At 36.6% G+C, this 104,087-nt stretch overlaps 1 protein-coding gene across 3 annotated transcripts; it reads right to left on the bottom strand.

Annotated features, from left to right (window-relative positions):
- Positions 1–24,541: 24,541 nt before the first annotated feature.
- LOC150102195 (uncharacterized) lies at positions 24,542–103,057 on the bottom strand. Of its 3 annotated transcripts, none has more exons than XM_090399371.1 (6): positions 102,932–103,057; positions 75,397–75,527; positions 58,944–59,063; positions 44,423–44,569; positions 29,758–29,880; positions 24,542–25,462 (listed from the first exon to the last, which is right to left on the bottom strand). In XM_090399371.1, the coding sequence occupies exons 1-6, from the start codon at positions 102,945–102,947 to the stop codon at positions 25,265–25,267; spliced, it is 735 nt and encodes a 244-aa protein (XP_090255497.1). In that variant the 5' UTR covers positions 102,948–103,057; the 3' UTR covers positions 24,542–25,264. The 3 variants fall into 3 exon arrangements, with proteins under 3 accessions (XP_090255497.1, XP_090255498.1, XP_090255499.1); XM_090399372.1 differs by having other exon boundaries at positions 75,397–75,524; positions 102,932–103,037; XM_090399373.1 differs by lacking the exon at positions 58,944–59,063.
- Positions 103,058–104,087: the final 1,030 nt, after the last annotated feature.

Below are 104,087 nucleotides of genomic sequence, written 5' to 3'. Positions count from 1 at the left end.
AGGATGTGCGGCATTACACATTATTCCACAAATCAGATTTAAATCAGAAGAATGTGAGGCTAGAGGAGCATAAAATGCTTGGACATGCTCTTCAAACCATGCTTGCACAGTGCGAGCCTTGTGACAAGGTGATGGAAGAGTCCATATCCATCAGGCCGCATTGTCTCCATATAAGCCTGATCCTCTAAAATTTCCTAGGTAAGAATTAGCAGTTTGGGTGGCCTCATTGGAGATGAAAGGATCCGTCATGTTCATTGAAACAATTCACATACCACCGGCCTGTTTCCGATCGAACAGGCTGGATCGTATTGATATTTTGGCTCATGTGTATATAAGGATAAGTAATGGAATTCTGTGATGTACAACATCGAAAACACTAATTTCCCTCCACAGTCTGTGTTTGACCAACATTCGGCATGTTACACAGAACATTCCGTGTTCTCTGTAACATGCCGGTTTGGTTGGCCGATTGGTTAGAATATCCGCTCTCGGTCAAACGGCTGTGGGTTCGAATCCCGCCATGGGCATGGATGTCTGTGATTATTGTGGAAATACGAGTAGTGGTAGATGGCGTTGGTGAAGTTACGGTCAGTTGATGATTTCCTGGAAGTGTCAAATAATAATAATACAGAGACTGCACGTGCGAGGTGCTTTTCTGCTGAATTATGTATTGCCTTTCATATAACCATAAATTAGAGGATCGCTAACCTACCAACATATTTCCATGTGGGATTCCATCTTTCGGATTCCTGATGTTTGCTATGGTATTGATGCCCCGTTATGGATCTATGCTGTGTCATCAGAAAAATCGCCTGATCCAATTCCTTTTTTGTGGAATTATGTGAAAGACAAATATACTTAAGAAAAAAAAGTATATCTGCCTTTCATGATTCAATTCAACGATATGGTTCTCTTCAATGACTATGGTAGATCCACTAAAACTGATAGATAGTTACACGTGGAGTAGATCCACTCTTTCAGCTGGGAGCTATGAGTTTAATAAAAAAAAATAATAATAATAAAAAAGTAAATTTTTAAAATGGCTCAAGATGTAATCGTCCAAGGTCCTGTACTAAATGAGCTATTGGTTATTAAAAAGGCTTCCAAGATAACTTTGCTGAACAGTATACTGTTGGAGTAAATGAAGACCTTTATCTTCCATACAGTTGCAATTTTTTATTCGACATTCTAAAACTAAAGCAGTTTCAAGTGGAATTAACTCTTTTTATGAAGTAAATTTGAACTATGATATATATTCTCTTGAGATAAAATTGATAGATAAGGTTGTTTCTGCTCTATTGCTCAAGATCGCTTAATTATTATTATTGTTATTATTATTATTATTATTATTAAGCACCAAATTTTACGCACAGCATTAACGCACTAAATGACAGGCAACACAATTTGATGAAAGAAACATCCGAACTCCATCAAGAACTTCATTCTCTAAAACTACAATACGAAAGAAGATCTTATCATTAACGGTCTTCCTGAAACTGCACCTACAGAAAACCTCAGAGACATAGTTTTAAAATTAGGCCATGCAATTGACATCTCACCCTACAGCTTAACGACATTCAGACTGTAAATCGGATTCCTAGGAAGAAGAAAAACAAGGCTTGCCACGACCTGCACCAGTCATAGTTCGTCTTACAAGGAAGTCCACAAGAGACAATCTCATAAAAACCAGCAGACAGAAAAACACCAGTTGCTAAAGACTTGAAGGCATTGCAAGAAAACGCATCAATCTTCCTATCTGAATATTTAACACAATTCAACCAGAATCTGTTGCTAAGATATTCTTGAGGAAGTCACAAACTTCAAAACGATACAAATTAAAAGCTTAGAAAACATAGGAAGGCTGCCACATTTGAAAAAAAGTCTCCTACTTAGTTAAAAAAGAAGACCACAATAAAAATGAATGTGAACCATCGAGACAGATGCAATAACACCAGAACATACTGGCAATTTCACTTTGATCAGACCTTTCAGATCATTCATTTGACCTCATAAACATCAGCCTACTTCCAACACAGCAATCAAATCAATAATAAAAAAAAACATATATCTAACTGGTGTCATCCTCAGATAAGCTCGTTAAAAAGCTTCAAGGATGCAAGCAGAGACATTACATCTCAACCGAGATCAACAAAAAAAAGAAGAATTATTTATTACATTGAAATGCTGTAGTTACAGCGGTTAAAAACATTAAAAAGCAAAAATTGTAAAATGTATATAACTTACTCTTATACTATGAATGATGTTAAAAAAATGTAACCATATCCAATTGCAAACTATAAATTACCACCCATAGTAACTATTATTAATGCATTTTAGAATACAAAAAACGGAAAATTTATATGAAATTCACTGTAAAAAGCATAGGTAATATGTAAATATATGTAAATATGTGTATATATGTAAATGCTCTGTAAGATTAAAAAAAAATCAGCTAACGTCTATGTTGTTCCCGTATAGGGAGTAGGCGGGGCCGTTTACCCTATCTAACTTTTGGAGACTGAGTGGGCAGTTCAATCTCCACTTGTAAACAATCAGAGAGATAGCTGGCCCAAGGCTATTACTGATTCATTGGTACGCAGTGAAGAAGGCGGCAAGCTAGTGCTGCCCTCTGTAAGATAATAAATAAAATATTATTACAGAAAAAAAAATTAATATTATATTTACATTGTTTCTCACATATTTCGATAGGTTATATTGCATAGTTGGAACTTGAACTTCTTTGAGAGATGGACCAAGTCCTTGACTCTTTATCCCTTCATCTGATTTTAGCTTGTGTATGAGAGGATTATTGTTGGTAAATTACCCCCTCATTGTGAGCATTGTAAGCTGTATTAGCTTTATCTTGCGATGGATGATTTCGGTTTTTTATGTTTGAAATGATCTGAGGGTTTGTAGTCTGCTGCCTGTTGAATTAGCCGATTTGGGTGATTATCTGCGTCTGTGAACAATTTTACTGCAATGCCTGTCATGTAGGTCTTGATATCTGGAAGGTTGGCTTCCTGGTGTAACTGAAGGTTTCTCATGAACCAAGGGGCATTAAAAGCCATTCGTAGACATTTGTTCTGGATTGTCTGTAATCTGTTGATGTTGCTTTTAGCTGTGTGTCCCCAGGTTGGTGATGCGTAAGTGAGTTGTGGTCTTATTACTGATTTATAGAGGAGGATTTTGTTATTTATGTTTAGGAAGCTCTTTCTATTCAAAAGTGGATATAGCTGTGCTATTGTCTGACTTGCTTTGGTGGAGATACTATTTATGTGTGTCTTGAAATTTAGTCGTTTGTCAAGATGAACTCCTTGATATTTGGTAGAGTTTTGCCAAGGGATGATTTTTCCAAACATTTGTATGCTTGCGTTCGGTTCTGCTTTATGTCTGGTGAAAAATACTGCAAAGCTTTTTCTTGGATTAATGACAATGCACCATTTGGTGTACCAGTCCTCTGATTCGTTGACTGTTCTCTGTAGCTTGTTTGTGGCCAGATGTGGACGGAGGGATCTGTCTATGATAATTGTGTCGTCGGCATAGAGAGCGGTGATGGATGGGGGACAACTTGGGGAGATACGCCATGTATATGGAGAAGAGTAGGGGAGATAGCAGAGAGCCTTGTGGGACTTCTGTCATGACTCTCCTTTCTGTGGATCTGATTCCATTCAGTTTTATTTTAAATTTTCTGTTACTGAGATATGATTTGATAAGTAGAACTAGTGGTATTGGGATTCCTACTTGGTGTAGTTTAAAAATTAGACCATGATGCCAAATTCTGTCAAATGCTTGTGTTGTATCCAAGAATGTTGGTGCCATTCATACCCTTGAATGACGTATTCAATGATTTTGTAAATTTGGAGGGTCGTAGAATGCTGTTTTCTGAATCCGAATTGCTCGTCTTATACGACTTGGTTATTATCTGTTGCTTCTTGAATCCGTGTTAGTATAGCGCATTCGGCTATCTTGCCTACGCATGATAGAAGGCTGATAGGCCAATAGTTCTGTGGGAATTGTGCACTTTCCCCAGGTTTTGAAATTAGGAAGACATCTGCAAGCTTCCATCGCTCTGGGAAATAATTTAGCCGAAGGATGACATTAGTGATGCCTGCCAGATGTATAACCCCCTTTACGAGGGAGTAGCTTGAGCGCCTTGTTCGTTATTCCATCCGGACTCGGAGCCTTTATATTGTTTAGTTTTCTTATGAAGTCATATATTTCTGTTGGTGACACGGATTTGTTGTTGGATTGGAGTGAGGCGTTTTGAGTTATTTTACGCACTTGGGTGTGGATTTTTCTTATGTCCCCTTTCAGTCCTAATTATGCCAATGTAGCTTAAATCTGCATTGGCATAATTAGGACTGCATTATCTTTCTAAGCTGTCTGTCTGCAAATGCTTCTACCTTTCATCACCGTAGGCGATTCTACAGTATATTCTGCTTGGATTGGGGGGGGGGAGCGTGTTACGTTTGGAACGAAGTGATCTCATCATTCTCCACAATGATTGATCCTCCGTGTTTAATTGGTGTATTTTGTTATTCCAGAGTTCGTTACGGTGATCCTTTACAGCATACCGATCCTGGTTTGTAGCCCTGTTAACTGCCTGCTTATCTGCGGGATCCAGTGTTCTGTGAGATTTTCTTCTTAACCTGTTTTTCTCTCGGATAAGACATTTTATGTCCTCTGGGAGTTTATTTGGTGGTGCGCATTTGGTTGTATGTGTTATCTGTGATACTGCTGTTAGTACTTGCTTTTCAAAGGTTTTTACTGCTTTTTCTATGTCTTCAGTGGATATTATATGTGGTACTGGGCCAAGAATTTCCTGGAAGGCTGAGGGAAGTTGTTTCCAGTTTATAAAGGTGGAGGTATTTTCCGTTAAATCTTGTGTGGTGCCTAGTTGCAATATGATGGGGTTGTGATCAGAATTTAATTCATTGACTGCATGTATTTGATAGCTGTGCGCTATGTTTTTTAATATAGCTATATCAAGTACATCAGGACGTCCGGTTGCTCCGTAGTGTGTGGATTCTGTGGGTCCTATTACCGCTATGTTTCGTGAAGTAGTATAAGAGTTGAGTATTCTTTCGTTGATATTTGAGTTTCTGCTATTCCAGGCTGAATGTTTGGCATTAAAAATCTCCAACTATGATTACTGCTTTACCTGCATTTAGTATTTCGTCCAGATCTGATTCTAGGAGTTTTTTATTTGGAAGTGTATGTTGCAAATAACATGATACTGCTTGCGTTCTCCATGTGTATTTCAATTCCTATTGTTTCCATGTGTTCTGTTTGAGGTGTGGCGATTACATTGTGTTTTATAGTTCTTTTAATGAAGATGGCAGTTCCTCCTCCTTTTACATGGGTTGTCTGTGCGGTACATGGTGTAGTTCTTGATTCTTGTCATGTCAGATGGACGTAGGTGTGTTTCATTTACTAAGATGATGTCTGCTTGGGTTTCTGACGCGAATTCCTGAAATTCTATTGCTTTGTTGGGTAGTCCGTTAGCATTCCAACTGATGATCTGTAGAGAGTTGGGTTTTATTTTGCTATTATCCATTAAGGATTGCAGAGAATAAAATAATGTCATTGGCCTCTTGTGTTGGGTCAGTTTGTCGGAGTTCTGTAAGCATCTCTCCTATGCAACTTGTTATTTTGAGGAGATTGGTCTTGCTGGTTTGCTGTGGGTGGTTTGTTTTGGGTTTGGAGTCTTGTTGTTGGGTTGGTTTTGCAACTTCTGCATATGTTCTTCCGTTTGTTGTGAAGGCTGTGATTCGTTGGATGGGTCTGCTTTCTTGTATGAGCTTGCTGTTTTGGGGTTGTATCTTCTGGTTTTGGGGATAGTTGTGCATGACCAACTTATGACATCTGTGACATTGTGTTGTTGTGGATTTGCGCCTCAGAGATTCTACTTTTATAATTAGGTAGCAGATGGTTTGGAGGTCGTATATATCTTTCTGGTCTTTTGATATTTCGACTAGGATCAAGGGGTAGGGAGTCTTGTCAGCTCTGTGCATTCGGCTTACTTTAATGGGATTAAATCCTTTGTTATATAGGTCTGTGGTGATTTCTTTTGTTGATATTGTTTCTGTGATTCATCTTAGTACTACTTTCAGATGTTTGTCGCTGTTGAGTTGGAATGTGTGATACGGTAGGTTGTTGTTTTCCAAGAATTTTATGTTTCTGTAGTCTGTCGATGTCTTAGGTTGAATGCGTATTCCTTCTTCCGTGTTTGTTGCTTTTGTGAAGGTGATTCCTGTTGTTTTCAGAGCGGTGGTAATCGATGTCCAGTGTTCCTTGACCCTTAGGATGACTGGGGGTATTCTTTCCTTTGTTCCTTTGTCTATTGCAGTTTCTCTTGTTTTGGGTATTTCTGTCGTGTTAGATATTTTTTCTTTTCTTTTGTACTTTCTGGAAGGCTGTGTGCGATTCTGCTCTTTGGTAGGCGTTGCTATGAGTTGCTTGTTCTTCTAGTTGTGACAAGAGTGCTAAGTCTTGTTGAGGGTGTGTGTCGTCTTCGTTGTGTTGGTCGTCTGTGACTGCTGCGGGGTGGGGAGAGTTTTAAGAGTTTTCCTAATCTTAGGAACTCTCTGTAAACTTCTTCGAACGTTAGGGGCTTTTCCATGGTCTTGGTATTGCTAAGCTATATAGAGAATTGGCTGCTACTTACCTTAGTAGGTTTTTCTGAGTTCTGGCACTCAGAAACGCTCCTGTAGTCCTTTTTGTAATAAGGTTCCATTACTTTGAGAATAATTCGTCACTAAAACTGTCTCCTCGCTTCACTATCTCGCTAACAACTCAGTATCATCCTAATACTCACTACTCGTATACTCCTGGTAATCACTCACTCTCGTAATCACTAAAGCTTGGATCAAGAGGATGCTTGTTTGTAAATTTCGTATTATATTCCTGTCTTTCAAAAATAGCCACCGTGACAGTCTTCACCCTAACAATAACACTGGATGCAGTTGATTTTGTAGACTGTGATTGACGTATTAAAATATTCATTAGGAAAGAAGAGTTTGAATGAATAGCCGCGAACTGTTTTTATTTTCAGGGGTGTTTAGTGATCTCACATTGCACTGGCTCCTACCCAAATCGAAACCTACATTCTCCCCCAATGAGAACTAATGGCTGTGTAAGCCCCACCCACAATGAAGACCAGTGGTGAATAAAAGATTTCTTAGGGAGGTAGGAATTAGAGTTGAGGTCAAGTGAGAACACGACACCTCCTCCCAAATTCTAGGTGTTTTTAGATATACATTGTTTGCTAGTAGACTCTCTACTCCATAGGTTTTTCTGGTAAACTTTCTGATCTGCTAGTAGGCTCTCAAGTCTACAGGATCACTTGTAAACCAGCCCACTTTACTCCGGGGACGGGAAATATCTCCATCCAGCTGGCACTGTTTGTTCAAGCATGGAGAACATTAATGATATCATCCAGAACTTAAACAGAGATCAAGCGCTTGACCTGTTTATGAGGCTGTTGAAGAAGTTTGTGTCAGAGTGCCCTGGTTTTTAAACTTATATGCTCTGACAAATTACTCTGAAGGTGAAGAAGAAGACTCAGAAGGGGGAATTGACTGTCCCATCTCCCAAAAGCTCGACAGATAGTTCCCTGGGGGGACACTCAAATAAAAGGAGGACCGCAAATGGTCTCATGGAAGAGGACTCATCAACACAAGATGTCCCGGTCAACAAGGAAAAGGTTGGGCAGTTATACTATGTGACAAGGAAAAGTGCACCTCAGTCTCACAAATCCTCAGGGAACATAATATTGCTTACTCATAGGCCAAAAACACAGATGAGAGGATGAAAATCTAACTCCTCCCTCGGTCACAGTCTACAGACAGGTGACCAAAATAATAGACAGTTCTAATTTTCCGTACCATACCTTCTCTTTATCTAGCGAAAGAAATTTAAAGATGGTGCTGAGAGCATCTCTGCTGACGAGATCACTGTAGACCTCATCAATAAGGGCCTTAGTCAAAGTAAGCAGGATGCTGAGAAATTTTTTTTTAATGTTGGGCCCATATACGAGAGGTTGGTTGGTCAACCTATAGTACTTTAGTATTGTATATGGGTAGTGGGATGGGAAAGGAGAAACTTGTTTACATTCGATTTAAAAAGCTGTATGTTGTATTCCGTGGGAAATACATCAGGGGAAGACTGTTCCACAGTACAGCAATAGCAGGGATAAAGGAGAGGAAAAGAAACTTGTTCTGTGGGTTTCAAGGTGTACTGTGAAGGGATTTGGGTGGAGGCTATATGTGTTCCAGGGGAGTCTCATGCATAGGTACTACGGAACTACAGCACCCCTAATTTTTCTCGATATATAAATATATTTATTAATTTGTTTATATTTGCTTGTAATATTTAATTTTATCATCAACAATCCGATACAATTCTGTTATTTTGTATAAAAAGTAATAAAAATCCATCTTGTAGCAGTTAGGAGGGCGAAGGACGCCAGCAGCACCGTGTTTACCACAGTGTCATATTGCTACGCGCGCAAGCATATGCACGTCAAAATCAGATGCGAGCTATCAACGTAATGCGGTACTGCCCGTCGTGCAATCCATTGTTGTTTATATGCAGTTTGCGCCAGTAGTCGAGTGTTCGTAGTGCTTATCGTGTTTACTCCGTCTCTTTAAATATTTGGACATTACAATTAAAGGATTTAATTGTAATTAAATCCATTATTTAATTATTGCAAAAATTGCAAATCCATTCCTTTAATTACAATTAAATGAATTAATTGTAATTAAAGGAATGGATTTGCAATTTTTAAAATTTTTTAATTAATTTTTTAAATTTAATTAATTTTTTTATAATTTAATTACAATTAAAGGATAGGATTTTATTTTTAAGTAATTTTGAATTATACTAAAGTGTATAATTTTATTGGTAGTAAACAATATTTTTTCATGTTTATTTTATTTATTTAATTTTTACCATAATTTGATATTTTATTCAAACACGTATACACTGTACTTTCAGTTTGTATGTATATTTCGAAAGTTGTAGCATCTCCACGATTTCAAGCCAGGAGCCGCCACTGATGTGCTCCAATGGGTTTAGTACAGAGGGGGATTTATTGATGCTGTTTCAGATGAGCATTTTCCATGAAAATATTTATAGAATATACAAATTGCAGAGACTAAACGTCATTGTGAAAGTGGGGGGAGTGAGTTGGTAAGAGATGGATAATTTATCAGTCTAATTGCTCTCCTCTTTGTTGAGTCAAGCGTTTTGAGGGAGCTTTTAGGAGTCCCACTCCAAATGTGAGAACAGTATTCGATAGCTGGGTGGATTTGTGATTTGTATAAGATTAACAGCTGTTTTGAAGTGAAGTAACGTCTTGAGCGAAAAAGAAAGCCTAGTTTTTTGGAAGCTGAGGATGCAATGGTTGTGATGTGTTTATGCCAGGAGAGGCCTGATGTCATGGTAATTGCGAGAAGAGAAATTTCATCTTGTCTGGGAATTTGAGTGTTATCAAAAATAATACTGGGAAAAATGGTTCTTTTTTGTTGGAAATATGACAGAACTGGGTTTTATCAGCGTCGAAGTTGATGAGGCTATCTGAGTCCCCATTGGAGAATGGCTTAGAATTAAGGGCAGTGGTGGTTGATGCTCTGTAGGTTGAGGTTTATCAACCGAAAACAAGGAGTGCAATGTGCTGTCATCTGCAAAACTGTGATTGGGTTGGAGGTCAACTGAAGTAGGTCATTGATGTACAGAAGGAAGAGAGTCAGTAAGAGAACTGAACCCTGTGGGACCCCAGCATTAGTTGGATGGTGGGAGGATAGGGAGCCATCTACCATCGCACATAGTGTGCGTCCAGACAGGAAGCTGGCAATCCAACTGCAGAAGTCCTGAGACAGTCCAAATGATGGAAGTTTGTTTAGTAAGCCTTTGTGCCAGACAAAGGCTTTAGAGATATCAAGTGCAACTACTTGGGATTCCCCAAATTTTTCACTGGCATATGTCCAGAGATGGGTGATATATGAGAGCAAGTCACCTGTTGATCGGCATCGACGGAATCCGTACTGGTGGTCGCTTAATAGCTGGGTACCTTCAAGGTAGAGTAGGAGTTGCGAATTGGTCGTTTTCTCCATCACTTTAGATAGGATTGAGGTGAGTGAGATAGGGCGGTAGTTAGATGGCAGCGATTTGTCACCCTTTTTGGGAATGGGTTGAATATAGGCCAATTTCCAGGCTTTGGGATACATACCAGTGGAGTAACAGAGTGTGTACAGATGGCATAGGATAGGAGCCAGTTCTGCTGCACAGACTTTCAGGACAATTGGAGGATTTGCCATCAGGGCCAGGAGTTTTTTTGTCTTTAATTTTGACAACAGGTTTATGATCTCTTTCTGGCAAAAGGATACAGGGGGCATTGTGTGTTGGAATGACTGGGGGACATTTGCCATTGTCAGTTATGCGTGCATTGGAGGCAAAGTGTGAAGCCAGGAGATTAGCTTTTTCTGTGGGTGATGTTGCAATTGAGCCATCTGGGTATGATAGGGGTGGGAGTAGTGTAGGGAAAAAGTTGCGACCAATTGCTTTGGCAAGAGACCAAAAGGCATTTGCCGCTAGGACAGGCTGCAAGTTTCCTGCTTTTTGTCCATTCAAATTCTGTTTTGGAATCATTGATAATTTTTTTGCATCTGCTTCGGACTTCAGTATAGGCACTGAAGGAAGATGGAGGAAATGATAAAAGACCAATGCCACTAGTGCTAGTAGAGATGAACAACACTCAGAAGCGAATTTACGAATTGACTGCTGTCTGAAGACTCAGAATAAACAGAGCCACTCAGGAAGAAGGCATCATCAGGGCAGTGTCATAGATGCCAAAAGTTTAGCCACGCCCAAATGCTATGTAAGGCGGAATATGGATGTCTGAAATGCGGCAAAAGCCATCAAACTAGCACATGTATCAAGCCAAGATCCATGCTGGCCAGATGCGCTAAATGCGGAGGACGTCATCCTGCCAATTACAAGGGATACATTATTCATCCAAAAAACCTTGGGTCAGTAAGAAATCCCCCCCCCCGCAATGACACTCGAAGCAACCAAGAAGGTCACCCTCCAGGCCAAATAACTACACTTTTGGTAACTCAGGAAAGAAAGCAACCCTTATTCATAACCAAAACATATGCTGAAGCCACAAAGAATACAGCATCTCAAAAGCAAGCAAGCTCCAACCTAACATCAATATTGACTTCCTCATTAGCTACCATGCTACATGAATTCAGTAAACCCAGCCCCTAACTATTCTCCACAAAGAGATTTCTGAAAGGAACCCAGTCAATTCTGACAGCCCTGTTACGAATAAAAGCAAATTCAAACTGAACTCCCTCTTTATCATTGCCTGGAATGCAAATAGTCTGGGCAACAAAATTCTAGAATTGCAAGAGTTTGCACACAGGCATAATCCAGATATAATACTAGTCAACGAAACACATCTGAGACCAGCTAATAATCCAATACTAAGAACTTATTTTATGTACAGAACAGGTAGACTAGACGCCAGAGGTGGAGGCACCGCCATCTATATTAAAAATCATCTGAACCATAATATCCTAACCAACCCACAAATCATGAATCTGGAGGTGACCGATGTGGAGATGCACACCAATAATGCTGGCAGTCTCAAAATCTGCGCAGATTACAATTCACCAAGTAATCCCCTACTAATGTCAGATTTGGACTCCATCCTTGGCTCCACAGATTCCATTATCATAGCAGAGAACTAAATGCCAAGTATACAGCCTGGTTTAGCACCAGAATAAATAAAAATGGCTTCACTTTATTTAATTATACAACACTCAACTCAGCTGTAGTTACAGGTCCTGTCAAGGCCACCTATCACAGACCCCCTAGGCAGGTCGAATGTGCTGGACATTGTCATCCTTAGAAACATCAGATATCAATACCAGTTAGAGACGATCAACAAGCAATCTTCAGATCATAACCCCATCCTGTTCAATCTAGGCACGCATGATCAAATCGCCCCCCTGCACTCCTTCATAGCAAGGGACAAGCTATCTAAAATTCTCTCGGAGCACATCGCCCATCATACGCAAAAAGGAGGAGATAAACGAAGCCGTGAATATCCTAACAAACTAAATCAATAAAGCAATAGCATCAGTCACCAAAAACACAATCATCCACTCGACCAACCGGATTCCAGCGGAAATCATGAACCTAATCATATCCAAAAACAAAGCTAGAAAGTGATACCACAACACCACAGTCCCTCAAGATGAAACAACTCTAAATAACTTGAAGAGACAAAAGTGTAATACCAAAAGTCAGTCTTTACCCCCCATACAGACTAAGCACAGAATGGCATACACACACCGGTAAGGAAAAAGTCGAAGCTCTAGTGGATAGCTTAGAGGAGCAGTGCAGACCTTTGTATGATAACCAAAATACTAATCGCATTTATAATGTACATCGACAGGTTACGCTCACCTTAAGACAAACAATTGACGAATCAGACCGCATCACCCCCACTACTCCAGCAGAAACAATCAATATCATATCCATTTAAATACCAAAAAAAAAGCTCCTGGTCCCGATGGTATCACCAACATCATAAAGATGCTCCCTCTAAAGGTCATAGTGCATATAGTTAATATCACTAACGCAATAATGTCATTCCAGCATTTTCTCATAGCCGAAAACTGCTGATATCATACCGATAAAAAAAAAAGCCAGGAAAGAATCCCCAACTCCCTTAAAGTTACAGACCCATCAGTCTGCTATCCAACTTAGGTAAAATAACTGAAAAAGCCATCCTCTCAAGACTACAAGAAAACTAGGAATCGTTCCAAATGAACAATTTCGCTTTCGTCGTGAACACAGCACAGTACAACAAGTCCACCAGCTAGTGGAACACATCACACATGGATTTAACTGGAACATGCATATTGCCGCGGTATTTGTTGATGTTGCGAAGGCATTCAATAAGATCTGGCAACAAGGCCTTCTTTACGAACTCACGAAAGCAAACGTAAGGAAAGAAAGCAACCCTTATTCATAACCAAAACATATGCTGAGGCCACAAAGAATATAGCATCTCAAAAGCAAGCTCATAATGCTAATCAATGCATACCTCAACGAAAGAACCATGCACGCGAAGGTCAATGGAATTATCTTATCATGGCACAAAATCCTAGCAGGAGTTCCGCAGGGCTCTTTGCTGGCTCCCTTTACTGTTCTCAGTCTATGTAGCAGACATCCCACAAAACCCAAGGACAACCATCACAGCCTTTCTTTGCTAAGACAAGCACACACACCCAAGTCCATTAATCAAGCATGCCTCCAACTACAACGAAGCAGTCTACTGCAAACATGAAGGACCCAAGTCAATTCTACTCCCAGATGAACACAAACCTTACAGCCCACAAAACCATCCCATCACCAAACTCTTTATTCAGACAAAGGGGAATATGAAAAGCATATTTGCTTCACCCATCTAATCAGTAACGTTGCATTCAATCGAAGTAAAATATTATTATTATTATAACGGTGTCTCCATGGAGTCAAAAGACTCATCGTGGGAGACTCTACACTGACACACTAACCATTATTCACACAATACCTATCATACTTCTCCTTAAATTCATTCACAGACGAAGCATTCACAATCACCTCTGGCAAAGCATTCCACCCATTTACAACCCTACAAGTAATTAATCTAGTCCTAACACCCTTGTTAACCACACCCTTACACAATCTCCTGGGACGACCCCTTGTTCTCTCCCTTCCTGCACTAGTCTTAAAAAAAGTCATCAGTATTAATCCTATAAAATCTCTTTAATAATTTATATGCCTCTATCATATCTCCTCTCCTACAATCTATCAGCTAGTTTTTGGAGCCCACAGATTTTCAATCCATCCTCGGAAACATCCCACAGACCAGCAACAATCTTTGTAACTAGTCTGAATCCTCTGCACCATTTCTTCACCAAGAAATCCAGGTGACCAGATCTGTGCACAATAGTCCAAATGCGGTCTTAATAATGTGTTATAAAGTGGAACAATAACTTCCTTATCCTTGCTTGTTAGTGTGTTCTTCAACAATCATGTAATTTGATGTGATGTTTTGGCAACCTTTGCAATATGCCCTTTAAACTTAAGTTCTCTATCCACAATAACTTTCAAGTGTCTCGCCTCGTCAACTTCTTGCAGTTCAGTTCCATTAATATAGTAAACAGCACGTGATCTCATCCTCCTAAAGTGCATTACACTTAGCCACGTTAAACTGACATTTTATTTACCTTAGCCCATACCGTCAGTCTATTTAAGTCATCCTGCAAGATATCTACATCATCTGCCCATCACACGCAAAAAACGAGGAGATAGACGAAGCCATTCTATTTTTGCATCATCAACAAACAAGTGGATATTACCTTTCAAATTATTTTCAATATTATTAACGTACAAAATAAACAATAGAGGACCAAGCACTGATCCCTGGGGTACACCACTAGTCACCTGCCTTCTCCTGGACTCAGCTCCTCAGGGGAAATATACAGGGGGAAATATTTAATCGACTGGATAAACTAAATAAATACTTTGATGATCTGCAATATTTACAAACTTTTTTGGGAAGGATATCTTCTCTAGCTTCTTCTGTGTGTTTTATATTTCATAAATACGCATGTTTCTTTGTTTTTTAATAAATTCATTTATGACAGGTATGGCTTTCACTGATCATTTCTCTGGCTGCTGGTAATTATTACTTACCTAATTAGCGCTCTGATTCACCGTTTCTCCGAAGGCAGAGTGATATCTCCGACATTGATTGCATGGTGTATGTTTGGATCCATCGTTTCTCAAGGTAAGTTTCGATATCTAAGTAAACTTTCTTTGTCATATTATGTTATGCGAAGGGCACTTTCCTACTTAATCGATAATTTAGGCATATATAATATAATATGAAAAAATAATAAATAATCGGCTAACATTTTTTATTCCCCTATAGGAAATAGGCAAGGCTATTTTAGCCCTATCTAACTACTTGGAGGACGACTGAGGGGAAGTTCAATCTCCTCTGGTATTCAGTCAGAAATACTGACTCCTAACATTGGTTATAAACGGCATCTGTGAAGAGACGGCAGGCAAGTGCGGCTATCTCGTGATCTGTGACCTTAACACAATATATGTATTGTCTGAAATAGTTCTATAGTCGATTTTCTTAAGGATATGGGATGAAAAACTAGTTTACAGGAGAAAATCCTGCTTGCTCGCGCCGGAGATCAACTAACTCGGGAACAGTTTGATGTAAGGCTTAAAAAAAGGTTGTCTAGTTTCCGACTAGAATCGAATTTATAATAGTCTTTGTTAGGGTAGCCTAGCACTATGGACATAAACGTCATTCCCACAGGTCTACAATGTCTTATATAGAAACTGAAAAAAAAACTCAAGATACAAAGAGTTTAAAATGTTTCCTGATGACGTCCGTATTACGCAATAGACTGTTAAATGAAATTCAACACAATTGACCTTTTATTACAGCAGGTATGATGAATTGATTACTAATCTGGAGATCGCCAAAAAGCAGTGACCTAAAATTAATCTTCTAATTCAGCTAAAAAAAAAGTGATAAATATTGAAGAAAAGCAAAAGTGAAATTTTAAAAAAAGAAAAAGAAAAAAGGCATCTCATTATCTCTCAATTTCAGTTCAACAAACTCATCTCGCAGACTACTCAGTGCTTTGTTTTTTAAAAATGAAAAGTTATGTATTTAGGTTTGATCCCTAAACACTTATACGTTATCCATCAGATAGCAGTGGCCAAGACTAGCAATGACTTCAGTGGAGTAAATCTGGCAGGAAAAAGCTCCTCCTAATGAGTAATGTAATGTGTGTGCACACACACAGCTTTGAATTAGGAGCACCCACCTAATAACACGTTAGTTCACCTCACTGTGCAATCATGGCTTATAGACACTTCAGGAACAGATTCCACAAGGTTTCGAACATCCTCCATACATAACTTGACCCATGTCCACTGCAGAAACTCCGTCAGTTCACACTCATACCATGGAGGAAAATCAGCAGTCCTCAACCCCATTCTAAGCATATAACACACGTTTAATTGGGTTACAGTGAGGGGAATTTGGGAGGGAAAGCAATGTAACGAATTCCTTGTCATGTTCCTCCCACCACTTAGTAGTCGTACAAGCCCGATGACATGGTGCATTGTCCTGTGAAAGATGGCACTGTGGTAGGGTCAGACCTCCTGTAGAAATGGATGTAGATGGTTGGCTAACAGGTTCCTGTAGCATTAAATTCAGTGTCTGCAGGATGATAACCAACAGACCTAGAGCATGCCAGAAAAAAGCTCCCCAGACTATAATACCACCTCTACTGGCCTGCTGAACACCAACTGTGCAATCAGGAGATAAGACTTCCATGCTGTTTACACCAAACGCAAACTCAGCAATCAGCATGGGGCAGCAGGAAATGGAACTCATCACTCCAGATGACCTTCTTCCATCTAGAGAAGATCCATTGCTGATGTTCCTTGGCCCATGTGAGGCATTGTTTACAATGCCTGGCTGTCATCACAGGTACCCATGTTAGTCTTTGGCTGTGGAACCCCCAGGTGAAGCAAGGTAGGGTGCATGGTCAATGTGGAAATGGGTCAAACTGCCTGACTGTTGTACTTGTGGGTGAGCTGTCTGTTGCACCTCGTTACTGAGATACCCACCTCTAGGATCACCTCGTGGCTGACCAATGTCAGCCCTTCTGTTGGATGTCTGTTCATGATTAATCCAATCCTGGTACACCCTTGATACAGTAGTATGGGGCAACCAACAAGTGCAGCTGTTTCCGAAATACTCGCACCTATCCTCCAGGCCACAACTATCTGCCTGCAGTCAAATTGGCTTATGTTGCCACATTTTCACATTTTTCCCGTTTACTGATTAATACAGAGGATGTGTGCCCATTTACAGTAGCAGCACGTGATATTGATGTCATGTGGTACTTCGTTATCACAGCAAATATGTAAATGGAGAAGATGTTCCTAATGCAATGCTAACTTAGTGTGTGTGTGTGTGTGTATTATTGTCTGAAACAGTATTCGGCATTTCTTATGATTTCTTGAATTGACTGTTAAAAACCAAAGTTTCCACAGAGGGGTAACCTACTCATGCCAAATATTTATTAATCTGAGAATTGACCGCAGAAAAAAAACCATAAGGTCTTTTAATTGATGACTTGAATCAAACTTATAATTGTCTTTCTTCTGACAGTCTATCACTATAAGTGAAAATGTTATTTCCATATGAGCATACATTTAATGATATTTTCATATCTAGTTTATATAAATAAAATGTACCAGATAATTAGAAGAATCTCAAAAGTAGATCGAAGATTTTTTTTTTAAAAAAAGAAAAACAAATTAGTAATAATGGGCTTTTTTTTTAAATGAGTGAATCCAGTATTGATGCATGCATTAGTAATGGTGAAAGAAGAGTTAGATAATCCCATTCCCCTGCTATCTAGAGACCAATCATGGAACTTCTTTAAACCACTTCAGGTCGCAAATAAGCAAAGTGATTGTCTCACATCAGATGATAAAAATCGTTAACCACATACACCAAAAATTATTTACCACCTAAATCTTTCCTTTGTCTGTCTTAGTCAAAGACAAAAACCTTCGGAATTCTCAAGCTAATATAACCTGTATTGAGACTTGCATAAATGACAGAAAATGATTAACATTTTCAGTCATTTATGAAAACTGAAGAGCACTTAGTTTGCAAACTTGCCAATAATGAACTACATAAAAATAACAATAAAACACTGTAGTTAAGAAATTGTAGTCTAGAGAGTGTAATCCATTTAAAAAAATGTAGTTTTGCTTCTTCTTCTGAACAGCTTAAGATCTCTATCATGGTATTAGTATACTTTTTTTTTCGTGAGTCAAATTTTCATAAAATATCTTTAGGTGGAAGAGGATTTCTGTGGAGATCGGGTTCTCTGAAGATTTTATGTATCTCCTGGAGGTTATTTGCTCGTGTTCACCTTTAGCTATAGCGGAGCAATTCTCTCTTATATATTGGTTCCAGAAAGCGAACCCGCAATAGATACAGTCCAGAAACTCTATCAGGCTGTATCTGAAGGAGGGTACTCTTGTGGCACATTTCCTGCTATTAGTGTATATGTTACCGTGAAAGACCGAAATTAGAGAATGTCAATATTCTCCGGTGAATGTCGACACATACCAAATATGTCGGCGAAAGACTGAATATTTGGTTATATTATTATACATTCGAACCAACGCCGGTATATGTCGACGAGCACAGATAAGCTCTGGTGGAGGTCGAAACAACAATGAGTAAAATTTGTTTTGACATATATCATAATATTATTTCTCCTATTTTGACATATATCATATATTAAAAAGTTGCATTTTTGTCTTAACGTAATAAAAATATTTTTATTCAACATTCGCCATCAGTGCATGCTGAATGTGCAAGGACCCCTGTGAAAAAAGGGTATATGTGGAACTACAAGGGGGGTGATTATGAAGAGCTCAGGAGACAGCTTGCAGGTGTAGCATGGAATGAGGAGTTAGCTGGAAAAGAGATCAATGCAGCTTGGGGGATTTTCAAAAAATATTTAGTGGATGCAATGTCTAAATGTATACCACGGGTGAGAAGGTTAAATAAGTTAGGCGTGAGATGGATGAATAAAGAGATTAAGCATGCAATACAGAGAAAAAGGGCATTGTGGAGGCAGCATAAGAGAAGTGGAAGTAACCAATTTCATGAGTTCTACAAAGACCAGGCAAGGAGAGTGACTTGGTTGGTGAGAGTAGCTAAAGAGAGGTATGAACAGCAGTTAGCTAATGAAGCTAAAAAGAATCCTAGGGAGTTCTTTCGATATGTAGCCAGCAAAAGAAAGAATGATTATGGAAGGATGACATTGATTGGAGGAAATGGTATAAAGACAGCTGTTGCAGAATGTGTGGTGGAGATACTTAATGAGCAGTTCATAAAGATCTTTCAATCTTGTGAATGTGACTTCATGGAGAGATTAAGAGCAGTTGATGATGGGGAGGAGAGACTGACTGTAAGTGAGCAAGAGGTGTTTGGGGAGTTGAGTAAACTAGATGTAAATAAGGCTGTGGGACTTGATAATATATCACCGCGTATTCTGAAGGAATGTGCCAGAGAGTTGACACCTGCCTTGACATATTTTTTTAATACGAGTCTTGCACTTGGTCAAGTCCCTAAAGAGTGGAAGGAGGGCAAGATTGTGCCACTTCATAAAGGAGGTGATCGAACTCAAGCATCAAACTATAGGCCTATCTGTGTGTCGGGTGTTGTGGTTAAGTTGTTGGAGAAGCTTGTGAGAACTAGAATCCAGAGTTGGGTTGACAACAATGGTATAATCTTTGATGGACAGCATGGATTTGCTAAAGGGAGGTCGTGTTTTAGTAATCTACTTACTTATTACAATAAAGTGACTGCTTCCTTGGACAGAGGAGAAGGATACACAGTAATATACTTGGATTTCGCAAAAGCTTTTGATAGAGTGCCTCATGATAAGTTGACAGTCAAACTAGAGCAGATGGGGTTGGATATTAGATTAGTGCATTGGATTGGAGACTGGCTATCTGATAGGTATCAACAAGTTGTGTATGGGGGTGCAATATCCAGGAAAAGGAAAGTCACTAGTGGAGTGCCTCAGGGATCTGTTTTAGGGCCATTACTATTTAACTTGTATATTAATGATATTGGCGAAGATTTGGATGGAGATATTCAGTTGTTTGCAGATGATGCAAAGTTGGGACGAACCATAAAGAGTAGTGAAGATGTTGTGGCCTTGCAAGAAGACTTGAATAAATTGATTGATTGGGCAAGCAAATGGGGATGTGAGTTCAATGTTGCAAAATGTAAGGTTTTAAAATTTGGAAAACAAAGATGGGATGCAGAATTTATGCTTGGTAAGAATATATTGTTGGAAGTAGAGGAAATAAGAGATCTGGGAGTGATAGTGGATAAGGATCTAAAATTTAGGGGTCACATCGCCAAAATTGTGAAGACAACACAAAGACTTCTGGGAATGATGAGGAGGACACTGACGTGTAGAAGTAGGGAGATTCTTGTTCCATTGTATAAGGCTTTGATTAGGCCACACATGGACTATTGTGCCCAGATTTGGTCACCTGGTTTTCAGAAGGATGAAGAGATGTTGGAAAGGGTCCAAAGGCGACTGACTAAGGTAGTTTCTGACCTCTGGAATGTCGAGTATGAGGAAAGATTGAAAAGATGTAATTTGCAAGACTAGTGGAGAGAAGGAAGAGGGGAGATATGATAGAGACCTACAAGTTGGTAAGGGGTTGCTATAGGATCAATGGTGGAGAAGTTCTACAGCGAATAGTGGGAGATCAGGGGAGAACCAGAGGTCATCCCTGGAAACTGTATAAAGAGGGTGTGAGTAGGGGAGTGAGAGGCAGGTTTTTTTCGTGCAGAGTTGTGAATGATTTGAATGCCTTGCCTGAGAGTGTGGTGTCTGCAAGGAGTTTGAATGTGTTTAAGAACCGGTATGATGAGATGTGTGTGAGATAAAAGGACCTCCTAGATGAGTCTTTGACTCCATGAGATCTTGTTTAATAATAATAATAATAATAATAATAATAATAATGTCGACCTTTGAAGATGTGAGAAATAATGATATTTAGCAAATATTTCGTACATACACTAAACGACTATGCGAATGCTGATATTCACCGGAGAATATCGACATTTGCTAGATATCAGTCTTTCACAGTAACATATACACAATGCTTGTGGTAAGTTCTTTATTGTTTTTTTCTTTACAGTTTTCAGGATTTTCCTTTAAAAAATATTTGAAAAAATCGAAATAAGATTTCAATTATTGGTTGTTGTTTCAGGCAGCAAGAAGTGGAATGTACCAAACCTTGGGACAATCTATGCTGAAAGATCCAAAAAACAGCTTATCCAATGGAAGTGATATAATTGACCGTGTTAAGAACAAAAACTATGCCTTCATAGCAAGAAAATTGTACTGCGAGACATCCATTATTCAGTCAGGTCGACAGAGAGAATTTCTAGTGTCCAAAGATGAATTCTTTACCGATTTAATTGGAATTCCTTTCCAGAAAGGTTCTCCAATGAAAGAAACATTTGACAACATGTGAGTTCTTTGTAGATAAGAGTTTCTTATAAATAACTATGAAAGCAGGGATTTCAGGAATAGTGATCGCAGATAAGGAATTGCACTTTTGTTCTGCACCCACAAATTGGCACTAATTGCACAAGGATGATATTTTTAATAATTTATTAAGTTTATGAAAATGACTGATGCATGGTGCAATCTACAGGCTTGGTTCAGAAACAAATCAAATCTGGTTTTAAATCCTTTTTTCCAAACTGAATTGATCATAACTGACAGTAGATTTTTCCTTTTTTTAATTATTCCTGAAAGCATAAATTAGCACATATATAGTGAAAATATAGGAAAAGAAAATACATTTACTTTTCATTTTCCAGAATAAGAAAAGTGGCACCAAGTGGAATTGGAGAAAAGTTTGTAAGAGATGAGCTCTTCAAGTTTTATCTAAAACATCACCAAGTGGCTACATCTAGTGATGATGAAATGCATAGAGCACTCAATATTTTGGATATTGAAGGACTGCTGTGGCTACTGCTCTTTGGATATGTGGCAGCTATTTTAATTTTCTTCATGGAGCTGTGTAAAGGAAAAGTCAGTTAGCTTATACATCACAATAGAAGTCCTTCCACTTGATAAATATGAAAAGCAGAGACCAAATTTAGTAGATAAAATTTTTAGAATAATATGTAAATTATGTTTCTAATAATTAAAAATCATATATTATGTACCTGCTACTCTTGTGGGCCATTTTCCATTTTTTTTAAATATTATTTCTTTATGGATAAAATATTTTTCATCCAAGAAAACATTTTAACGGTGATATAATCTAACATATTAACTATGAAAACTGGTTCGTTATACTCGTGTTTTATCAATTTGATCTCTTTGAAGTAGATGTTCTAACAGATATTGCTTGCTAGAAACAGGAATGTCCAGTTAAAAGCAAGTAGAAAGGCTTGTGTGATGGTAGTTCATGTTGATTTATTTCAAGGTATTAATTCATAACATATAATAATAATTAATATTTATTTAACTTATTTACTGATATTTCGCTGGTATTATATCCAGCATCTAGCACAAAAAAAGTTTGTCACGGTACACGAAATAGCAACAATTTGGTTTAACAATGGGACGGCCAGTGTTAAGCAGTAGCTGTATTCAATGCCTGTTCAATGATTTTCTAAGTGTTCTATGTAGAAACAAACTGGCTAAAAGGGGAGGATAGCTGTCCCATCTAGTTGTTTGTATATCTTCCCTTTCCATGCAAAACAGCCAGCCTGTACTGTAAATTTGAATAATTCAAACATATCTTGGGGGGGGGGGGACTTAGCAAAACCAACGGCTCAATTAATGGTACATTAGTAAATAGCGAGGTAATATATTGAAACAAATCATTATTGAAATATCGAAACTAACTTATAAACTAAAAGCAAATGAAACAAATATAAAATTAAATTAATTCATTAATTTAATTTAATTTTAATTTTAATTTTGTGCTAGATTGGAAATCAGTAGACCTTTTTCCATCCCTTGATATTTGCAACAGTTGAGTGCATTGCCACCTGCTAAATGAATAGTGATGAAAATAACACAGAAACTGCTCAAAGCTGACCCTTGGTGAATCCCTATCTTCATTACTTTCACCAACATGGCCACTAAGTTCATCCATAAACAAAGATCTGTTCCTTACTTTGTAAATCTGCTTTTTATACATTCTAAGTCTCTCTCTCTCTCTCTTTCCAAAAATTTTCCTTTTCATCTTTTTCACAGCCAGCTTATATATACAGGGTGTTCGGGATAAATTTGACATATTTATAATTAATTATATTTTTCCGTAAGTTACATGTATTAACACACACTTCTCTTCATTTAAAAGTTTGGACCCTTCTTCATTCATATACAAGATGTCAGAAAGGATGGATAGCTGGAACCCACCTGAATCATGGAAGAGAATAACTTGTATCATGATGATTCGTGCCCGCCATCAAAATAAGGATATTACGACTGCTGCCCAATGCTCCCTGAATACAGTAAAAACAATCAGGCATGAACTAGAGACTTGCAATGGTGACTACGAGGATGTAGCAAGAAGAAAGATCCCTAGCAGACGATCTGATTGCGTTCGTACAGCAGAATTCCTCGCAAATCTGCAGGAACAGGTGTTGAAGAACCCTGGCATTGGAATTCGGGCTTTGTTCGTGGAGTTGCTAACTGTAGTCAAGCCCTGGATAACAAGGGTAGCCAATGGTAGGCCGTATGTATGGCAGCAGGATTCGGCCCCTTGCCACACCTCTGGGAAAAGTCAAAAATGGTTGTCTGAAAATTTCTACGACTTCACCAGTCCAAATGTTTGGCCTCCAAACTCCCCAGACCTTAACCCCATGGATTATTTTGTATGGGGCGCAGTTGAAAAAGACACCAATTGCACTTCCAGTAATACAAAAGCCCAGTTAATGGATAAAATTAAAACAGTTTTTGCGGCCCTTCCCAGGGAGACTGTAGCATCAGCTTGTTCGAGGTTCCGAAACAGAATTGAAGCTGTGATCGATGCTAATGGTGGTTATTTTGAGTAAATCTTGTTGATAGTATTGTAATTAACTCTGCCTGTAATGTTTTTTTGTCAATTCATTAAATTTAATAGATACAAAGAAGATTTTCCTTTTCCTTACGAAACTGTCAAATTTATCCCGAACACCCTGTATATACAGTGCATATATGCTAACTAAAGTCAGAAATATAGACCCGCCAAGGTCTATATGCACGACAATTATTTTGTCTGATATTCTATTCACTCCTAATACATTTTCTTTAAGTTCCTGTTTGAGCACAATTCCCACTCCATTCCACTATCTGTTCGTGCTGCAAGAAAATAACTTATATCCTTCTCCAAACTCTCATTCCATTTTGTTTCTTGCACATACAGGATCACCAGCCTTCTCTGCTGCACCAAGTCTACAATTTGTCTAATTTTTTTTATATTTTTAATAGCATTATTTGCAAAGTTTTCCATAAAGAGATTTAATAAGGATTAAGTTAGAAAAATTTGGGTTTGAATTGTCTAGGCTGCAAAGAACTTTTACAAAAAGATTCTTTGTACTTTCATATATATATATATATATGTGAAAGTTGTCATATACATATATGACCACTTTTATTTATAACTAATACATATAACAATCACTTGCTTTCTAACAGCAATAAATAAACTAAAGATGTGGCTACCAAGTTTAATCTTCAGAGAGAGAGAGAGAGAGAGGGACAATAATCCAAATGTGTTGATACAGATTGGCCCATTAAAATGTATTCACATTCTAAAACTTCTATGACAGGACTAAATCGTTCTATAAGCAAAGAAGCACCTCAGAAACAAAAGCTATAAGAAAAACTTTTACTCATACATATCTATTTAAATTTAATCATTAAATAATATCATAGCATTATTATTGAAGGAACCCTCTCCTCCCTTCTACATACATATGACTGAAAATGTACAATAGATGATGGTCTCGAGTGCTCTCCAAATCTTCGGGATCATTTCTTGGATGTATTTATGACAGCTTATATTTATTCAAAAATGTTATAGCATTAGAAGTTTAGAAAAAGAAATAGCTGAATGTCATTACAGCTGTTCTGGTTTATAATGATTTCATTCAATTGCTTTGCATTTTAACATTTCTTTCACTTTTCATCGCCATTAGGCCAAAAAAAAAAAAAAAAAGTAAAAGTGGCTGCTTGGAATGCAGTCTTTCAAATGTTCAGAGAGAGAAGGGGGGGGGGGAATGCACTCTCAAAATAAATCAATTTGCAGCAGTTGTTAATATGTTTTAATACTGCATAGTCACTTCTGAATACTTAGTCAATATTATGCAACTTATAAAATTAATAAATTATTTGTTACTTTTGATTATTCAACTGCCTATCTTAATATATAATTATTGTTTTACACTAATAGATAAAATATTTCATATATTTTATTAAATATATTTATCTTTCTATAACTATGCAATCATGCACAGTAGCAATTATTTCTAATAAAAATATTTCTCTGTAATATAAGCGGATGGAACACATTATTTCCACAAAATTCGAAATAACTTTCAAATTTCACTTTGCTTTCTTCCCTTTCCTCTAGAAAAAGAAAATGTCTCTTCTTTCTCTAATTCTTGTTTAGCTTCTGAAAGCAGTAACTGGATTACATCTTCAGATATAGCAGGCACAGTCTGTCCTTTATTTTCCAATTCTTGTAGCTGTTCTTGACCTTCACAAACAAGATGCTGAATTGTTTCACCAAAGTTCTGTAAATGGGAAAAAAAACACTATGTGAACATATACATTTCAAAACAAAACAAAATAGAAGTCTGCACTAAAATATTTTAAATAATACAAACTTTCTAAACAGAAGCATAAAACAATGCTTTTGTTACTATTAATGATGGGCTAGATCTTTAAATTTTATTTGATTTTGACAAATGCTATGATCAAATTAAAGGTTTGTTGCCAAACTGCTAAAACCAGAGGAAGAGCACATTCGTATGTAGTATATTATTCTATTTTATATGCCCAAAAAAAAAAAAAAAAAAAAAAAAACCCTACTATTTTATTAGAAATCAGTTTAGTATATAAAATTCACAAGTATATGCCAAGTATACATCAGATATATCGCACATATAATAAAGTTCTAAAACTACACAGCATGCCCATTAAGAAATGAGATTGATTTATTCAAAGGGCTGTCCTGTAAGACAGTCCTTTTAATAAAAGTAACAAACATGTGTTTAGAGTTTTGGCTGCTAGAGTGTGTTGTAATCACAGGTGCAACTTTCGAGTCAGGTGACACAGCAGTTTTCATGTGGCAACTGTTGAAGTAAGAGTGTGTGTGTGTGAATGGAGTGTGTCAGAAGTCGTCATGAGCAAAGAGCTGTGATAAAATGTTACTACAAATTAAGAAAAACTGTTACAGAAGTGTACCAAGACCTAAAAAAAAGTTTATGGTGATGACTGTCTGAGCCATGCACGGGTGTTTTGCTGGTCCAACGTTTAAAGAGGGGAGGGAGTCCTTGGAAGATGAACAATGCTGTGGACAGTCAGTTTCTGTATGGACAAATGGAAATGTGGTGAAAGCTAGGGAAATTGTTGCCCATGAACAGGTGAATAACCACTAGACTATTCACTGCACCAGGTGTTGGTAAAGAAATGGCCATATTATTCTTAGAAAGACCTGCATAAGAGGAAGATTTGTTCAATTCGTTTGTGCTGCACATGTTGACAAACGAACAGAAAGAGCACCAGGTTTCATGTTGTTAAAATTGCATCCATGCAGTTGCTTAAGATCATGATGTGTTACAAAGAATTGTCAGAATATGGAATGGCACAAAATGTCTTCATCCTGCCGACAAAAGAAAGTCAGGTTGGAAAAATCACGTCAAGACAATGGTCGTTATTTTTTTTTTTTTTTTGCCACTGCTGGAATTATCCACTTTGAATTTGTTCCTGAGAGCAACACAGTGAATGGTCAGTATTATTTAGGAGTAATGCAATGTCTGTATGTATGCCTGTATGCAATGTTTAAAGAGGAGAAAGAACTATTCCACAAAAACAGTTGGTTTCTGTTTCACAACAACAACAACTGCTTCATAGGCAGTTGCCTGTGAAGCATTTGCTAGCTTCAAAGTCGATCGGTATGATCGAACATCCATCGCTTCTTCCTATTCACCAGATTTTACTCCCACAGAGTTTTTCCTCTTCCCAAAGATGAAGTGTGCCTTGAAAGGGAAGGGCACTTCGGCGACACTGAGGACATCCAGCACAGCATGACCCAGAGAATGAAGGAGGTTCCTATTTAGAACGTCCACCATGCCTTCAAACACCTGTATGACAGATGTATACATGGAGTTGGAGGGAGATTATTTTGAATCTGTGTAATTGACAATTCCAAATATAGTTCTTCGTTTTGATATAATAATTGTTGTCTCATTACTTAATGGACACACTTAGTATGTTTCTGTTTATATTCTCCAATTGTTTGTCCACATTTGACTGACCAAATCCCAACTCTGTAAAACTAAAAGACAAGCAAACATTATTATTATTATTATTATCTGAACCTCCAGGGCATCAAGGACTCGTTGAGATAGGACATCATACCTTCTCTTAAACTCATTCACACAAGATGTGCTTACCACTTCAACAGGTAAACTGTTCCACTTACTCATTGCTCTGTGGGTGAAAAATCTAATTCTTACCACTTTCTTAACCACCCACAAATTGAACTTTCATTAATGCACCTATGTTCTCTCCCCACCTTGCATATAATGAAAATTTCATCAGATTAAACCCTATAAAATCCATTCAGAAGTTTATAGACTTCTTCATATCACCCCTCTTTCTCCTGTTTATCTACAGTCCACATATTCTCAGTCCTCATAATCAACGTTTCATAATGCCAATATCATCTCTCTAACTCTTCTTTAAATCTGTGCATCTAGGTGTGGTCATACCAAGGGCTTGCAAAGAAGCAAAAAAATTTTCATATCTTTATGTGTCAATGTTCATTTCAACATTGCAATTATCCCCTGGGTTGCATTGGCAATTTTTACAATGTGATTTTGAACTTCGATTTCATATCCAACCATAACTCCAAAATCAGCCTCATAAGGTTCTCATAACATGATCATCAATATAATATGTCATTGGAAATTTAATCATGTAAAAGTGTATAACTTTACTTTTACTAACATAGAACTGATAGGGATTATCATTTAACCACATTTCCAGTCTCTTCAAATCATTCTGTAAGCGCCAGATATCAGCTCCCTATCTTTGCATCATCATCGAACAACTGAATATCTCCTGTCAGATCCTTCCCAATATCATTAATGTATACTGTGCATCGAACAACAATGGCCCAAAGACTGATCCCTGGGGTACATCACTCACCTTAAATCTGGCAGATTCACACACACCATACACCACAATAATAAGTCAATAGTTAGACACACTGGTTTTTGCACCACCCTTGTGCAACAGAACCATTATAGATTCTTTAGATTCCTGAAGCGAGATTCAGTTTATAGAAACATGTCAAGGGCCCAGCCAATTCAGCTGAAGATTCCTTTAGCATTTGTGCTCATATTCCATTTGTTCCTGTTGCTGAATTCTTATCTGAATTATGCAACAGCTCTTGAACCTCACAGACCTCTAGCTCTTCATCCAGTGTAGTGGTAGCACTGTGGCACTATGTTATGTACACCAGGTTGACAGATCCTAGCAAAATGAGGACTCGTTATTTGAGCATCTGATTCTGACAAGGATGCCATCTGCATTCAGTAAAGTTGTTCTTTCACATTCATTGTTTCTTTCACTTGTGGCATAACATTAGCTTTACATACATGAATAAAAAAATCTGTTACTCCTCTCTTAACTTTTTTTAATGTGACTCCCACCCACAAAACGTTTATCTGTAAACTTATAGTACATTCATACTGTGGTGAACTAGGGATTTTTTCCCCTCCAGAAATCCTGCTCACCTACAGTATAATGTACAACCTTTCATGGGTGGTAGCCACATTACAACGTTAAGAAAGGGGTAAGAGTTAGATTTTTTTTATTCACTGAACTTTTGCAAGCCACTTCAGGCCTCCAATAAGCAGGGAGGTGGTCTCACACCAGGCAATGAAATGTATCTCCCACCTAAAGACAATCACAAGCTTCCATGCTGACAGCAGGAGTCAAACCCACAGCCTGTTTGTTGGAGAGCGAACATGCTAACCACTTGGCCAACGAGGTGGCAAAAGCTTTGTCAAGCGTGTGGAACTACATTTTGGATGCATCCTATGTTAACTTTATATATTTGATAACATATCTCACTCTTGATATTCCTTTCACTGCATTATATTCTTATGAGTCCCTTGCATAATAAGCTGCACACTGTTCTCTGAACTTTATGGAGTTCAGAGAACAAATAACATAGGAGTTCAGATAGTGCCTCATTTAAGACCTTTTTTCAAAGCTTCCTGTGCATTGATGACATCTTATATAACTCATGGATGATTACATGGATCTTTACACTGAATGTACTGTAATTGATTTCTTAACTACATTTACAAAACAAATTTGTAAACTGTTGTATGCAACCACATTTACAAGTTTGGTTTTTAAGAACTGTTTTTATTTACTAAGATCAACAATTACATCTCTTAATATGAACAGTTTTGGAACTTAATGTGAGAATTTTACATTACAACATATCAGCAAGAAAATTATATCACCTTTTGTCATCTAACCTTCCCCCCCCCCTCTGTTTTACTCTTCCTATTCAAAGTCCTTTACTATTATACTACCTTATCTTACGACTGTTCGAATGTTTGATTATTTAAAAGCTAGTATCCTACCAAGCCTTTTTGTTCTTCTCATTTTAAAAATAGCCCTAAGTATACTGGTCGATATTTCTGACCAAATAGTTTTGATACCTTATAATAATATATTCAAAAGCAATTTTACCTATTTAAGCGTCTCTAGAATATATAATTCAACAGCAATTAAATGAATCAGTTGATTGGTAAATTCAATTTAACAGTGTTTAAAATGATACCTGCTTATTTTTATCCACTATTTGTTTCTCTTGAATAGAGCATTCTATTGGGTTGCTGTCATCTCTGTCACCTTGATCACTTTTAATCAGTTGAACATTGCCAGTTACTTTTGCCTGACATAACTGGAAATAAAATAATTAAGATTTTTTCCTTAACAGAACTTCTTGTCAATAATAATTACCAATGCATGTAAATATACTGTATTACACTAGAACAATAAAGACAACACAGTACTTATATTCATTTGAATAAATAAAAATCATTTCTTTAATGTTATCAACTAATTATATGATACAATATAGACAAATACAGGAAAATTAATTTCCTGCTTACTATAGTAAATTATATCACTAATTTACTATAGATTATTGTATAAATATATATTTACACAAGTTTAAAATTATTTTATACAATATTTGATAATCTATGCTTTATGTGACTCCCACCTATAATGAACATACAATATACCCATAGAACATTAGTACTGTGAGTTGAAGTTTTTTTTTTTTATGTAATTTGAACTACTTCAGGATACCAATAAGCAGGCTAGTAGTCTCACACCAGGCAATGAAATTCATCTCCCACCTAAAAATAAGTACAAATCCATGGCCATGAACCCACAGCCTATTGGTTGGAGAGCAGATATATTAAAAACTGGACCAACCAGGCTGGATAACTAACATTTAATTAAGATTTCAAAAATTAGAACTCCAATTTGTAAATCTTTATTCTACAGTTTCTTAACATATGAAATAACAATACACAAAATATAATACATGACCGGATAAATGGGATGATATTTCTGTTTATTGTGGCAACTAGTCTTGATGTACCAGAATAAATAATTGATGAGATTGTTGAGAATCTTGTTAGCTATCAGCGTGCACATCATAAAAGTTAGTTTATTTCATGTCACACAATAAGATGTAGTTTCCTATTTGAAACATCGCCCATGGTGTTTCAACTAGGAAACTTTATTGATCAGAAGGAATAAACTCACTACAGGTAAGAAATTTTACAAAACATTCATCTAATGAACAAGAAAATCAAAATCTACATTTTTCCAATGAGCACATAATATAGAGAATGGCCCTCAATGCAAAATGAATTTGAAAATTAGTTCCATGAAGTAAAACATAATTAGAATCAGTGGAAGCAAGGAAGAAATGTCAAACTACAACAAAACAGAAAAGGGAATAAGTGAATCTAGCTAGAGTATCGATATATTAATTAAATCAGAACACATTGCATAAACTTTACAACAAAACAGATATTCAGTTGAGAGAAATCAAACTGTGACAAAATAATAATAATAATTAGGCAAAAAAAAACTATAAGCAATACTCTAAACAGTGTTTTTTACTGCCAAAATATTCTTTCTAGATAATCACCAGTCTATTAAAATCAAACACATATATTAATTTAAATGAAATACATATATTAATTCAATATTCTTTCTTTATTCCTCTACAAGCCACATTCTGATACAATATCCAGGATGGCTTGTTGTGTCCTTGCCTATTCTTCTTTCGAAAAATAAAAAAAAACCTTATTTGATTAAATCCCATCAACAACTTCTAACAATCACATAATGTCACCTTTTCTCCCCTTCCTTAGCAGGTACTCAGATATTATGTTCTGCACTAATACAGCCAACCTCAGTAGCTTAATCAAAATTTACTGCTTCATGACTGATGGCTTTCCCCAGTCTATCCTTATAATTGACATTCCATAACCTCAAATTACTTGATCTTTCTGGCACGTACAGTAACCCATGCAAGACTATATAATTATACAATGAAACAACCATTTTTCTTGTTTTCCACTATTACTTGTAAATGTCCCCGACCACTGAAACTATCCTTTGTGCTCATAATTGCTGCAATACATGCTCTAACTATTCACTCTTCTGCTGCTATTGTTAGCAGCCATTCAAATCTGTTTTAACTTCCCTACTGGCCAAAATAGATGGAATATATGGTGGTTTTTCTATTTCAGTCATTGGCATTGCCCAAAAAGTGTTCCTGGTGAGATTTTTTACAGGGTAGTTCACCATTGTTTTCCCCAATCTCCCCCTCCCCAATTTTATCGAGGCTTGGGACTGGCATATGGCTGGGATGTATTCATGACTGTAATCCATGTGTGTTCACGGGGCCAGTTTGCCTGTTCTGGGGGACAAAAAACCTGAGTTTCGTGGTGAAAAACGCTCTATCTCTGTATGAGACCAGCTAACTCATCTTTCATCAAAAGAGACCAGATAAAGGTTCCTCATGTCATCGATGGGAATCGAACCCAGGTCTTACCAACCAAAGGGCTTCATCTATACTGACTGAGCTACAGAGAGGATCTATGGAATATATCACCCACCTTATAATTTGATTTTTCAAGGATAAGCATACTAGCAGTATAGTGTCTTTTATCATGCAAATAATATACTCAGCTTTTAATTAATTAATGGTAGAACCATTAACAGATTAAATGAAATGGAAATGCATGCACCCTTCAAGATTTCTTGACAGGAATTGTCTCCAAGTTTTATATCCAAGTTTTTAATAGCATAACCGTTTGCTACACATTATTTGTCTATTCGCAAGATATAAAAATGAATTTCACTTTGGAAGCATGGGTTAAAAATAAATGGTCAAACTGTATCTACTTCAAAAATGTGACATCTGATCAATCCTAGCAGTTTCAAGCATAAATAAATCGATTGCAGGAATAGTTCAGTGGAACTATTCCTGTAATCAATTTTATTCCTGTACACACTGATGATGTACAGTACAAAACATCTGTACTTTCGTTAAAGTTTATTACTGTGGTTTTCATGGAATTTTGTTGTTTTATTTTACTGGGAAGAAAGTAGAAATTATTTTTGGATTATTTTTTCAATGCCTGTCTTAAAAATAACTCAGTTAAAAACTTTTTCTTAAAATAAAAAATGATGTTATCAAATAGCAGTTATTTAAATAAATGTCTACACACAGATATCTATATACTGATGTATTGTTATTTTCCTTCTTATAATTCTAAGTAAAATATCCTGTTCCACTGCACTGATGTGTATACAGCAACTGCTTTACTAATTAAAAACAGTTGCTACATGTTAGAAATTAATATTAATATTAATAAATAATATTAAAATTGTTTTTGATGTTTGCATAAAATGAGAAGCTCCCAAACTTTTATTCATTCTGATTCAAGTTAGGTCAGTGTAAAAGGATTTCACAACTTTCTTTGAAAAGGAGTTCATATTTAAAACTGCTTCTATGGAGAATATCTGTAATTTCATTAAAGTTTATTACTGTGGTTATTGTGTAATTTTGTTGTTTTATAGTTATGTCAAGGTACATTTAAAGATTTCCAATAAAATTAATCAACCTAAGGCAAAAATATGATGAATATATAGATTTTCAACCAGTAAAATTAAATTATAAGAAGGAACATGTTGAATTTATTTGACCATATCAGTGCAAATAAATGAAATTGATTAGTTTTTGCCACATTATTATTAGATTCACACTTTATTTATTTATTTAGCGTTTGGCTAAGAAGAATACATATTGCATGTACACTAATCCAGGAGATCCTAAGATAGTCTGGATGGCCAAGTCGTTCTAGCTCTTTAGCATTACCCAGGATTCACCACATGGAAGTGAGCTAGAGTTGCATCCCCACAGCGTTACCCAGGATGCACCACATGGAGGTGAGCTACAGTTGCATCCCCCCACACATCCCCATAGAGTTGCTATTCCTAAAAGCAAACTATTCCACTCACCCACTGCTCTGTGTGTGAGAAACAACCTAGCTCTTACCCCTTTCTTGACTGTGAACAAACTTAACTTCCATGGATGCTTCCATGTTCTCTTCCCACACCTTCCATATAATGAAAAATTTCATCAGACAATATCCTATAACACCTATTCAAACGTTTATACACCTCAATCATATCATCTCTCTTTCTCCTGTTAACAGAGTCTGTAATCTACATGCTTGCAATCTGTCCTCATAATCTAAATCCCATAATCTATATATAATCTTTGTAACTCTTCTTTGCACCTTTTTCCACAGCTTATTTATCCCCTTGGAATCTGGGACACCAAATCTGTGCACAATAATCCCGGTGTGATCTTATCAAAGCCTTATAAAGAGGCAAAATGACTTCCTTATCCTTACATGTCAAGGTTCACTTCAACATTGCAATTATCCTCTGAGTTGTATTTGCAACTTTTGCTATATGACCTTTGAACTTCAAATTCCTCTTCACCAATACGCCAAGATCTCTTGCCTCCTCAGTTTCTTGTAGCATAACCCCGCTAATATAATATGCCACTGGAAATCTCATCACACCAAAGTGCATAACTTTACACTTACTAATGTTAAACTGAGAGCCATTTTCGTTTTGGTTAAATTTCCAGCCTATTCATATCATTTTGTAAGTACTGAATATCAATAGCATCCCTGATTGCCTGCCTATCTCTGCATCATCAGCAAACAATTGCACATCTGATGTTAGACCCTACCTGATGTCATTAATATATAGATCGAATAATAATGACCCAGGGATTGAACCCTGAGGTTCAATCCCTGGGTCATTAGGGTTTGAATGGTCACCTTAAATCTGGCAGATTCACCACCGTATACAATTTTCTCATATCTGTCTGTCAACCAATCCCCTGATCCAAGTCAAGATTTTATATTCCAATCCCATATTCTCCAGTTTATGCAACAGTCTTTTGTGTGGTATTCCTATCAAATGCTTTAGAAAAATCCAACATTATCATAGTGTATCCATTCCCTTTATCCAACTAGGCTGTAACATTGTTATAAAATATGAGCAAATATTGCTAAAACATGACCTTCCTTTAGTAAACACATGCTGCTCCTTGCGGAGTATAACTTGTTTGTCTATCCATTTCTTTATGCAAGTTTTCATCGACTTCTCTAAAATCTTCACCACTACACCACTACATATGGAAGCTGGCACAGAGACTGATGGGTCAGTAGTTAGACACATCAGTTTTTGTACGACAAAGGAACTACATTCCTTCCATTCCTGTAGTATCATTCCTGAGCTGAGACTCAAGTTATACAAACATGTGAAAGGCCTAGCCAATTCAGCTGAACATTTCCTTAGCAAATGGACTGATATTCCTTCCATCTGTCCCTATTGATAAATTCTTATACAAGTTATGCAACAGCTGTTCAACCTCATTTTCATAAACCACCAACTCTTCATTCAATGCAGCAATAGTACTTGTGTACCATTTTACATTCACCTGGTTGATATATCTTAGCAAAGTGAGCATTCATTAATTAAACAATCTCATTAGTTTCTGACAATGCTCGAGTACCATCTGCATTCAATAAAATTATTCTTTCACATTCATTCTTTCTTTTGCTTGTGACATAATGATAAAATTCTTTTGGATTGCCTTTAGCTTACACAGCCAATTTCTTTTCATACTCTGATTTAGCTTTCTGCACAATACTCATTACTTTTCTGGCCTGAGCTTTATATATTTCATAACTCCTATCACTCTTATTCTCATGATATTCTTTCCAATAATCTTCTTCTTGTGGATCTCGTGCTTAATAAGATTACACAGCCATTTCACTCCCAACCTATTTATTCTTCGAACACTAGGAATACATTCAAATACTGCCTCATTTAAGGTAATTTTTTAAAGATTCCCATACATGTGTCTTCTTCTGGGTTAGGATTAGGATGAACAAAAAAATTGCAATAAAAAGTTAATACGAACCATAACATTACTAAAAATACAGAAACATGTAGGAACCATTATGATAAGTTAAAAATAAAACACATGGAGAATGGAAGCTGGCACAGGTAAGCTGTTGTTCAGTGATGTGGGCACAATGGCTTGCTGAAAAATTCAAGTCTGATGTGTGAAAATATATAATGGGCAATTTCCAAATATCACATAGGATCATTCCAGCAGTAAAGTTGTCCTTTATGCAAGGCATGGAGCATAAAGTGTGCGATGTGTGCGAGAGAAATGAAAAGATAATCCCAGGTTTTCTTATCTGTTGTTATTGACATCTCCAATATGCTCTTTTTTTCATAACATTATGGAAAATACCTAAAAATAGCAATCAGAATTTACCGACTTTGCTGCGAGTCTTCCAGTATTGCACTACGTGCTAGGGTCACTTGCATTTGCTCACGCCAGTGGTCGCCGATACTTTATAGTGTACTATATTCGGCAAGAAACTCTCTGATTCCAATCTTTGAGTTTCTTATTCGGTTTTAAAACTATGTGGGATTTAATATCCCCTTAATTTAAATAATGCTCTTTTTGTTTGTTTTCCAAACTTCTAGATGTCTTCCCTAAGAAAGGCCACAAGAGCATGTAATATTGTAAACCCAGGATGTTTGTAGAAAGGGCTGTGGTATTTAGGTGAATGTAATAAACCTTGTATAGTCAAAACAGGCTTGAAAGTCACTCTTATGACATGAGGAGGCTAGCAATCTTGAGAGAAAGTCTACCAATATAAGGAATGGAAACAGAAGTTCTGTAGAGAACTCCTGTTCACAACAATTTTGCTGTGGATCAAGAGTAGAGTGAAGAAGAGAATATAATTCTTCCTTCAGTTTATCTTCATCTTTTGTAATAGAGATTGCTTCTTTCTTAAGTGTATGTATATATATATATATATATATATATATATATATAATACTAGTTTTTGTAATATATTTTGTAATATTTTTTCAGCTGTGTGATAGTGATGGAAGAACAAGAGGTCATCCCTTGAAATTAAGGAAAAGTGTGGTTAACAAGGGTGTGAGAACTAGATTTTTTGCCTGGAGGGTGGTGAATGAGAGGAATGCATTGCCTGACTCAGTTGGGAGTTCTTCGTCTGTAAATGAATTCAAGAGGAGGTATGATAGAATATTGTTTTGATAGTTTGGGTCTCCCGCAATGAGTCTACTGACTCCTTGGAAATACCCGTAATAATAATAATAATATATGGTGCAAAGAGGATGAATGTAGGTAATGTATGAATGAGCTTGTGGTATACACTAAGAGAGAAACTTCCTTCACCAATTTTTGAAATTAAAACATCTAGGAAAGGTAGTTTTCCTACCTGTTCAAGTTCCAAAGTGAATTTAATTTTATGATGGAAGGAGTTCATAGACAAAAGAATATCATGCAGCTCAGTAACACTGTATTTCCAGACAATGAAGATGTCATCTACATATCTCCACCATACCAAAGGCTTTTTATTAGAAGATGTGAAGAAATATATTTCCAAGTATTTCAAGAATAAGTCAGCATATGGAGGAGACTGCTTGTAAATTTTAACTAACTTTTCAGCCAACCATCATGTACACACATCACTGAACAATAGCTGACCCATGCCAGCTTCCACATTCCACATGCTGTTTTCTGTTTTTAACTTATTGTAATGGTTCCTACATGATTCTGTATTTTTAGTAATGTTACGGTTCATGTTAACCTTTTATTACAATTTTTTTTTTTTTTCTAGCCTAACCTAACCTAACCTTAATCCAGAAGAAGCCACAGCCAAATGTGACAAAACTAGTCAATTTCATTTATTTGTACTGATATGAAATAAATCCAATATGTTACTTCTCATAATTTGATTTCACTGGTCGAAATCTACATATTCATCATATTTTTGCTTTAGGTTGATTCATTTTACTGGAAATCTTTAAATGTACCCGTGGCATAATTATAAAACAACAAAATTATACAATAACCACAGTAATAAACTTTAATGGAAATACAGATATTCTTCATAGAAGCAATTTTAAATATGAACTCATTTTCAAAGACAGTTGTGAAATCCTTTTACATTGGCCTAACCCGAATCAGAATGATTGTCTTTCTCTCTCTCTCTCTCTCCCCCCCCCTCCAAAAGTTTGGGAGATTCTCATTTAATGTCAACATCAAAAACAATTTTAATATTATTTATTAATATTAATATTAATTTCTAACATGAAGCAACTGTTTTTGATTGGTAAACCAAATGTTGTATTCCTGTTCTTTGATTTGCATGTTTTCTACACACTGATGATGTACTGTTATTTTGAGTACAAAATATCTGTACTTTCATTAAAGTTTATAACTGTGTTATCATGCAAATTTTGTTGTTTTATTTTACTGGAAAGAAGGCGGAAATTATTTTTGGATTATTTTTACAATGCTTGTCTTAAAAATAACTCAGTTAAAAGCTTTTTTTTAAGGAAAAAATTATGTTATCAAATAGCAATTATTCAAATAAATGCAATTTTAAAAATCTCTCTCTCTCTCTCTCTCTCTCTCTCTCTCTCCCAAAAGTTTGGAAGATTCTCATTTCATGTAAACATCAAAACTAGTTTTAATATTATTTATTAATATTAATTTTTAACATGCAGCAACTGTTTTTAATTGGCAAACCAATTGTTGTATGTACCTTGTATTCCTGTTGATTTGCTTGTTGTTTCTGCGCACTGTTTCAACCTTCGGCCTGGTTGGCTGAGTGGTTAGCATATCTGCTCTCCAGCCAAAAGACTGTGGGTTCAAATCCTACCTTGGGCATGGATGTTTGTGATTGTCTGTGGAAATACTGATGGTAATGGTGGGCGGTAGATGGTGTTAGTGTAGCTGCAGTAAGTTGTAGTCGGTGGAAAATAGAGAGTTGTAGAGTAGGCTCCCTCCTCGAGTGTTTGAACTCCCTGGAGGTATCACGTACTACTACTACTACTACTATTACTACTACTAATAATAATAATAATATATGATATATGTTTGTTATCCTTTTTTTTTTCTTTCTAAATAACAATCATAATGCAGAGATCAACAAGTATTAATTAAAACACATTTCTCTGCTTTTATGCAGAGGGTTTACTTAAATACATTCCACAGTTCAATTATCATTCAAGTGAGAAAAAAAAAGAACATGTGAATCTGTTACATAGATATAGAATAAAAAGGAGTCAGTCACTGCTTGAAGCCCAAATGTTGTTATAAACTGTTAAACTGGATAGTGATGCCGTTTCCCTGCTCAGTCAAGAACTGGTTTATTTTATTTCAATTTTTATATAAAAAGTACATGGTAATGCTTGCCATATGGTAATAATGCTCTTTAAGCAGAAGCCGTTTCTCCATTTGCCTGAAGGCCCTAAAGAGAAAGTCAACTGCTTTTTGCATTGAAGGTTTAGTACTGTTATGTCTTGTATGCTGAGGAAGAAACTTAAGAAAGCTGTGGTGATTACTTTGTAAACAAAGTACTCACCACAGCTACTTTCAAATCCTTAGCGTAGTTATGCACAATAAGGTTTTGATGATGTGTTTGCCATTTGGCCCCCATGGGCAAGATACTTTGGAATCTTTTGTAACTTGTCTTAACAGCCAACACTCCAAAATTCACTTCACATAGAAAAATAAGCAAATATCTACACATTAGTCACTCCCCTTTCAGATGGTTCACTATCTTTTTCCATTTATAGAAAGCCAACACATACAGGAAGATATCTACATAAACAATCACTTCATTATCCAGTCCAACAGTATGAAATTCTAAAAAACACTTACACACAGAGCTAGTTCTATGTGTAAGTGTTTCTAATGATGCAGCTTTTTTTCACAGAACTCAACTATCTTTGCCATACTTTCTTGGCCAATGGCTACAGCTCTCACAAAATAGATAAAATACTACATGGACCTCCCACTTCCCTCTTCCCAAACATACACAAGAACAAAACGCCACTATTCCTATTCCTGTCTGAGGTACATCTGAAAAGATAGCCAAAGTACTAATAAAATATAACCTTCACACCATATTCCAACCACATGTGAAATCAGCAATTCTGATCCACTCTCCTAAGGACAAACTCCATCCTCTAGCATATCCTGGAATGTATGAAGTTTGTTATAAATGGAACTTAGCTTATTATGGACGGAAGATCTGTTTACATCTGCCTTGGAGGATATAAGAAATACGTTTGTTAAAATTATTAGAAAGACTATTTTTACAATCAACAATGAATATTAAGCATTCTCCTAATTCTTACAAGTATGATTAGATTAATCTGCCAAACATTTGGTGTCATTTTAAGATCAACAATGTACAATAACTGTTATATACTTCTTTTATTCAACATTAGAGGGTGCCAAATTAGAACTTTAGACCTTTTGTCTGTTATAATTTGAATTATTTCACTTACTCATTTTTATGTGTAAACTGCAGTGTGTTGTTTTACTCTGAAGGTTTTCGTTTGAAATCCAGTGAAACATAATCAGTTAATAAACCTTCTTTTATAAATTAGTTTTTGTGATGTGTAATACTGTTAAAATAAGTTATGTCTAGCAGTTACACACGCATATTCAGAAGGCCTGGTCAGAAGATTAAATTCCATATGATTGCAGTATGGTTTCTTAGATATCCCTGTCTATAAAAAGGAAAATTTTTATGTGAGAATTACAGAGGAATTTTATATCTACTAATATTCCAGGTTGGATTTTTGGCAACATTCATAAGAGACTAAAATTTTGTGAAAAAAATTTAGTCTCTTCTCAAGAGACTAAAAAACTGTGAAAGAGAAACTTGGAAAAGAACAATCCCCATGATTCGGCCAAATAGTAATCAACAGAGCAGACTTTTCCATATGTAACCAGATAGAGAATGGGCACTCACAAATCAGTTATTAGAAGTCTGACACATGTCAGACAACATGTGCTGATTTGTGTTTCTAAGTTCAGTTCATATTTACGCAGAGACAATGCAACTATAAAATGATAAATTTTATTGACTTCTAACATCTAAATAATGTATAATTATTATATTTGTAAATGAGAAAAGATAGAGGTTATTTGCATTAGTTATATAAAATTTAAAATATGGGTGAGGCAAATATGTCTGTCAGTCACATATTAAGATCAGTTTGTAAGAATAAAAACCAAAGTTTCTAGGAGAAAAAAAATCTGTTACCTCCATTTGAGATAAATTTACTCATCTCAGATTGAAAATCCTTAGAAATATGTTCTTCAACTGAGTTTGAATCCTTGATAGGATTGAAACCCAAGTCCTTGTGTATGTAGAATTCTTCTAAATATGCTACAGAAAGATATGAGAAAAAAAAAAAAGAATGACAAATGCCTATGGATATAAACACATCTAGAACTTATAAAACACATTCAAATGCCAGTTTGAATGTGTTAATGTACCTGCTCACCAACCAATCATGATTATCCTTAGGTGGGAGATGAATTTCTTCACCCAGTGTGAGTCCACTGCACAACTTACAAGAGGTCTGAAGTGACTTGCAAAATTTCTGTTTGATCTCTAGAGCAAGGTTCCTGATTTATTTAAAAAATAAATAAAAAAGAATTATTAAAAAATCCTTAGCCCATTCACAGTACTAATGGACTATACATTTATAACCTTCTGCAGGCGGGAGTTATGTAAAAAATAATTAAATTTAAACGTCTGCAAGGAGATGTGCTTTGCATTATGGGATACTGAGACAAGTGATGAGAAGTTATACTACCTTTGCCACGAGTTGCCTCAGTCCTGAAAATATTGCAGGCGCAAACTTTGTTTGCTTACACTTGGATAAAGGATTAAACCAAATATATAATTGGCAACATAGCCAAATGAAAAAACTCCCATTAAACAAACAAAAAAAACTGTTTTTGTTTTTCTTATTTTGTGCAGTCTTGGAGGCATAGGACATTCCCTTATTTCATAATATAAAATAAAAGTTTTATTAACAAAGAAAGAGAATGGCACCGCCCTCATGTAATTTTAACAAAGAATGTAAAATGGTAATAAACAGAATACAGATAACAACAGCTTTAAATTCATATCTCTATAATTCTCCTAGTAGCTTTAAACCCAAATCTATGCAATCCTCCCAATAATAAGGTTCAATAAGATTTTTAATAAGATTCCCAATAAAAAGTTCATGAGTCTATTGCCATCATTACCAGCCTATAGTATTATTTCTATGCGTCAACAGGATGCCAAACTCTCATGGGTCACAATACATATCATACTGAGTCTTGAAAACATTCAGCACTGGAGCATTTGTCATCTACTAATCCAAATATCTCCCCTATATCTTAGGAGAAAAAAGGCTCTTTTTGCCAAGTTGCATGCCTTAATCATATTACCTCTTCCTCCTAGCTGCCAAGCTCTGTCAGAGTACATTCCTTTAATCTGTCCTTGTACTCAACATTTCAGAGTGGTGACAGAGGGTCTTCATTACTTGCCTTTGTATGCTGTCACTAATATTTTTTTATGATCCAGATATCTGGGTGAGTAGAGCTGTGCACAGAAATCTAGATGTGGCCTGATTAGTACCTTATACAAGGGTGGTCTGAAAAGTTCACGGCCTCGACCATAGATGGCAACACTATTGGAAAGATTTTTTTTTTCTAAGTTGGTACATCTGTCATAAGCATCCTTGTGAAATTGCAAATCATTCTATCAAGTAGTTTGTTTTATACAACTGTCTGAAGCAAAAGTGTTATCTGTATCCCTTGAAATGGATAAAATTGAGTATCGTGCGGTTATAAAATTCTTTGTAAAAGAAGGTTTAATGCCAAAAGAAATTCATTTGAAGTTCATAAAAGTTTATGGGCACTCTTCTCCTTTGTTTTCGACAATTAAGAAATGGGCTGCCGAGTTTAAATGTGGCCATACCAGCCTTGAAGATGATCCACATGAAGGACATCCAAAAAGTGTAACAACAATAGAAATCATTGATCAAGTGCTCAATATGGTATTGGATGACAAGCGAGTCAAAGTGTGTGATATTGCTGAGACTATATGCATTTTAAAAGAACATGTAGGATATATTTTACATGAAGAATTGCAAATGAAAAAACTTTGCACAAGATGGATGCCACATTTGCTCACAGCAGATCAAAAATGAACTCGCATGAAAATCTCTGAACAGTGCTCGGAGCATTTTAACAAGAATAAAAACCGATTTTGTGCGTCGATTTATTACTATGGATGAGACTTGGATTCACCATTACACACCAGAATTCAAACAGCAATCAAAACAGTAGACAGAAGATGGTTGTTTAGAGTCAAAGAAAAAGTCGGTTCCATCAGCAGGAAAGGTCATGGCATCAGTGTTTTGGGATGCTAAAGGCTTGTTTATTAATTATCTTGAAAAAGAACCGGGGAATGTTATTTCAATCTTTTAACCAGACTAGACAAAAAAATTCATGAGAAAAGACCCAGTTTGCAGAAGAAAAAAAAAAAATCATCTTTCATCAGAACAATGCACCTGCCCACAAAGGTGTTTTTGCAATGGGAAAATGAAGGGATCTGCACTATGAATTGTTGGAACATCCACCCTATTCCCTCTGACTTCTATCTCTTCCCAAAACTAAAACTCTTCCTAGCTGGTCAGTATTTTTCTTCGAATCAAGAGGTGATTGCAGCTGTAGAGGGGTATTTTGCAGATCTTACTGAGAACCACTACAGGGACAGGATAAATGCGCTGAAGCATCACTGGAATAAATGTATTAGTCTTGAGGGAGATTTTGTTTAAAAATAAAAATAATTTTGAAATTATAAATTCGTTTTTTCATTGTTAGGATAAGAACTTTTCAGACCACTCTCGTACAGTGAAACATTGTTCCACTTTGAAGTTATCACCTTGTTCCTATTATAAGCAGCAATTTTCCAGATAAACTTAACAGCCTTTGCATGAGTCTCTGAACTTTTTTGGGGGATTTATGCAAAAGATGGATGAGGGAGACGAATGAGGATATCTTTTGGATGAACTGATCTTCATTCATCTGATCAATGTACCAACCTCTTGTTCATGTAACAATCAGAGCTTCCTGACATTGTTCTTTCTAATTTAGCATCATCAGCAAACAAACTCCTCCAAACCTTGACCTATGTTCACCACATTCACACTAAATAACAGAAGTCTCAGAACAGAATCCTGTGGTATTCCACTTGTTTCTTTCAGCACATTGCACCTCCTAAACATAACTCACTAGTTCCTATTGGCTAACCATCCTTGTAATCAATTCCTTCCTATTCTCTTCAAATTTCAGCAGTAGTTTGTAATGTGGTATCCTATCAAATTCCTTTCCAAAATCTATACAAATTACCACACAATCATCTCCTCTGTTCAATATAGTTGTCATTCTATTATAAAATACAATACGGTCATTAAAGTCAGACTTCCCAGTAAAAACCCATGCTGCTCTTTTTCTCTCTCTCTAAAGATATTTCTATTCTTATCAATCCATGATTATATTCTATCTCTAGCCAGTCACTTTAATATTTTCTCCACCTGAAAAACAAACAGGCTTGTAATTTAACATCATTGACTTGATTCTCTTTTATGTAGTGGTACCATTTTTCTCTTCTTCCATTCATCTAAGAGTCTTGTCTATTCTAGTGTGAAGCAATTAGCTTAGCAAATATCAAAGCTAGTAAAATTTAATCTTATGTCTTTGGAAAAAGTCTTTTGCCTAATCTTAATCTTTGATAATACATGGATCTTTAGACAAAATGAAATTTCTCTACCTGTAATAATTTTAATCTCTGACCACTCCAGGCATAAACATATCAGCAAGCACTAAACTAAGATGCATATAATACAAAATCTGACATCAGTTTCCTCAATATCTTTTTGTTATATGATGTCTTTAAACTGCATACCTGATTATATTCCTCACATGTTAACAGAAACTTAAGCTTTTTATCAATATCTTCCAATGCCTTTGATTCATCATCATTTGGAAGGAATCCTTCACCTGCAGCCTTGGAAATGTATATGTTAGAAGTGTCTTCATCTCTTTCTTCTTCCTTATATATAAGACACATATATACCATATTTTATTATAAGATATCACTAAAGTAGTAATTTTTTTTTTAATTACTAGAAAATTTCCAATATATATCACATTTAAGTAACTTAAATTCAATACATTAGTATATGGAAATATAAAAACATAATAAAATATTTCTCATATTTTATATCATTGGTCATTCTTTTCTATCCATTTAGCACAATTTTAATATACTCAACGTATGTAGAGAGAGAGAGAGAGAGAGAGAGAGAGAGACAGTTTCATCATCACATACACGATCGCATGCACACAATGAGTGATGAAACTTGGAGGAAATCTCCATAAAAACATAAGAATGAGGAGAAAAAACCAAATGGACCTTCTGATCCAATATACAGGGTGTCCACAAATGACTACCCTGATTTCAACTGGCTATAATATTTTAACAATGAAACTAACTGAATAAATTTTGTTGCAGATAAACTTGGGCACTCATAAAGTTTCCATGCTGGTATCTTCAGTATACTGCTTTTGCCACGAGGAGCACTGCTGCTGATTTTGTTTAAAAATGGCTTCAGTACAGGAAAAAGACCAATGTTCTGTGGCTAGCAGAAACAAAATCTCCAGTTACAGTGCAGTGAATGTTTAGGGCACAGTATGGATAGAATCCACCTGATGCCAAGTTCATTTTTAGAAACAGGTTCAATTTATAAGGGTACAAGCAGTGTCAGACCATCGGTTTCCGAGGAGACAGGTGAGGCAGTTCAAACTACCTTCACCGTCACTGCAGAAGTCAATCAGAAGAGCTTCACTAGAACTTCAAATGCCAAGGAGTACAGTCCACAAAGGTGGTATGCAAAAGTTTGAAATTGTTTGCGTACAAAGTTCAAATTGTCCAGGAGATAAAGCCAGATGATCGTCCAAGGCATGAAGAATTTGCTAACCTCATTTTGAACCACATCGATGAGGATAATGATTTTTTGCAGCGTGTTTGTTTCTCTGATGAGGCAACATTTCACGTGAGTGGAGTAGTCAACAGACACAATGTAAGGATCTGGGGATCTAAAAACCCACATGCTGTAAGAGAATACATTCGAACTAGTCCAAAACTCAATGTGTGTGGTGTGGGCTAATGCATGATCGAGTGATGGTCCTTTCTTCTTTCTTGAAAAAGAAATCAATGGAAATGTGTACTTAGATATGCTCAATAATTATGCGATTCCCCAGCTACAGGAGATGCAACCAAATGTTATCTTTCAACAGGACGGAGTCCCCCCCCCTCATTGGTCTCGTGATGTTCGCAATCGTCTTAATCAAGAACTCCCGGATAGCTGGATTGGCAGAGATGGTCCAATTCCATGGGCCCCAAGGTCACCGGACATTACATCCCTAGACTTTTTTCTTTGGGGGGTATGTTAAGGATCTTATTTATGCAACACCAGTTCCAGACCTTGTGATCTTGCGACAGCACATCAGAAATGCAGTTGAAGGAGTCACACAACAAATGTTGGAGAATGTATGGCGTGTTATTGATTACTGCTTGGATATTTTACATGTTACCGGCAGCGCACATGTTGAAGTTGTTCACTGACTTTTTTTTCTATATGTTATTGAAGTCTAACTTTGTGTTCCATTTCAAGTATCCACTGAAGAGTTATAATATATTATAATCAGGGTAAACATTTGTGGAAACCCTGTATAATTCTTACCTTAATGACACGCATCCCATTGTTACTAAGTATCCATTTCGATGCTGAATGAATGGGAATGGGCTAGCAATTTGGAAGTTAACCAACCACGTGGTATACTGACTGAAAATGTGTATATGTTACCGGCAAAGTGTGAAAAGCAGGCATTCTATACAATGCCTAGGCGTTTTTTGGCAAAGTATGAAATGTCTGTTTTTTAATATTTTACATACTGTATATTATCGCGTATAATGCGATCCACGTATAATGCGAACTAGAAATTTTGTTTGAAAACTAGTCCTAAAATGCCATGTCCACGTATAATGCGATCTGTTAATCTTGTTCCATAACATTATAAATAATACAATACGAATTAACGAAAGAAATATTTTTTTAAAAACAAAATGTCAAAATACAAGATGAATTAACGAAAGAAATATTTATTTTAAAACAAAATGTCAAAATCCTTTAAATTCTTCTTCATCTTTTGAATCATCAAACATTTCATTTATAAATTCATCTGTAGGGATTGCGTCATCAGTGTAGCAGTTGTCGTCATCGTCTTTATGCTCTCCAATTTGTTGTGCCTCATCATCGCTTTTGTATATGATATGATCTTCAGATCCATCCATTGAATTACTGATTCCACATTTAAGAAATGAGCGTTGAATCATTTCAGATGGTATCGAATCCCATGCTTCTTTAACCCAGCTGGTGACTAGGGTGCTCTCAGACTTCTGAAAATTCTCACCCTTTGTCATCTTCACCAAACCAGATGACATCCATTCTCTCCATTTTTCATGTAAGTGATCTTTAAATAGCTGACATCAAGTGGCTGCAAAACAGAAGTTAGACCACCCAGTATGACTGCTAGGTCTGTACGTAGCTCATGTGCTTTCTCTTTGCTTGCCTCTGTTAAATGCGCCCGGAACATATCCCAGACTAGCATGCTTTGTTGACGTAACAAGCTACCTGACGTATGTTCCATACTTGATCCAGTCACAACTGTACACCTTCTTCATCCCTCCAACCTTTCTGATTGGCACGAACAATTACACCTGGTGGAAATTTCATATGCTTCGGAATTTTCTTCCTTTTAAATATCACTGTTGGCTTTAATTTGGTTCCGTCTACCATGCATGCAAGAACAATGGTAAAATGTGTTTTTTCATGTCTCGTTGTTTTTATGAAGACACCCTTTTCACCAAATGAGTTTACTGTTCGATTCCTAGGAATGTCAAAGTACATGGGCGTCTCATCCATATTGCCAATTTGGGAAAGTTCATATCCGTGACACTTATGTAATGTTATGATAAATTTATGGAAGGAGTGCACTTTTTCTTCAAGCTGCTTTGGTAACTTCTGTGCAATTTTTGTTCGGTGTCATAATGTTAATGCTTTGCGTTCCATAAATCTGTTGCACCACCCAGGCAAAGCAAGAAAAGATGAAATACCTGGTATGTCCTTGAATTTGCCATTCTTGAGTTGTAGAGCTTGAAAACGAATTGCATTTCTTGTTACTATAATGTCATCTTGTCGTTGCGTCAAAATCCATTCATTTAGCTCTTCTTCGAGTTCTGGAAAGGACGCTACATCTCCACGACGGGCACGTTTCGTTTTGGAGATTTTTTCAAGGCTGTCTTTTTGCTTACGCCAAAGTCTAATATTACTCTCTGCTACACCAAATTCTCTCATAGCGACACTGTTATTATGTTCTTCTGTAAACTGCATGACACGCAATTTAAATCCTACTTCAAAAGATGAACGTTTACGTTTCTGTTGGTTCATTTTCAGGCTAGGTTTGTTTAATGAATAATATTTAAAATGAACTGTGGTTAAACCGATATACCTAACTGTGCTCTATCTATCTCACTGTGCTCTATCATTCTGCGATGGAGAGCACATGCGCAGATACAATGCGTGTTCGGTCACCGAATGCGAGTGGGTCAAGCAAATTTGGTTGCATAGGCATTAGGTAGTATAAATTGTGTGTGCAAGTCTAATAAGATGTTATATTTTTTAGGATCCACGTATAATGCGAACTCCTAACTTTAAGTAGTATTTTTTACCATAAATTTTTCGCATTATACGCAATAATATACGGTACTTTCCCTAGGTATTGTATAGAATGACAAATACTATTTCGGATATGTTTTCATTTTGAAGTTTTAAATTTTGCCGCCATTGGAAGTTAGGTTAGGTCAGGGTAGGTGCTGGCGGTTGTTATGAGTGTGAAAGACAATGGCTTTGACCGACTTGGAACTTATTAGGTAAGGTTTTGAAGTTTTAAATTTTGCCACCATTGGAAGGTTAGGTTACGACAGGTTAGGTTAGGGTAGGTTAAGTTAGGTTAGGTTAGGTGCAGGTGGTTGTTGTGAATGTGACAGACGATGGGTTTTACTGACTTGGAACTGCTGAAGGAATTTTAAACTCATCATGTGTCACATTCACAACAACCGCCTGCACCTAACCGAACCTAACCTAACCTTCCCTTCCTTTCCCTTCCCAAAATTTAAAACTTCGAAACCTAACCTAATCAGTTCCAAGTCGGTAAAAAGCATCGTCTGTCACACTCATAACAACCGCCAGCACCAACCCTAACCTACCCTACCCTACCCTACCCTAACCTAACCTAACCTCCCATGGCGGCAAAATTTAAAACTTCAAAATGAAAATATATCCGAAATAGTATTTGTCATTCTATACAATACCCAGGGAAAGTATGTAAAATATTAAAAAAACAGACATTTTGTACTTTGCCAAAAAACGCCTAGGCATTCTACAGAATGCCTGCTTTTCATGTTATTGCCCAGCTTCCATGTTATATATTGTATCTCATAATTAATATTAATTATGAGATACAATATATAACAAACAGTGTCCAAAAGTTAAGTATGAACTGCATTTTTATCTGTATATGAAAAAATTTTCATGACTACAGCCAAATGTAGATATAAATTTATTGCGAGCATGCTAATAAATTATGTTACACAAAAAACGTATTATATATTTTGTACAAATTAAATTACAATACAAAAGTTACAAATTTCCTAAGGACATAGTTAAGGAATTAATGTATACCGTTTACAGAAAACGATTATTATTATTATTATTATTATTACTACCACGGGCTACTCCAGGAGTCCTTAGACTCATTGAGGGAGGCCCTAAACATCATGTTGACACAACTGTTCAACGTTCTCACAGTATCTATCATACCTTGCCTTGAACTCGCTCACTGTCATAGCACCCACAACAGACTCTGGCAGCTTATTCCACTCATTTACCACTCTAAAAGTAAAGAACCCAGCTCTAACACCCCTGCTAACCACGCTCTTGCCTAGCTTCCATGGGTGTCCCCTAGTTCTCCCACCAACAGTCCTGATCTCAAAAATATCATCTGAATTAATCCTATAGAATCCTTTTAGCAATTTGAATGTCTCAATCATATCTCCCCTTTTCCGCCTATCAACTAGTTTCTGCAACCCACAAATCTTCAACCTGTTCTCATATGGTTCATTCCATAGACCTGCTATCATCTTAGTCACTCGCCTCTGGATCCTCTCCACCTCCTCCCCATCAAGAAGGAACCGAGGTGACCAAATCTGGGCACAGTAGTCGAGATGAGGTCTTATCAGGGCTCGGTACAGAGGTACAATAACTTGCTTTTCTCTGCTCGTCAAGGTATTTTTCAACAACCAAGTGAGTTGATGAGCTGATTTAGCTACTTTCGCAATGTGCCCCCTAAATTTCATCTCCCTATCCACCAACACTCCCAAGTCCCTGGCCTCGTCAATCTCTTGGAGTACAGTTCCACATGTGGTATACTGCTGCTAATCTTTTCACTCCGAAATGCATAACCTTACATTTTGTCACATTAAATTGACATCCATTTTCCTTAGTCCAGAACTCCAATCTATCTAAGTCATCTTGCAAGACTTTGACATCTTCTGCGTTCACTATCGCCCTACCCAACTTTGCATCATCAGCGAACAAATGAACTGTCCCACTTAGACCCTTCCCTATATCGTTAATGAACAGATTAAACAGCAGTGGTCCAAGAACAGAACCCTGTGGCACACCACTAGTCACAGGCCATCTTTTGGACTCTACTCCTGAATAAACTACTCTTTGATATCTCTCCATCAACCACCCAGCTATCCATCTCACCAACCCTATATCCATTCCCATATGTTGTAGAAAACTATGCTGAGAGACATTTCAGTATGGAATAATTCCATCCCAAACTGTGATGCAGCTCTCACAATGTCGTACCATGCTTAGCACTAAGTGATTCAGGAGTTCTTGAGGCAAACTGGCCCACTCCTCCTTCAGAGCAAGGATAAGGAATTATGTTTTATGGAGGAGAATTTCAAGCAATGCATTTCAAATGTGTTCTATGGTGAGATCTGAGTAGTGTGCTGGCCACTTGATTTGATTAATATCCCCAGTCTCCAGAAGTATCTCCACTGTGTATGATGTTGTGTGGCATTGTCATCCACAAAAATGAATTCTTCACCTACAGCACCATAGAACAATCAAACATGACGTTGAAGAACTTTGTTGTAATATTGTTCACCAGTCATAGTCCCTTTTCCTAGCACTTGTAGCTCTGTGTGTCCATTTAGCATAATGCCTCCCCACACCATTACAGCAGCACCACTGTATCTATCCTTTTCAAGAACATTCTCATGATGTTAAGTAGTACCAATTTCACACAAATCAAGTGTCATCTAGAATCAGAGGAAACACTAAAATGACTCTCATCTGTAAAGAGCATTAGTTCATTGGTATCTTGTCCAATTTTTATGGATGCAACACCATTGAAAATGTGCTCTACGATGAGCTGTGGATAATAAAGGGAAGCAGACTACAGGTCTTCAGGCATATAGGCCTACTTGTCGCAGATGTCTTACCACAATTTGAGATATCTGCGTGCCTGTGCTTGAATGGAGAATGAAGCCAACTTGCAAACTGACCTGCTGTGGTGTATGGATTATGTTTTGTTGTTATAACCAAAAATCTGTCTTGCTCTGTGATAGAGTGAGGACGACCTCTTAGCAAACACATTTCATTAGTTTGAAACACTGTCCAGAGACTGGATACAATGCTATGTGAGATTCCAAACTCCCTGGCAATATCAGTAATTCTATGGCTTTCTTCAAGCTTTCCAATAATTCTTCCCTGCATGAAATCATCTAGATGATGTCTTTGAGACATTACAAGACATCAAAGTTGACAACTTTATTTGTTCATGAAAAAGAGCATCCTTCAAACACAATCTGGTTAGTGCAGCCTTTTGCCTTTTATCCTGTTGAGTGCTACCATGTGATCCCTTTAGGCATGATTCAAAATTTTGAATTTCTACTTGAACTTGTCAGTTATACAAATTGCTACAAATTACTACTGATTCATTTGAATTTCTAGTTGTAATCTTTTTAGAAATAGTATTTATCCTTAAGGTTTTGGACACAGTGTAATTAGATATCATGCTAACTGGGACTCAACTGTTTTTGTCATAAACTAAAGCAAACAGTGAAAATTCAGCTACTGGACAACCTCAAAAGAACTGAAGTCAGGCACCATCAATATGGAAAACATCAGTGAATAAGAGGTAGAACTAATACAGGAACTAAAGAAATATCATGTCAGCATACATGGTGTTACTGAGAGTCAGAAAACTTAAACAAGTGAAATGCTTCTAAATTATCAAGAGTGCTCCATTCGATTAGGAGTCATAACAATCAAAACATAAGAGATGGTCAAATTAGACATGTAACAAGGCTTAGGTATGGGCTATTATTCATTACAAAATACAGTGAGCCTTTCCAAACATAGTGTGAGAAATGTTAATGCTCAAACCGTGTGTGTGTGTGTGTGTGTGTGTGTGTCCTACCCTACCAGAGGGTAATTTATTCCTACATGCTCCATTACATACAATGCTTATAAGTACTGATTAACGTTTGTATTTATATTTTTGCATAAATTTTCATATTTACATTTATATTTTTATATATACATCTATTAACACTATATAATTCACACAATATCAGTAATTATGTTGAAAGTTTATTTTTCACTTGGTTAGACTATAATAAATTTAGTTTAATCTTTTATCCAAGTGTGAGCAAACAAAGTTTGCGCCTGAAAGTATCTTCAGGACTGGGGTAACTTGGGCCTGGCTCCCACTGAAGAGACCTCAATAAAGGTCGAAACTAGTCTGGGTAGTGGCCCTTCCCTTAATGCATAACATTAGACATATCCGCAAGGAGATGTGTTTTGCATTATGGGAGATACTGAGATAGGAGTAATGTTATCTTGCTCCACCTTTGCAACGAGTTGCTCGGTATTGTACCACCTTATCCCAGTCCTGAAGATACTTTCAGGTGCAAACTTTGTTTGCTCACACTTGGATAAAGGATTAAACTAAATTTATTATCAGTAATTATGTTAGATTACAAGGACTGGAGGTTGATCTTATTGGCAAATTTAATTAATTATGAGTAATACTTTTCGATAAGTCTCTGTTTTGGCACTGGCCACTTGTCTCCAGAAGTGATGACGTGTTGTATTAGGGACATCTGGATGGGGTCCAACAGCTGACAGTCGTAAAGTATGTGGTCAACAGTCTGTTGAAGGTGTGGACTACAAATGCATGATGATGATTCCAGGATATGGAATCTGTGTAAGTAGCGTCTTAGTTTTCCATGTCCTGTTAGTAGCGTGGTTAAACCTGTAGAAATGGACTGTTTTTTCAGCCCGAATCTGCTTCTGATGCTTGGCAAGAATTCTTTTGTTGTTGATATGTTTTTTGATATTTTCCATTCTTCTTCCCACATATCTAGGCTTTTCTCTTCTGCATGTGTTTTTATAGCAGATTTCGAGTACTTTTGGTAACTTGTTTGCTTTTCGTTTCTAGCTGCTTCTTTAGCCAGCTGATATGCTCTCTTGTTTCCTGCTACCCCAGTGTGTGTGTGTGTGTGTGTGTGTGTGTGGACAAGAAAGGAATGGAATGGCCAGGGATGGATAAAGCGAAAAATAAATGGCTTGAAGAAGACACATCTAAATACATGGTAACAGTGAAACTTATTATAGATCCAGAAATGAGCTATTATGTTTGTATATGGATGCTAGAAGTATCAGAAACAAGGAAAATGAAATGGTTGCATTGATTGAGTGCATTCACCCAAAAATTATAGAGTAAGTGAGACATGGCTAAATGAGGAAGTCATTTAGCCATGTCTCTTTTTCATCTCTATTCCATGAAAGGAATAGAGATGAAAGGATATGATATTTTTCATGAAGATAGCAAAGGTAAAAGGGAGGTGGAGTGCTACTGATGACACAGAAAAGGAGTTATGTCCATAAAAGGTAAAGGTGCAATGGGGAAACAGTAGCAGTGGTTTTGATGCAGTATTGTTTGTGTGAGGTAGAGGTGAATAGAATGAAATACTAAGATGGATGTTGTTATAGACCTGGTAACATGGAGGATAGTGACGATGAAATGTGTAAGCAAATAAAAAAAGGGTGATCATCATGGATGATTTTAATTATGGCAATATAGATTGGAATGATGAGATAGCAACTGGAAGGAAAGAAAATGAGTTTCTTGAGTTTTTGAGGGACAACTAACATCAGGCAGTATGTAACAGAGAGCACACAAGGACTGAGGGTCTTGGATTTGATCATCTCATCAGAGGATGTTATTATAAATGAGGTGTCAAGTCTTCCTCGAGTAGGTGAGAGTGACCATGAAGTGATTACCTGGGTGGTTGCCAACCATGTGATGACTTCTGTGAGTATAGGATATATGTGGAACTACAAAGACGGTGATAATGAGAACCTTGGGAGAAACTTTGCAGCTGTAGAATGGAATAGGAGCTGGATGGAAAGGAAATCATTGCTGCTTGGATGATATTCAAGAATCTAATAGAGGCAATGTCTAAATGCATTCCAAAGGTCAGAAGGTTTAAATAAGGTAGGTGTAAAATGGATGAATGAAGAGATTAAACATGCAATACAGAGGAAAAAAAGTCATTATGGAGGCAACATAAGGGGAATGATAATAATCAATTTCATGAGGAATACAAAGAACAGGCAAGGAGGGTAACTCACAGTTGGGGGATAGCAGGATAGCACAAATTCAGTATGAGCAGCAGTTAACTAATGAAGCTGAAAAAATAAAAAATAAATAAAATCCTAGGGAGTTCTTTCAATATGTAGTCTTTCATCCTTGTGAATGTGACATCGTGGAGAGTTTGAGAGCCATGGATGAGGAGAAGCTGACTATGAATGAGCAAGAGGTATGGAAAATTTAGCAAACGTGATGTTAATAAAGCTGTGGGAATTGAGGATATATTACCACATATATTGAAGGAATGTATCAGAGAGCTGACATCTGCCTCAGCATATTTGTTTAATATGAGTCAAGTTCCAAAGGAGGGGAAGTCAAGATTGCCACTTTATAAGGGAGGTGACAGAACTCAAGCATCAAACTATAGGCCAATCTGTATGTCAGGTGTTGTGGTTAAAGTGTTGGAAAGGTTAGTGAGAACCAGGATCCAGAATTTGGTTGAAAACAGTGGTATTATCTTTGATGAGGCAGCACAGATTTGCTAAAGGGAGGTTATGTTTTAGTTATGCTTACTTATTATAATAAGGTGTCAGCTGCACTGGATGAGGGAGGTGGATTACTGCATGAAAAGTATTATTGTTAGGTACATTCACATGGGCATGATCTCGTGTATGCCCAAGTTGGATAGCTGAAGAGTGACAATCAGATAAGTTATAGCTAAGGTTAGTATTAAGATGGAGAGGATTGAGGACTGTTTCTGTTGATTCTACAATTATTCTCCCCAGTTCATCGCAGAATCTAAAAATGTTTTCTGATTTGTCCCAGATGCTACAATGAGCTGGAGAGAACTGTGAAATCAACAGAAATTGTCCTCAATCTGGTCCATCTTAATACTAACCTTAGTTATAACCTATCTGATTGTCACTTTTTAGCGATCCAACTTCAGCGTACATGAGATCATGCCTACGGGGACATGGCCAACAATACTATTGCATCCAGAATGCCTTCAAACGTCAGCAATATGTTTGCAAGTTAATTTATAATTGCCTCTTGTAATGCATATTTTTGTATTTCTCTTCTCATATTATGCACCTGATGAAGTTTTCTAAGCAAATGAAACTATTTGTGCGCTCAAATAATAAATAGTATTTTTTTCTATTTTGGTGGCTTCTAGTCATTAAATTTATTTAATCATATAACTCTGACTGGTTAGTGGTAGAGATTGAACTTCCCACCAGGTCTCCAAATGCTAGATAGGGTTAAAAAAAAGGTCTCGCCTACTTTCTCTCTCTCCATATACATATATATATATATATATCAAAAGTGAAAATAAAAATTTAAAAAAGGTGAGAATTAAAGGTGAAAGAATCAGAGATGTATCAAGTGTTGCTTGGGTTACATGTTAATGAGGCTGTGGGAATGGATGATATATTACCACGTATTTTTAAAGAATATGCACGAGAGTTAGCCATGCCATTGTTCTGGTTATTTAATGAAAGTCTTGCAATGGGGAAGGTTCCTAAGGAGTGAAAAGGAGGCAAAATAATATCTCTCCACAATCATGATTAGAGAACAGAAGTTTCCAATTACAGACTGGTCTGTATATCTGCAGTTGTGATCAAAGTGTTGGAAAAATTGGTTATAAATAGAATACAGGATTGGGTAGATTGACATAAAATTCTCTATGATGGTCAGCATGGTTTTGTGAAGGGCTTGTTTTAACAATCTGTTTATGTTTTATGATATGGTGACAAATGTGTTGAATAAGGGTAAATCATATACAGTGATAGTGTTGGAATTTGCAAAAGCATTTGATAGATTACCACATGATAAGTTGGTGTGCAAGCTGCAGAGGATAGGAATAGAAAGCATATTGATTAGATCGATCAGAGATTGGCTCTCTGAATGATACCAGCAAGTTGTGTATGATGGAGCCATGTCTCAGAAAAGGAAAGTGACCAGTCGAGTGCCTCAAGGTTCTGTTCTTGGGTCTCTACTGTTTAACTTATTTGTTAATGATATTTCATGTGGACTGACTGAGGATCTTCAAATGTTTGCTGATGATGCAAAGTTAGGTAGAATTATCAGAGTCGTGCTGATGTTAATTCCCTTCAGGAAGATTGAACAGACTTTTAGCTTAGACAAATGAGTGGAGTTGCAGTTTTGATATTAATAAATGCAAGGTGTTACATTTTGGGATATAGAGATATAAGACTACATACTGTATTTGTGGAGCTGTACTTCAGGAAGTGGATGAAATTCAGGATCTTGGAATGATGGTAGACAGCGGAGTGAAGTTCCGGGGGCACATGGCATGTGTTGCAAAGAGTGAACATTGTGTTGCTGTTATGATAAAAAAGTAAATTGAGGAGGTGATGATGCCTCTATATAAGGCATTGGTCAGACTACATATGGACTACTGTGTTCATGTTTGGTTACCTAATAAGTTTTTGTTGTGATGTGAAAACACTAGAGAGGATCCAAAGACAAATAACCAAAGTGATATCAGGACTCTGGACTGTTGGTTGAGAACAGCATTTGAGAGAATGTGGGTTATAGTGGTTGGTGTATAGGAGGAAAAGAGTACATATGATAGAGACCTTCGAGTTAGTTAAGGGATTCTATCAGACTAATACAGAAGAAATTATAAAAAGAGTGGATGTTAAGATGGGAAGAACGAGAGATCATCCCTGGAAGTTGTATAAAGATGTGGTGAAGAAGATTGTGAGGAGTAGATTTTTTCCACGGAGAGTTGTCAGTGAATGGAATACATTGACTGAGTGTGTTGTGAGTGCAGGTACCACAAATAACTTCAAAGTTCATTATGATAGACATGTTGCTGGTTGAGTAGGCCTCCCATGATGAGTTTGTTGACTCCATAGAGGTTACCAAATAATGATAATAATAATAATAATAATATATATATATATACACACACACCATACTACATTACCTAAAATCCATTCTCTTATAAGCCATCTGAAGCCTATTCATCACAACCTAAAATATCCAGGTGTATACAAATTATGGTGCGATTGTAATATTCCTTACTTTGGACAGACTAACAAATCTATTGAACTACGTATAGAAGAACATAAGAGAGACATCTCCTATAAAAGATCACATGCATCGATGCCATCCAGTCATGTTCTTTTCTCAAACAATTCTCATGATGATCTACAAAGTCACTCAGTTTGCTAGGATAAATCCGAAAACATTTTTCGCTGCAGTGATGAGTTTGAAAGGAAAATCATGGAATCCAGGGAAATCCTCCTTAATCCTGAACATTTGAACAGCAATTTAAGTTACAACATCCCTGATAGCTATACTGCAGTTGTTCAATACTGGCATTCTTGAGAACTTACAAGCACGCATGCAACAGACAATGGCACGTTGGATAGAACAACGTGAAAAATACAACGTTTTTCATGTCAATTATTGCATTTTTGCCTGTAATTCTCAGTTTTTTGTAACTTCAATTTTTATTATTGTGTTCTACCTTTAGTGGATACCTGATGAAGGCTGTAAAAGACTGAAACTAGTTGTATCATTCTCATTAAAACTTAATATTTTATCTCGGTTTAAAGTCATTAAATATCTAATTTTAAAATGTACCATAACAACTGAGTAGAAGCTCAGGAATACATATACATATATATATATATATCATTGGTGTCATGTGCCCATTTAGGTTGGATGTGCTGTCATATGGCTTATGCAACTCGCTCTACAAAATTCACATAAATTTAACTGTATGATTGCATTTTTTATTGATGTATGAAGGTTATAAGTGTGCATAGCACATCAGCATTCATCTTAATTGGTTCAATGCAATTAATTGTGGGATAACTTTGAATACTTTAATTTACAAATTAATATAATAGTTGTAAACATAATATAATAATAGGTGGCCAAGATATGCAGTGTTCCTTCTTTTTATGGTATCTAAAAGTTCACGTGATTTCCCCATTTGTTCCAGTACTTCCTGATTGGACGTTTTTGCTGTCCATGGGATTTTTAACATTCGGCTGTATAACCACATCTGAAAGACTTCAAGTTTTTTTTTTTTATTGATGTTGACTTCAAGGTCCATGTTTCTGCAATGTACAGCAGTACAGACCATACATAGCATTTAACCATGTGTGCTCTAAGCTCTAAATTTAAATTGCGATTATACAGTGTTGATTTCATGGAGAACATTTTTTCTTGTCATTTCAATTCTAACTTTTATTTCCATTTCTGGATTGCATTCTTCATTTAACCAGCATCCGAGATATTTAAACTTTGTCACTCTTTCTATTTGTTTCCCATTTAAAGAAAGTGCTGAATTAAGAATTGGTTTCTTGCTTATGACCATGAATTTAGCTTTGGTCATATTTATTTTTAATCCCATTTTTTTCACTCTCCTTGTTCACTAGTTCCAGAAGATTTTGAAGATCCTGAATATTGTCAGCCAGGAGAGCTGTGTCATCAGCATATATATATGTTACTGATGATTTCAACATTTACATTAATCCTGATATATATATATATATATATATCAGCAAACATCATAACATGTCCAATAATTGACCATCAAATCTTAAAAAGAAATTATCATTGTAATTAAACCTTACATGAACACTTACATCAGATTCATCACTACATTCATCAAGAAGTTGTTGAAGTCTTAATTTTTGCTGTTCATTAATCCACTGCTCCTTTTCTTCATTTCCTTCTTTAGTTCTAAAAACCATCTGGTCTAGTTCCTTCAAGTAAATTAAAACACCATGCTTTCCAAATTATAAAATCAGTTGCACAACTATAATCCATAAAGTAATTATTATATCAGCACATATGCAACATAACTTACTGATGTATATTATAACAGCATTCTCCTTAGCAGTTAGAAGAATGATGTGTTTGGAAGAACAAGTATTTCAATCTCATCTGGGGTTTTATCAACTGAATAAGACTTAGGCAGTCTTGTAAGTCAATGTCAATTTCTCTTCCCCTGCCAAACACACAAAATAGACAAACCACTAGAGAACTTCAGTCCTTATTGGGTATATTGTTATTGGCTTAAATATTAACACCAACACTCACACATACAAGTGAAATTAACTTCCCTCTCCAAGTAAAAAATATGTTTAAGAAAGCTTCATTACTTGACTATAAAAGGCAATTTTGTTTATTAATTCAATAGAAAATGAGATGTAATACACAATGATCATCAATTTTCTGATAGTACACCCACCCCCTCAAGTGGCATACAACTACTATGACAACACTACATGATTAATTATTTTTTTATTATTATTATTATTCAGGCCTCAATGGAGTCAAAGACTCACTGCAAGAGGTCCTTCCTAGGAAACACAAAGTCTATCATACTACTCCTTGAACTTATTGAGTGTTCTCGCTCTCACCACTCTATAAGGCAATGCATTCCATGGTTCAACCACCCTCACCCTCTTGCTCACAGTTTCCTTTCCAGGGATGGGTCCCTTGTCATCACTCCTTCCTGCTGTTCAACCAAGCGAAAGAACTCCCAATGTCTACCCTGTAGCTGCCTCTCAACAGTTTAAAAGTCTCGATCATATGAATGATATTCTGGCTGAAATGTGTGAGGAGATGGGAGTACAGTTTGTTAATGTGTGGAATGAGTTTGAGGGACGAAGTGAGCTGTATGGGAGTGATGGACTGCATTTGAATGGTTATGGTGTGAGTCGCTTGGAGAGACTGTTGCTGGAAAGTGGAGAAGTGAATAGAGAGAATGAATCAGATCGAGAGGGGAGTGATGTGGAAGAGCAGGAGAGATTGAAGGAGTGGAAATGAATGGGGAAGTGAGTGGTATGAGTATAGAAAATGAGAGAATGGGTGTGCAAGAGGAGCAGGGAAACGGGGAGGCTCAGGGTGGACAGGGATACACAGCGTGAGAAAGGTGGATGCTCCAAGAGGAGGTGAGAGAATGTGTAGGCAGGAACGTAATGGGATGATCAGGGATCAAAAGGAAACAGATGGAATTGCAAAGGGTTCTAAAATGAAGAAGCAGAAAGGGAAATGGCCCCAGTCCAGCATGGAGAGATCACATCGAGTGAGTGGTATCAGTGGAACTAGCTGTAGATCCAGAAATGAGTTGTTGTGTTTGTATACCAATGCTAGAAGTATAAGAAACAAGGCGGATGAAATGGTTGCACTAATTGCGTCTGTGTACCCAGAGATTGTCGGAATAAGTGAGACATGGTTAGATGAGGATGACATCCTGACAGGAATAGAGATGGAAAGGTATGATGTGTTTCGTGAGGATAGAAGGGGTAAAAAGGGAGGGGGAGTGCTATTGATGATAGAGAAAGAGTTATGTCCATACAAGGTAGAGATGCAAGAGGGAAATGGGGCCAGTGGTTCTGAGGCAGTATGGTGTGAGATAGAGGTGAATAGAATCAAATACTTGGTGGGATGTTGTTATAGACCTGGTAATGTGGATGGTGGTGATAATGAAATGTATAGTCAAATAAGCCAAGCAAATAAGAAAAGGGTGATCATTATGGGTGATTTTAATTATGGCAATATAGACTGGAATGAAGAGATAGCAACTGGAAGTAAAGAAAATGAGTTTCTTGAGTTTTTGAGGGATAACTACCTCAGACAGTATGTAACAGAGGGCACAAGAGGATTAAGAGTCTTGGATTTGGTCATCTCATCGGAGGATGTAATTATCAATGAGGTATCAAATCATCCACCAATTGGTGAAAGTGACCATGAGGTGATTACTTGGGTGGTTGCCAGCAGTGCAAGGATCCCTGTGAAAAAAGGGTATATGTGGAACTACAAGGGGGGTGATTATGAAGAGCTCAGGAGACAGCTTGCAGGTGTTGCATGGAATGAGGAGTTAGCTGGAAAAAAGATCAATGCAGCTTGGGGGATTTTCAAAAAATATTTAGTGGATGCAATGTCTAAATGTATACCACGGGTGAGAAGGTTAAATAAGGTAGGTGTGAGATGGATGAATAAAGAGATTAAGCATGCAATACAGAGAAAAAGGGCATTGTGGAGGCAGCATAAGAGAAGTGGCAGTAACCAATTTCATGAGGTCTACAAAGACCAGGCAAGGAGGGTGACTTGGTTGGTGAGAGTAGCTAAAGAGAGGTATGAACAGCAGTTAGCTAATGAAGCTAAAAAGAATCCTAGGGAGTTCTTTTGATATGTAGCCAGCAAAAGAAAGAATGATTATGGAATGATGACATTTATTGGAGGAAATGGTATAAAGACAGCTGTTGCAGAATGTGTGGTGGAGATACTTAATGAGCAGTTCATAAAGATCTTTCAATCTTGTGAATGTGACTTCATGGAGAGATTAAGAGCAGTTGATGATGGGGAGGAGAGACTGACTGTAGGTGAGCAAGAAGTGTTAGGGGAGTTGAGTAAACTAGATGTAAATAAGGCTGTGGGACTTGATAATATATCACCGCGTATTCTGAAGGAATGTGCCAGAGAGTTGACACCTGCCTTGACATATTTTTTTAATACGAGTCTTGCACTTGGTCAAGTTCCTAAAGAGTGGAAGGAGGGCAAGATTGTGCTACTTCATAAAGAAGGTGATCGAACTCAAGCATCAAACTATAGGCCTATCTGTGTGTCAGGTGTTGTGGTTAAGTTGTTGGAGAAGCTTGTGAGAACTAGGATCCAGAGTTGGGTTGACAACAATGGTATAATCTTTGATGGACAGAATGGATTTGCTAAAGGGAGGTCGTGTTTTAGTAATTTACTTATTTATTAAAATAAAGTGACTGCTTCCTTGGACAGAGGAGAAGGATACACAGTAATATACTTGGATTTCGCAAAAGCTTTTGATAGAGTACCTCATGATAAGTTGACAGTCAAACTAGAGCAGATGGGGTTGGATATTAGATTAGTGCATTGGATTGGAGACTGGCTATCTGATAGGTATCAACAAGTTGTGTATGGGGATGCAATATCCAGGAAAAGGAAAGTCACTAGTGGAGTGCCTCAGGGATCTGTTTTAGGGCCATTACTATTTAACTTGTATATTAATGATATTGGCGAAGATTTGGATGGAGATATTCAGTTGTTTGCAGATGATGCAAAGTTGGGACGAACCATAAAGAGTAGTGAAGATGTTGTGGCCTTGCAAGAAGACTTGAATAAATTTAGTGATTGGGCAAGCAAATGGGGATGTGAGTTCAATGTTGCAAAATGTAAGGTTTTAAAATTTGGAAGACAAAGATGGGATGCAGAATTTATGCTTGGTGAGAATATATTGTTGGAAGTAGAGGAAATAAGAGATCTGGGAGTGATAGTGGATAAGGATCTAAAATTTAGGGGACACATCGCCAAAATTGTGAAGACAACACAAAGACTTCTGGGAATGATGAGGAGGACACTGACGTGTAGAAGTAGGGAGATTCTTGTTCCACTGTATAAGGCTTTGATTAGGCCACACATGGACTATTGTGCCCAGATTTGGTCACCTGGTTTTCAGAAGGATGAAGAGATGTTGGAAAGGTTCCAAAGGCGACTGACTAAGGTAGTTTCTGACCTCTGGAATGTCGAGTATGAGGAAAGATTGAAAAGATGTAATTTGCAGAGTCTAGTGGAGAGAAGGAAGAGGGGAGATATGATAGAGACCTACAAGTTGGTAAGGGGTTGTTATAGAATCAATGGTGGAGAAGTTCTACAGAGAATAGTGGGAGATCAGGGGAGAACCAGAGGTCACCCCTGGAAACTGTATAAAGAGGGTGTGAGTAGGGGAGTGAGAGGCAGGTTTTTTTCGTGCAGAGTTGTGAATGATTGGAATGCCTTGCCTGAGAGTGTGGTGTCTGCAAGGAGTTTGAATGTGTTTAAGATCCAGTATGATGAGATGTGTGTGAGATAAAAGGACCTCCTAGATGAGTCTTTGACTGCATGATGTCTTGTTTAATAATAATAATAATAATAATAATAATAATAATAATAATAATAATATCAACTTTCCTTCTTCTATCCACCAAACTCTACAGTCCACATTCCCTCAGTCAATCCTCGTAACTGACACTGTACAATCCTGAAATCATCTTTGTTATTCTGTTCCGAAATTTTGATATTCGCTGTCCTGCCTATTTGGCAGCGAATATCAGAATTTTGGAACATAAAGACTACATCTGGTTTCACCAGTACAGCCACTCTGGGCTTGCAGACCATGCTCTGGATACACCACAGAATATGGTGGAAGAAAGCCACAGCAATACACTGCAGCAAGTTTAAATTTGAAAGACTATTCATAGAATCAGCCTCAGCCCCAAGAAACATGCCAAACTCAACAAATTTGGATGCATGAGACTGCCAAATTGGGAGATGTACATCTTAAGAATCAATCCAATGGCCAAGAATACCTAATATAGCCTGCTAGGGGGCACATCAGGACTTTAGGAAAAACAGTAGTTTCCTCACTTCTACCTCATTTGCTGTTTTAGTGCCTGTGTGCACGTGTCTTAATCTTATGTTCCCATGAAGATGGCAACGTGATGTTGCCGAAATATAGGAAGTATATATTAAAGTTTATTTTAATTTATATTCCAGTATACGTTGTGAATTCCTTAAGTTATTTAGTAATCATGTGCAACCAACGTATAAGCATTTCTATGAGAATTATAAGTGAGTATAACTATAACTATATAAGTATAAGTTAATTATAAGTATAAAACATATTTAAATATACTAAATTAAGTTCACATTATTACCAGTGGCGTCTGGTGAAGATTTTAAGTGGGGGGGGGGGTGCTGCTTTCCTAATCAGTAACCAATTTATTAATAAGTAAATTTAGATATTAAAAAATTGCTTTATTAAAAATATTTCACCCTCACCATGAACACACACCAATAATAAAAGTTTCATACACAGAAATAACGCATGCAAGCATACAATGTAGCAACACTACTCAATGAGCAGTGTCGGTTTCGACATTCTGACACTGCGTTAGATCGCAGTGCATTTGTTTCATGTAACGATAATTGAGAAAATATAATTCTTTTCATATTTTCAACAGCGACACTCATCATAATTCACCCTTGTATCTATAATAAATAGTTATATGTTATTTTAACAGAATAAAATAAGATTTACCAAAAATATTTCACTCTCATCATAAACACATACCAATAATAAAAGTTTCGTATCTCACAGAAATAACATGCACAAGCATACAATTTATCTGTAGCAACTACTCAAAGAGCACTGTCAAATTCACTTGTTACATGCAGTGACAAGTGCAAACGAATATCGGCGAGTCTAGCCGAAACTTACTGAATGTGATAATTCTGACACTGCATTAGATCGCAGTGCATTTGTTTCATAATCTAAAGCATTAATTGAATAATTCCAATTAATAACTATTGAATCAGCGTCGAAACATAAGCTATAAGCTTTAATGTGTTGTATTGCATTTATATAATGTTGCAAACATTGTTATTATTTATAAACACAAACAAAATTTAATTTTTTCATTTTTTTCCTTGTAGGTGCTGCAGTGTCGCAGTGCTTATGTACAAGTCGGCACTGATTATTACTAATAGCTAAAATCCATTGTTCGCATTCTACTTTGTAATTAACTATTGTCACCACTGTAATTTTCAGGCTGAAATAATATGACCTTAAATAAATAGTATTACTTATGCCTTGTGTTTTTTTGTGTAAATTGAAGAAACCTCTCATGCCACAAGTATCTCTTAAACAATAACTATTTGAAAGTAGTCGTCCCTCAGTAATTTCCTAACGTATTTAAAAAAAAATTATATATATTTATGGGCGTCTGCAGAGGGGGACAAATGGGGCACTGCGCTCCCCCCCTAAGATCTCCTTGTGAAAAAAAAAATAATAATAAATAAATAAATAATTAAATAAAAATTTATTGATATAATTATTTGTCTCCAAGGCTCTGCCCTCCCCCTGGAAAATTTTCTGTGGATGCCCATGTATATTTAGACAAAATAAAGTTAGGAAAGATTAGCTGATTTAAAAAATACTATCTCCAACAAAGGGGATACATAGACCATCAAACTGTTTAAGTTAGAACGGTGAAGTAAAGTTCCATACATTTCTTTATAAAGCCATTATATGAGAACAACTTTTATGAAGAACTCTTGTCTTGTTCCAATGAACTCTATATTTAGTATCAATAGTATGCTCCACAAGTCCAGACTGTTCAGGCTCGTGGTATTTAATATAAGACCTGTGTTCTTCTAGCCAAATAAAAGCAGATCTTCCTGTTTGTCCAAAATAAATATAAAAACTCACAAAGAACAAGGAATCTAGTAGATGCCTAGATAATGAGAGGTGAAAGCTTGTCCTTAGGAGAATCAAAAAAGATGGAGACTTATTTCATGGGGCAAATGGCAACAAAAATATTCAGCAGTTTTAAACCTTTCGCTATGCATTCACTAATACCAAGAAAAAAGGGGTAGAAATGTGAGTTGTTTCTTCTATATTTGAAGAGGTAGAGATACCATAACTGTTAAAAGCTCTTTTGATGAAATAATCCTTAAAATCATCAGATAAAAAGGTGGAATGAATATGTTGTAATTCATTCTATAACAGTTTGTCTGAAGAATATAAAGAATGGACACAATATACTAATGTTTTACTAGTTCCAGCCTTCCAGCAGAGAAGGGGACGACCTGGAATTGATTATTACTATGTTGCCTCCATAATGCCTTTTTTCTCTATATTGCATGCTGAAATGAATGAATGAAGAAATTAATCATGCAATACAGAGAAAAAATCATTATGGAGGCAGATGTCACAGTAATAATCAATTCCATGAGGAATACAAAGCACATGCAAGAAGGGTGCTTTGTATTCCTCATGGAATTGATTATTGAATATATTGAATACAAAGCACATGCAAGAAGGGTGGCTGTGTGACCTGACACACAGATAAGCCTATCTGATGCTTGAGTTTTATCCCCTCTCTTATAAAGGGGCACAATCTTGCTCTCCTTCCACTCCTTTGGAACTCAACCCAGTGCAAGACTCATGTTAAAAAAATATGTCAAGGCAGATGCCAACTCCTGGCACATTCCTTCTGAATATGTGGTGATATATTATCAATTCCCAGAGCCTTATTAACATCAAGTTTGCTCAATTCCCCATATACCTCTTGTTCACTTACATTCAGTCTCTTCTCCCCATCATCAACTACTCTCAAACTCTCCATTATGTCACATTCATAAGAATGAAAGACATTTATGAACTGCTCATTAAGTATCTCCACTATATCTTCCACAGCACTTGTCCTTATACCATTTTCTCCAATCAATGTCATCCTTCCATAATTATTCTTTTCTTTTTTTGCTGGCTACATATCGAAATAATTCCCTAAGATTCTTTTTGGCTTCATTACCACCTCCGTATGAGCAGCAGTTTGGTGGTCTGAAAGGTTCTTGGCCTAACAATAAAAAAAAGAATTTATAATTTCAAAATTATTTTTATTTTTCAACATAATCTCCCTTAGGACGAATACATTTATTCCAGAGATGCTCCAGCACCATTATCACGTCCATGCAGTGATTCTCAGCAAGATCTGCAAAATACTCCTCTACAGCTGCAATCACCTCTTGATTCGAAGAAAAACGCTGACCAGCGAGGAAGAGATAGAAGTCAGAGGGAGCCAAATCTGGGGAATAAGGTGGCTGTTCCAACAATTTATTGTGCAGATCCCTTAATTTTCCCATTGCCAAAACACTTTTGTGGGCTGGTGCGTTGTCCTGATGAAAGAATGACTTTTTCTTCTACCAACTGGGTCTTTTCTCACGAATTTTTTTGTCTAGTCTGGTTAAAAGATCAGAATAATATTCCCCAGTCGTTTTACCCTTTTCAAGATAATTAATAAACAAAATGCCTTTAGCATCCCAAAATACCGATGCCATGACCTTTCCTGGTGATGGAACCAACTTTGTCTTCTTTGGCGCTGAACAACCGGCTTCTGTCCACTGTTTTGACTGATGTTTGGATTCTGGTATAAGTCTCATCTATAGTAATAAGTCGATGCACAAAATCAGTTTTATTCTTGTTAAAATGCTCCAAGCACTGTTCAAAGATTTTCATGCGAGTGTATTTTTGATCTGCTGTGAGCAAGTGCAGCACCCATCTTGCGCAAAGCTTTTTCACTTGCAATTCTTCATGCAAAATATATCCTACATGGTCTTTTGAAATGCCTATAGTCTCAGTAATTCATGCACTTTGCCTCCCTGGTCATCCAATACCATATCGTGCACTTCATTAATGATTTTTGGTTTGTTACACTTTCTGGACATCCTTCATGTGGATCATCTTCAAGGTTGGTACGGTCACGTTTAAACCTGGCAGAACCTTTCTTAATTGTCGAAAACAAAGGAGAAGAGTACCCATAAACTTAAATGAACTTCGAATGAATTTCTTTTGGCATTAAACCATCTTTCACAAAGAATTTTATAACCACATGATACTCAATTTTATCCATTTCAAGGGATACAGACAACGCTTTTGCTTCAGACAGCTATATAAAACAAACTGCCTGATAGAATGACTTGCAATTTCAAATGAATGCTTATAAGAGATGTGCCAACTTGGAAAAAAAAATCTTGCCGATAGTCTTGCCATCTATGGTCAAGGTGAAGTCAGACCCCCCCCCCCTCGTACTTCACTTCTGCTACCCTTACCAAGCAAGTCATCCTCCTTGCTTGGTGTTTGTAATCTTCATGGAATTGGTTATTACCACTTCTCTTATGCTGCCTCCATAATGCCTTTTTTCTCAGTATCACATGCTTAATCTCTTCATTTATCCATTTCACACCCACCTTATTTAACCTTCTGACAACTTGGGAGATATTCAAGAACTACCTAATATTTAGACATTGCTTCTATTAGATAGTTCTTGAATATCCCCCAAATTGCATTGATCTATTTTGAGCTAACTTCTCATTGAATTGAGCTAACTCCTCATTCCATGCTAGACCTGCAAGCTGTCTCCTGAGCTCCTCATAATCACCAGCCTTGTAGTTCCATATATACCCTTTTCTCACAGAGGTCCTCATTGCTGGCAACCACCCAGGTAATCACTTCATGATCACTTTTGCCAACTGGAGGGTGATTTGACACTTCATTAATAATTACATCCTCTGATGAGATGATCAAATCCAAGACCCTCAATCCTCGTGTGCCCTCTGTTACATACTGTTTGAAGGTAGTTATCCCTCAAAAACTCAAGAAACTCCACTTTCTTTACTTCTAGTTGATATCTCATCATCCCAGTCTATATTGCCATAATTAAAATCCCCCATAATGATTACCCTTTTCTTATATGCTTGGGCTAATTTGATTATACATTTCATGGTCACTACATCCACATTACCAGATCTATAACAACATCTGAGTATTTCATTCTATTCACCTCCATCTCACACCACACTGCCTCAAATTTCCCTCTTGCATCTCTACTTTGTATGGACATAACTCTTTCTCTATCATCAGTAGCACCCCCCCCTTTTTTTTTACCCTTTCTATCCTCATGAACCACATCATACCCTTCCATCTCTATTCCTGTCTCACTTATTCCAACAATTTTTCAGTGAACAGACTCAATTAATGCAACCATTTCATTTGCCTTGTTTCTTATACTTTATATACAAACACAGCAGCTTATTCCTGGATCTATAGCTAGTTCCACTGATGCCACTTATTTGATGTGACTTCTCCATTACTAACTCGAGCCATTTCTTTTTCTCCTTATTCATCTTAGAAACTTCTTCAAATCTGTTTTACCTTTATTCCAGGTCATCTCCTTTCCTTTTTGTCTACACATGCATTCACATCCTCTTGGAGCATCTACCTTTCTCACGCTATGTTCCTCTGTCCACCCTGAACCTCCCCATTTCCCTGTCTGTCTTGCACACCTGTTTTCTCATTCTCTATACTCATGCCACTCACTTCTTCATTCATAACTACTATTCAATCTCTCCTGTCATACTCTCCCATTCTTCCACCCTGCTTCCCACTTGATTAAATTCATTCTCTGCACTCACTTCTCTACCTTCTAGCAGCAGTCTCTCCAAGCAACTCACACCAAAACCACTCAAATACAGTCCATCGCTTCTATACAGTTCACTTCATCCTTCAAGGTCATTCCACACATTAACAAACTGCACTCCTTTCTCCTCACACATTTCTGCTAGCATATCATTCATAATTCTTGCTCTCATGCTATAATAATAATTATAATAATAATAATAATAGACAAAAATTACTAAATATCGAGCTCTGGCAACTGAAGTTGGCTAGCTGTGGCTTAAACAGACAGAGGTCATCCCAGCTGTTATCAGTTCTCTTGGTGCAAATTCAAAGAAGCTATTTATCTACAAGAATTAAACAATTAAACATCAACAAATTGACTACTTATAACCTACAAAAAACAGCATTGCTTCGAACAGTCCATATTTTATGACGCTACCTGAGAAATTATTCTTGCATTCTTTGGTAGAATGTGAATTATGCTGTATCACCAGTCAAATTGTTATTTGAATGATATCTTGTTTAGGTTGTTTTTCAAATGTGTGAATAAACTAATAATAATAAGTTACAACAGGGAGAGATGAGTAAGAAGTAGCTTTTTTGCATGAAAAGTGGGAGGACTATGGATCGTAATGACTGAGAAGGTAGTGAGAGTGCAGACTGCAAATGAGTTTAAGGAATAGTATAATAGGCTTTGTGTTGTCTAACACTTTCCATGGTGAGTCTCATTTCCATAGTTTTCTATTGTCATAGGACAATGAGAATAGAAAACTATGGAAATGAGAAAGAATCACCCAATAAATCGTACTTACCGGGTGCGAAATTTAAGGATGTAAGTGAGAGTATTAGAGTGCAAAAACAGAGGGTGAAAGAATTAATAATTGTGGTGGGTACGAATGAATTGAAAGGTGATACATTTTTTATGAGAGAGGACTTGAAAGTATTGTTAAAGGTAGCGAAAGAAAAGAGTGACAGAGTTAGAATGGTTAGTCTGTTGCCGCGGTATGACAGAGAGGAGTTTAGAAGGAGGGCCATAGTTGCAAATGACATTATGCGCAGGTTATGCAGACGGTGTGGTGTGGAATTCATGGACGTGTGGAATGAGTTTGAAGGGCAAAAGGACTTATACAAGATGGATGGCCTGCATTTGAATGGACTTGGTGTGCGGAGACTGGAAAGAGTGTTGCTGAATGAAGTGAAAATGGATGTGCAAACCCAGGGAAACTAGAACTACCAAGGAGGGGGAGAAATGGATATGCAGACATCAGTGAGACAGATGAGTGTAAGAATGTATATAATGTACCCGAGCCAGCACTAAGGACAAAAAATGGGAATGGGTCATGTAGAATAACGCATCAATATAGGGGTGGGACTAAGGGATCACTGCATTTCATGTATACTAATGCCAGGAGTATTAGGAACAAGAAGGAAGAATTTTTGGCCTTGACTGGCTCTTCCTGGCCACAGGTTATTGGCATTAGTGAAACATGGTTGACGGAAGATGATATAGTTAGTGGGATAGAATGTGTAGGTTATAGTGTGTTTAGGAGGGACAGAGAGAATAAAATGGGGGGAGGGGTATTATTGATGATAGCTGATGAACTGCAGCCAAGGAGAATTGAAGTTGTATCGCAGGACAGTGAAAGGAGCTCATCTGAGGCTATTTGGTATGAGATTGAGACTGGCAGAATAAAATATACAGTTGGGTGCTGCTATAGACCAGGTGATGGAATAGATGGTGGAGATAGTATGCATAGGGAAATTGATGAAATGAGTGGAAGGAGGGTAATTATTATGGGGGATTTCAACTATGGTAACATTGATTGGAAGGAGGAGAGGACACATGTGAGGAAGGAAAAGGATTTTATTCAATTATTAAGGGATAACTATCTGAGACAGCATGTAATTGAAAATACTAGGGGTGTGAGAGTGCTTGACCTGGTAATAGCATCTGAGAATTTGACTGTAATGAATATGACCATGTTGCCACCTATTGGTGAGAGTGATCATAAGGTCTTGACCTGGGAGGTGGCTAAAGGTGTGGAATTTTTGATTAAGACAGGGTATATGTGGAATTACCATGCTGGCAAGTATGACAAGTTTAGGAGATTGCTTAGATCAGTGCCATGGCATGTACAACTGCAAGGGCTGGACGTCGATAGAGCATGGGAAGTGGTCAAGAAGCATTTACAGGAGGTTGGGGCTGATTGTATACCTAGGGTCCGAATAGCAAAACAAGTAGGGGTTAAATGGATGAATAACACCATTAAGCTTGAGCTGCAAAAAAAAAAAGAAACAACTGTAGAGGGAATTTTAAAAAAAAAGGGGTGACCTGCAGGCACACGAACAGTATAAAGTGCAGACCAGAAAGGTAACGAGTGTGGTAAAAAAAGCAAAAGCGGATTATGAAAGGAAACTAGCTATGCAAGCAAAAGAGAATCCCAAACAGTTCTTTCAACATGCTGCAAGAAAGAAAAAAACTGTACACGGCAAAATGATTTTAAGGAATGACGATGGTAAGGAGGTCACTGAATCAGTCGATATAGTGGAGTTACTGAGAGCGCACTTTGCAAAAGCATATCATTAAGGTGGTGACATTGAAAAAATGAAGGAACCATTAGTTTATACGGGAATAGTGATGAATGAAGTGGAGGTGACTAGTCTATTACAGAACCTTAATGTGAACACATCTGTGGGATTGGATGGTATACCTGCACGGGTCTTGCGTGAAGCGGCTAAGGAATTATCAGTGCCCTTGACCATGTTGTTTAATCTGAGTCTCGGGTCTGGTTTAGTCCCAAAGGTGTGGAAAGAGGGGAAAATAGTTTCACTGCATAAAGGAGGATCCAAGACTACGGTTGCAAATTACCGACCGATCAGCATATCAGGAGTCGTTGTCAGGGTCTTGGAGAAAGTAGTCAAGGTGACGGCTGAACTGGATAAGGGAAATGGGTTTACAGTGATACTGCTGGACCTGGCAAAGGCGTTTGACAGGATACCACATGGAATACTAATCCGTAAACTACAACATATGGGAATGGATAAAGGGTTGGTGAGATGGATAGGTGGTTGGTTGATGGAGAGATATCAAAGAGTAGTTTATTCAGGAGTAGAGTCCAAAAGACGTCCTGTGACTAGTGGTGTGCCGCAGGGTTCTGTTCTTGGACCACTGCTGTTTAATCTGTTCATTAAAGATATAGGGAAGGATTTAAGTGGAACAATTCATTTGTTCGCTGATGATGCAAAGTTGGGTAGGGCAATAGTGAATGCAGAAGATGTCAAAGTCTTGCAGGATGACTTAGATAGATTGGAGTTCTGGGCTAAGGAGAATGGATGTCAATTTAATGTGACAAAATGTAAGGTTATGCATTTTGGGGTGAAAAGATTAGCAGCAGTATACCACATTGGTGGAACTGTACTCTAAGAGATTGATGAGGCCAGGAACTTGGGAGTGTTGGTGGATAGGGAGATGAAGTTTAGGGGGCACATTGCAAAAGTAGCTAAATCAGCTCATCAACTCACTTGGTTGTTGAAAAATGCCTTGATGAGCAGAGACAAGCAAGTTATTGTACCTCTGTACCGAGCCTTGATAAGACCTCATCTCGACTACGGTGCCCAGATTTGGTCACCTCGGTTCCTTCTTGATGGGGAAGAGGTGGAGAGGATCCAGAGGCGAGTGACTAAGATGATAACAGGTCTATGGAATGAACCATATAAGAACAGGTTGAAGATTTGTGGATTGCAAAAATGAGTTGATAGGCGGAAAAGGGGAGATATGATTGAGACATTCAAATTGCTAAAGGGATTTTATAGGATTAATTCAGAGGATATTTTTGAGATCAGGACTGGTGGTGGGAGAACTAGGGGACACCTATGGAAGCTGGGCAAGAGTGTGGTTAGCAGGAGTGTTCGAGCTGGGTTCTTTACTTTTAGAGTGGTAAATGAGTGGAATAAGCTGCCAGAGTCTGTTGTGGGTGCTATGACGGTAAACGAGTTCAAGACAAGGTATGATAGATACTGTGAGAATGTAATCGCATAGTTGTGTGGACATGATGTTTAGGGCCTCCCTCGATGAGTCTAAGGACTCCTGGAGTCGCCCGAAATAATAATAATAATAATAATAATAATGTTGGTAATTTATATTATCATAATTATGAACACATGCTTCAAAAATTCATCAAAATTATCAGTGAATTTTCATCATCATCATCATCATCATCATGCATATCAAGGATTTAGGCCTAGCATGGCCTGTTCTGGCCTTAGAAGTCATCATTGAATCATTTAAGAGGACATCCTGGTTTTCTTTTTCCTAATGGTTTGTACTTTAAGGCTTGTTTTGGTAATCTTTCTGTTTTCATTCTTTGAATGTGTTCCATCCATTTATGTTTATATTTTTTAATTTTTTCTATTACTGGTTCTTGGTTTAATTCTTTCATAATTTCTTCATTTCTTTTGTGATCAAATAGGGTATACTTTGTAGTTTTTCTCATAAACTTCATTTCTGCTGTTGTTAATCTTTGTCTTTTTGTTTTATTGTCCAGATTTCACTTCCATATATTAAGACTGGTAGGGCTAATGTATCGTATACTTTTAGTCTGGTTTGTTTTTGAACTAGGTTTGGTTTAAATATAGAGTTAATTACTCCTGTTATTTTTAAATATTTTGCAATTTTTACGTTTATATATTTTTTTTATTTTCATATGTGATCGTACAGCCTAGGTAATTAAATGAATTCACCTCTGAGATCTTGTTATCTATTACTATTTTAGTTCTTGCTGGATCTTGTCCTTTAAAGGCCATAGTTTTTGATTTTTCTGTTGATATTATCATACCATAATCTTTGGATATCTCATTTAGATCTAAAATAGCTTTCTGTAGCTTATCTTCAGAATTTGTAATTATTATTTGGTCGTCGACAAAGAGGAGATTGTTTAAATTTACTGTAGAAGAAAGTTTAATTCCTTGATGTAAATTTTTATTCCATTTTATTATTATTTTATTTAAGTAGATATTAAAAAGAATTGCTGAGAGGGGGACATCCCTGTCGGACCCCTTGGTTTATCTCTCTCGTATATGATAGCTCATGATTTAACGTTATTTGTATTTGATTATTTTCATATATACTTGTAATAGCTTTTAGGATATTATTTGGTATTTGTCTTTCTTTTAATATGTTAAATAATATGTTTCCTTTGTCAAATGCTTTTTCAAAGTCAATAAATGCAATATGTGTTTCTAAATTGTATTCTCTTCTTTCCTCTATTATTAATTTTAGGCAAAAGGCCGGGTCTAAACATGATTGTCCTTTTCTAAATCCATTCTGTACTTCTAAAATAAAGTTTTCAGAATATTTCATTAGTTTGCTATTTAAGATTCTGTTATATATTTTGTAACAGGAATTTAGTATACTGACACATCTATAGTTTTTAGGGTCATCTCTATTACCTTTTTTAAAGATAGGAATCACAATTGCTTTTTTCATTCTATTGGAGGGATAGCAGTTGAATAAATTTTATTTAAAAATAATAGTGAATTTTTTAGTGAATAATTTTAGTGAATTATTTAAAAATAATCAATGAATTGTTTATTTTTTTTAATAAATCATCTTTTAAACATTTGTGATAAACTGTCTTTCAATAAACTGTTCTCAATAAATTTTCATAGAAATGCTACATGGACATACTTGGATGGCAATACATAAAGTCCAAATGTAAAAAGTAAATAAATTAATAAATCTCATAAATTTCACGAAATACATAAAAATATTTAACTCCTCAACTGGCCATGACATCTATAGACATCCAGCTAAATCTGGATACGATTCTGTAACATCTGTTGAATAACATGGATAAAAAGTGCAATTTGGTCTCACTATTTCATCCACCTTGGCTAGTAGGGTGGTTAATCAAAGATATTGGTGGAATTTCAAAACATTTATGATAATCTTCAAAATTAGTTCTCAAATAGTCTAATTTTCATTTTTTTTTATTAAAAAATAATAAAAATATTATATTTTTATATTATAATATTAGAAAGCATTATAGCATTTTAATTACCTTTTCATCTTTCTCAGATAATTCAGTGGTTTCAGAAAGCAAACATTCTATCTTATTTTTTCTTTCCAGAGGAATAATTGATTCTTTAGACTGCTGCTCTATGATGTTTTCATTTTCATCAACATCATCTTCTAATGAAAACAAAGAATAAGTAACTAAAACAAATATAAAAACACACACAGATATAAAAACACAGCGTATTTATTGTTATTACACAGGCATTTCCATGGAGTCAGAAGACTCACAGAAGAAGGCCCACGCTAACCATCATTCACACAATAATACCTACCATACTTCTCATTGTCTGTGCAGTTAGCCTAGTGACTATGCACTTTGCAACCATATGCCTGGGGAAGGAGTATCCTAGGTTCAATTCCTGTCGATGGCATGAGGAGCTTAAGGATTTTTCTCAGCCATAGCCAAGTTAGCAGTCTTGGGCGTGGACAGCAGGGTTTTTTCCACCAGTTTATCTAGAGATTTTCATCCAGCAAGCAAGCAAACAGGCCCCGTGAACACATAGGATATATAGCCATAGGATATAGTATGGCAAGGAAGGCAACGGGAAGCCACCTTGCTTATATTCATTTTCCTAGATGGTGGAATATATACAGAGCTGTCCCTAAACGGCCAAAAGGCTATAACCACACCAAAAAAACTTCTCATTAAACTTATTCAGTGTTAGAGCACTTGCAACCACCTCTGAAAATCCATTTCAGTTATTCACCATTCTCTGAAAGAAAAAAAATCTCATACGACTTGCACAAGTACAAATGAGTCTTGCACACCCTCCACCAATGATTTTTTGTTCTCCCTCCCTCTCTCTGCTCATCATGTACTGAAAATTTCTTTTGTATCAATCTTATAAAACCTTTTTAGTAACTTCTAAATTTCTATCATGTCTCTCTTGTCTGTCTATTAACTAAACTTTGCTACTACAATAAACATCAGTCTATTCTCACAGGAAGTATTCCACAGACCTCACCAGCTTGGTCATTCATCTCTGGATCCTCTTCACCAAATTCCTCGCTCTTAAGAAATCCAGGTCAACCTAATCTATGCACAACAGTAAAGAATGGCCATATGACAGCTTATAAAGAGGAATAATAACCTCCCTACCTTACCTGTTTATGTGTTCTTCAACATCTAAGTAACCCTTTGAGTATTTTGTAATATGGCATTGGAAATTCAACTCCCTGTCCATCATCACTCCCAAATCCCTAGCCTCCTCAATTTTGTGCAATCAATACATCAATATAATACATGGCATGTAGTCATTTCATCCCAAATTGCATAACATTACACTTAGTCCATTATACTAACAATCATTATCCATTATACACACTGCCAATTTATTTAAATCACCCTGCAGTATCTCTACATCACACCTTGATTAACTAAAGTAAATGAATGGATGGGGCTAGACAGTAGATTAGTGCACTGGATTGGAGATAGGCTGTCTGATAAGTATCAATGAGATGTCTATGGAGAAGTGATATCTCAGAAGAGGAAAGTTACTAGTGGTATATCCCAAAGGTCTGTTTTGGATCCATTGCTGTTTAATTTGTAAGTAAATGATATTGGGAGAGGTTTAAATGGTGATATGCAGTTGTTTGTAGATGATGCAAAGTTGGAGAGAACTATCGGAACTATCTTGAATGCACTAGATGAATTGAACAAATGAGTAGGGATCTCAATTCAATGTTACAAAGTGTAAGGTTTTGAAATTTGGGAAGCAAAGATGAATGCATAATACATAATCAGTGGAAATATCTTGGAAGAGATGAGAGATCTGGGAGTGATTGTAGACAAGGATCTAAAATTTTGGTGATATATTGCTAAAATTGTGAAGACAGCACAGTGGATAATGAGAAAGCTGAGGGCACTGACTTGTAGAAGTAATGATGATATGGTTCCATTGTAGAAAGCTTTGATCAGTGCCACATATGGATTATTGTGCACAGATTTGGTCACCTAGTTTTCAAAAAGATGAAGATGCATTGGAAAAGGTCCAGAGATGATTGACTAAGGTGATTTCTGGAATGCTGAGTATGAAGACAGTTTAAGAAAATACAATTTGTAGAAATTGGCAGATAGGGAGAGGAGGGGATATGATTGAAACACATAAGCTGTTAAGAGGTTATTACCAGATTAATGTGAAAGAGATTTTGCACGGAATGGACAAAGATAGCGAGAGAACAAGAGATCATCCCTGGAAGCTGTATAAGGAGAGTGTGAGCAAAGGGATGAAGAGCAGGTTTATTGCATGGAGACTGGTGTGTGTGATTGGAATGCACTGCCTGAGAGTGTGGTGAGCACGCTCAGGCAATGCGAGGGGACATACTATGTGTGTAACAGTGGGACCTCCCACAACGAGTCTTTGACTCCGTGGAGATTTTTATAATAATAATAATATTATTATTATTATAAATATTATTAGTATTAATATTTTCATGTTATATAGTGATATTATTTTTGCTCTTAAAGAAATTACAAGGTAGATCATTATTAACTAAAATAAATTTAATGAATATTATTATTATTAACACTAGACCTTCGTGGAGTCAAAAGAGTCATTGTGGGAGACAAACAATGTTAAACACAAAATCCATCAAACCATGCTTTAAAACTCATTCAATGCATTCCACCGACTAGCCATCCTCCATACCAAGAACCTACTCCTTATGCCCCTGCTAAGAACCTTCTTATATAACTTCCAGGTATACTACAAAAAATTTCTTTGATTCGATATTAACCTGGTAACAACCCTTTACCAACTTAAATGTCTCAATCATATCCCCCTCTTGTCCTCCTATTCACAAGTCTTTGAAAATTGCATTCCCTCAATATATCCTCATATCCCACATTTCAATGACCAGGAAAGACCATATGACCTTAGATAGTATTCTTTGGATCCTTTCCAACATATTCTCATCACCGTGAAAACCAAGAGATGAAAACTGTGCACAATAATCCATATGAGGCCTGATCAATCCCTTTATTTCTACAAGTAAAGGTACCCCGCATCGTTGCCATAGTCTGATGTGATGTCTTTACAATTTGTGCAATGTGACCTCTGAACTTTAGATCCTTGTCGACCACCACTCTTAGGTCTCTTATCTCATCAACTTCCTCCAAAATTTCCCCACGAAGTGTATACTTTGCATCCCATTGTTGCCTACCAAATTTCAGAACCTTACACTTAACATTGAAATGACAGTTCCATAACTGTTGCACATTCATACAATTTATTCAAGTCCTCCTGTAAAGCCACATCATCTGCTTGATTCCAAATCACTCTCTCAAGTTTTGCATCATTTGTAAACAGTTGTATATCACCAATATCATTAAAAAACAAATTAAATAACAATGTTCCCAAAACTGACTCCTGCAGCACACCACTAGTGACTTTCCTCTTTTGAGATAGTGCCTCCCATACACAATTTGCTGATAGCCATTCACCTATCCAACTCACTAGTCCATCATCCCATCCCATCTGTTTCAGTTTAGCGACCAACTTTGTTGTGGCAATCTATCAAAAAACTTTGCACAATCTAAGTATACCACTGCATATGCATCTCCCTTGTCCAATACATTCATCACCTTGTTATAGTACATGAGGATGAAACACCCTGATAAACTGCTCACTGAACACCATAACTATGTTCTCTGCAGCAGTCACCAATCTTTCACTTTCATCCATTAACATCATTTTAACATGATCATTCTTCCTTCTACTTGCCACATATCTAAAAAACAATAGGGTTTTTCTTTGCTGTTTTGCCAATTTCTGCTCATTACTTACCAACTGAGTTATTCAGCTGGTCTGCTCTTTATACTCTTCATGCAACTGATTATTACCGTTACTCATCCTGTGCTGCCTCCAAAGTTCCTTCTTCCAAATTTCGTTCCTAATCCCCTCATTCATCGATTTTGCACCTACCTTATTCAGCCTTTTGACTTTTGGAATATATTCACACATTGCTGCTTTTATGTATTTCTTTGTCAGTTCCCAAGCAGCATTTATTTCCTTACTACTCAACTCATCATTCCATGCTATAGCTTCAAGCTGTCTCATAGCTCTGATGTAGGGTATTCTTTTTTCTACTAGAAGACATGCCAATAGAATAATGGTTGATCAAATCATTGTCACTTTGGCATACTGTTTGAAATGTAATGTATATCTTGTCACTGTGTATATATATATATATATATATATATATATTAGGGCTACCAAGTAATTTTATAAGCTTGATTATTTAACTCCTAATCCCAAGTATGCAAACAATTAAGTTTGTGCCTGAAACATGGTTCAAGTCTAAAGATGGTACAACACCAGGGCAACTCATTGTAAAGGTGGCTAAAGCTCTGATCACTATTCTTAGTATTTTCCCATAATGTAAAGCACATCTTGAACTATGTTTCAGGTGCAAACTTAATTGTTTGCATACTTGGGATTAGGAGTTAAATAACCAAGCTTATAAAATTACTTGGTAACTTTAATATATAGTATCCTCAAATTAAAAAATTAATTACATCTATATCTCCTCCAGAGATTCTTATTAAAAATAAAAATACCTTGCAGCAACTTCTATAGGTAAAGTTGATAAGGATCTGTATTACTAAAACCTTGGTATTTAGGGCTAGCTACTCACTGAGGAGACCTCAAAAAAGGTTGAAACCGGTCTGGGTAGTGACCCCACCCATAATGTATTGCAGTATACGTCTTTTAGTGAGATGTGCTTTACATTATTGGAAAATACTAAGAATAGTGATCAGAGCTTTATCCACTTTTACAATGAGTTGCCCTGGTGTTGTACCATCTTTAGACTTGAACTATGTTTCAGGCGCAAACGTAATTGTTTGCATACTTGGGATTAGGAGTTAAATAACCAAGCTTATAAAATCACTTGGTAACCCTAATATACAGTATCCCCAAGTTAAAAAATTAATTACATATAATTACACACACACACACACACACACACACACACACACACATATATATATATATATATATATTCATTTTTCTAATTAACTGACTTAAAACCCGAGAATTATAACACAATGACATTTATTTGAAAAAACGCAACATGTTTCGTCAAGAATGACTTCATCAGGCGATAAGAACATAGAAAGATATTAAAAGACACTGAAATTAACATTGACACACTCTAAAGCTATACAATTATAAAGCCATAATATTCGACTGTAAATTACAGTTATTATGAGCGTGAACTACAGTCCGAGTTAAAGTTCTATTGTTGTACACCTGTGCGTGTGTGGAATCACGCGATCTCCAGTATCTAATAGTAGAGTTGAAAGAGTCAGGCAAATTATAGCTAAGATTGTTATTCATGTGAAAAGGGTCCAAGGCGATTTCCTTTGACTCGACAATGCGGCGCTCTACCTCATCATGGCAGATGTGTAGGTTTGAAGTTGATATCCAATTTATTTCATGTTGGTGGCTTTCGTTGTTCATGTTTATTGAAAACAGGACATGGCTTGACAGAGCAGTTGCTCTGGTTCTTTTATAAGCAATGTCGCGCTGGTGCTCTTCGAGACTTAGTAAGATAGATTTCTCTGTCTGCCCATAGTAAGGCATTCCGCATTCGACTATGCCAAAAACTTATTTTTGGCATAGTCGAGAAGCACGTATTATGCCCAAGGTAAAAAAACTTTCTACATCTATCTCTCATCCTGAGATTTTTATTTAATAAGGTCAAAGCACCTTATGGTAACTTGTTTTGTTAAAATATTTATAAGCTCTGTATTACTTAAACCTTGGTATTTCTAAGCCTGGATCCCACTGATGAGACTTCAATAAAGGTCGAAACGGTCTGGGTAGTGGCCTCTTGCCTTTACTGCATAGCATCATACATCTCCTCAAGGAGATGTGCTTTGCATTAAGGGTAAATACTAAGAATAGTGATCAGAGCTTATTCCACCTTTACCACGAGTTGCCTAAGGCTTGCACTAAGTACGGAGTCGCCCAGGCTTGCACTATGTATGGAGTCGCCCAGACTTGCACTACTTGCAGGAGCAAACTTGACTGACTTGTCTGTTAGCTTACTTGGGAAATGGATTAAAAAAAGTTTATTTATATACATATAAAAAGCTTGGTATCTTTAACGTATATTATGCCCAAGGTAAAAAAACTTTCTACATCTATCTCTCATCCTGAGATTTTTATTTAATAAGGTCAAAGCACCTTATGGTAACTTGTTTTGTTAAAATATTTATAAGCTCTGTATTACTTAAACCTTGGTATTTCTAAGCCTGGATCCCACTGATGAGATCTCAATAAAGGTCGAAACGGTCTGGGTAGTGGCCTCTTGCCTTTACTGCATAGCATCATACATCTCCTCAAGGAGATGTGCTTTGCATTAAGGGTAAATACTAAGAATAGTGATCAGAGCTTATTCCACCTTTACCACGAGTTGCACTACTTTGCGGGTCACCTAGACTTGCACTACTTGCAGGCACAAACTTGACTTACTTGTCTGTTTGCTTACTTGGGTAATGGATTAAAACCAAGTTTATATTTATATACATATAAAATATCTTGGTATCTTTAATATATATATATATATATATATATTTTTTTTTTTTTAATAAAGAATTGAATGACTAGAAACGAGATTCTAAATTCTTTATAAAAATATGTATGTTAACCGAGTTAATGATCATTCTTTCATATATATATATATATATATATGGGAATAAATTTTTAACTTGGGTATATTGTATATTAGGATAACCAAGCAATTTTATATGCTTGGTCATTTTAGCTCCTAATCCCAAGTATGCAAACAATTAAGTTTGCGCCTGAAACAAAGTTCAAGTCTAAAGATGGCACAACACCAGGGCAACTCATTGTAAAGGTGGTTAAAGCTTTGATCACTATTCTTAGTATTTTCCCATAATGTAAAGCACATCTCACTAGAAGATGTATACTGCAATGCATTATGGGTGGGGTCACTACCCAGACCGGTTTCGACCTTTTTTGAGGTCTCCTCAGTGAGTAGCTAGACCCTAAATACCAAGGTTTTAGTAATACAAAGCCTTATCAACTTTACCTATATAAGTTGCAACAAGGTGTATTAAGTTTTAATAAAAATCTCTGGAGGAGATATTGATGGGAATAAATTTTTAACTTGGGTATATTGTATATTAGGATTTACCCTGATTTACAACTCATTGCCCTGGCACAACACCAGGGCAATGAGTTGCCCTGGTGTTGTGCCATCTTTAGACTTGAACTTTGTTTCAGGCGCAAACTTAATTGTTTGCATACTTGGGATTAGGAGCTAAAATGACCAAGCATATAAAATTGCTTGGTTATCCTAATATACAATATACCCAAGTTAAAAATTTATTCCCATCAATATCTCCTCCAGAGATTTTTATTAAAACTTAATACACCTTGTTGCAACTTATATAGGTAAAGTTGATAAGGCTTTGTATTACTAAAACCTTGGTATTTAGGGTCTAGCTACTCACTGAGGAGACCTCAAAAAAGGTCGAAACCGGTCTGGGTAGTGACCCCACCCATAATGCATTGCAGTATACATCTTCTAGTGAGATGTGCTTTACATTATGGGAAAATACTAAGAATAGTGATCAAAGCTTTAACCACCTTTACAATGAGTTGCCCTGGTGTTGTGCCATCTTTAGACTTGAACTTTGTTTCAGGCGCAAACTTAATTGTTTGCATACTTGGGATTAGGAGCTAAAATGACCAAGCATATAAAATTGCTTGGTTATCCTAATATATATATATATATATATATATACATACACACACATACATACACACTGTTTGGAAACAATGGACACTATAGTGTGAAGAATAAACAGCTATGGAGCCTACCCTAATAAAATGTAGGACTTCTTTTTGCTGCAATAACTGCAGCAATCCTGTGGGGCATACTTTCCACAAGTGTACAATATTGATCAATGGGAATTTTGGACCATTCTTTCAGTAGGCATGTAATGAGGTCCTGGACTGTTGTGGGGCAGATGTCCCTTGATGTCACCTGATGCTCCAGTTTATTCCACAGATGTTCAGTAAGGTTGAGATCTGGGTTCTGTGGAGGTTAGTTAAATATGGTGATGTTCATCTCCATAAATCACACAGTTACAGCAATAGCCTTATGAACAGTGCATTGTCTTGCTGAAAGAGACGATAGCCAGTTCCACAGAAACACCATAAAGCAGAAAGACTGCATTGTACAGAATGTTCAGATACCTCTCAGAGTTCAATGTTCATGGCACCACAAACAGAAGTCCGAGGCCAAACCAGGAAAAACAGGACCATACCATCACACATCCACCTCTGAATTTAATAGTTGGGTTTATGCACTCTGGTGAGAGATGTTCACCAGGTATCTGCCACACCCACATCAGTTCAGCTACTGAATAGAGGGTGTAGTGATTCATCGCTCCATAACACTGGTTTCAATCTTCTATGTCCCCCCATGTACATGTTTGCATCACTGGTGATAATGCTACATGTTTGTTTGGGTAATGTAGAGCTTGCATATTGTGGTCCTACCATGGAAATCCATGATGAGAGCCTCTGTTCTGAATGTTTGTGTGTAGAATCGTGTTCAAGTCGATGTCTGGAACTCTGCATTCAATGCATCAGGAGATGAATGGTGGTTTTTACATATTATCCTTCATGGCACCCTATGGTCACGTTCAGTGAGTGTGGTGCTTATTCCACTGCAGGTAGCACTTGCAGTCGACTCCCTGCAATTCCATCTCAGTATGGTATCACTGATTATTGACTTGGGATGGCCCAATTTGTCAACAATTTGCCAAACAGATAGGCCTGCAACATGGCATCCTATGCCAATTCCTCTTTCAAACTTTGTAAGTTCCCTTCTCTCAGCCATTTCACCAGGACACAGTAGCACTGACTTGGGATCATCATGGCACAATGCACCTTTGTCCAAGCAGTCTACATGTACTCTCCAAATGATGACCTTAATATTTTTATTAAGGTAATCATCTGGATGATTTATTATTATTATTATTATTATGTGACACCTCCAGGGAGTCCAAAGGCTCATCGAGATAGAGTGTGCCAACAGCATTGAATGATTGATCCCCTTCCAACTACTAACAGCGCTCGAACTTCCTTAACTTTTTGATCAGTCATTAGTAGCAGAGGCTCTACCAATTGACCAACCTCATCATCATAACACTAATTACGAGTATAGACCATATTGGTCTGTTCCAGTCTCATTATCCATCCAATGTCCTTTTCTAAGGTCTACCCTGCCTTCTCTTTCCAATTGGTTTATATTTTAGTATTTGTTTAAGATGTCGGGTGTTGGCCATTCGGTTTACATGTTCAATCCATTTTTGTTTATAATTGTTTAGTTTTTCTTCTATTGATTTTGTTTTTAGTTCTTTTAAAACGTCTTCGTTCCTTTTATGATCTAATAACATGTATTTTGCAGTCCTTCTCAATAAATCTCATTTCATTTGTTTATCTTGTTTGTTTATTGCCCAAATTTCACTGAATATAATAATATGGGCACTGCTAAAGTATTGTATATTTTCAAGCATGTTTCTTTTTGTACTATACTTGGGTTGAGTGTTCTATTTATCAGGCCTATAATCTGTAAAAATTTTCAAGTTTTTAATTTTATGTCTTTTTCTTCTTCATATGATATTTCACATCCAAGATAACTGAAAGTATTTATCTGTTCTATTATTAATAACTATTATGCTTCTAACTGGAATTTGTCCACAAAATGCCATTGTTTTAGTTTTATGTATGGAAATTTTCATTCAAACTGTTCTATTATACTATAATGTTTAAATTATATATTACTCTTTGCAAATTGTCTTCCTTATCTGATATTATTACCTGATCATCTGCAAATAATAGCATATTTATTTTGTTATTCCGGGAAATTTCTATACCTTGATTGTTTAAGGTGTTCCACTGTATTAATATTTCATTAATGTAAATATTGAAAAGTGTTGGAGACAGAGGGCATCCCTGTCTTACTCCTTGGTTTATAGATTGTTTTTCAGACAACTTTTCATTTATTTTTATTTTTATTTCATTATCTTTATATATATTCAATATTGCATGTAGTAAAACATTAGGTATATTTATTCTTTGTAATATATCAAACAAATATTAGGTTATTTAGTTTAATCCTTTATCTAAGTATAAGCAAACAAAATTTGTGCCTGAAAATATCTTCAGGACTGAGGTAAGGTGATGCAACACAAGGCAACTCCAAGCAAAAGTGGACCAAGCTCTCATCACTGCCATTCATCACCCAAGCTTCCAACCGGTTTCGAACTTTATTGAGGTCTCATCAGTGGGAGCCAGACCCAAACGTAGAGATACTAAGGCAGAAGCAATAAGAGAGATCATATTTACCTATATGAGTTGCCAACAGGTGTACCACCTTATTATTGAATTACTCTGAATTTAGAGAAAGATGTTGGAAGTTTATTTTGCACTTGGTTAGACTATAATAAATTTAGTTTAATCCTTTATCCAAGTGTAGGCGAACAAAGTTTGCACCTAAAAATATCTTCAGGACTGAGGCAAGGTGGTGCAACTGTTGGCAACTCCGAGCAAAGGTGGACCAAGCTCTCATCGCTCCTTGTCTCAGTATCTCCCATAATGCAAAGTCTGCCTCCCACTGATGAGAACTCAATAAAGGTCGAAACTGGTCTGGATAGTGGCCCTTCCCTTAATGCATAGCAATATACATGTCTGCAAGGAGATGTGCTTTGCATTATGGGAGATACTGAGACAATGAGTGATGAGAGCTTGGTCCACCTTTGCTCAGAGTTTCCTGGTGTTGCACCACCTTACCTCAGTCCTGAAGATATTTTCAGGCGCAAACTTTGTTTTCTTACACTTGGATAAAGGATTAAACTAAATTTATTATAGTCTAACCAAGTGCAAAATAAACTTCCAACATCGTTCTCTAAATCCAGAGTAATTCATTAATAAGGTGGGACACCTGATGGCAACTCATATAGGTAAATATGACCTCTCATATTTACCTATGAGAGGCACAGCTGTTGCTGTTACCCTTCCTGATGAGAAAATGAGCGTTTCTGAGTTTCTGACTTTCTGATCCTGCAGGTCACTCATTATTGGGTGATCAGGGAGATTTTATGAGTTTTTGGAATGGTATCCCTGCACTTAAACAAAGGGAAACCAGTCTGGGTAGTGGCCCTTCCTTTAATGCATAGCAATAGCAATATACATGTCTGCAAGGAGATGTGCTTTGCATGATGGGAGATACTGAGACAAGGAGTGATGAGAGCTTGGTCCACCTTTGCCTGGTGTTGCACCACCTTACCTTGGATAAAGGATTATCCTGAAGATATTTTCAGGCGCAAACTTTGTTTGCTTACACTTGGATAAAGGATTAAACTAAATTTATTATAGTCTAACCAAGTACAAAATAAATTTCCAAAATATTAGGTATATTTATTCTTTGTAATATGTCAAACATCTTGCTGAAAGAGACGATAGCCAGTTCCATAGAAACACCACAAAGCAGTACATAAGAAAAGTATATATCTTTTTGCTTTGTCAAATGCTTTTTTGTAATCTATAAACAAAAGATGAGTTTCCAAATTAAATTCTCTTCTTTTTTTTCTATAAGTAGTTTTTAAATAGAAAGCTGCATCCATTGTGGAGCATCCTTTTCTAAATCCATTTTGACATTCTAATAATATTTTTTCACTGTATATTTTTAGTTTTTCATTGAGTATTCTGCTATATATTTTGTAGCATGTATTCAATAAACTAATCCCTCTGTAGTTAGCAGGTTTTGTTTTATCCCCTTTTTTAAATATAGGTATTACTATGCTTGTATTCCATTCTATTGGTATTTGTCCATTTGTATATATTTTATTTAAAAATTTTAGTAATCTTTGACGAAATTTTTTTCCAGCAAATTTATACAGTTCGGAGTTTATCCCATCTTCTCCTGCTGATTTGTCATTTTTTATTTTATTTAGGTTGTCCTTTAATTCTTTCACTGTTATCATATCATTTAAGGTATTTTGTAAGTTTCTGGTGTAATTATTTTTGATGCCAGTATTATCCATCCAAAGATCTGTAAAGTAATCCAAGAATTCTTTTACATGTATTTCACAATTTATATTTGCAGTTTCTTTTATACTTGCATTCATGTGTTTTAGTATTTTGTACGCACTGGGTGTTATTTTGAATGTGTCATTTTCTAGATGCGATACAAATTTTTCCCAGCTTTCTCTGTGTCTCTTTCTGGTTTCTCTTTTGGCTATTGCTCGTCTTTTTTTATATTCAATTTCATCTTCTTGTTTTTTCTACTTAACCATCTTTTAAAAGCCAGCTTTTTATTTTCAATTATTATTTTTATTTCATTGTCCTATATATGTAATTTTTTATTTTTATAATATTTTTTGTGTGTTCCTAGACTTTCATATTATTATTATTATTATTATTAAACAAGACCTCATGGAGTCAAAGACTCATCTGGGAGGTCCTTTTATCACACACATCTCATCATACCATGTCTTGAACACACTCAAACTCCTTGCAGACACCACGCTCTCAGGCAAGGCATTCCAATCATTCACAACTCTGCACGAAAAAAAACCTGCCTCTCACTCCCCTACTCACACCCTCTTTATACAGTTTCCAGGGGTGACCTCTGGTTCTCCCCTGATCTCCCACTATTCTCTGTAGAACTTCTCCACCATTGATCTTATAACAACCCCTTACCAACTTGTAGGTCTCTATCATATCTCCCCTCTTCCTTCTCTCCACCAGACTCTGCAAATTACATCTACTCAATCTTTCCTCATACTCAACATTCCAGAGGTCAGAAACTACCTTAGTCAGTCGCCTTTGGACCCTTTCCAACATCCTTCTGAAAATCCAGTGACCAAATCTGGGCACAATATTCCATGTGTGGCCTAATCAAAGCCTCATACAATGGAACAAGAATCTCCCTACTTCTACACATCAGTGTCCTCCGCATCATTCCCAGAAGTCTTTGTGTTGTCTTCACAATTTTGGCAATGTGTCCCCCAAATTTTAGCTCCTTATCCACTATCACCCCCAGATCTCTTATTTCCTCTACTTCCAACAATATATTCTCACCAAGCATAAATTCTGCATCCCATTTTTGTTTTCCAAATTTTAAAACCTTACATTTTGCAACATTGAACTCACATCCCCATTTGCTTGCCCAATCACTCAATTTATTCAAGTCTTCTTGCAAGGCCACAACATCTTCACTACTCTTTATGGTTCGTCCCAACTTTGCATCATCTGCAAACAACTGAATATCTCCATCCAAATCCTCGCCAATATCATTAATATACAAGTTAAACAGCAATGCCCCGAAAACAGATCCCTGAGGCACTCCACTAGTGACTTTTCTTTTCCTGGATATTGCACCCCCATACACAACTTGTTGATACCTATCAGATAGCTAGTCTCCAATCCAATGCACTAATCTAATATCCAACCCCATCTGCTCTAGCTTGACTGTCAACTTATCACGAGGTACTCTATCAAAAGCTTTTGCGAAATCCAAGTATATTAATGTGTATCCTTCTCCTCTGTCCAAGGAAGCAGTCACTTTATTGTAATAAGTAAGTAGATTACTAAAACATGACCTCCCATTAGCAAATCCATGCTGTCCATCAAAGATTATACCATTGTTGTCAACCCAACTCTGGATCCTAGTTCTCACAAGCTTCTCCAACAACTTAACCGCAACACCTGACACAGAGATAGGCCTATAGTTTGATGCTTGAGTTCGATCACCTCCTTTATGAAGTGGCACAATCTTGCCCTCCTTCCACTCTTTAGGAACTTGACCAAGTGCAAGACTCGTATTAAAAAAATATGTCAAGGCAGGTGTCAACTCTCTGGCACATTCCTTCAGAATATGCGGCGATATATTATCAAGTCCCACAGCCTTATTTATATCTAGTTTACTCAACTCCCCAAACACCTCTTGCTCACTTACAGTCAGTCTCTCCTCCCCATCATCAACTGCTCTCGATCTCTCTCCATGAAGTCACATTCACAAGATTGAAAGATCTTTATGAACTGCTCATTAAGTATCTCCACCTCACATTCTGCAACAGCTGTCTTTATACCATTTCCTCCAATCAATGTCATCCTTCCATAATCATTCTTTCTTTTGCTGGCTACATATCGAAAGAACTCCCTAGGATTCTTTTTGGCTTCATTAGCTAACTGCTGTTCATACCTCTCTTTAGCTACTCTCTTAATAAAATTAGTTTAATCCTTTATCCAAGTGTGAGCAAACAAAGCTTGCGTCTGAAAGTATCTTCAGGACTGGGGTAAGGTGGTACAACAACAGGGTAACTCGTTGCAAAGGTGGAGCAAGCTACCAACCCTCCTATCTCAGTATCTCCTATAATGCAAAACACATCTCCTTGCGGATATGTCTAATGTTATGCATTAAGGGAAGGGCCACTACCCAGACTAGTTTCGATTTATTGAGGTCTCTTCAATGGGAACCAGGCCCAAGTGGAGATACCAGGCAGAAGCATTAGCAGGTCATCTCTACCTATAGGAGTTGCCAAATGGTGTGCCACCCTTTTTTAATAAATTACTCTGGATTTAGAGAAAGATGTTGAAAGTTTATTTTTCACATGGTTAGAGTATAATAAAATTAGTTTAATCCTTTATCCAAGTGTGAGCAAACAAAGTTTGCACCTGAAAGTATCTTCAGGACTGGGGTAAAGTGGTACAACACCAGGGCAACTCGTTGCAAAGGTGGAGCAAGCTACCAACACTCCTATCTGTATTAGCTACTCTCACCAACCAAGTCACCCTCCTTGCCTAGTCTTTGTAGACCTCATGAAATTGGTTACTTCCACTTCTCTTATGCTGCCTCCACAATGCCCTTTTTCTCTGTATCGCATGCTTAATCTCTTTATTCATCCATCTCACCCTACCTTATTTAACCTTCTCATCCATGGAATACATTTAGTCATTGCATCTACTAAATAGTTTTTGAAAATCCCCCAAGCTGCATTGATCTCTTTTCAATGGTGTGCCACCCTTTTTTAATAAATTACTCTGGATTTAGAGAAAGATGTTGAAAGTTTATTTTTCACATGGTTAGAGTATAATAAAATTAGTTTAATCCTTTATCCAAGTGTGAGCAAACAAAGTTTGCACCTGAAAGTATCTTCAGGACTGGGGTAAAGTGGTACAACACCAGGGCAACTCGTTGCAAAGGTGGAGCAAGCTACCAACACTCCTATCTGTATTAGCTACTCTCACCAACCAAGTCACCCTCCTTGCCTAGTCTTTGTAGACCTCATGAAATTGGTTACTTCCACTTCTCTTATGCTGCCTCCACAATGCCCTTTTTCTCTGTATCGCATGCTTAATCTCTTTATTCATCCATCTCACCCTACCTTATTTAACCTTCTCATCCATGGAATACATTTAGTCATTGCATCTACTAAATAGTTTTTGAAAATCCCCCAAGCTGCATTGATCTCTTTTCCAGTTAACTCCTCATTCCATGCTACACCTGCAAGCTGTCTCCTGAGCTCTTCATAATCATCCCCCTTGTAGTTCTACATATACTCTTTTTTCACAGGGGTCCTTGCACTGCTGGCAACCACCCAGGTAATCACCTAATGGCCACTTTCACCAATTGGTGGATGATTTGACACCTCATTTATAATTACATCCTCTGATGAGATGACCAAATCTAAGACCCTTAATCCTCGTGTGCCCTCTGTTACATACTGTCTGAGGTAGTTATCCCTCAAAAACTCAAGAAACTCATTTTCTTTACTTCCAGTTGCTATCTCTTCATTCCAGTCTATATTGCCATAAATAAAATCACCCATAATGATCACCTTTTCTTATTTGCTTGGCTTATTTGACTATACATTTCATTATCACCACCATCCACATTACCAGGTCTATAACAACATCCCACCAAGTATTTGATTCTATTCACCTCTATCTCACACCATACTGCCTCAAAACCACTAGTCCTATTTCCCTCTTGCATCTCTACCTTGTGTGGACATAACTCTTTCTCTATCATCAATAGCACTCCCCCTCCCTTTTTACCCCTTCTATCCTCACGAAACACATCATACCTTTCCATCTCTATTCCTGTCAGGATGTCATCCTCATCTAACCATGTCTCACTTAATCCGACACTTTGGGTGAACAGACGCAATTAGTGCAACCATTTCATCCGCCTTGTTTCTTATACTTCTAGCATTGGTATACAAACGCAACAGCTCATTTCTGGATCTACAGCTAGTTCCACTGATACCACTCACTCGATGTGATCTCTCCATGCTGGACTGGGGCCATTTCCCTTTCTGCTTCTTCATTTTAGAACCCTTTGCAATTCCATTTGCTGCTGATGAGATAGTTTCTTTTATATTATTCCATTCTTTCTCAATGTCTGCATTTTCTTGCATTTTTTCTAAGTAGTTATTAATCCTCTGTTGGTATAAATTTCTTATACTTGAATCATTTAATAGTCTTACTTTGTAATTAGATTTTGTTTCTCTAGTTTGTTTATTTTTTTGTAGCCAGTTTGCTGGAAATCTTAGTTTTATCTGTACTAAATAGTGATCTGTGTCAATTTCTAGCCCTCTTCTAATGTCTAGGAAGAGCTTTGCTGCTTTTTCATTTGTTATAAAGTAGTCTATTATTGATTTTTGTCCTCTTGCACACCATGTATATTGATGTATATTTTTATGTTTGTAAAATGTACTCATTATTTTTAAATTATTATGTATTGTATAATCAATGAGTCGCTTTCCATTTTTTTTACTGTTGGTTCTCCAAATTTTTGTATATTGTTGTTAATTTTTTTCATTCCTATTCTGGCATTAAGATCTCTGGCTATAATTATATGGTCTGTTTTATTTAATTTTTCATATTTCCTTGGTAACTCTTTGTAAAAGTAATCATTTTCTTCTTCTTTTCCTTCTTCAGGGGCATACACTCCAACAACTGTTAAATTTTTCTTTATTTAATTTTAATTTCACTTCTAATATTCTTTCATTCAAGTATGTATAATGAGTTATTTTTGCTTTAATTGATTTATGGATCCAAATCATTACACCAGCTTTTTCATGTATTTGTTTGTTCACTCCACTATATATGATATTGTAGTTAGCTGTTTCTTTTGTTCCTTTAAGTTTCTTTTTTGTTTCTGTAAGAACTGCAATTTCTATATTTTTGTCATTTAAAATTTTATCTAATTCTTCTTTATGTGCTATGCTTCTAATGTTCCATGTAGGATATTTCACCATGTTTTTCTTTTTCCAAAGTTTCTTAACCTTTTCCAGTTTGCGGTCGTTTCCCATGTTTTCTGTCCGGTTTGGATTTCGTTGAGACTTGAAAGTAATATATGTTTTCCTATGTCAAGTGGCTAGCATGACGATAGGCATCCTAGTGGTGGGCTGCTGCCTTAAGACAACAAGGCTTGCCTTTTTTTTAGTAGATAGTGGAAACTACAGTTTGAGAGGAAGGAGTCACCCCCTTGCCCTTGAATTGCTCTAATAGCACTGGGAGGGGGAAGAGTAGGAAGTAAGAGAGACTAGAGGGAAAGAAGAATAGAAGACCAGTCTCCAGATATGATATACCAAGTATATATTGTACAAAGTAAGATCACATCTAGCTTAGGTATCTCTGGTTTGCCATGCCCATACTCACCAATGTGAGCCCCTGAGAAATCGAGCAACTTTTGCTGGCTAATATGAAAGCTGAAATGTTGGGAAATTAAAGTAATTATGTTGGAAGTTTTTTTTCACTTGGTTAGACTATAAATTATAAATTTAGTTTAATCCTTTATCCAAGTGTAAGCAAACAAAGTTTGCACCTGAAGTATCTTCAGCACTGAGGCAACTCGTGGTAAAGATGGACTAAGCTCTCATCACTTGATGAGAGCTTAGTAACGAGAGTTTAGTCCACCTTTACCATGAATTACCTCAGTCCTAAGGATAATTCAGGCAATTCACTGAGAAGTTCTTCTTGGTGACAGGGGGCAGCCTGTCACTGAGTAGAACAACGTTGAGTTGGATGATCCTCCGGTCACGCATAGGGAGGAGAGTGGTCTGAGGGGTCACCCAATTTTTAGAGAGGTCTTTACTTAAACAGCACCTCAATAAAGGTTGAAACCGGTCTGGGTAGTGCCCTTCCCTTAATGCATAGCATTATACATGTCTGCAAGGAGATGTGATTTGCATTATGGGAGATACTCAGGCAAGTGATGAGAGCTTAGTCCACCTTTACCACGAGTTGCCTCAGTCCTGAAGCTACTTCAGGTGCAAACTTTGTTTGCTTGCATTTGTATAAAGGATTAAACTAAATTTATAATTTAAAGTAATAATTCTTAACACAGTTGTAGTCTCCATAATATATCAATATGAATGCTGATCACCATGCAACATTAAAGGAAAAGTCCACATGAAGTGTTGGTAATTAAACTGAAAAGGATGGAGTTATATAACACATTAGTACTTTAGATATCAGACTGACTTTTTGATAGTAATCAGGAAGTTGTCTATTGGGGAGAAATATCTGTCCTTGAATAGGAAGGTCACTAGTGGTGTGCACTAGCAGTTTATTTTGAGGCCACTGCTGTTTAACTTTTATGCTAATGATAATGGAAAGATTTAAACAGGAACATGCTGCAATTTGAAGATAATGCAAAGTTAGGGAGAACTACAGAGCATGGGTTGTGTCTTTACATGAGGATATAAGTAGATTGAGAGTTGGGCAAGTGAGACAGTTCAATGGAGGAAATGTAAAATTTTTAAATTTTGTAAGCAAAGATAGGATGTAGGTATATAACTGGTGAGGATTGGTGGATGATAGTGGACAAAAACATAAAATTTCAGTGAAATTTTACTTTCAGTAATACTTTCAATTATGTGGAAGACATTGGAATATAGAAAAATTATGGTTTATGCATAATGCATTGATCATGCCACATGTGGACTAGTATGTCCAAATTTGGTCACTGTTTTCAAGAAGAAGCAGATATACTGGAAAGGATCCGGACAGGGTTCCAGCGTCTTAAATGCTGGCAAGGAAAAATTATCATATATAGGGGAAGGAGGAGAGGGAGGGAGGGAGGGAGAGAGAGAGAGGAGGTGATTGAAATATAAGTTAAGAGATTCTTCTTCTTCTTTTCAGCCATTTTCTGTCCACTGCTGGATAAAGGCCTCCTCCAGTTCTTTCCACCTTTCTCTGTTCTTGGCAATGGTTGACTAGTTTCACCCAACAAAATTTGACAATTCATCATTCCACCTTCTTTTAGGTCATCCTCGGCCTCGTTTCCCTTCTTTTGGAATCCATTTCGTTAGTATGATGATCCATTGCTCATCTTCTCTTCTGGATAGATGTCCAGCCCATTTCCATTTTAGTCATTTATGGTGAAGAATGATGTCAGCGATGTCAGTCTGGCTTCTTATCCAAGTGTTTTGCTTCTTATCTTTTAATGTGATGCCTAGCATCAAACTCTCCATTTTTCTTTGAGTTATTGCTAGTTTATTTGCCAGTGCTTTTGTTAGAGACCAAACTTCACAACCATATGTGATGACTGGAAGTATACAATGATTAATTAAATGTCTTCCTTTTTAAACAGAGTGGGATATCATTGCTTTGAAAAATGCTTTGCAATTTTCTGAATGAACTCCATGCAAACTGAACTCCTATTTATTTCCTTTTGGAGTCCACAGTTTAGATCAATGAGATGACCTAAGTATGTATATGAAGAGACTCTTTCCAAGAAATTGTTTTCTATTATTATGTTTTTTGGTATTACAAAATGATTAAACATGATTTTAGTTTTTTCTCAGTTTATTTTTAAACCGACTTTTCTGCTTTCATGATATAGGTCTTCTATCATTATATTAAGGTCTTCTGGAGTGTTTGCAAAAATTATGATATCATCTGCATATCTTAGGTGTGTTAAGTTTCTGTTATTAATTTTTATACCAAGGTTTGTCCAGTTTATATTATTAAATATTTCTTGAAGGACTGCTGTAAAGATATTTTGGGTGACAGAGAGTCTCCTTGTCGGACACCTTTTTCAACTGCTATTTTATTGCTACTCATGTGAAGTTAGATTGTTGCTGTTGCAGTGTTGTATATTTCCTGGAGAAGGTCCATATATTCTCCAGGAATTCCCTGATTCTGGAGTGCTTTGATTATTGCATTAGTTTTGATGGAATCAAATGCTTTTTCATAATCAATAAAGGCTACACAGAGAGAGATAGAGAGAGAGAGAATTGGTTTTCTTCTGCTTTTTCTATTATCTGTTTTACTGCATGAATATGATCGATTGTGTTAAAGCCTTTACGGAATCCTGCTTGTTCTACTGGTTGAGTTGAGTCTAGAAAAGGGGTTAACCTGTTTGTTATTACTTTTGTGATAATTTTGTACAGATTAGAGAGAATACTAATTGGTCTATAGTTTTTACTTCTTCTTTGTCCCCTTTTTTAAATAACAGTATCAGAGTAGCATTTTTCCAGTTTTCTGGTATCTTCTAGGCATAGATCTAGTAAGTTTGTGACATGGTGAATTATGTTGTTTCCTCCCCATTTAATTAATTCTATGTGAATTAGATCTTCAACAGGACATTCCATTTTCCATTTGTTTTAATGCTTGTTTTATTTCATCTGAAGTGAATGGGATGATGAATTCTATATGCGATTGAGAAGAGTTATTTATATTTGATTTATCTATCGAAGGATCACTATAGAGTTCTTTATAAAATTCTTCTAGACTGCTTGGAATTTGCTCTTGGTTCCTTATTGTAGTTCCATTTTTATCTTTTATTGCAGTTATTTGACTTTTGCCAACTGATAAATGTTTTCTTAGTATTTTCATATTTTTTATTGTTTTCAATTGTTTCTTTTATTTTTTTAGTATTATAAGATCTTATTTCATTTCTCATCTTTTTCTTTATTGTTTTGCATAATTCTGTATATTCTATTTTAGAAATTAAGTTTTTGTCTTGTATTATATTTCATCTCTTTTTTTAGTACTTGTAAGGTTTCCTCTGAAAGTTTATGGTCTTTTTGTTGCTTTTGAATTCATTGGCTGCTGAAATTATTACTTCCATTCAGTTTTTGCTTATTTTATTTATGTCTTTTTCAAATATATTTATTAAGTCTAGTTTTTGATTGAGTTTTTCTTCATAATCCTTCTTGTTTTCAATAGGTTTTAAGTCAAAACTTCTTGATTTTTTTTATGTTTTGCCATTTTATTCTTTCTAATTTGGGGTTTATTTTAATTTTGGCTCTCACCAGTTGGTGGTCACTTCCTGTTTTTACTTGATTTAGTACTGAGGTATCTTGAACTATTTCTTTATTATTATACAGTATATAATCTATTTCATTTTTTTATTTCTACATTTGGACTTCTCCATGTTCATTTTCTTTTGAGGACTTTCTTACAAAATGTATTCATAATGTAAAGCTTGTTAGTGATAGAGAATTCTGTAAGAGCCATTCCTGAGTTGCTGCTTGTATCACATACTTTGGTCCTATTGTGTCTATTTAGTGAATGGGAAGACCTACTTTGGTGTTCAAATCACTCATTACTATAGTAAAGTTTTGATTGCTTTTTTTTTTTGTCTAGAGTGTGCTGCAGTGAGTCATAAAATGCTTCTATCTCTTCATCAGTGTGAGATGAGGTGGGAGCATATATTTGGATGATCCTGATTTTAAGTTTGGAGTTTATTTTAAGTGTGATTTCTATTATTCTTTCATCTGTGTAATTAAATTCTTCTATGAGGTGTGTAATTGTTTTCTTAATTAGAAATCCAACTCCATAGTGTCCTTTAGTTTCCCATAATAGCATAAGTAGTCATATTAATATTAATCATATTAATATTAATTCCAATATATTTCATTCTGTATTACAAGAACATCACCAGGCAGAGGAAAGGAGAGGATAGGAGAGAAGATGGTTGACCAAACAATCAAAACACGTTGCAAGTCATTAAATTGTGCAATCAAGCACGTGCACGTAAGCATGTGCTTACTTGCACGTGTTTCAATCACAGCTCAGATAACAGAAGAATGCACTATTAGAATTCAAAGGGAAACAATGGTTAGCTTTTGTAATTCAAATACAAGAACTGCATAACTTATTCATTACTATAAAAAAAAACAGCTAATGGTGATTACTTGCAAAAAAAACTCTGAGACAAGCATGCAATCAAAGCAGTTAAGATTCCATGTTGTGAAGCTTCACAAATTTCAAGAGATGGATGAACAAATCAAAATCTACTGGAGTGAAGAATCTTGGATGTGTTTAATTCCAAAGAACTCTGTGTCTAGTGTCAATGACATAGTAAGCAAAGCCAGGCTATTCAGATTCTAAGAATCTAATGTAGCCCTGATGTTCTTGGATTCTAATCTCAACAGAATGGCCAGGCTGTTCCAAAATCATGAAGTCAACATAAACAGGGCACTTGATATACCAGGCAAGGAGAATGGTGTTAATTTATCTTTCATGGATGGGACAATTTATGAGCTAGTTTGAAGGTGGTATACAGGGTGATTCAGAACTCTTGGGCCAAACTTTAAGGGATGATAGAACACACCTAAACAAGCACTATTCATCATACAATGCATGGTTCGAACTCAAGCGGTGAAGTGCTAGGAGTTAGCAACTACTGTGTCAGGAAATGAAGAAACACAAGAATGACAGAGGAGATTTGAAACAATTGCAGAAATTACAGAACATAAATTATAGAATTTTATTGAACAAATTACAGAAACTGCTCAAAAGAGTGACCGCCAACATTAATGCAGGCTTCACACCTTCGACATAGTGATTGGCATACATTTGCAAAAACACCAGGCATTTCTCGTACAGCAGCAATAGAAATCCTGATAATAAGGTCCTCATTGGAATCAATGGGGCTATCGTAGATCAGGCTTTTCATATGGCCCCATAGGAAAAAGTCCAGACACGAGAGATCGGGTGATCATGGTGACCAAGCGATGGGACCAATCCATCGTCCTGGAAATGTTGCATCCACCCCGTTTCAGCACATCCACGCTGAAAAGGGGTGGCACTCCGTCGTATTGAAACCACATACGTGTTTGAATGTTTGTTGGAGCAGGGCTCAGTAATTGTGGCAAGACCTCTTGTAAATATACAGGTACGTTCTCCCATTCAGTTGTGCTGGCAGAAAGTATGCGCCAATCATATGGTCATGTAGGATTCCAGCCCAAACATTTATGGAGAAACACCACTCGTACGAATGTGGATGTGGCATGTGGATTTCTGCTCGCCTAGACATGATAATTGTGGGTATTAAAAATGCCCGCACGTGTAAAGGTGCATTCGTCAATCAATAAGGCGTGCATCAAAGTCTGGCTGCACTGTGCAAAATCCATACGAGGCCGGTAATCTGCAAGTGTCAAGGCGGGCATCCTCTGTGCATGGTAGGGGTGTAATCGTTCATCTTGTACAACTCGCCACACCGTCGATTGGGGCACACATACGGCATGGGAAATTGCTAGCATACTACATTCAGGACGATCTGCAACCCTATGTAGAATTTCCTTTGTAACACGTGGCATCCTCACACTCCTTGCACACCCTATATCCTGCATGCCGCTGACAAAGGAGCCCATTTCGTACAGATACCGATGCAATCACTGTAAGGTTTTACGATCAGGCACGTAAGCGTCTGAAAGCACTCTCGGTACAGTCTTTGGGCTTCCCTCGCATTCCCGTCCGCAGCTCCATAAATGAAATGCATGTCAGCCTTCTCCTGATTTGTGAAAGAAGCCATCCTTTTTGCACTCCATGGTAGAAATAACGACGACTGCAAAAACCAGCGCTTATAAGTGTTCACTGGAAAGCGCCCTCTAGAGCTTCACCACTTGAGTTTGGACCATGCATTGTATGACGAAAAGTGCTCGTTTAGGTGTGTTCTATCACCCTTTAAAATTTGGCCCAAGAGTTCATGAAACACCCTGTATAGATGATACTTTCAAAGAAAATGTGTGCTGCTTGTTTTGATGTTAAGGTAAGATATAGAAACACTTTTTATGCCAGATTGTAAGGATAATATCTATTGATGATTTTTATAGATAGCAGTTTGGTTTTATTCATTTAGTAGTGAAGGTGGTCATTATTTAATTTTATCACCAGAAGGGCATTGGAAGAATAGACTGTGTGAGCTTTGTAATGTATAATGTAAGAGTTTTGATAATACTTCTATGATGGATGATGGTGTGAAGTTGGATGGATGTATCTGCCAGCGAAGGAAGGTTTCCTGTAACCAGAAAATTGAATACTGCCAGTAGGATTACATTAAAGTTGATTTATTATATTAAAGGAAAGACCATCATTAGATTCATGTTCAATAGTGAACTTGATATGGAAATACATGGAGTCTATTTTATCCAGAAATTATAGTAATTCTGTCTCTGAATGGGACCAAACTGTGAAGATATTCCACGAAGCAAAGCTAGATATAAGTGAGGAAGAAATGGTACTGAAGAGTTGACTTTCCAGATATTTCATAAAGTAAACAGCCAAGGCTGGTGAGATAGAACTGCCAGCTTTTCCCTAAAGATGCTTGTATGACTCATTCTGCCATGTGGCAAAATGGCCAATGCTGTCTTCCATAAGATGTAATGTATAACCATCTTTACGAACCTTGTGAAGACCTTGGATATATATGGAAGATGAGCATGATGAATCTGCAATTTTTCAATCCATTTCATAATTGTACCTGATCCAATAACTGTTTTAATTTGTTTATTTTCTCTGAGTCAGGTTTCTACTGAAATTTCCTACAGGTAGATCTGTACCTGAGTAGCTATTAAGTTTACAATTATACTCTATAGTACCCATCAGAACAGTGACATTATCAGTATTTAGGCTTAGGTGGTTAAACCTCATTTTGAAGTTTAATGGAATGAAAACAGCACAACTAAATAAATAAAGACAGGTTTAATAATTGACAACAGTTGGTGGTACCTGAGTTAACAGGAGAATACACTATTAGAATAGCAAGGACAAGGTAATAGCACATTTTTGATTGAGCTTATCTTCTCTTTTTTGCCTGTGTTTCGATAAAATTCTCTCACCAACTTAAATGATATTCTTGTAATGTAAGATAAAATATACTGGAGTATATTTTTCAGCTGTTACATAATGCTTCTACCAGATACATTTCTTTAAAACATTAACCTCTATAGTGAGGAATCCTCAAAAGTTGCTAGATTTGGTAAGCTACATTTATTATTATTATTATTATTATTATTATTGCCCCCCCCCATGGAGTCAGCAGACTCATGGGAGGTTCATTCAACTGACAACATATTTATCATACTGAATCTTAAAATCCTTAACACTCCTTTCATTAATAACATATTCTGGTAATGCATTCCATTCAATGACAATTCTCCATGTAAAAAATCTACTCCTCACACCCCTCTTCACCACATTCTTACGTAACTTCCAGGGATGGCCTCTGGTTCTTTCCCCTTCTCGCCTTCTACTCTATTTATAATCCCCTCTGGACTAATCTGATAAAATCCTCTCACCAACTTAAATGTCTCTATCATATTGCCTCTTTTCCTCCTATCCACTAAACTCTACAATCAATATTTCTTCAACTTTCCTCCATAACCAGCATTCCAAAGTCCTGATATTGTTTTAATCACTCATCTCTGGATCCTCTCCAATATTTCAACATCACATTGAAAAGCAGGTGACCAAATCTGAGCACAATAGCCCAAGTGTGATCTAACCAGAGCTTCATACAGTGGCACAATCACTTCCTTATCCCTACATGTTAGAGTACTTATTATCATAATGGCACTATGATGTACAGTATTTGCAATATGCCCTCTAAACTTCAGTGTACAGTCAATCATCATTGACTGTACACTGAAGTTTACAGGGGATAAGATTCAAGATTTGGGAATCTTGAATCTTATCCCCTCCCTACAGTACAGTACCATCGATATAGTGCACAGACTTATATTTTTGCACTCCAAAATGCAACACCTTGCACTTATTAATATTAAAACTGCACCCTCACTCCTCTGTCAACTCAAAAGTCTATTCAAATCTTCCTGAAAGGAATTAACATCAGCAGTGCTACTTATAATTCTATCCAACTTTGCATCCAGGATGAATGAGTTTAAGAGAAGGTATGACAATTGGTGTAGGTGATGTATAGACTCTCTGGAAGTCTAATAATAATATTGCACTGAATTTCAAACTAACATCTTCAGAGCAAAACTATATGTTATAGTTTAGAGTTTGCTATCATATAAGTATCATAGCCAGGGTTTGAAAAATACACTCGCCAGTGGCAAGTAGATGCTGCCAGCTAGTGAGTAGCTGTAGACTGGACAAAACAGAATATTTCTGATTATGTTTAAAATAACAAAAGTTATTTCAATAAAAATAACTATCTACACAAAATCTTGTTTTTAACTTTAAGAAAACAGAAGAATATGCATAATATAAAGGGCCATTCTAGTAACATATTATATTTTCTAAAAAATCAATGTTGTTTTTACTGATTTTCCCAATCTTATTAACAAAGTGATTAGCACCACTAATCACTTTAAGGAACTCCTATTCATACACTTAAAAGCGGGAGGGGGGGGGGGGTTGAGCATATTCTCTTCATGATGAGTATAATTTTGCATCATGTGTCAAACTCCGATTATAACCTATAATGCACAGAAATGAAAAAATATTCTGCTTCATTTTAAAATAGTACAAACCAATCCATTTACAATTACTGCTCTCAATTTGCCTATGATTCAGTACATAACACAATCTGTCATTTATCTCTCTCTACTAAATGCTTTGAATTGTCATTATTTCCATTCACACACACAATGCTGTGTGTGCCAATAGAGGAGGATGAAAAATTTATTTACAACATTTCAGCTTTCTCTTTCCTGTGCTCTCGTCCTTTGAATTATGCCGTCCATCAACATTCTTTCCCCTGTAACGTAGGCAAACAGTAGCACCTGGAATGAAATCCTTGCCTTCAACTCACTAATAACAAAACTGCTATACTACCTTCAGAATCTTCTGATGCAAGCGTGGAGTGAAATAACTCCAAAGATTTTGTACATAAAAATAATGATAAAATAACACCAGGGTTTACGTTTGTTCAACTAAAACAAGACAAAATCACGAAAGGAAAAAATATCCTAAATCTAAAATTTTTGATAAACTGCTACCAAGCCGCTTGCCCTCAACAAGGGCTTTCAAAAAAAAAAAAAAAAAAAACTCCAGTCTTAACTAATTAAATAACAAATGTTTGATGAAAAATCATGCCGACGGCCAGCTTTGTTGGATGATGCTGCTGAATAATATAGAGCCCTAATCTGATTAGTACATCTTTGCCGGAATTACACAATAACATTTCAAAACACTCATTAACGAACAACACGCTAAATATAACTCTGATGTAAGCTCACAATACATTTTTAATCATCACCAAACCTTTATAATGATCCATGTCAACTGACTATTTTCAGCTTACGAGATGATAACAAACAAACGTGCTGCATACATTTGTTTGTTTGTAATGTTGAAGCCATGAATCACCATGGCACCAGTATACCATCGCGACACTCTAAGAAAACCTGAAGAAATTAAATTTAAATCATATTGTCCAATACAGCTGGCGAAAAAAAAAAAGGAAAAAAAACTACTGATAACTACAGCGATAACGAGTTAAGTAAAGAGCCAAAAGGCTCCACTTCGGCGATGCAAAATTATACAAATTAAGTGGATATTGAATTCAACATTATTTTAATGCCGAATATAGAAATACTAAAAGTTTAATAAACTCTAAGAGTTTCATGCAGAATACATAGAAACTATAAAAGTTTCAGCGAATCCAAGCGTAAGCCAACGTAGTTCAGGATAGGACAACTCGTAGTAAAGGTGGAGTAAGTCCTGATCACTATCCTTAGTATTTTCCATAATGTAAAGCATATCTCCTTACGGACATGTATGACGCTATACATTATGGAGGGAGGGTCACTGCCCAGACCGGTTTCGACCTTTGTTGATGTTCAAGTATAGGTTAAACTCCAAAAACTCAGCGTTGTTCCCTTCAGTAACGAGTTCACCCTGCCACTGAGAAGAACTCTCAGAACCGGTTGGCTCTACACCGTGGCAGACTTACCCCACCACCGAGCAGAGCCGCTCATTTGCTCATATCTCGAGGGATAACAGCAGTGGTGAGCTATGGAAATTTTAACAAAGGGCTCGCATAGTCAGGACTGGCCTTCTCTATAAAGGGGCCCGGGTGATAGAAACCTTTTGGGGCCCTAAAATATTTTTCAAAGATAAAAATTAAAGGATTCGAAATAAACGTATTGTAAAACCTCCTACTTACAAATGATTTTGCCACAGGAAAAAAAAAAAAAAACATTAGAAATATCATACGTTTCCGCAAATGTGTACCGACTGTGCCCGCTCAATCGTGTGGCCCGGGTGTATTGCACCCACTTCACCCCCAAGATGGCCGGCCCTGCGCATAGTCGAGCGAAAAAAAACCGTATTTCACTCAAAAACGTTTATTAATACAGCTTGTGTACAAATACTAATCAAAAAGTATGAGGGGACAATCAACATGTAAAAGCTATCA

Source organism: Typopeltis vanoorti, chromosome 10 (assembly GCF_054136105.1).
Source record: "Typopeltis vanoorti isolate ZY-2024b chromosome 10, IOZ_Tvanoo_1.0, whole genome shotgun sequence".
NCBI classification, from domain to species: Eukaryota; Metazoa; Arthropoda; class Arachnida; order Uropygi; family Thelyphonidae; genus Typopeltis; species Typopeltis vanoorti.
This window is presented reverse-complemented; position numbering and strand designations above follow the sequence as displayed.

What these genes read in the sequence shown, in the direction of transcription:
- LOC150102195 (XM_090399371.1), bottom strand. An exon ending in TATCTGAGAAAGATGAAAAG is followed by an intron (nt 59,064 to 75,396) that starts GTAATTAAAATG and finishes ATTTACTTGAAG; the next exon opens with GAACTAGACCAGATGGTTTT. An exon ending in TAGTGGATAAAAATAAGCAG is followed by an intron (nt 25,463 to 29,757) that starts GTATCATTTTAA and finishes TCCCATTTACAG; the next exon opens with AACTTTGGTGAAACAATTCA.